Here is a 139,064-nt window from a genome sequence, read left to right as displayed (position 1 = left end):
TGCATTCTTTAGAGTGAAAGTTACTGTATGAGAGACGCAGACAAACAGAGAGAGTGTTTGTGCACACCCACAAGCATTTTTATCAGAGGTGGGAATCTGTGATTAAGTTTGCAGGACAGCCCCTCACCTCCAATATCTCACAATGAGTGTTGTGTGCCACAAAAATTCAACACCCTGCGCACACCTTTTATGGCATGTTAGGCAGCTCTATAGCTTATAGGCTATAGGCCCTGTGACAGCGAGTTACTCAATCATGATGATTGAGCTGCATTGCACAGTCACTTTTTGACACATAATTTGCATGCAGAAAGTCTTGGCAGCCAAGTTTAAAATATTACCACAAAATAGGCATTTGCACAACAATATAACAAAAATAAATGTTTTTTCTTATGGGAATAGGTGAGTTAGGAAGGAAAACATATGGTCTTTTGTCATGGCCAAAAGCTTTTCTTTTATAATGAATCATTTGGACAGAAAAATAGGGTTATGCAACTTTGCCTCTGTGCTGCTATCATCTCTGTGGGCTCCATCCATGCTCCACCTCTTTGCCCATTTTTGGATTAGCCGACATCAATTACTGTTGATCTTACAATTTGTGATTGGCAAACTGTCAAGTTGTGATTCTAAGTAACTCTAGAGACATCTCCTGAGGTTGGATACCATCTACCATTTAGAGCTACACCCTCTGGGCAGGGCTGCTTCGTTCTGTCAGATCATTTCTTAGATACATAGTTGGAACCAGACTGGAACAGCTGACGGGTTGGTCCAGTTGTCAGGTGCCCCAGTTATGCAAGAATTTAATTCATCTTTCTACTACCACCTTCAAGGGATGCCCTGCAGGGACTGAACGACTTGTCAATCAGTTTCATGACAGATGATCCTTAAACCAGCTAGCTTCTTTGACAGGTCATAGAAACCAAACAGGAATGTTTAGAAAGATTGAGAGGGGTGCAGCAGTGAAGGTGTGAATAACCTCCTGCAAAGGTTTGACCTTTGTTTGTTCCCATTATGTATCTGCCATGGCCAAAATTATATGTTGCAAGTGCCTATTAAGTGCACAGGGCACACAGCACATGGCAGTGTCATCACCAACAAACTACTCCTATGTTGGAATACATGGCCCCAGGTTTTCTGTTTGTCAACTAATTTGTAGTAATTTGATTGTACACAAATTAAGTGTTGCCTGCAAGTAAGTTCAAGCAAACAGCTTAAGTTGCAATGCTGCATTCACACGTGACATTGTCCAATGCACCTTTACAACCTAGCGGTCTATTCAAGCTTTTTGAAATGCCCAGCTCTTCTCCCTCTGCCAGGGCTGCTGCTGATTCATTGTTCTGTAGGTATCTCCATAACCATCATTGCTTCTGCTTCTTACCTTTAATCAGCCCCACCATCATCCCTGCATCTACCTACCGTATATAGCCCTGACATTTACTATACTGCTTTGCTGTTTTCACATGTTAGTATACTTTCCTATGTGAGTTGACTGACTAAACTTAATTTAAGAATATGCACCACATGAACACAGTATTAACTATACTAATTAATATCTTAATCCTAAATTTGACACAGTGCCCCTCTGGTACACAGGGCCACATGATTAAGTAAGAGGGCAGGCCTTGATATGGTAGTACTTCAGTGTAGCAAATTGGCCTACTCTAACAAATTTGCAATTCATACCACTTGCTGTGAAAATGACACATGACATGATACTTGCATGCTTTCTGTGATACTGGATGGCTTTTTTTAATTATTGCCAGTGTTTTTTCACATGTATTGCCTGTTTTATTAGTCTTGTTACTGGGTGCATTTCTTGTGATTGGCCTTTAGCAGACATGTATAAATTACTAGAGACCCAGACTTGAGTAAAAGTACAAGTGCTCTATCAAAAAAGTGACTTGAGTAGAAGTTGAAGTGCTCTTTAAGCACACTTAAGTGGAAGTACTGAAGTATTCAACATTTGTTGTACTTAAGTATTGCAAGTAGTTTATTTACTACTCAAGTACTGAAAGTAAAAGTACTGTAAGTATTGTGTTATGTAGTTATCAAAGAAAGCAGTCAAAAGTTTGAATGTCATATTGTTTGTGTTGTTTCGGATGTTTGGCCTGGAGGACACGGTTCCTTTGGCTGTAGCAGCAGTACAAGGACAGGAATGTACAACACATGTCATGAGCCGCAGGTAGCTAGTTAGCTAGCGCTTACTGATAGCTCAAGCTGGTGTACCATTTGTGTATTATATTTGTAACTTGCTTTGTTTCTTCGGATTTGATGGTGAATTTTTGAGGGCTGTTGTTTTGCGGTCTTTCAGGGAGCGGAGTGGGCACTTCATTCTGTGTGAGTTGTCTTTCGCTCCGGCGGATGGAGGCATGGGCTCTGGGTGGGGCCGTGGGGTGGTCTCCTTCCTCGTCCTCATCGCCACGATCACTTGGGGGAGTTGGGCTTGGTATTTCTGGTTCTTCCATCTCGAGGCGAACTGGTGGGGCTCGGGTGTTCTCGGTGCGGGCAGGCAGCAATAGTGTTGACGAACTGACCGAAGAGCCGGTTAATTAACCCGACACGTGTCACTGAACCTGGAGAATCGAGTGCCAAACGTCAATGAACCGACTCACTGTTGTTTTTTTCTTTTACATCATTCGTGCAGTTGTGTGTAGCTGGTATTCTTCTGCTACTGTGTGTGTAGTAATCTAGCTCATTAGCGCCTCCACTGGAGTGGTGGTGTTAGAATCAATCAGGAAATGAGCTACCTAGACCGCGCACCAGGCTACTGAACGAGACCAAAAGTAACCGTGCAACCGGCCGCTTGAATCTAGCTAATGTAATCAAGCGGTGTCTTGGTTCTCGGCAAGTTTGAGTTATTAACCAAGCCTTGTCTGGTGCATCTTAGATGATTGTGTTCATGGCAATTCACACATTATCGATGGGGAAGTACATCACATACAAATACATGTCATGTTATCTTGGTAGTTATGTTAAGTTAAATGTTAGAGAAGTGAATGTTGCTACATGGTAGGTAGGCTCACGAGGAGACCGGAGCACCAGGCTACTGAACGAGACTGTAAGGACCGTAACCAAGGGTACTGCATGAGTCTATATTCAAACGGGTGTCTAGGTTCTCGGCAAGTTTGAGTTATCAACCGATCCCAGAAGCCTTTGTTTCTCGTGCATCTTAGATGATTGTGTACATAGAAATTCATAGGCTATATTATCGATGGATATCACATACAAATACACGTCATGTTATCTTAGTAGTTATGTTAAGTTAAATATTTGTTACATGGTAGGTAGACTGTCACCAGGAGACCGCGCACCAGGCTAGTGAACGAGACCGTAACTGTGCCTAATGCATGAGTCTATGTAATCAAACGGGTTCTAGGTCTAGGTTCTCGGCAAGTTTGAGTTATCAACCGATCCCAGAAGTCTTATGTCCCGTGCATTTTAGAACTGTGTTCATGGAAATTCTTAGGCTACATTACCAAGGGGAAAGTATTATCACATACAAATACACGTAATGTTATCTTGGTAGTTATGTTAAGTTAAATGTTGTCTAAATGAGTCTAGTGTCGGTCAATATGAGTGTGTAAATAGTATGTCGAGACCGAATGTAACCGCAACCGCTCGAGTCTAAGGTAATAAGCGGTGTCTTAGGTGTAAACGCGCGATCACCCCCCACCAAATGAAGGCAAGATTGATGAAAAGGATTAGTGAAGAAAGCTTGATGTACCGGTAAAAAGTTGTGGCGACCTGGATCAGAAATTGAAGAAATTTTGAATACCAGACCACATACTTCCTCTCATCCTGTGATGATATTATATAACCTGTTGAATTAAATGATGGCTTTGGATATACACTCACTGACCATTTTGTTAGGTACATCTGTACAATCTAATGCAATCCAATACAACAACTCTGCCATAAATTCTTCTTTTACGAAGCTTATACTTTCGGTTCTAACGTTGATATTGTCAGCAAGGTGATAATTATACGTTATGTTTATTACTGAGTCTGACTTCTTTAGAAAGTAAAAGCTGTTGTTGTGGTTTTGTTGCATACTTTGGTTTTAACACAAGGAAAAGGGCACACCTTCACCAGGCATCTAGGAAGTTTCTTTCTACAGAATTTGATCCTCTATCTGTCAGCGGTCTCCGCCCCAAGCCTGCAGAGGAATTCCGACCTGTTGCTCGAGCTAAGAGAACATCTTTTTTTCTTTTATCCATGGTTTAAAAACTTTGTCTTGTATCCTTTTAAACCAAGTCCTGACAAAGCCTGCATGAGACAAACGTGATGGTTTAATGTTTTGCCGCTGGTGTAGTTTTAGTGTAATGAGAAGATTAAATCTGACAGTTTACAAGCCTAAATCATAAACCCTGAAGAGTCATCAATCATTACTAGTTTATCTAAGAAGTTGTGTCGTTGTGTTTCTTTATTGGCCTTTAGTATAAGTGAATCAGAACAGCTTTCACATTCAATACATTAGGCAAATTAAGTTGAACCGCCTGGTTGCATGCTAAAGTTTGGGTCAGAGTTTGGGTCAGACATTTCAATGTGTCTCATTGAGACAAATGTTTTTCTTTGATGATTTCTCTAATATATAATATTAGTGCTGAGTGCTCTCCTGTTTGGTATTTAATCATACACACGTGCGTGTATTTGTGTGTTATTAGCTAGGTCCTGTATTACAGATACTGCACTGAAAATGTTCCCTAAAAGAGCTATTTTGAACAAATATTCTATTACTATTACTATTACTATTGTAAGTATTGGTATATAGTTTGCAGATTAACAAAAAGTGTTCTGATTATGACAAAAAACTGCAGTATTACAACATGCCTGCCTGCCTGCAGGCAGTTGGATGAAGATAAGAGAAACTTTCTTTTCTTTTCTCATTGAGGTGTGGACATGTTTACTCTTGATTCTAACGCAGCAGACAGAGGTGTATTGTATAGATAACATAACGTAGGTAAAACTGGAACCTGTAACTACACAACATGCTGTTAACTCCTGGTTATGCTGAGGAATGTGGGCTGCTTATCAATCAATCACAGTACTGAGGCAAGTGTCACTGCAGCCTCCACCCCATACCTCACACTTACATATCTGTATTTTGTTTCAGTGTTTTTTTCTCAGGACTTATTTTCGATTCTGTACTTGCCACTCCGACAAAGGTTTTATTCACAAGTGCAGATTTGTAAAGTTACCGTGCAACAGCAAACATTAATGTGGGCCTTTGTCAGGTTTAGCTCAACACAGGGGCCTGCATCATTGTTCATTGTGTCATCTGTACAGTCGTAGTCAAGTAGTACCCTGCCTCCTAGGGGCAGATTGGGCAACTGTTAGTGAATGAATAAATGTTTTGAATGAATTAATGCATGAATTAAGTTTAATCATTGAGAAAAGATTGTGGATTTAGATCAGCAGACCAAATTGCAGAACCACCAGCAGCTGCAGCAGCTGGTGGTTCACCAACAGATATGTCTGTTATAGAACAGTTTGTCCGTGTAGCACAGGCTGTCAAAACGGATTCCTCTGCAGGGTAAACAATCACACCAGCTCCCATAAGACAAGGTTCAGGCAATCACTAACATGATTAGATGAGACAAAGTAAGAAATTGTGCATTTTAGCACAGGGCATACACCTTTAACACACAATACATATTCAAACTAAGAGGTGTATCATAAATATGAGTTTTTTATTTGTACTGACCATCATCAACCCTTACATGATTTTGTGGACACTGATGCAACCATGCATTTCATAACAATTTGACCAACATAGTATTACTATGAAAGTATCTGCACTGTTCATCAGCTGTAGAGTAGCTCACAGTTTAAATAGGATTGTGCATATGTTACGCTGCAAAAAAGGAGTCTGAACTGCAATCTGAACAACAGCTACAATGTACTTTTTTACTTTCTAATACTGTAGGCTATCTGTAGAATTTTCAGGTACTTTACTTGATTATTTTAAGTTTGCACTTGTACTTTTCCTCCAGTACATTTATCTGATAGCTGTAGTTACTTTACAGCTACAATTTCTAACATTATATAATATGATATACCTTGAACTCACCAGCAGTATATGACAGGGCTTAGATGCAGCAGCTTCAATATTAGAATGATTATTTCTACTTTGATACATAGGTTGTTACCATTGCTGACTTAAAGCAAGAGTTTTGGTAAACAAGTTTATTCGCTCTCTGGCGGAGAGTTATATTAGGAGATAGCACTCTCTGAAAACAAGGGGAAACAGCTTGCCTGGCTCTGTCCGAAGGTAACAAAATCCACCTACCACCACCTTTAAAGCTCACTTCAAATGTTATATCTTGTTTGTATTATCTGTGTAAAGTGTGAAAGAACGTGTCACGTCACCTGAAATGGTCTCAATGGAATTGTAGTCTCTCTATTTTTTGAAAGAAACTACAGGGTTGAAAACTTCAGGGGCACACAGTAAATGATGAAAATGGCAACAACAACAAAAAACTAGAATTGCTGCCTTGCAGTTGTATGCCTCCGCCAACCAGTCAATCTGTCAAGACTCATGTAATGTAAATGTAGTGAAGACTTTGAAGCAATTTGATAATTTTTTTTGCTAAAATGTTACAAGTCGCACACTCAACGGAAAACAACAGATGTTTCCATGGAAGACTATAAAGAGACACGCCTGGACACACCTGGAATTTGTTGCCATGGTTTATGGCTCATGTAGTTACTGACGTCAATGTTTGTTTAGTTTTAACCTTTTGATTGCATGATTCAGATATTTTTGCAGATATTTGCTGTTAAGTAATCAATTGTGGCCCACTAGTGTTAATCTGATGCCTTTTGGTTATTACTGGCTTATCAATTCATATAATAGTACTATTACAATAAGGTCATATCTGAATCATGCAATCAAAACATATAAAAGAAAACAAAACTAGCAATGTTTTTGTTTATTGCATTTAGGTGAATTAAAAAGCTTTGTAACTCCTTTCCATTGTGCGACTCGCAGCGTTTCTCTATTTGCTTGTTTTTGTTTTCATCGTGATATTTTGCTTTTGGCCAAAGTAAATCTTTGTCCATCTTCCAGTTCTGATGCAAATACATTTTCTAATTCCTTAAGTAAAAGCAGAGTCACTGTAAACCAACACAGCTTTTTTATACATGCACAGTTTGTGTTCTGATCAGAATCTTTTAAGCACAATAAGACTAGAGGTGAAGTTCTGGAATGACTACAACTATGGCTGTGTGTGTATTTGTGTGAAAAGGCTGCTCTCTGTGATATCATGTGTATGCAGTTAACTAATCAAGCCTTCAAACATTAAAATGCTCCAGTCTGCCTTAGTGTATGTGAACAGCCAGAGTTCTGTTACAGTAAGAGCAATGAATGGTGGGTGGTATTGTGAGATTAGTGCAGTTTTCTGTCTTAATGTAATCTTAAGGTTGTATAGCCTTGGGTGTGGGCCCGATACCCACAAGTTCAAACCTGTTCCTCTAATCCTGCAAACGCCTCTAAAGTAAGCATTTACTGAAATACTGGACATAGGATTCATTTGTTTTGTATGTGCTTTGTGTGACCTTTAGACACATCCTTTTTTACAAGTGATGTAAAGGTGTTGGAATTATGACATTTGCTGACATTTTATGGGAATGCATGACCTTCAGATCATTTTGTTAAAAAGAAACCACTGCAATTAGCACATTACTGGACTGAGGCAGGCTGGGACTTCAGAGAACTGTATAGAATATAATGTAATGTGTGTGTGTGTGTGTGTGTGTGTGTGTGTGTGTGTGTGTGTGTGTTGACACACCAGAATAACATAGCAAGTCCCTTCAAGACGATTAGAAACACTTTCACCAACACTGTCTAATGGAACCTAATACTCCAACAAAACACAACAGAGCATTAGTAAAATACAGTTTAAAGATTTATTGTCGAGCAAACAGGACTCCAGGTATTGACAACAGTTGCAGATGTCGTGAAGACTTTTGTGACAGGTTTTCATTTTATTTAACTGTTTAAGTACAGCAGGTTTAGCATAAGGTCTATTTTCCCCACATTTCCCCTATCAGCAGTAGGATATTAAGTTGATGTGACATAAGTGCTTTGAGTTCCTCAAACAACAACATAGAGCAGCAGAGGAAAACATAATACAATACTACCACCTGCTGGCTAAACAAGTGTGATGCAGTGAACCATGGGCAGTGACAAAGCCTACAGTTGACAGTAAAGAATGTATTACAGTAAGAGTTTTCAGAAACCTGAAAAAAGACTCATCCATTAGCACCTCTTTATTAAGGATACCTGAACGAATAGACCTCTTACAGCGGAAACAGTATTTGGTGAAGGCACCTTGGTGACGGAATCATTCAAGAACTAGATAATAAAGCTGAGTCTGTGTCCTTTTTCTTAACTTCCGAGATCAAAATCTTTAATCATACATCTGACAAAACAGGAACAAACACATCACTCCTCAGCCACAACTTCTGCCACAGCCTGCTCCTGCTCCTCCTTCTCTTCAGCAGCTGGCTCCTCGGTTGCTGTCTGCTGCTGCTGCTCCTCCTGCTCCTCCTTCTCCTCCTCCTTCTTCTCCTCCGTCTTGATCACCACTGTTTCTGTCTTGGTGACTGTGGCGCTCTTCATTGTTGCTCCCTCGAGGACAGCGACAGAACCACTGCTGACCTTGTCTCTGCCGAAGGAGCAGCTGACGTAGGACGGGGTTTGGGAGCTCTCCAGGCCGTAGGCATTGTAGTTTACAGCTGCACATTCAGAAGTAAAAGGCAATCGTTAACATGGACATACAGTGGGGAAAAGGCTGGTAAAAGAGGAGATATTTGGATGTACACATGTCTATAATAATCTTAATATATTTTTGTATCTGCAAAGGCTTTGGGGGAGTTTTTACTCATATTCTTAGAGATCTCAGGAGCTGATGTGGGCTCAAAAAGCCAATTGAGATGTGGTATGTGATTTAATTCTATCCAAATTAACTTGCATTTAATTATCAGTATAACTGTGGTCTATGACAGCAATTTTCTTTCGTTTTCACACACCCATCCCATAGAAAACACAGTTTGATGAACATTTAGTGCAGTCACTGAGAGCAGTTTTGCAGGTGTAATGAAGTGATGTGTGGTTGAAAGGTGCGGCAATCTAATGAGGGAAAACCGTTGTCCAACATGTCACCTATAATAGCATCAATGAAGCCATGCCAAAGTTGGGTGTGTAATTGTCACACAAGCAATTTTATGAAAGCGTCTGACCAGAGAGAATATTGCAGTAGGTGTGATGTGTAAATGACAGGCAGTTTGTTACATTTGTTTTTCTCCTTTTAGAGACCAACATGCAATTGTGATGATTTTGTGAAGAGTTTGTAGTATCTAATTGACTTCAGTCTTTGTTATGATACACATGGTTCCATTTGGCTGAGGCATATGGTTAGAGGGCACATTCCAGAGGAAGTGACTTTGCTGGAGCAAATGGGGCCCACTGACTGATTGGCCCTAGGACCTACCCCCATCACCACGTCTCATGTTACACAGAACAGTATATATCCACATGTTGGAACAAAAAATCCTCAGAGTGTGCATTTTCAGACTTTGTGCCTCTCCGGACTTTCCATGGAGTCTGTTGTCTGTGTATTGATGCTGAAATCTTTGATGTAATAAACCTTTTATAATCAAGATCAGTTTCGGCGAATTCCTCTTCCATACAGCACCACAGCAACGAAACTAAAGATACCACAAGTTTTAAGAATGAAATGCCATTTGAAGCTTGCATTTGGTGTTTTCCAAATGGAAACACAGTTTTGGTATTTGTGTCACCTAGTCTCTAAACCTGCCTTCTGTTTATAACAATGCATCAAAACAATGAATAGAAGCAGCAGCTCCCCTTGACTGTAGTGCATCTGTGGGAATTGGTTGTTATGGCTGATAGTGTATTCATCATATCTTATGATAAATGTCATAAGATATGATATGCTATTTTATTGCCCAAGAATTATCCTGTCCAGTCTTATTGTACATAAAATAAATGTAATATTTCTTTATCTCCGCGTTCTTATATAGTGTCCTTGGGTTTATACTGTAACATGGCAAAAAAAATGTTTGTACCAAGGTAGAACATGAACTTACAAGTGTGCTTGGATATACTGGTCTTGATTCCAGTTGCTAACCTATAGAGAAAAGCAGAAAAAGACATGAGTAAGCTAAACACAATGAGATATACACAAAAATATTCCTGCAAAGATATTACTCATCACCTCTACATGGCGGTGCTGTCACAGCAACATCTTACCTGTACTCCTCTCCTTCCAGCAGCTTCCTGTAGGTAGCAATCTCAATGTCCAGAGCAAGCTTCACATTCATCAGTTCTTGGTACTGGCGGACTTGAAGGGTCATATCCTGTTTGGCTCTCTGGAGCGCCTCCTCCAGTTCTCTGATACGAAGTTTAGCGTCCTTCACTGCCAGCTCACCACGCTCCTCAACCTCTGTGATTTGACCTTCCAAATTGGTTCGCTAAGAGTTGGAAAGGAAAAGCAAAAGTGACGTGTAGTGCATAGTCAGTATAAGGCCAATAACTACTAACACAGTTTCCTGAATTACTGTGGAATATTAAGGGATAAAGAAGTTATCAAATTAAATACTGTACTTCTAACTTATTCAAAATGTAGCAGCCAGAGTCCTTACACGCACACGTAAATTTGAACACCTTACTCCAGTACTCAAATCACTTCATTGGTTCCAGGTACAATACGAAATCCTGCTAATAGTCTATGAAACACTTGACGGTTCAACTCCTCAGTACATCTCTGACTCGCTCACTGATCAAAACCCCCTATTTAACAACAAACTCAAAACCTTTTGTGTGTGTGTGTGTGTGTGTGTGTGTGTGTGTGTGTGTGTGTGTGTGTGTGTGTGTGTGTGTGTGTGTGTGTGTGTGTGTGTGTGTGGTTGCACTTGTATGTTTTTGTTTGTTTTTGTTGATTGTCTTGTTGTGTTGATGCTTTTATTGTATTCTTATTTCTATCCATGCTTTGTTTTAACGTGTATGCTGTTTTAAAGGGAAAGCACTTTGTGTTTACTTTTAATAAAAGGTGCTATATAAATAAAATTGACCTTGACATTGACTTTAAAGACTAAATCCTACTATAGCCAAATATGTCTAAATATATAAAACTGAAATCTGTCTCACCTGTGCTTTCACCATGTCAATTTCAGACTGGAGCCTCATTATCCTGCGGTTCATGTCAGCGATCTCATTCTTGGTTGACTTCAGGTCATCACCATATCTACCTGCTGACTGCTGCATCTCTTCGTACTGGTACAGACAGGGACAAGTCAGACTGACACATCAAAATGCAACAAGATAATCCAGGTTTTAGTTGTCAAACCAGGTGTTGCCAATGTTTGTATTTAGTCACATTTTTGGCATTTTTTTAATTGTAATTTGACATGAATATTGGTCTCACCTTTGTCTGGTACCATGACTCAGCCTCGGCTCTGCTCCGGTTGGCAATGTCTTCATATTGGGCACGCACTTCAGCGACAATGGCGTCCATGTCCAGATTACGGCTGTTGTCCATCTCCACCACAACAGAGGTGTCCTTGATCTGGCTCTGTAGCTCTTGGATTTCCTACGCAGGATAATACATGAACATAACAGAGGAAATGGAGATGGAAAAGACCATTTTTAAAATGGTCTTTCTTTTAAGATGACATATAGCTACATCAAATATTTATTTGTGTGCCACTAAAAAGTGAAATAAGGTTATTACTGTATCATAGATCTGCCTTAGGAACTCAATCTCATCAGAGAGCCCATCCAGTTTGGCTTCCAGCTCCACTTTGATTATGTAGGCTGCGTCAGTGTCCTGCGCAGGAAAAAACAACATTGAGAATATTCATTGTTAAAGTTCTTTTAAGCTCATTCTACTCAAAGGCCTATTATACTTTCAAGATCAGGGATATGTTGGAAAACCTATAAACAGACCTTCTTTATGAGGACAAAGCTGTTCTCACACTCATTGCGCTTGTTGATCTCATCCTCATACCTGGAAAAAAAAGTCATTTAAATCAGAATTAATTAATTTCACTTAATTCTTTACAAATTTGTATTTTAATATTTTCAATTTCTTCTGATCAACATGCAGGACATACTATACAGTATATTATGCACACAGTGAAACAAAGTTGAGTCAAAATGAATATATGCTAAAACCTGCAATAACAATAAGCGGGTGCAGCAGAAACAAGCTGTAAAGACAACACTGACATATCACCCATGTTGATATGGTGAGTGTGTTAGCAAATGCCTATTTACACATCCAGAGCTATGGAGCAACATTAGAATTCATTTGGAGCCGTGTTTCTGGCTATGTGGCAAACATAAGTTCAATATTCACTCTCCTTTTAGCTCCCTTATGGTCTATGCTAACTGCTGAGGGAAATTGCTGGCTCTTTACCTGCTATGATGACACTATTTTCAACCAGATGGTCGCTAACTCTATCTGTTTGGTGCTGGGCAGGTAGTGTACAGTGAGTTTTTATAACTGTGGTACAATCAAAGCAAAGAACTGAAATACGCTATAATTGCTCTGTAGTGCTGAGAGGTAAACCTTTCACATTGCATGTATTCATTGTTTCCATTGTTAATATAACAATTTTGATTAGGGCAGCTTTCAAATAAAATGAAATAATGTGAAATAGATGTGATTTCCTCTGTCGCAATCTGCATTCTAAATGAGAAGATTTCTGTCAGTGGAATTTAAACTGAATGAATGTACAGACAGCTGTTTGTTGAAAACATCTGTCTGCTGTGACTAAAATGTGAGCTGTGAGAGTGAACCAAAATTGTACAGCTGAGCTGAAAGACGTCAAAATGATCTGTGGAGCTGAGGGGAACAACTCTACAAATCAGGGAGCCTGGGGATAATAAAAACTCCTTTTATGTACAAGTAGTCATTTGATAAATATTTAATATAACAATATTGATTATAGCTGCATTAAGGAGTTTGGGTAAAACTGAAGGTTTAAATCCTCGACTCCACTCACTTGTTTTTGAAGTCCTCAACCAGGCCCGTCATGTGATGCAGGTCGGACTCAAGTTTGGCTTTTTCGTGACCCAAGTTGTTTAGCTGCTTACGCAAGTTGGCAATGTAGGCTTCGAACATGGCATCGATGTTGGAGCGAGACGTAGTCTGTTCCTGCACAAGTTTCCACTTGGTCTCAAGCATTTTGTTCTGCTGTTCAAGGAAGCGTACCTGCAGACAGAAAAGTAATTGAATAATCAACATTAATGAATACTTTTGTGAATCGTACATAAAGGACTGTGAGTGGATTGATAGTAAAATAATGGGAAGATAATAGTGCATTCCTTGTTTTCTCAAAATGCTTAACTCTATAATGTATGGAGAGGGTGGTCAGTGAGACATATGTGGTGTGGTCAGACAAAGAATGCATGTAAAAAGAAGGTGGGCGTGACTCAAACAACATGAATTGATTCACTTTGCTGATGGACAAAGAACCGCATGAAGAATGACTTGAACAAAAATGACTAATTGAGCTTCTCCCACCTCTAACTCACTCTAAATGTCACATCAATTACCCCTTACTCAATCCTCAAGTGCCACATTTCAACACAAAGAGGCACTGTTTCCCAATTCCCTCTTTACAACTCTTCTATTGAGTTCCCTGACCCTGGGTGGGGTCTTGGCAAACATGATGAGAGACACACAGCTCTGCTTCAGTGTGTGCCATATCACAATGGTATGCAAGCTTTGTTTTACGATCTGAAGAATTAGTCTCAGCGTGATTGATTTACAGCTTAACTTCTGTCCTACATTACTCCAGGGTGCCTCCTTAAACCAGAATGTTGCAATTTCCATCCATCTTATCTATCTATCTATCTATCTATCTATCTATCTATCTATCTATCTATCTATATATATATATATATATACTGCATCTATCTATATATATATATCTATCTATCTATCTATCTAATGTATATGACTATATCTATCTATCTATCTATCTGTCTATATCTTGACTATTATGCAGCCTCATAAAGTGAGTATTGATCAGATTACTGATAGTGTTTGGTTGATATTTTTTACTATAGTGATCTACTCCACTCAGTATTTACAGTAACAAGCTTGTCTTACATGCAAAGCTTTCCTCGACCACACCCACTCTTTTTTTCTCCTGAAAGTGTTTGTAAAGGCTGTTATTATTCAGGAAATTATATCAAAAGAACACACCACATAAGATTTTGCAAAACAGGAATGCAAGAGGACACCTGGAACTTTATCTACTTTCATAACCACTAAATCTCTTTTTGCAGGATATTGCTCACATTGGGATGCACCCCTTCAAGCAAAATTGTTCTGCTCTTCATCCCATCGCTGTACTGTATGCTTTGTATCCAGGTTGATCCTCTTATCTGAGCTCTATGATCTCACCTGAGAGTGAAAAAATGTGAGGAAGCTTTGCCATTACTGAAAACAACTTGCAGCCTCCGCAGTATCATTGTGCACGGCTTTAAGCAGACTGCATTTTGTTATACTGTTTTCACAGGGATTGTCTCAAGGATGAAATCATTGTGAAATCAGACCACTTTCACCTTGAGCTAGTTTGGCTTACAATACACTAATTTCCTCTGAGGTTCCTGAGTTATTATTCGACTCTGTGTGACATTTAAAAGCTTTATCCCAACACTCATAGGAACTGATACAACATCAAAACAAAAACAATGTAACATTTTATGTCATGAAATACTAAATGTCCTTCTAGGACAGTGGTGTTTATCTTCACAGTAATATCTCATCTATCATCTACCTTGTCAATGAAGGAAGCAAAGCGGTTGTTGAGGGTCTTGATCTGATCCTTCTCCTGGGTGCGGACCACCTGGATGTTGGGGTCAATCTCCAGGTTCAGTGGGGCCAGTAGGCTCTTGTTCACGGTCACCGCTGTGATGGGGGCCATCCCTTCATTGGCCATGCCACCTCCCATACCTCCACCGAAGCCCAGATAGCCACACTCTACTCCACCTCCTCTTTGTCCAGACCCCCCAACAATATAGCCACCGGCCACTTTAAACCCCCCAGCGCCCACAGCGGCCCCACTGCTGCCCACTCCCCCATAGGAGCTGCGCACAGCGTAGCTCTGCCTGCCACTACCCACACCACGGTCGCCGTAGCCCGAGAAGGAGCGGCTGCTGTAGCCCTGGGATGGGCCCCTGGAGGAGGACACAGTGGAGAAGGTGGTGGTCTTCAAAGCTCTGACAGACATGGTCACAGAGGGAGTCTGTAGCACTGAGGTGATGTGTGAGGAGAGACTGCTGAGGGAAGGAGAGTCAGGCAGATAGACCCTCCCTGGACCCCGTTGCTATTTATCAGAGCAAGGGAGGGATCCTGCTGAGGTGCGATTGGCTGGTGCTCTCAGCAGGGGAGTGTAGGATGATGGGGGGGGGGGGGGTTGAAATCAGGGAAGCAAGAGCACAAGGATTACATAATAGTCACTTTGCCAGTTTCTATAAAACTACTGCACAAACACTGGAAGACTCTTACCACCCTTTTTATTAATAAAATGGCATTCTCCACACTTAAAACATTACATTGCCTTACATCATAGTAACAAACACTCCCAGTCTTTTTTGCATCCATAAAATTATACTGCACTGCAAACAGTCTACATCTTGTATCATCTGTACACAAACATGCGCACAGACACACACACACACACACACACACACACACACACACACCTTGGGTATAATGAACAGGCACATCATTTTATGACCTCCTCTTCCACTTTACAACAGTTCTCATAGACGTGATATATTGCAAAGTAAATTGTGGTTCCCCAGTGTGATGTGCTTTATGTGTTTGTGGGCTGTGACTGTATGTATCATAATTGTGAAAGAACTATATACCGACTGAATATGTTCAGCTATCTATAATCTTGATTTTTGACTGATTTTTTATTTTGTTGCAACAAATCCTTGCATGAAACACTTATGTAACAAATATGATTGATATAGCAAAAAGTGTAAGTAGACTTTTCTTGGTGGTACCATCTAAAACTTCAATGTAAAAGCCTGTGTTTGTAGTCTGCACGTTTGTGCAGGATGTTTCCATTATCAGCTGTGATCAATGGACAAAAATTGCAAAGCAATGCAAGCGCACATACACACACACACACACACACACACACACACACACACACACACACACACACACATTCCTTCGATATCACCCGGATAAAGAGCAAACTGAAGAGAGCAAACAGAGTTTGTCTTTTTATTTTACCCTGAACCCTACCTTGTCTTGATCAGCTTTCCCCACCCATACAAACACAACATAAAAATACTATGGATGGATGGATGTGTGGGTGGGGGTTGGGTGGATAGATTCTATGGTAACAAATAGATCAAAACACATTTTTGATAAGGCCTTATCATTTCACGACAGTTTTATTTAAAACATGAGCTCCAAGCATAATCTGAAACTGTGGAAATCATGATTCATTTGTCACTGAACAGATTTATGACTCATGATCTTTTCTGAGCAGTTTGATGACTGTTGCCTAATTTTTCCCAGAATAAACCCCTTGCTCCCTCAACAAACATTTTTACCACACCCCTCCTCTTTTGTTTTCAAGGTTTTATTTGGTTATTCAAAAAAACACCTATTTACTAACCGTTAATATAGCAAAGTAGGCACATGTTGTGGAAAGTACATCTTAACAACCTGAAGGGGACATTCAGGCTTTGGACCAATCAAAAATGCATGTTTTGCTTGGCTCGTCTCAAACAGTGACGTTACTCTTCACAAAGGAGCTGCTGTGCTAAACTTGGAGGCAACCATATAAGTACAAGTCAACCAGTTTTTGTTGTTTCATTAACTCAGTCTCTCTGACAAATACACCAACCAATTAACAGAGCTTTATTTATATCACGCTTGATTACTTACAGTAAACATGATTAAACATGATTCAATTAAATACAATCTTTCCTACAAATGAAATAATTCCTCATTCTTTCTGCATGAGGAAAGTAAGAAGGTAATACAAACAGCTAACCCTCTGACCTTAAGTCTCTTAAGAGGCCAGTGATGTTTTGGTTTGTATAAAGCTGCAATATGACACATCAAGTCAGGAATGTGCTGAGAGAAACACGTACATGCTACAAGACAGAGAGGAGGGGGGGAAGAGAAAAGATGAGCAAGTGGGGGGTATGAGAAGACAATTAGCAAAGATAAGAAACATACCTATTTCACAACGAATGACAGGTTGACTGAGATGTTTAGTGAGAATGGGCTGGGATCCATGATAGGCTGAATTCTAAAGCAAAGGTGATGACATCACTGTATGCACATCTTTACATTATAATGTAGTTATAATGAACTTGATGGATGCAGAAAATGAATTAAAAAGGGAAGACAAATACTATGAAACCCTGTCTGTAAGCTGTGGTCTTAAAGTTGGACTTTGCAGTATTTAGAAGGATCCTGCCAAGCCTTCCAAACTATCAGTAAAATCAGTTATAAAACTCACTTCCTGCTTCGCCTTGTGATGCCTGTTCACACAGAGAGCCTCCAGCACAGTCATGAAGAAAATCTACACCAAGGCATGGTGCACTGAGTTAAACAATGGGAGCACACATGTAGACTTATTGTAACAAGCCAGATAGAAAGGTACAGAACATGCAGTTTTGTGGTCTTCCCCCACTCTTCTCTCACTACAGAAGGTTTGTTCGCTTTGAGTCCCATGCCCCCTAGTGTCTGAAGGATGTAAGTGTATGTTTTCAGCCCAGGAGTGGCCCATGTGGTCACATGTTATTACTGTTTCTCATTATCTGCTGCATGAAACTTGGTGTTGCTGATTTGTTAACCACACGAGAGGTATGGCTCTAGTGATGGCAATGTTAGTCAGTTCGTCCATCACTTTGGTCCAGATAAAAATATCTCAGCAACTACTGGATGGATTACCAGGAAATTAGTTAGTTTATGGATGAAACCTTCTGACGCTGGTAAGCCCCCGATGTTTCCTCTAGAGCAGTGGTTCTCAAAGTGGGGTCCAGGGACCCCCAGGGGTCCTTGAGGTTGAGGGGGTTTCATGGGTTCCCTAACAAAACATTTATATTCACTATAATTCCATCCAGAAATAACTCAATGACATTATGTATGATTATTTTGGTCATGGGTTTCATACACTTTCGGTAATAAAACTGAAATCAGGTTGGGGACCTTGGGACAAAATCAAATGGGGGTCCATGTTCTAATGGAGTTTGAGTTAAGTTTGAGAACCATGAGGATGACATTTGTGTTTTAGAGTGAAATATCTTGACTAACTATTGGATGGATTTCGTGACATTTGCTACTGAATTTTGAGGTACCTAGAGAATAAATCATACAGCTGCTAATTCTCCTGTCATCTATGGAGGCACAAAGTTGAAGTATTCCTCTGTCTGGAAAGGTTATGAGGTAATGTTGGGCACTGACCTGAATGACACCTGGGTACCATTGTTTCAACTTACATAGCATGAGTTCATAAGCTGGAAATTCCACAACTAACTGCTCTAGCACCACCATGAGGATGACATTTGTGTTTCAGTGAAATATCTTGACAACTATTGGATGGATTTCGTGAGATTTGCTACTGATATTTGAGGTACCTAGAGAATAGATTCAGATAAATTGGGTGATCTTTTAACTTTTTTATTTAAATGTCAGTTTTCCCAAAACTTTGCATTATAACCAATTACTTGCAAAACAACCATTCCCTTCAGCCTCAGCTGTACTTTGTATTTAGTCCTAATTAGCAAATGTTAGCAGGCTAACAGGCTATACTAAGATGGTTAAAATGGTAACTGTAATTGGCATCAGCATTGTGGCTGCCCGATACTTACCAGAAGCAAATTTGTGTTTCCTAAGATGGCAAAGGCATGACCCTCCCTACCCGCCCCCGATTCTCGAGTACTTGTTGCCTTCATTTGTTGGGTTGGTGAGGTTTAGGCATGAGGAGTGGGATAGGTTAGGGTTAGGGTAAGAATACCAGGGTAAGCCAATCAGAGGCAGAGTAAGGCAGGTCATGGGCTTTCAGGCCCTCTCAGAGCCTCTATTTGATAAGGCTGGTTTTATTACACAATGGTAAGAGTTAGAAGTTAGATTAGATAGGAGAGTCCTATTTAAATCCAGTAAAGGTAATAATGCAACATTTTGGATGCAAACTGCCTCTAAAAAAAGACAGGATGTGAACAAATTGTGTTTCTTGTATGGATTGGGTAGTGATGCGTTATTATGAATCCCACTGCATTTAATTGCAAGACCCGCCCTGCACAGCAGCCAGATTTGTTGAGGTTAGGCATTGTCCTCAAGAGGTTAAGGTCAGGATAGCCCATTGGTCAGGGGATAGGACCTGAACAAATCAGGTACCGGTACCTAGCGCAGGCATGATCGCCTGGTAGTGACAAGCATGTTAGCGTTGTCATTGTGAGCATGTTAGCATGTCGATGTTTGCATTTAGGTCAAAGCACTGCTGTGCCTGGATTGTATCGTTATTGTTGTTTCCATGTTCTGTGCTCCTGTTCATTACTGAATGTGCTTTTTACATAACAAAGGTGTCAAAAGATACAATATATCATGAGTTGTTCAGTTTTTCACACATTTGACTTATTCACATAACTTAACTATTCTTAAAAGAAAAATCTGATATTGATTTACTACATACAGATTTTTAAAAGACAGTCTATTATGTAGCCTAGTGGAGTTACTCTTTTAAAAAAAACAGTTTTATTTCCTTAAATGAAACTACTCATTTGTGCCTACATGAGAAACAAGAGTAGTGGAGACTATCCGCTGTAGCAGTTCTAACTCACTGCTCCTTTTAAGTCTTCCTGTGAAATGTTTTTGCGCTAGAAATGGACATGACATCCCACAGAGAAAATGTTCTCTTAATCGACACATTTCACTAACCTCTGATGTGTGACCCTTACACCTTGTTGTCGATCCTCACCATAAAACTGGAATATAAATATACATTAAAAAGATAAACAAATTGTATCTTTTGATGCCTTTTGAACATCACGAGTGAGTCAATAAGGGAGTGATCAAGAGAGAAAGGGAGGAAAGTGAGTGTGTAAGAGTGAATCACACTCACATGCATGTCCGCATTCCTTCTGGCATCTATCAGGGTGCAAACAATCATCTGCATATATATGCATATGCATCTATGCAAATACATATTTTTGACTTTGTATATATAAGCATGTGCGAGCTCTCATTCTCCACTGCAGCTGGGTCAAAAGGAAATCAAAGAGAAAGAGGCAGGGAAGTGAAGTTCATTCAAGGCCACGCTTAACAGAGCGGTAATAATCTGAGAGTTGTCCAAGATTTGTGAAGCACAACCTCTGCAGTAGTTTCCAGATTCCTGCTGTGTGTTACTATGACTCACATACTCTGGGCCCTGCTTCTCCTCTTTTCCTCTGCTTTATTAATGTCTTATCCGGGAAAGTAAAATAAAAATAAAATCTGGCAAATCAAACCATGGTGTAAGCAGGATATGTGCCACAAACATGCAATATGTTATATAAAACTACTGGTCAAGGTACATCCCTGTTTCTATTTGTCAATTTTTTTTTTTTTTTTTGTGTCCTGGCGGGCAAGCAAAATGTCATGTGGTATGAGTCATGCTGATTTAATTCATCGTTCCTCTTTATATCATCCTGTCCTCGTCACAGGCCTAGACTCATCAGTGTTTCTTAGTCTTTTTGTTGCTTTTTGCTACTCTCTATATGCTGTTTTTCCCTTCTTATTGAGTTCTGCTAAAATAAATTACTATTTAAAAAAAAAAGAACAGCAAGGGGCAGTTGTGAAGTGTGAGAAACACTGACATGTGATTAACCATTAAGGTGAGGTAAGATCAAGAGAGAAAAGAACTAGGTTGAATGAAGCTCAGGAGAGTGTTTGGGCCTTTTCCAGTTTCCTGTGAAGAAATAATTAAAGTTACCATCCTAAAGTGCCTTAATATGATAAGGACATTACTAAGAAGTTGCATGTTTTTAGGATATGTGGGTGTAGTTAAGGAAAAAGTGTGACTGTGCTCATGTCAAATGTGTGTGAGTATGCTTGAGTAGATAATCAATGGTGCTCTGTGCAATATGTGTGTAAGCTTGATTAGATCATTACCCTTACTGTTAACACATGATGAACTGGTATTGACAGGTTACATCAGTATGGGACAGTGGAAAGTACAAAATACCTAGAGACAGGATGAGATACATAGGTTGATGTAGAAAAAAAAACATAATGTTGAGATGAGTAAATATAAAATGAATCCTGATTATGATGACCAGGGTTTTGTGATTCTATGTTTTTTTTTCCTGTGGTTCACAAAGTATCAATGAAAAAAGAGCACTTTTCATACTGCGATATCAAAGGCTTCAAAAGATAATTGTACAAAATCCTCAACAGAACTGATTGGAGCAGATAATCGACTATAGTAGGATTGGTGAATGAGGGCAGCTTTTCTTCCCTTCTGATTGTATTATGAACAATGTGCTATTGGCTTTCTTTCATTCTTTAGGCATCTCATCTCTTCTCAGCCTTCTGGGTGTATTTGAAGCTCGGGTGTCCTTAGGTTCCCTTTTACAGCAGTGTTAATACTGTTCACCCTATTGTCTGTGTTGAAATGATTGCAACTCAGTAAATCAGTTTTAGTTAGAGCTTTATCATAATTATGTAGCTGTGTACGTACTGATTGGAGCATTGAAAAAAGAGGCGTCTGATAAAACAATTGTGTTCTTTCTAACCAGCAAAAACTTTTTATTAACTAAATTCTTTTTTCTGCCCAGATTGTGGACAACGCTGGTTTTGTGCTCTAGATTTACAATGTCTGTTTTGCTGCTGATGACTTCAAAGTACGGTACTGTAAGGTGTTTTAAAATTAATCTGAATTGAATTAGTTATTTACATTGTTTTATGTATTACGCTTATACATCCCTCCTCCCCCTCTGTTTTAGTTGCAACTAAAAGAATCAGTGCTGCAGCTGCTACACAGTATCTCCTTTTCAGTTTAGTCTAGATAGGTAGGTAGTCAAAACTTTATTTTGGGGCATGGCTGACCACAAACTTAGAAACTATGTAGCAAATGGTAGACATGCCTTTTATGGGCAAACCAAAGGAATTTGGTTGCACGCTTACAGAGTTAACCTCATTTTGAAAAGAATATTCTACCTTTTTAGTTACACTTTTAGTTTTAATTCTATTCCAGCTTTCTCCATTGGTGCATGTACTATACTTTACCCGGGTCAACATGTCTGTTACTGCTTTCTTTCATTTGTTGTGAACTCACTTGCTCTGGTTGTTCAAATGTGAATGTTTTTAAGTGTTTTCACAACGGACAAATGCTTCACACGTTTCCTTGGAGACAGAAAATATATTGTCTGTTAAAAAAAGGGAACATGTGGGTGAATGAGAGCATGAGAGAGCAGGGAGGGGGAGCAGGAAATGAAGACTGGGGCGATGTTAAAGTGGGCAGGGTCTGAGAGACCAGCTGTGATTGAGGGAGAGAAGCAGGAGTATAAGTTCCCAACTTCCCGCTGCCAGCGTCACTTTTTTTAAGCCGGCCAGCAGCGAGTCTCCACATCTCATTTTTCACTTCATTTTCTGTCGTGCCTTAACTTCTCCAAAATGAGCTTCAGAAAACTCACCACACAGCAGATACCTTCTTCCCACTTCTCCTTGACCCGCTCCACACCCCAGCGGGCTGCCAGCATGTATGCCAGTTCTGGTGGACACAGCACCCGCATTTCCTCTGCCTCCGCATCTTCTCTCCGGTCTGGTGCCCCAATGACCTCTTCTTCCTCTGCCTTCAAGCTGAGCAGTGGAATGGGTGGTGGTATGGGTTCAGGTTTTGGTAATGCCGGTGTGTCCATGTCGACTGGTGGTGGTGCCGGTGCTGGGATCATGGGCAATGAGAGGGGAGCCATGCAGAACCTAAACGACCGCCTGGCTAACTACCTGGAGACGGTGAGAAACCTGGAACAGTCCAACAAGGAGCTGGAGATGAAGATCATGGAGGCTCTGGAGAAGGGAGGGCCCGACGTGAGAGACTACAGCAAGTATCAACCCATCGTAGATGACCTACGCAAACAGGTAAGCGTGACAATGAATAATGGTGTAAATGTACAGGGGGAAGTTGAGTATGAAATACTGTTGGAAACTAGGAAGCTGCAGTTGTTGGTCGATGTGTTTGATACAGCAAGGTGATACAGACAACGAGGGAGGTGAGGGATATAGATGCTTTAGAAATGCTTGATGGGGCCTCTAATTTGAGAATAAGTGCATGTGATGGCACTCATCATCACAGACAGTGTTTCAAATGTAGACCCACTTGTGTCAGTAAGTTGTATCAGTGAATTTATTCTTTATTTCATGCCTACCGTTGCAAACAAAGATTGAGAATGCTTATGCTGAGCCGGGCAACATTTCCTTTGTAGGTTATCAAATGTCTCGATAGAGAATGAAGGGTGTGGTTGCTAAACTCTAACCCTCCCCCATAAAACTCATTTGTGCCATAAAATGTCCAGAACTTCCTGTGATGAATCATCAACACGCGGGCATCATCATGTGAGATAGACTGAAAAGCTCTCAAACTAACCTTTAGCAGACATAGGCATTTTTAAATGGTCCTGCTTGCAAATGGGGATTCTACAAGCATTCCCTGGTGTAGGAGGGCCTCAATGTAAAACAGATGTGTGGTAATGACACACACACAAAGGATCTTGGACTGCCAGCGTGAGTGTGTGTGCGCACAGATTTGTGTGAGTGCACTGGTTGGATAACAATCAGCTCCAGTCTGCAGGGTCAAATGTCGCATTCTTTTACAGACTCCAGATCTTCAGTGTCACATAATGACACATTGATGGTGGCACTTTGTCTTTCTCGAAACACATAAAAAAGGTGTAGTATTAAAAGTATTTATAAAGTATTTCTCCTTTAACTCTGAGGCAGTTTACCACGGACACAACAGAGTATTAACTCACAAACACACTCATGCACAGAGAAGAATTTTGCAATCTCTGCACACATAAACACATACAGTGATATATACAAAGAAAATGACAGACAGATACAGTGCAGCTGGGTGGGAATTGGAAAGAAGAAAAACCTCTCTGTATGGTTTATTCAGAGAGGAAATCCAATTTTCCAACAATGCTAAAACAAACCAGATTCTGTGTTGGCACGGGAACAACCTCTTTTCCTGTCCTTGAGTTGTGGTTCCTCTTTTCACTGACTGTTACCATGGATACAATCATGTTGTTTTTTATCGTCCCATAAGGAAAATAGTTATTTCAAATCATATGTTTAATTCTGCAGCTGTGTGAAACATTGCTATCTCATAGCACATAATGACTGGAGCTTTGAAAGAAGAAGCTTCTGGAAAACAATTGTGTTCTTTTTAACCAGCAAAAACACTGGTAAAACTTATTTTTGTCCTAAATTCTTTTTCTTCTTCAGATCTTTGATAAGATTACGGAAAACGCTCGTTTTGTGCTCCAGATCGACAATGCCCGTCTTGCTGCTGATGACTTCAAAGTAAAGTATGTTGTTTTCTCAGAGTTATTTATATATTAAGCTCATACATCTTGTTCAAAGGCAGACATGCTTCAGCGTCAAAAATTATAGAATTTGCAAATTAAAGCCTGTGCAGAGTTCGTACAGTCGATGTGGTCTAATATCTAGAACATGGGGTCTTCAATGTTTTTCCAGCCAAGGACCCCTTAACTGAGAGAGAGACGGATCAGGGACCTCCTACTACATGTTGTATATAATTAGGTTGCATAATAAGCTAGGCCTACAATAACGTGTGGGCAGCCTAAAGCCTTTATACATACCTTTTTAGTGCATAGAATACTAAGCTATTAAAATATTTGTTGCCATGATTTTATGAATCATGTTTTAATGATAAACATACATGTGGCACAGTGAATCCTCAGGATTAACTGTATCTGTGCATAGCTACCTTAGTGAGTACCTTTAGGCCAGTAAGCCTATCGTAATTTTTTTCACAAATAGGCTGATTTATATTTGCTAATAATATGTTGGATTCATGTTAAGACATTTCATTTTTTTTTAACCCCTGTTGAAGATCTCTGATCTAGAACATCTGACAGAATAGGATTTCAGAAACTGCAGGATAGTGTCTGAAACACTTTATGAAACTTCAGTCTTGCCATTTTGTAACTATATACAGTACAACACAATGTGAATAACAGCTGATCTAACAGCTGATGTCTGTAATAGAGATTGTGTCTGTGCACTTCTTCAGGTTCGACAATGAGATGGCAATCCGCCAGTCTGTGGAGGCCGACATCGCTGGGCTGAGGAAACTCATAGATGACACCAACATGACCAGAATGAACATCGAGAACGAGATTGAAGCTGTGAGGGAGGAGCTCGCCTTCCTAAAGAAGAACCATGACAATGTGAGTTTACAGTACATCCAGATTATGCATCACATTTCACTATTACAGGCTCAGAAGTCACACAAGTCTTGAAAGTTTTTGTTAATTTCTCTCTTTCTGTCGGTCCGATAGGAAGTAATGGAGCTGAGGAATCAGATTTCTCAGTCAGGCGTGCAAGTGGACGTTGATGCTCCCAAAGGCCATGACTTGGCCCAGATCATGGAGGACGTGAGGGGCAATTATGAGAAGATTGTCATGAAGAACGTAGAAGAACTTAAACAATGGCATGAAAATAAGGTGATGTAATGTTGCAAAGGGAAATCATTTATAAACACAATTACTGCAACTATCTTGTTGGTGGGCTAACATTCTTCCCCCCCACCTGTCAGATTGCGGATGTGCAGGTGGAGGTATCACAGAACACAGAAGCTCTCCAAGGAGCCCAAATGGAGAGGGGTGACTTATCCAGACAGATACAGACCCTGGAAATTGAACTTGCATCCCAACAGAGCTTAGTGAGCATGCATTGCATATTTAATCCACAAGCATAATTTAAACAAATCCCATGTTTGGCACAGTTTTGATTCCTCCTTTTCAATCTTTTATCAGAAAGCTTCCTTAGAGGACACATTACGCAACACAGAACAACGAAACAACATGGAAATGGAGAAGTACAACAGCATTATTATCCGTCTGGAAGAGGAGCTGACCAACTTGCGTGCAAACATCCAGCATCAGACCCAAGAGTATGAGGCGCTGCTCAACATGAAGATGAAACTGGAGGCCGAGATTGGCACTTACAAGAATCTGCTGGATGGTGAAGCGTTCAAGTAAGAGTTAGGTGGAGGAGAAAAAAGAGATCCAGGCAAGGTGTTGATGGTGGTGGAGGTGAATACCAAAATCACTTGTTATCATGTTTTGCATGGTCAAGTACAAGTACATCAAGTGAGGTAGTTCCATTCAGTTCACATAGTTCAATGTGAATATTTTTAAAGTCAAAATGTTTTGTTTGTGTTTTGTACAGGCTTCAGGATGCACTGGATGAGCTGGCAAGCTAATTTGGAACAAAGAATCTGGGACCATCCCAACAACCCACAACTATCCATTATGGAAAAAGAAAAATACATGCTGGTCCAATCAACTAAAGCCAATTTTGAACCAAGACCACATTCTGTGTAAACCGTAAAGGATTTCAACAATTCTGAATAAAGGCATTCGACCACAGTAAAGCAGGCAGAGCTATTTAAAAAGCAACCATTGCCTGAACTGACAGCAAAATAAAAATAAATAAAACCACTTGTTGACCCACAGTCATGGCATTGTGAATTTGTTATTGTTACATGATGTAGAATGTGCATGTTATGTTTTAGTGATACGTTATTGTCATATTAATTGCACTACAATAGCCCTTGTTGATTGAAAAACAAAGGCTTAAGGAATTACATGATTTTAATTGACATATTATATAATCTCTGTTGACAAAATAACCACATCCCAAAAAAACGAATAGCTGACAAATTGCATGATTTTATTGCTGGCTGTAATTATAAATACTATAGTATTAACTATAGTAACTATTTATACTCGCGCGTGGTGGTCGCGACACTAGTTGCAGTCTTCTCCTGAACAGAGGTGTTGCAACTGAGGAAAGGCTACCGACTTTGCTATTTCTACGGACTAGAAGAAGAAGAAAAAGGTAAACAATGGCAGAACTGGCAGCAGCATTGACGTCAATGTCAACAGTGGCTAAGATGATATTGGAGTCAATGGATGAGGAAGAACAGCTGCTTTTGAGCCTGCTTTCAAAGAAATGAAGAAAAAGAAGGTGGAATGTTCGTCCTTTGAATAACGCCAGACATAAATATGGTGAGTTCAATATCCTCGTGAAACAAATGAGGATGATAGACGAAGAGAAGCACTTTGAATACTTCAGAATGTCTGCACAACAATTCGATGACCTACTTTGTCGGATCAAGCCTTTCATTCACCATAAAAGAACTCATCTTAACCCAGTAAGTTTACAAGAGAGAACTTATTATAAGTTATTGCCATTTGCAAAATAAACAAATTCTTAGTGAAACAATGTCCCTCTCCTTGCAGTCACTGCAGTCCCTTATTCTAAATATATACTTAAAACTAGTAGCATACAAAACATGAACATTGTGGCAGAGTTTCCCTTGCTGTTTGTGATTAACCTGGTGAATACTAAAAACTCTCTGTGTGAACTGATTATTTTGTGGAGTATTTATTAAATCTATTAAACAATTGCATAAGGGAAATAAAATAAATTGGTAAGTAGTCAGAGTTGACGTTTTGTTAAAATTTCAAATAAATAATTATTTATTAACTATATTAGGCCTAACTATTAGCACTGTGTCTGCTGTGGAGGCCTTCAGGTTTCTGGGATCCACCATCTCCCAGGACCTGTGTGGATGCCTAACATATAGACACCATCAGTAAAAAGGCCAAGCAGAGGATGTACTTCCTGTGCCAGCTCTGGCCAGGACTGCAAAAAGAATTAACGATCATTCTCTAGAGTTAGGAAACAGGCTGGGAATATCACTGCAGACCCGTTTTACCACCTGGACACAAGCTGTTCCAACTTCTCCCCTTAGTAGGTGCTACAGAGCACTGTATGCCACTGTCTTCCCTCAGGCTTTCACCATGATGAACACCTAAATCAGTCTGTCAATAACAACCCTGTAACAACAACAAAACATCCCCTTGCTCCCATTATAAACTTTTTTTTTTTTTTTCACAGTTTAAAATGCACTGTAGGGCTATATAGACATGTATATGCACAAACTGTACATCATTTCTTTGCACTATTTGTATGGTTTATGTACTTACAGAAACCCTTGACTTGTATACAGGCGTTTTATTTTATTTTGGTTGTTTGTCATTTTATTTGTGCTTTTTTATATATGCACTGTATATAGGCTATATGCCTTTTTGTGTTGCCTACAAAATAGTCCTGTCTATTCTTTACCTTTATTTGTTCAGCTTTGTGGTTCTTGTGCTATTATGTCTATTTCTGTGTAAGTAGCCTACACTGAGATAATGAAAAAAAACTGAGTCACATTCCTTGTACGTGTAGGATGCAATAGCCTACCTGACCAATAAAGCGGATTCAGATTCTTATAAATATAAATATTTAAAGCTGCATAATGATTTTGTGTCTAATGATTTAGAGACAGAGACTGCTATAAAAGAGAAATCAATGAACAGCCCTGTTAGTTACACTAACGTTAGTTCAGTGACAAATATGACAGAAAAGGAAGAAGAAATGTCAAGCTGAGCAGATGTTAGTGACATTCATCCATGGTGGGTGAACAAACCAAGGGAGGAGACAGCAGGCCCGTGAACGGCGATGCGCGCTCCCGATAATAAACCTCTGACGCGTTCATCCGGGAACTACTACGAAGAACTCGTTCTCCAACATGGCGGCGTCAGGTGAGGTTTATGAGGGTGAACGATCTGGGTCGGATGGGGGGAATTTCAGCGGGTTATACGTCGATACAATTGAACATATTAAGTTTTTAGATTGTTAATGCCTCGTCTTATTGATTGGCGTAGTTGTCCTGCGTGTATAAATCTGTTCCTCGGTTGTTTTGGCCCGTTAAAGGCGTAACTGCTGAAGGAAGGCGAATGAACGAAGCAACGACTTGCACAATCTGAACACTTAACCTACAGATTACATGCGGTATTTTTCCATGAACAATGTTATTGCCATGTTTGTGTTGTCCGCTTCTGAGTTTGCAAAGTACTACATGTATTGGACATTTTGTGACATGTTATGAAATGCTGCTAACTGCGTGCAGCGCTGGCACATTGTATCTCCGTGGCGGAGCTCGCCGTGGCGCTTAGAGCAGATCGGCATCGGGCGCAAGCGCGTGTCGTGGAGGAGGGGTTGGGCCGAGAAGTCCGGGCTGCCCGAGGAATCTCCCCACGTGTGCAGCCTGGCTCCCTGGTATCGGTGTTTGATTTAACGGGGCAGCTGGGCCTGTTAGGTCGCATCCTGAATACTTCCCTGGCAGCTTCACAACTTTGAGCCGTCCCATCCGGCCGGTCAAAGTCTTGCTCCTATGATGGCGCACTTGGATCCTGGCGCTGCGACGTGCACTAGGCCCTAAAACCTAGCCAGCTAAGCAGGGGTACTTTCCCCGTCAGCACTCCTTTGCTGACTAAGCCTGCATAGACCTAAAGACAAAAGCGATCTGTGTAGATAGCAAACAAAAAACCTACGTTTGTAATGTAGCCAGGCAGTTAACTGTTGGCGCCCGTAGTTTTAGCAAGAGTCAGTAACGTTACTGACAAGTTAACGTTACGCAGCTCCTAGCTTGCTAATGTCACATTAGTGCGGAGCGCTAAGAAAGCTACTAAGCAGTCCGTATACTATTCTTCGGTTTTACAGGTTACAAGCAGTCAAGACCAGCTAGGCCTGTTAGTTGTAAACAATGACTGAGCATTATGTACTGGGAAAGAGCTCTTAACCGTCTGTGTTGCTCTGTATGTGTGCAGGTTTTGTAACGATGTATGTAAAGAATGTCCTGACAGCTGGGATTTTACAATGAAGCTCACAGCCAGCTTTGTTGCTCCCCTTTTTCTGCTTCAGACCAAAACAAACCAGACCTGCTCTATGAGTTGAGCTGTGTGAAGCCCCAATGGGCAACTGGCAACTGTTCAACTAACCAATTCAACTAGACACTTTGAGGAAAGGTTCTGCAATGGATACGTGACTCATCGAGCATTCAGGCCCTAATGTGTATTCCTCAAACATGCAGTCGAGTGGTTTGAACCTGTCGCAATGATTGCATTGTATACTTGGTGCTGATCAAAAGGATGCAAGCCTTTTTGGTTAGGTTGGACAGGCAGACCACTCCCTGTTTGTTTACGTTCCAAAAGGGAAATAAGTCAGTGGTATTGTTATCACTCACAAATTGCAGTCTACTTATCTGGCTTAGCTGGACAACATTTCACACTACAAATAGTGTTTGTCTACACAGAAATGCAGCTGTCCACATGAGTAGAGAGAGACACACAAACTCAGACTGTTGTTGTTGTTTGAAGAATTAATCTCAGTTGTGTGGCATTTCACTGCTTCAACAGCTATATTTTGTAATACTATACTAAGTTGTTCAAAATAACAGTTGAAATCTAATACAAGGCAATACTGTTTTGACACTAATCAGAAATTTACACACCATCTTTCACTTCTGCCGCTACTCCCAAACTCAGTGTTTTCTTCAGCCATCTGTACATTTCCAAACAAATAGGTAAAATGTATCAAATGGTCAATTTTAGAACTTTTAGAAAATGATAAAGGCTTTAAAAACGTCCTTGACACACATCAATATAGACAATGAACCCATGGCCTACTATGTTCCTTTCATGGCTGACTATGTACTCTGTGTCCATCTCCTCTCCAGCTAAGAAGAAGAATAAGAAGGGGAAGACCCTTACTCTGACTGACTTCCTGGCAGAGGACAAGGGAGGGAGCAATGCGCCCCCCAGCTACCCAGCCAAGTCCACTAGCTGGGCCGATGAGACTGATGAGCTGGAGGGAGATGGTGAGTGCACACTGAAATACAAAAAAAAGTCTTTACCTAGCATACCTTGTGTCTGTCTTGCATTTTGCCATCTAACAATATTAGGATCAATTTCATCACTCTATTGCTTATGTTGTCTCATAGTTGAATGGAAATGGAAAATGCATTGAAGCATGCAGTCACTGAACATAAAATGAGCAACTGTGTTCTTTTAAGTGTAAATGTCTTGTGGCAGACTGTTACTGGTCTTTTCTTCCCAGGCCTTATAGAGCAGTAAAAAAAAACGCAGAGGAAATCAGTGAACCATGTAGATCATTTTTTCTGTTAAAATATCACAACATGGAGTTTCTGCTGACATGAGTGCTACTCATTCTTTTCCTAATGTCTCCTAAGCCCTTACATTATTAAAATAGCTGTCTGTAATAGAGGTCGACTGATATGGGTTTTTCTCTGGCTGATGCCGATCTTTAGAAATCAGGGTCAGCCGATGGCCGATAAATGCTGCCGATTTATTTTGGCCGATATGTGCTTGTTTTTAAACCTCTATTTGAAAGATAAAATGTAACACTAATAATCACTTAAGATACACAAAATTTCTCAACAAAAACATTTATTGAACACTTCACCAATCTGCACTTGTATACTTAAATTAAAAATGTATAATGTAAAAACATTCTATAAATAATGTATATAAAAAATGTATTGAATAAACGAAACGGGTAAGAAGAAAATAAACTTAGTCAAATAAACATGCATTTGGCCTTCCCTGGTGTTGGCTGGGTGAAGCGCTGCCATAAGGGGGTGGTTTTCTTTTCAGCTTTCAGACTGTAATGACTAAAAAAGGGGGAAAATACAAGGTTAAGTTAGTATGTTTGTATAGTATCTTCATCTTCAAGTCATTTTATAGATGGGTATAGATATAAAACGTTTTTTTTTTTTTTTTATAATTCAGCTAATCAATGCATTGTAAGTAATACAAGGCTAAAAACGTTTCTATCATCTTCCCAAAAACTGTCCTGAAACGTGTATTTTTGGTTTGTTTGTTGACGGACAAAGCCAAATGGACATAACCTAATGATCACAAAAAGGGGGGAAAAAACGTATTACACAGCCTGCATGCAAGGACGTCACCGGCTACTAGCGACGTTGTAGATGCTATGTAGGACCCATAGACCGTAGACACATGTAATGAGGAAAGTTAATTGTGAAAGTCATGTGCACAAACGACTAGTTGCATTTATATTATAAGGAGCATTGCCAGCATCAACTATAGTAAAGTGCAAACACGTTTTTGACTCATGTGGGTGTGGGTGGGTGTGTGTGTGTGTGTGGGATGGGGGTGGGTGGCACACAGCCTGAGAGGGAGTGATTCTCTCAGACACCAAACTAGAAGTGTGTATACGAATAAGTAAAAAAAATAAAATCGAATTGTTGACAGTTATAAAGTTTGTCGCGTTATACACACTGCTATTTTGAGAATGCATTATCAAAAGCATTAGTTGGAGCCTCTGGTCTTTCCGAAACTGTGTGCTTAGCAACGACACTAGCAAAGCCAGTCCTTCATTAGCCTGATTCGGTGCGGTGGTCCCTCTTTTATTTACAACTTATTTCTCTGCATTGACAACCCTCTGAAATACAAGACACACAAACCGAACAAAAAAAAAAGTCTCAGATCCACTGTCTGTGATTGCAAAATTCTAGCTTAATTATTGTGACATGATAGCAACCCTTCTATCGTGATAATGCAACTTCAACTACGCTATCAATATCCAAAGTAGCCGAACGTTATGTCACCTATTCATGTTTTTTTCTGAAGTTGGCAGTAACATGTCATAGTTAACTAATTAAATATATAGTACTTATAAGAATTTAATCCTTACCGTTTTCTCCAAGGAATTTAGCTCCTCCCAAAGGCACTGGATGAGATCTGCTCACTCTGCTGGTAATTGACTCTAGGGGCAGCGTGCGTTGAACACGTGTTCCACAACAACACTAGGGTGACCACAGATGCGCCTGCCTATTAATCGGCTTGATATACTCGGATATTGGGCGATACCGATTATGTAAAAAAAAAAAAAAAAGACAAATCGGCCAGCTGATTAATCAGTCGACCTCTAGTCTGTAACCATGATACATACATTGTTAAATTAATAAAGTAATTAAATACCTTTAGATGACAACATAACTCTAAAAAAACTGCTGCAGGTTTTTGTTTTTTTTTGTTTTTTTTTACAAGTTGCAAGTTTTACATTTTTGCAATGTAAAACTTTAATCTTTATAGTTTTCTTTCAGATTTAGTAACGACATTGGACATGTTAACTTACCACTGCCCTGTTTTGAAAGAAAGCCCTAACTCTCGTACAGATTTGGGGTGGCCGTTTTGAATTCTAAATGGTGGTTGGATAGAGTGGATTGAGGTAGGCTTTTGCCAATTGCTGATGGGTTGGTATATCGGCCATTGAAGGGATGATCGATAGTTTTTCCCACGCTCGTATTAAAAAGATTTAAACTAATTTACTATCAGAACTAAGATGTTATAAAAGAATAATCTCTAGAATGTCCTACTGTGCATTTAGAGATGTATCTAGTGGAGCGGAAAGTCCCCCCGCTGAGCCCCGTTAATTAGCACGAGTGATCAGTGAATTTAAATCCTTAATTACAAACCAGTTTGCCTATATGAAAATAGAAACTATCGCACAACCCTAGCTTAAGGCCTTGGATGTTACATTAATCACACAAAAAACATATTATGAACCGAACAATAGGGTTGGCTGAGTAAATTCACAGATTTTTCTATTGGCTATGAACTATCGGCTCATTGAATGGAGTTTGTCATGAGCCCTTGCCCATATCCTATTGTGGCTTGTATTAGGGCTCGGCGGTATACCGACTTTTTTAGGTATATTGATGTATTTTCAAATGATATATGGGCTGAGACATTACTGTTTATCGATATAGTTTGATGTTGCGTTACATAACCCATTTCTTCCATAAAGCCATGCCTGTGTTTGCATCTGTCCTCTCACTCTCCGGGCAACTCTGCCCCCACTCGCTCACAGGCTCTTCTGTAACATGGAGGGAGACACAGCTCCACATTTGCCTACATTTTTCAATATTTGCGCAGCTGTATATTTTGTCAAGCAGGAAAGAAACCCCTGTATTTGTAACAGTGTTTTTTGCTGGAAATATTCTGTTGTGGCGACTGCCCTGGACACTGAAAAACAGTAGTTACTGGACATAACTTTGACTTCAGTGCTATGCAGGGTTTCCGCTGGGTCTTAAAGTCTCTAAAGAAAATGTCAAAAATTTCAAAATCTAAATTTTAGGCCTTACAAAGTCTTAAATTTGCTGAAATATTGTGTTTTAGGTCTTAGGTTAAATAATTTCAAACGGGTTTTAATTTTCTTATGTCAGTGTAACGCTACCTCTAATGCTCATTGAAATCTTCCTGCAGCGCTTTAGAATTTTTTTTTTTTTTTAATTCTGTGGTGTTGTAGTTCTTTCTGTCGCTAGTCCAATATAATTCACTGTATTACGACTACAATTGAGACCAACTGCAACTTAAATTTTAGCCAATCTAGACACCAGTCCTATAATGCCAATGAGGAATTCAGGGAATTGTTTCACTCTGACATTGGACTTTGTTTTTGATGTCGTGATACAGGCCTTAAATATCATTGATAATGGTCTTTAAAAAGGTCTTAGAGTCTTTTTGAGAAATTTGACTTGGTGAAACGTGTAGAAACCCTGTCTAGAGTGAGTGACACGGTGCCCGGATGCAGGCGAGAGATGTGAACCATGACCAGATTATCGGTTTAGTTCATATAACCTGACGCACCAGGTGGTTTGTTAACACAGAACCATCTGAGAAGCCGTCATTGGAAACTGGCAGGCACTTTAAAAAAAATAAATAAATGCCTGGCAGGTGATTGGATGAACCATCTGTCTATCACGTCTGCCATTCTTGTTTTGAACGAACAGTCGCGGCCGTCGTACACACCTAAACCACGCCTGTAGCTGCCTAACACAAACGCGTTACTTCAAGCCCGACAAGATGGCTTTTGGTGTGATCTCATGATGATGATATCTACCTCACAGAACAATAACAGCATTATACACTTGTCTCAGAACACTCAAGTGTCTGCTGAACTAAAAGGGCGTGTGACAATAAAGGTTTCAATTTTACGGTAACTATTTGCCACAAAATGCCTCAATTTGAATGGAAGATTTGTTCTAGTGTCTCTTGAATGTAATGGGACTAATGCATATATATTTTTTCCAGTAAAGGGCCAAGTATCCAAGAGAAAATAATCAATTGTTGTTCAGTAACTGAAGGGAAGTTTTAGGTATTTGTTTGAAATTTTCTCTTTTTTCATCCCTCCAGTCTCGACCTCATGGCACACGGAGGAGGATTCATTCCGGGCACCACCCATTGACCGGTCCATCCTGCCCACAGCACCTCGCTCAGCTCGTGAACCCAATGTCGACCGGTCCCGACTGCCCCGCAGCCCGCCTTACACGGCTTTCCTGGGCAACCTTCCCTATGATGTCACTGAGGACTCGATCAAAGACTTCTTCCGCGGCTTGGCAGTACGTGTAGCAAGCACACACATATGCAGTGTCGGGCATATAACACATAGCACTCTGTGGTTACAGCTACTGCATGGAAACACAAACTGTGAAACTCAAGTTAAAGTCTCAGTTGCATACATACATTTTCTTTTAAATTTAAGTCCTCTGACGCCTGCCTCTGGCTTGTCAAGTCAAAGAGTGGGACTTAAAATGGTCACGACCTTGCAGGTCAACAAATATTAGCGAAATAACCTTGCTGATTTGTCACTAAAGTCCTGACCTGTGCATTTTTTATTTCGGGTTAGAGCAGAAATGAATGACTAACATTCTCATCTGGCATTTCCTCCATTTTAAAGTCGACCCTTTTCTTCCATTTTTTTTCACTTGCATTCTGCGCTTTGTTTCTTCTCATCTTGAACGGGTGAACTGTACAGTGCTGGGCCCAGATCAGTGCATTCTCTGTTGGATATGTAATTCTGTCACCGTCTTCATCACCAGATCAGTGCAGTGCGTCTGCCTCGAGAGCCCAGTAACCCAGAGAGGCTAAAGGGCTTTGGCTATGCTGAATTTGATGATGTGGACTCCCTCCTGAGGGCCCTGAGTCTCAACGAGGAGGTGAGCGGATGCAACAAGAACTTGGTTTTATATTTCTGCATTTTTATTTTAACCATTGGATCTGAACTAACATGAGCGTACGACTTTCCCGATAGTTGTATTGCACAATAACATCTTGGGTTACCATTCATTTATTGGCCTCACTGCACAAAAGGACAAAGATCTATCGTTGTACTATGAATGACCGTTTATTTCCATCATCAAAATGAATTAGGAAGAATGACTATTTGTCCCCTCTATTTGTTCATGTCAACAGAACCTGGGAAACCGAAGGATCCGTGTGGATATTGCAGACCAGTCTAATGATAAAGGTACATTGCTAACTTTTCTTTGCTGTGACTTCTTCTGGCCAGTATTTATAGTGATAAAGTAAATGGGAATATGTCCCTCAACCTTTTATATTCTATAAATAAACGTAATATCTCCTTTTTCTTCACACCTCAGAAAGAGACAATGGTTCTATGGGAGGCCGAGACAGAGGTGGACGGATGTCAGACATGGGTCCCGACAAGACAGACAGTGACTGGAGGGCTCGGCCCAGTTCAGATGCTGACGATGGACCTCCCAAGAGAGAGGAGGCTTTTGGAGAGAGTGAGTCAGAATTGGCTTTGTTGGTTCTTTGACATCTATACTTATTTCACACTTGATCCCAGTATTTGTGTTGGCAGCTTTTGACAGAAGCGACCTGTGTCTTAGTATCACTGGTGTCAATCCCATCCTAACTAGCATAAAAAACTGATACTACTTTCATGTCCTAGGAGAATATTAGTTTAAACAATTTGTTAAACCAAGCTAACTATTCGAAATTGTTCAAATTCACTCCCTTTGCTAAATGTTTTCCCTAATTTTGCTTCAGGGTTATGATAACAGCTTTTCATATGTTTATCCAAAATGTTGACTACAAAAAATAATGCATTTCTTCCATGCAAACTCTATTTGATGTACAACCAGAACTTAGTCAGACCAACAGTTCATTAGCAGAGGAACTCCGTAAGTGAAAACAAATTATTCTGTTACAATTCTTGCAGGATCACGGGACCGCTATGAGCCGGATCGTTTCAGAGATGGGCCACGGCGGGACAATGACCGCTATGATGGAGGAAGAGACCGCTTCCGGGATCGCTATGATGACAGGGATCGTAGAGACTTCGATAGAGGAGGTGTGTCATTGTTCTTGTTCTTCAGATCCACCTGGCTGTGTCAGCAGCTCTTTGGCTTCCTGATCATAACATCTTAATCAAGTCATTGGCTTACATGACTACCTGCTGCAACCTTTTAAATACAATTCTATACACTTGTTTATAAACTTCCATTTTCATCTCTTAACCTTTTTCTCTCCTGCCATCCTTCTAGGTTTTGACTCTCGTGGTGGTGGAGGAAGTCGTCGTGCCTTTGGCAGTGGCTTCCGTCGTGACTATGATGACAGTCGAGGTAGCAGTGATCGTTATGGGGAACGGGATCGTTATGGCGACCGCGAGGACCGGTACGAGAGACGTACGGATGAGAGGCGTGAGGAGAGAGGTGAGAGTGAGTATGAATATACAAATACTACTTTTCATCAGCATTATTTAATAAAGGGGACGTATGAAAATTAACTTTTTCAGTGCTTGTGCACATCCATTTGGGTATCTGGGGTGCTTAGCATACCACAAACTGTTAAATGATAAGACAACCCAGTCATTTTTTGTGGGCTGCCTAGATCAGAAAACATGGGATTCAGCCATTTAGGTTTGGCTCCCCATGTCACATACAGGCTCATTAGAATATACCTCCCACATCTGAGTATCTCTACCCACAGCTTGAGTACTACCTTTGCAAAGGTGTGCCATATTTTTCTGTCAAGCCAATCGGAGCAGACTGGGCTTTTTGGGTGGGGGTCTTATGGTGCTGACACACCAACCCGATAATCAGCCGTTGGACAGTCTGGCGAGGTCAGTGACTCGAGTCTGTTCGGTGTGTTCCGTGCCGCCATCCGTCGGAGGAGCTGTTGGCCTTCATTTTGGACGACCCGACATGCTCAGTCGGAGACAGGGCAGTCGGGACTCACCTGGAAATGGCGAGCGGATGAGCCTCTCAAAATCTGACAAATCTTTTAAACTGACCTTTGATGATCTGAAATGAAGACAGATTGAGCAACTGCACGGCCTATTTCTCACTTAAAATGTTTTCAGAAACAGGTTTCGATGAACTATTTTAGTACAATATGAGATCGTATTCTGAACAAGCCGCCATGACAGTCTGGCTGTGAATTTCCGGAGAAAAAAGACCCACGTGACGCATTCGTCCTATCAACTGCCGGTTTTAATTTTCTGAGAAACAATACAGAGAAGCGCCGCCTGCTGCTATGGAGACGTATTAAGTTTCGCGCACCCGCAGAGCGTACGATGAAGTCGGCGTCGCCTCAGTGTGTTTTGAGGCATTTTTTTTTAGACCTCGGGGACCCGACTGGTCAGTCCGATTGCCTTTTCTGCCGACGGTCGGCCGTCTGGTTGGTGCGTAACAGCTCTTAAAGAGACAGGTGCTAAAACGGAGCGTTTCAGACAGTGGGTGAATACAGGTATATTCAGATAGACAGTATGAGAAAAAGACTGATTTGTTCTAGTAGAAACCCAAAATATGTAAATACAGGGCTCCAGACTAAATTTTTTTTTTACTAGGAGCACTGTAGCCCCTAGCCTAGCTCCGCCCTCATACGTACTTCGGCTCAATTTTCATTTTCCTTCAGTACACCATCTGGGTTTGCGGTATATTCTTGGGTTTTCTCCGACCAAATCTTTGTCGGTCCAATCAGCGAACAGAAGGAGTGGCTGAAAACGATGACGTTGAGGTTGTGCGCTAGTTTGAGTTGTAGTTCCGTAATGGTGGCAAAGAAAGATGCGAGCGAAGCCATTCGGTCCGTTGTGGCAGCGCTGCCGAATATCCAGAAGTTAAAACCCGAGCAAGAACAATCTTTGCTGAGTTTTGTTGGTGGCCATGATGTTGTGGCCCTCCTCACCACAGGGTTCGGGAAAAGTTTGATTTTCCAGCTCGCTCCGTTAGTGGTGAAGGAGTTGTCTAAGGCGAACGCTAGCGATGCTAAGCCGATAGTTGTTGTCGTCTCCCCTCTTGTTAGCCTGGTCCTACCAAACAGTACGTAGGAGGGCGGAGCCAGGCTACCAGAGGGGCTCTGGGCAGATCCAATAGTATTAAACTTCAACAGAGTACACGCCGTCAAGGAAGTTAACACTTGTCAATGGAGAGGGGCCAGACTCTCTGTACAAATGAAATGTACGAGAGTCTGGTAGGACCAGGCTACTGTAACCCCTAACTAAAAAATTGTAGGGGCACAGGCAGAAAATGTAGGGGTGCACAGTCACCCATTTTAACTGTATTACAGATAAATGCTTTGGTAATAAATAAACTACAATCTGCTGTCTTATTTTAGTTCAGTCACATTTTAATTGAATGATGCTTATGATGCTTAACAAATGCACATTCAGAAATGTAATCAAAGTACTATTTCTGTCGATGTACTGTATTACTGCCTCTGCCTCATACAGGCTCTCCCTTCCTCCCTTCTGTCTTTTTTTTGTAAATAACACATACATATTTAAGGTGATCAAACTTCCATGGAAAGGGGAGTATCTAACTATCTAACACCCAGTGTGGGAAATATTGAGTGATGAGGGAGCCAGAGACAGATGAGCTCACGAGACTCACACAAGCACTATTTGTTTTCACGAGGTAAATATATTTAGCAGCATGTGTATATATATATATATATTTTTTTTTTTTATCGAAGCGGTCTCCGCTCTCTGCTGTCACATCCTCTGCTGTACCTTTCTCGCCAAGCGAGGGAACGGTACCGCAGCGTGTAGCAAATGTCGGAGTTGACATTAGCATTTATGTAAAAATGCAAATACATCAGTGAATGCACGGGCACTTAAGTGATATCCCGCAGTTTGGGTATTTAAATAATATCCCGTCCTTTTTGTCTGCGACCGAGACAACGCTGAGTAAAATTGCGATCGTTTTTGTGACGAGACAGAATTCAACACTGCCAAGGTCTTTGAACACACCTCAGCCAACCGGAAGTGCACGCAAGCCAGTTTGAGACCGTAAACAAAGTGGGATAAAGAGAGGAGGAGGCTAAGTCCTTATCTTATATAAAAAATACTCGCACTATCTCAAAAAATTGCTCGCAAACGATGATTTGGTCGCAGTCTGGAGCCTTGAAATATTTAAAAAGTATGAACCTGAAAATGAGCATGATTTGTCTGCTTTAACTCATCCTATCAAGTAGTTTGATAGGATAATCTATTTGAGTGTTTGCTCGACTTATTCTTAACAGAAAATGTGGTGTACCACTAATAAATGTTTTTTTTTTTTTTTTTTTAAGTTAGCAATTACAGTAAGAGGCTTTCACATGCCTTCAGAATCTATTGTAAGTTTATTTGATTAGGACAATGCACATTAATCAACATTTCTGTAAGTGCGCCAACTGTAGTCCTAATTACCTAGCATGCATGTCTTTATGGTGGGAAGAAACCGGAACACCCTGAGGGAACCCACGCGAATACGGGGAGAACATGCAAACTCCACAGAGAAAGGCCCGGAACAACCTGGATTCGAACCAAGAACCTTCTTGCTGTGAGGCAGAAGTGCTAACCACTGAGCCACTGTGCTGACGATTAGAAAATCTGCAGTTTAGCGTTTTTATTTTTTGTCAAAGAGTAGAGCTTGACTGTGCTAACACCATGATATTCACCTCCACACTACTCCATATTAATATAGTTTTTTTTCCTATTCTCACAGCAGGTCCTCAGCAGAGACCTAAGTTGAACCTTAAGCCCCGTAGCGTGCCCAAGGAGGAGGAAGGCGGTGGCGGTGGTGGTGGTGGCGGCGGCGGTGGTACTTCCCCAGCTGCAGCTCCGAGCTCCGGCAGCAGGGCCTCGTCCATCTTTGGTGCAGCTAAGCCGGTTGATACAGCAGCCAAGGAGAGGGAGGTGGAGGAGAGGCTGAAGAAAGAGGAAGAGAGGCTGCAGAGGCAGCTGGAGGAGGACAAAGGCCGGGGACCCGACAGAAAGATGCGAGACAGGTCAGGAGTTGACATGGATGGTCACATAACTCAATGTTTTTTTTTATGAAGTGTTTTCAAATACTTCCTTTTTTTTGGAGGAGTCTGTGTTTATGCTTAAATATATTTCAGGAACATTGATTTGTGACAAAGCAGCATACTCTGCAGTTACATTGCACTTAAGTTAAGGAGACAGACAAAGCAGTTATTTACACTTAAGAAAAATCTAACATCATATGAAGACACGTGATTATGTGTACAATGAAAAACATATTTTGTGTGTAGTTTATATTTAAATACTGACCTATCCTGGCCATTGGCCAATACAGTGACGTGACATACGAGAGTATCTCGTATCATTACATCATTATTTTTTGGCTAAAATCAACTCTGTCATAATACGTAAGTTGGTATCATGGATCATGTTAGCTGGCGAAGTCATTTTGCAAGCCAACTAACATATCCACTCGGATAGTATTTTGCTAGCGGTAACGTTAGCAAGCAAGCAAAGGTTAGCCAGCTAGCTCTAACGTAGTAAAACTGTCCTGAGTGGAAATTATATTATAGGCAACAGAGAAAGTAGGGCTGTTCCGAATACTTTTTTTTTTTTTTTTTTTTTTTGCTTCTGTACTAATCAATAGCGAACATGGTTTCATTAAATAGACTGCTGTCTTATAACCATACAGTAAGCTTTTTCTATTGTTTTCAGGGACCCAAGCTGGCGCAATGAAGAACCTCATACTGAGCGATCTCGCACAGGAAGCGAGTCTTCACAGCAAGGAAGTACTTCTGGAAGAGGTGAGATACCTCTGCATTCCGTTTCGATAGAGCTTGCCTTCAGGGATCTGGTTTCGCCCTATAAACTCTGTAGTCTTGATTTTTGGTACATTTTAGACTTTGTATTGTGTCTCAAAAAATGCTGCCTTCCACTTGAAGTTAGTTATTATAGTTTCAGTGTACTTCAAACAAAACAACCAAGCCAAACTAAAAATGATCAAGTGGTAAAAGTGTTATAAAATAAGGACTTCAGTGATGTAAAACCGTAAGAAACAACGTGCTGCTCTTTTCATCCACCAGGCTCCCGGTGTCGAGATAGCGAGCGCTCTGGGGAGAATGAGGTTTTCAGTGGGAGAGAAGGTGAGCCCTCCTCCCCCGGGGCCTCCCCGCAGCCCCCCCCTATTAGCTCCTCCAAGGAGCCGTTGAAGGTGATGCCTGCACCTCCTCCAAAGGAGAACGTCTGGGCCAAGAGAAGTGCAGCCAGCACAGGCTCTAGTGAGGGTGATGGACGACCTCCAGTCTCTCCTGTTTCCCCAAGTGGTTCAGCTCCTCCCAAGCTCCGGTGAGAACTCAAGTGAGACTTATGGGGGCTTCTAAAAGAACTAGATATTCGTAAATGCGGGTATATTTCATGAACCTAAAAATATAAGGTTATTGTCTACCAGGGTGCTGCCGAAACCGCGCCTTTTGCCAGACAAGCTCCAGAGAGCCGGCAATAACAGCAGGCGAGTGGGTGCCACATTTGTGTAGAGCACCGCGACAAAAATGACACATCGCAGACGCAAGATTCACTCTTAGTGGTTTCTGTGACATTAGAATGTTGAAAAATATGAAAACGGCCAAAATACACAAAGCAACCTATAGAGCCGTAGCCAGAAAAGTCAAGCCACGCTACTGGCGAAGCGGGCAGCCCTGTTGAAATGGAAATGCAAATCCCTGCCATGTTGGGCTGACGCACCGAGTCAAGCCAAAACAGCACGTGTATGGAAAAACCCCTATACTGCATGTTAGGAAGACTTTCAGGAACGCGCTGCTCAGAAACGGCCATTTTAAAACTTTTAAAACCTTTCACACCCCAAATTAGCTATTAAAAGGCTTGTAGAAAAGTAAAAACATTTTTATACCTTTTCCTGACTGTTCCTACTTTCTCTTTAGCTCCCCAAGTTCTGCAGATGAAAGAGGATCTGAAAAAGGTAAGGCCATTCTGACGAGTGGGGGATTTTACCCAAAACCAACCTCAGCATGTAGACTGGATACAATTGAACAAACCATGTCAACTATAAAAGGAGTCAACAAAAACAAGGGAAACTGAAGGGAGACATTTGTGTAAACAAAAAGCACTTGCACACATCTGCAATAATGTGTTGAATTTGAAATAGACTCAAGTCGGCAGCCACTCTCAATCTATATATAATATATAATTAGCATACAGATACTCTACAGGGCTCTACACACCACTTTGTTAGTTTATCACTCGACTCAGCAAGACATTTTTAGCTGAGATGGACAGCATAACGCTGCAGTGTTTTTACTGTATAAATTAGCCTCGGCTAGCTATCTTTTGTTCCTCAGCTCATAGCTTAAACCCAATGATATTCAGCCTCCATACATGTTTTTAACATTGTTGAAACAACGCAACTTCATCAAGACTGGCTCATGCACACGACGAGGTGCAAGAGCAGCTGTTATCCTCACATTTCACACTACTTTGTACCTGTATCATAGTGGACATATTTGGCAAAGTGAGTTGTCTCTGACCGGAGCCGGTCATGAACTCATCTTTCTGCTGAGTTTATTCATAACAAGGGGAGCACTGAAATATGTCTCACATTATTAGTCTGCATTGGTATACAAATAATCAAAGTAACATATATGGTGCAGAATAATATGCACATGCACCACAATTCTGACTTGGAAAAATTATATCGCGCTTAAACTTAGGGTTGGGTACCGTAACGCGGTTCAACTATGGAACCGGTTCCTACGCAACTGGTAGGAATCGGAACGGATTAGAACGCAGATTTCGGTTCCACTTAATGTGTCAACTGAAATATTTTCCCCTCTGTCGCTCCGAAACGGACATAGAAATATCACACTTATTATATATTTAAGTACTTTAAAACATTAAAATATTGTTAAATTTAAACAATTTTCTATTTAAAAAAAAAAAAAAAAAACTCTATAAAAGAGCCTTTCTGTGATACCCACGATACCCAACCCTACTCAAACTCAAGCTATCTGGCCAATTGTGAAAACATTGAATACCTATTTAATTGTTTGCAGTGCTGTATCAGAGTAAGACCTTTTCAGATTTCTACTTTTTTTTTTTTTTTTTTTTTTTGTTTACTGTTTTGTAAACCTTTTGGCAAAACTTTTAAGCCAATATCAAATTTAAATGAAATGAGTTACACTGTACGAGCTCAGCTTGCATTCAAGCAGTTGTACACCTCTCATTTGGCCCTATATCAGTGACGAACACTATATTTCACCCAGTGGCTTTTTATGCTGCAGTGTGTTGAGTGTAGTCTACTGTATAAAGTCCAACAACCTCCCTTCACTCAACTGTCTGGCATCTCCTTTAAGATGAGAACAAGGCTGACGGTGTGCGTCGGGACCGGGGGCCCCCACGGGCACGAGGGGTTCCAGCAGGGCCTGGAGCAGGGCGGGGCAGAGGAGAGGGGCCCAACAGAGACCGAAGGAAGGAGGCAGACAGGTCAGCCATCCAAAGCTAGCCACTCCAAAGTTCTTAATCAGACAAGGAGGACATTTACTAGGCATCTGTAAAGAATGGCCTATGCTCAGTTACACAACTGGTGATGCATTCATTGTTCCTAGTGTTGTGGACACTAGGAACACAAGAACATCATGATTTACGGTGGGCACATTAAATGCTTTACCTTTTCTACTTCAAATAGTTATAATCCCCATGCTGAAGCATGGGAAATTATCAATTTAAGCGCTAAAACATCAAGAGTACAACATAAATTTGGCCTGAAATTTGGGACATTTCTGAATTTTATTTGTCCTTCTGAACATGAGAACTGAGCACGTTGTGAACTGAGTGCTGTAGATGTAAGTTTTCAGACGATACAAATGAGCAAAATGTGTGCTCCTTTTAGTTTGTCTTTTTAGCTGTGTGTTTGAGGATTCACAGCGAGGGTCAACTTTTCAGCACCGAGGTTTACCAATAAATTTTAACCTCCAGTGTTCGCTCTGATTGTAGAAAGGATAACAGAAGAGACCGAGACTCCAGACCACCCCCAGAGCCAAAGAAATTTGAAGAAACCCCAATCCCCGTAAGTCCTTCACTGCCAAGGATTAGTCAGACATTGACGTCACCTAAATTATTCTTCATAAAGGGTTTCCCTAAAGCCTGAAGTTTTTACCAGTGCTCCCCAGCACCTTTTTTTTTTTTTGTAGGTTTTTTTACAGCAATAACCCGCCCTTCATCAGTCATGCAATTATTGTCCCTAATGATGTTTCATCCTCCTTGTGAACGTTAAAATCTCTCTACGCTCTAATTTGTTTAGCATCCACGGCTAACTGTACTGATCCGGGTTCTGTTTTGTTTTGCCTTCAGAAGTTCAGCTCAGCCAGTAAGTATGCCGCTTTGCTAATGGACGGAGACGAAGGAGACGACGCAGAGGACGTAGAATAGAGAGAAAATAAGACAAGGCCCGAAAGTGCAAGAAGAGGACAAAAACAACAGCAGAATAAAAAATAATCTCACATAGCTTATGAAAAAAAACTCCTCACATGGAAGAGGCTCCTGGGAGGACATCACTTCCTCCTTTCTTTCCTCCTACAAAACTGTCCTTTACTTTCAAAACACACACCCATCCTCCCTCCCCTTCAGGACTATTCATCTTAAGGATAGTCACATACTGGACTTGTTTTTAAATGGGAAACGATGAGTAGCTGACACATGGAAAAGTGATGGATAACATTGAATTAATTGTAATAAATAAATGGAAAAAGTGGGGAAAAAATGAATTTGTATATTTGTGGATGATAAGGATGGTGAGGTTGGGTATGACAGAAGATGTTGTTTAGTGGAACCAGTGTTTAACTGACTTATTAATTTACATTGACATCATTTCCAAATGAAATGCACAACTATTCATTATAAGCCATTTTTATTTATTAGTAAATAATTTGGTATTGTGGAATAATTTGAAATCAAAATTTATTCATGAGAATTTGTCAAAAATCCTGTCTTCCAATACTAAGAGTCATGAATGTTGAGACTGGTTACAAAGATTTGTCGTGTGCACTATTCAACAAAGCGCTGATTTTAAATTTTTGTTCTTCACTGGTTCGTAGCATTTCAAGAGAGGACCGTAATAGAATATAGTATTGAAGGAGTGACTTGTATGTTGAAAGGAAAACAGACGCTACGCGATTCTCACTCCTAGAGAATCAATCAAGTGCCATTACTATTATCCCCAATCATTGTACCAATGTCTCTCTATTTCTACACCTTCTGATGAAATAATCAACTCAATTAAAGGCTTATAATGGTTGTTTCCAGCCGTCTTAAAGAGTCTCCACAGCTGTCTAAGTCATTCACTCTTCCTGAAGTGAGTAATACAAATATTTGGGGAAACTGAAGTTGCCCATAGCAGGATGTGAGGATTTCCGTGGGATTACATGAACCTGTCTTCCAATTTGCAATAAATTGGAGTCATAATGTGCATTAAAATAGTATGTGGTTTAGTGTTTATGTATGCATTACTGTAGGGATTCGGGCCAAGACTTTATTAAAAAAAAAAGACATTTAAAGCAGATTTTGTGCTCGTCTCTAATAGTAAAGTGTCTATTAACATAACTACCCCCTACGCACTTTTGTGATGACGTATCATTCTAAATGAGCCATGAAACCGAGTCAGTTGCAGGATGGTGAGTTGCATCTTCAAACGCATTATTTTATATGCAACAACAAAGCATTTTCCTCTGCTTACTGTTCTCCTGGTGTGGTCTGTGAGACAGAACATTTCCACGGTGTTTCTTCAGTTTCAACCCCCTGCTGAGGGCTGGACTCGTGGTGGCAGCTGGTTAGGATCCTGCTGAGCTTCACATCCCACACAGACAGAGGGCACCCACTGCAGTAAGATAGGACTCCTCCAGACACCTCAGCAGCAGGCCACTCTTTAATGGACCTCAGCATACTAGACGCGGACAGTGGAACTGGTTCTGGAACAAGCATGTGTCAATGTAGCATCAAAAATACCTGATAATGTAGATTTAAATGTTTAATATATCATGAGAAATAATTAGACTTATGAAGGAGTTTGTGTATGTCAAAGCTCGGTGAATGAACATCAGAGTTGCCTTCTTTTGTCACTGTTGGAAACAAATCAGCCCTGTGTTTGTTTACAGAGTTCAATCATTTTAAAGTAAATTGGTTATATTAAAGTAGCTACTCGGGGAGCATAGTTCAAGTGTGTGGGTGTGATACAGAGAGATGCTGAATCACTGAGGACAATTGTCTGAAAGCTACAAAAGACTTGCTTATTTTTTTCTACGTCTTTGTAAATGGTGGCACTATTAAGGGAAATCTGTCAAATGTAAACCTGAATTTTGGTGCCATTCTAAGAGGAAAGAAACATCAGGGTAAAGTAAAATATGGATATTGTCACTGCTAGTTTGTATATTCAGTGTAGTTCTGCATGAAAGTGTTCCTCTTCATCATGAGGTTGCAAAGTGTGTGTGTGTCCAGTGGTGGAATAACTAAGTATATTAGCCTACTCAAGTACTGTTGCACACTTTAAGTATGTAAGACCAGTCATGGTTGCAACAGCACCACTTTTACTAAGAAAGGGTCAAGAGATCAATTTAATGTGGCCACCTCCTTCTGACCTTGCATGTGAAATATCATAGCTGTGTGCAGATTTTTAGGTATGAAAGTAATTTTTTTGGACCAAGTCTGTATTTTGATTAGTACAGATTTTGTTGTTAGTTAGAATTAAGTAAATTACAAATATGTAACCTGTATTAGATTAGAAAATGTGAGGTATTTTATCAATGCTAATTTCAAACCACCTTGCAGCCACAGCTTGCTAAATAACGACAGACGGATTGGGATGGTTGTAACACCTTTTTAAAAAGTGTTGCAACTAACTCCTAATGACACAAATGCCTATACATATGTAGCGGTATGCACATATACAAAGTAGTAAGTGCATTTGTTCCACACAAAAAAAATATTCTGAAGTTTTAAACGGATCAGCAACAGCTCATTTATGTATTAGTCACTAAAGTCTACCATCTAGTGCTCTATCTTACACATTAACGCATGCTATTTTTACATTGTAGTATTGCTACTTTTACTTAAAGATCAAAATACTTATCCTCTACTGTGTGTGTCAGTAAAAAGAGGGCCGCATCCTGAAGTTTAAACCTGTGTGTATGTGCACCCTATAGCCACCCACCCACCACCATTAGCCCCCACCCGTGTTGCTATGTGAATCAGCAGCTGGTCCACACAGGAGGGTCTTTCCTTCCACTTCAAGCCACAACATGACTCGGGTTTGCGTCATTCAGGACCCTAGATGATGTATCTGTGTGTTTTCTTCTTGGGCGGAGCTGCTTGGGAATGCAAAGTGAATCTCAGTGTAAACTGATAATAAAGTTGTATCTTATTGTATATCAAGTGAAGTTTGCTCAGTACTCATTTTAAATATAAAATTTGTCATGGTCAACTACACTGAGTCTGCTGATGTCAACACTGGAACTGAAATACAGAGGCATCTGTGAAGTTGCTGAAAATGTTACTAATGCACTTCTTCATGCATGTTGATGGTTTTGTCGCCTAATTTAGCTTGTAGCCACAGATTTGTCTCACTTTAAACCAAGGACCGCTTTGTATGGTCTAACTGGAGGCCATAAACATGGTTTTAGAAAGAGCTTATTGTTGCAGATTTTCCCCTCACAACCCTAAAACCTCCAGCTTGAAGCAGTATTTTGTCTGGAGAACCCAGTTTGGAGAAATTGTGTGTGTGTGTGTGTGTGTGTGTGTGTGTGTGTGTTACAGAGAGAGCGCTGTAGGAATTCAACGACGGGAGAAGCAGATCTAAGATTTAAGCACAGAGCCTAACATTGTTTTCATTTCAGTGGAGAGCAACTGAGGGAATAAAAGAGAGGACATTAATATTGGTGTCATGCATCCTATCAAACAGGGTCCTGGACTTCATTATTCATTACATCTAGCATTTTCACATCTAAGAGAGATATGCAGACATCCTGTTTACTGAAAACCCACACAAGCAGAATAAAGCCTTTACTTCCACACAGCAAGCTGACAGGAGGAAGAAGTGGGATCAAGCCTACATTATGTTCTCATGTGCAAAGTTACAGAGTCTAGAGGGATGACGTGTGTGAAAGAAGCTCTATCTAATCACTCCCCCATGAGGAAGAGGAGAGTGAGAGGGGCTGAAGTGAAGCCAAAGGGAAGGGGAAGGGCCTGACATCAACAAGCCAAAACAGCTGCCCCCTTCTCCCCCATGGAGAGACAGCAAGAGGAGCCTGATGGAGAGAGAGAGAGAGAGAGAGAGAGAGAGAGTGAGAGAGGGGAAGACTGGAGGGTCTGTAAGTGTGGAGCAGAAGAGAGTGGCGTACGAGACATTTGAGGGTTTGTAGAGGCGAAAAGAAGAGACGAAGGTATTGGCAAGTGGAAAGGGGGAAGGGAAGAGAGAGGTGGTGAGTGTATGCTTTCAGGGTGAGGATAGCCACGGACAGGGAAGAGTGTAAGAGCAGAGGTGGGGGAAAGAGTGGAGGGTCTGTGCTTGGTGACACTTGTTGGAGGGGTGAAAGAGGAGTTGTAAGAGGAGAGCGGGAAAGGAGGGGGGGGGGGGGGTCATCTAGGGTGGATTTCAAGGCAGGATAAGCTGTCAGAGAGAAGGGCAGAGGTGTGAGGAGTCACTGGGGAAGAAGAAACATGTTGGAGAGGAAGACGTTAGCTGTCGCAGAAACATAAGGAGGCCCTTCAAAACATGAAGCGCTGAAAGGAGGAGAAGAGGACCTTCTGGAGCAAAGCACTTGTTTGGAAGTCGGGATAAGATTTGAGGGAATTAAAGACACAAGGCAAAATAGGTGTCTGCTGGAAGTATGGGTTGCATTAACAGCACCAGCGCCGGCAGGATGAAGACACATGGACGTGATACTGACACAGGAGGAATCCCCATAAAGGCAGACCCTGAGGTGCATTCTGGAATCCTTCAGCTTGCTGAGGTGAGTACTGTATATAACTGCTCTTTAGGAAACTGTAAACATTGTGGTTGTACATGGCAGAAATGTCTCTCTTATGATCATACTGTATGTTAAGTCTATTAGTTGCTAAAGGCAAAGAGCATTTTGAGGAACAGAGCAAAAGATCATGATGTCCTGGATGTTTAGATGTACATTGTTGTTGTAGTTGTTTCAAATAGCCATGGATAACCATAGATAGTGTTTGTCGCTTGACTCAGCAGAAGAAGCTGAACTTTAATTGTTATACCTTACATTCACCACATACTATTTATAGGCATCAACCAAAGGAATCCAAAGAATTACCTCTGTTTCCAAATTAGATCCAAAGCACTTCTCTCTCTCTCTTACGAAATATTTCTCCTCTGTATTCTTGCCAGGATCAAATAGAACAGAAGCATCTTGTGCTGCACATGCTTGCATACCAGAGGATGAACGTGTGTTTTGCAGGTCCCATTTTAGACCTGCATCAGAAGCATGAATAGAGAGGAGATTTGTCAAAAGTTTGATTTTGACAGACTTATAAATATGGCATTCCTACTGCACTCAAAGGGATCAGTTGCAATAAATGAGAAAAATAGATTCAGATAGTATTGGACGATCCACTTGATCTCTGTTAATCATGTCTCTTGGGGGCGAGGTCAAGGTTCAAGAGGAAGTGGTTTAAGTTACTGTCCGGTTCTGACCCGCCGTCTGCCTGGCTGCTGGCTCTATTTAGGAACATGTATGGATTTAGGAGCAAGCCCCGTAAAGCCTCTGGAGGACTTTTATAGAGACTTATAATAAAAAAGTGTCTGTGGGTTTAGTACCAAGGCTACGCACAAGAATGTGTGCATTCTCGCATGTCAGAGTAAAACGACAAACAAAAAGAAAAGTAATTTTAAGTAATGTCACTGTATTTTCACACAATGCTGCGAGGTACTGCACAGTACATTTCTGGATCTTACTGGAACTAAAACATTACTCAGATCACATGTGGCTTCAAATCCCCTAAAGCCCTGATTGTGTGTGTCTTTCTGAATTTATTTGCGTGTGTGTCTAACCATGCCAAATTATGATAACATAGTCCCAACTGAATGGGTGGACTCTGCAGTGGAGAGGAATGAAATATGTCATACATAACCAGTCCAGGAGTTCTTTATGTTGTTTGTAGTATCTGCTTTTTTTCTTTGTCTCTCTCTCTCGCACATGCAAACACACACACACACACACACACACACACACACACTCTTTCCCGCACCTATTTTCAGCATTTTCATGGCTGTTTAGAGGTGACAGCCCCTGTTCATGCAGGTTATAAATACCCTGCCAGAACTAGAGCATACCCCTGGCTCGCCACCTGCTCCCGTCCCTTCCTGAGTGGATCATGTGTGTGTGTGTGTGTGTGTGTGTGTGTGTGTGTGTGTGTGTGTGTGTGTGTAAGCTAGAGGTTGTGGCTCCTGCTCACCAGCATGTCATCACTAGTTAGGTGTCACTGAAAAAAACACTCACACAGACCAAAGCATTTAGTGCAGAAGGGGTGTGTCACTGTACTCTGTATTCATTTACAGTGTGTGTGTGTGTGTATGTGTGTGTGTGTGTGTGTGTGTGTGTGTGTGTGTGTGTGTGTGTGTGTGTGTGTGTGTGTGTGTGTGTGTGTGTGTGTGTGTGTGTGTGGGGAGGGGGGTGTCATGTTGTGAGGACATAAATCATTTTACAGTCACATTTTAGTTTAGTTTATTAGGATCCCCCTTGGCTAACAGGGGCATTGTGGGGGCTTGCCTTCCTTTTGGGGACAAAATGCAAGTCCCATAATGTAAATCATTACATTTTAGGCTGAAGACTTGGTTTAAGGTAAGGTCCTAAGTTGTTCGGTCCTAAGTTGTTATTCCAAAACAAATCAGGAATAATAAAATGCTACTACTGCTGCTGTCCTCACAGTAATAAAAAGCTCATGCAGCCACAGTCATAAAGAATTCCATTATGCTTCTGTTGCTGCCTCTCCTCTGTTACAATGGAAGTGCTTCGGGCTCTCCGCAGTGGTCAGAGATGCTTGTAGAATGACATAGGCTTTGGCTGCAAAAATCCAAATGGGGTGGGGTTCTTTAATGCTGCAATGCAATACTGCAACACTGCTGATAGTCACTGGAGCCTCCAGAGACTGAATGTCCACTCATCTGAAGTTCCCTTTTACTGGTATCAAAAGTACATACATGTCACAAACACCAAGGCTAATAGTATTTGTTGTAACTATTTTTATTATTGTATATTTTTATATCTTAAGTTCTTATTTACCTCTCTCTTTTATTGTAAAGCACTTTTTATTTTCACAATTATTATTATTATTATTATTAATAATAATAATAATAATAATAATAATAATAATAATAATAAAATGCTCAACATTATAAAACATTAAACAAATACTCTCATTGTCATTGGATTGTATTATGTGGCACATGCTCCTAAAGTGGTAGCAGAGGAAACAGAATCCTGTACCTATGCACCTGAAAACCTTTAATATTTAACTTAAGTTAAAATGTGTATAGAATGAGCATGCATTTAACAGGAAAGAATTTACTAAAAAACCTAAATGTCATTAGTTGCATCAGGAGGTTAACTACGTAATTTGAAGTATATAATTCAAGCAGCCTGTCCCCTAAACTTCCAAAATAAGGGCTATGGAATAAAGGGATTTGAACATATGGGTTTGTAGATTAAGATATGATTCACTTAATTTTAGGGACATTTGCAACATAGGCTAGATACCACTAGCTCTGCGTCATTAAAAATAAAGTTATACTACTGTTTGTCCACCAGGCGGTGCTATTGACTCGTCCTGCGTTTTTAGTTTGAACTTCAAACTGTCACTGGCATCAAACGATGAATGGCGGTGAGGTTTCAACATGGAACTGATGAAATAATGTTCATCCAAAATGAAATCATCTCAGATGTTTGTCTCTTGAAAGAGTTCATAGACCTTTAAGAAGGATAAGACACTGTACTCCAAGTCATTAACCTGCAATATACCAATGCACTCGTTATGTTTTTAGCGAATTTAATGCAACTGTACAACTTGGCTCAGATGTGCAGCCACAAAACCCAAATTTTATAAACATGTACAAAACATTTGTAATTGAGTTGGCCCCAAGCAAATGGCGAAAGAAAAATCAATTCAGTGTCCAGTCACATTGAGCTATTGATGTTATTTTGGTATTTTTAACTTCTGTAATATCACGTTACTTATATAATACTTACAATAAGATTCTTAATATTGAGATGGTTTAATGTTGATATTTTATATCTTGATATTGATATATCCAGATGATATTATATATAGCCTAGCCTTTGAGAAATATTATAGCATTATTAAACTTCTCTCTTGTAGCAGAGAATTCAGTAGATTTAGATGTTTGTGTATTCAGGATATTGTGGAATATCCTACTGTGGAAAAATAGTGACTCTGATAAAAGTTGTAACTTATCTTTACTAAGTCTGGACCAACTAACTCCTCAATGTTGTCCTCTAGTTTTTTATCCTGCTGGTGCTCTCATGTCAGGTTTAGTTGGTTTAGTTACACATACAGCAACTCAGTGGGCCATCACATAAGTCCAATCGATTCAAGCTCCACAATCCACAAGTTATGTAATAACATTTAAAATGTAAATGGCTGGAGGGGATGATGATCCTCCTTTGCCCTCACATGCCCTCTTTTTGTCAGGTTCCCAGGCCTATCGTCTCTCTTCCTAAATCCCATACACAAACACACACACTAGCACCCACACAGAGATCTAGATTCAACACATTCAGTGGATGCCATGGTTTAGAGCAGCTTCCATTCATCATAACAGCAGAGTCCATAGTATGTCAATAGTCCAGTGTTACTCTGCTTGTGTGATTATAAGATCAATACATGCAGCATAATGGTAATGTGTCCCATCAATGCCTGCGAGCAACTGATCAGTATGGGTCAGTGATCAAAATAAACAATGTTTTTCCACCAGAGAGGGTTTTTCTGGTTAGATAAGACGAGAGGGGCACCTGGAGAGCACAGACCTCCAGCAAGGCCAAATATCCTATCTCAATGGTAACAAAAGTGAACAATAATTTGTTATTATTCATTTGTTGTATATTTCTAACTGATGCCTTTCAATTGCTTTTCAAACACATCCTAAAACAATTTTAAACACCCTGTGTGACCCCGTTATTCTCTATGCTTTATGCTTACCATCTCCAGGCTGTTAGTAGCTTCATATTTAGCACACAGACATTAGAGTTGTAAAAATCCTCTCATCTAACTTGCAACAAGAAAACTAATACGTGTATATCCCAAAATGTCAAACTATTCCTTTCAAGCTCTGACTTGTTGCCTGTATAGTTAATGGAGTTGTGATTAGCCTTAGTATCACCTGCAAGCATCAAGTGGATTAACAACTGAAAAATTTAGTAAGAGATTGAATGTTAAAGGGGCGCTATGCAGTTTTGGCAATTTCTTTGCTGTTTTCTCGCTTTTTGCTCGCAGGTTTCTCTATAGAGCTCCCCCTACAGCTTCAGAATAGATATTTGGCAACTCTTCCCCCCCCCTCCCATCTTCTCCCTCTGGTCATGTGCATTTGTTTCCAAAAAAGCTGGCGAATGCACAGAGCCATGTCCACTGAGGTAGACAGCTAGTAAGCTAGCTAGTAAGCCCGTAACAGACAGCGATCATAATAAAAACCTTTACAGACAATAGCAAACATCCTGAGGTCACATTAACAAGAAATACAAAGATTAAACAGAGTTTATCCCAAAGATACTTACAAGTGCAACAGCAAGAACGCCAGGTCAGCATCGGATTTGCAGGCTTTTGTTTGTCTCAGTTCTCGCCATTCTGAAAACGCAGGTCCGATGTTTACTTGTGTCTGAGTCCTCGCTCGGTCAGTCTGCCGTTTCCTCTTTCTCTGTTCCTCCAACAATGCTTTCCTAGCTTTCTGCTTCTTTTTTGCCGGCTCAGCCATGACGATAGTGTGAAAAACTCCATTGCTACCTTGTTCTTATAGCTAACCGGTTCCTCTATGCGTGCAGTGCCATAAAGCATCGCAAGACCTGATATCACGTGACCGCCGGCCCATAGTTGTTTTTTTCCGCTCACAGGCGCTAGGGGGAAGCGAGACGACCACCATTCAACCCGAAAAAGTCATATATCCATTCCAATGACTCCGAAGCTGTTCAGTTAAGGTAAATTAAGCTAAAAAAAAAACTGCATAGTTCCCCTTTAATGAAAAAAAAAACAAACATTCACAGTATTTATTGAAGCAAGTCACAAATTCTGTGGATTTTGTTTTGTTGAGGGTTGGGAAGTCGTAGCAAATCAGCAGCCTTTATGTTCACATTATGTAACCAGACAAAGCTCAGGGTAGGGCTACATAAAACATGAATTATACATTTCTAGTCATAAAGGATTTAGACTGTGCACTCTCCTCTTAAGAGACATGGCTGTTTTATTATACATTGTGGTTAATAGAATGTGTTTCCTTCCCCTCATAATTTAAGATGGTGGGAGGAGAAGTGAGACTCTGGTGTTGCATAGTCAATAAAAAATGTTTGTGAGAGTGTTAGCCCCTTCACCTCTCAGAGTTAAATTCAATGCCCCTCCTGTTTGGAAAAACCCAGGCATCGGAAAAAGTAAAAAAAAAATGCCTGAGCTTTTTTTCAAGGCCAGAGAAATGCATTGAGTCATTTAACAGGAAGAGAAACACCAGTGTGTGCAGGTACACTGTTTGTGACCGTCCACCTCTCACATTGCCTCACACACATGCATGCACACACACACACACACACACACACACACACACACACACACACAAAAACCATCTCCCTCCTGATGTTTCCAGGCACCTCCTTCTCTACTAAAGGAAAGATTTAATGGTTTAATGTGCTTCACATGCTGTCAGAAAGCATTGCTTTGGGAGAGCATTACCACAGTTTTATATAAACACTTTCCTATTGTAGTATTGGAAAATGTATTGGTTTATAAAAAGAAAGATTCATGCATTATGAATCAGGACACTACATTTATTTGCTTTTAGGACACTGTGTGTGTGTGTGTGTGTGTGTGTGTGTGTGTGTGTGTGTGTGTGTGTGTGTGTGTGTGTGTGTGTGTGTGTGTGTGTGTGTGTGTGTTATACAGTCTATGGTAGGCCTATGTCTTCTGTTCTTTATCAATTTAATTTAAATGTTATTGAGTAGCATTCAGTTAAAATAGGATATTCGTACTCTTATAGTATATAAAGTATTTTTATAGTATATTACTGTAAACCTTTCTGCCAATAATACTAATATTATTATCAGAGATATGAGTTCAAATTTTGAGAAAGACAGCAAACAGTGGGTCTGTCTACGTTTGTCTCTTTCTTTGCTTTGCCCACAGAAGCTCATGTCTCGTGTTTACACAGCTGGCTAGTCCAGTGTGGTACCACCTTGCTGTGTTGAAAGGAGGGTAAGCCTGTCATCACAAAGGAAAATAAATGTCACAGTATTTGTCTAATAGTTTTGGTTACAAACCTGGTTTAGGTTTGCTTGAATGCTCAGTTTCTCTGTAGGTATGTGGCAAAAGATTTGTCTTCAAGGTAAATTGTTTATCTGTATTATTGCCATATAGTCAAGGCATATTTTAACCCAGCATTTATTTAAACCATGTTTTACATTTATTGTAATTTCTTGAGGAGAGGCAAAAGGCCTTTTGATTGGCTAATATGGGAAGGTGGATGAAAAATATAACAGCGCAGAACAGTGCAATTTAAACAAAATTTTTTGTTTTCTACTTACGCATAGGCTAACTTTAGCATAGCAACACGTTAGCATTCACAATGACAATGCTAACATGCTGATGTTTATCAAGTATAATGCTTACTATGTTCAACGTCTTAGTTTAGAGTGTTAGCATGCTAACATTTAGCATTTCAAAATTAGCATTAAACACAAAATACAGTTAAGGCTAAGGATTGCAATTGTTTGGTCATAAACTAAAGTATTGGACAAATTAAAATGTTGACCTGATGTTTACAGGAAAAGTAAGGGGGTCCCCAACATTTTTACAATTGATCCTCTGGGGAACATGAATGTCTGTACCAAATTTAATGGTAACGTCAAACCATGTAAAAGTTGTTATGATGATATTTCAGTCTGGACAGGCACACCTGGGGACCTGAAGAAAGCTAACAGCATCACAAAGGACACCACTAAAACAATGAACATCATGTCCATCTAGTCAATTACATTTAGCTTGCATGTGATCACACAGCACATTAGATGAGCGTGGCATATCAGAAAGCTGCTTGTTTTTCATCATCTTAGCTGCCCCACAGACTGAGACAGAATGAGGACAAGTTAAAAGACAAGACAACATGGTGCCTTAAACACAGCATGATATGACAGGAGTTTTTAGAGGAGGACGCTAAATGTACAGCAGGTAGGGCATCAGTGCTCATGCTGGTGTGTCACGGAAACAGCGCATATCTGTACTGACAGCAGCCAGACAGGGGACAGTGACAGTTTAATGCTGAGACGCATGCCTTGAGACGCATGGGGAAACTACTAAAGCTGAACATGTCACAACCACATACGCATTCATACGGTTTCAGTAGCATTTATTGTTTTCACCTCTTGACTAATTCAATTTTTTGTGTGTGCCTGCAGCTCGCCAAAGCAGGGAGCCACGCCTTCACAGAGAAGAGCTTCAAGAGGAAACGGGTGTGTGATGTGTGCAAGCAGAACATCGACAACCCTGGGGCTTTCTGCAAGGGTGAGTCCACGTCTCAGTCAGGTCAGGCAGAGACACAACTGACCAGCATGGATACACACCTAGACCTGACATAGATGAGCTCGCCCTGAGCGCCCTCTCTCTGTCTCACTGTCAATAAAACATGTACTCTCCTTTCTGTGTGCAGAGTGCAAGGTTGCAGTTCACAAGACATGTGAAGCCAAGGTAAGCCGAATGTTTCCTCACTGAATCCACCACTCTACCTTCCTCCTGTCCTGAGCAAATTGTGCTCCTGAGTCAGAGGTTCAGATGTTAATATGTTGTGATTCTTAAGTGGAGTAAGCCGTGTGCACTGACCTAGATGTCTGGTTAAAGAAGCCCCCCCCCGAACTGCAACCAGCCAGGTTGCTATGAGCAATTCAGTCATGTGTTAATGTGGCATAACAGGAGATCCTGAGAGTACTCGAACACCCGGGAAGTCAGTTGCTGTCTAATATAGCTTGACATGAAGCATTTGTGCTTATTAAAGAACAATAATTTACAAAACATTCTGATATTAGCATTGTCTGTGAGAAGTGCTCTTAGGCTGATCCGAAGGGGGCAGTCGTGAGCTGCAGGGCTGTAGGTAGTCAAGTCCACCTTTGTCGAGTCCAAGACAAGTCCAAGACCAGGACTAGTCAAAACCGAGTTAAAACCAAGTCCAAAGAGGTTCAAGTCCAAGTCAAGCACAAGTCCAAAAAAGTTTGAGTCCAAGTCAAGACCGAGTCCAAATGAGAGACAGTCAATACCGAGACAGAAAAGAAAAGAATCTTCTTTAAGACCACTTACTTACCTGTTTATAATTTATGTGATGTGAGAGACAGTAAATCTTCTATTATAAGATGATAATTTGCTTTATTAATTGTAATTATCAAAAAGCAAGTGCAGAGTAACACACTATAGGATCAGATTAGGCCATATTATTTACTTAAAATATAAGATGGAAATGTTTCCATTCTTGAACTTATTACTTGTCCTGAAGAATTCATACTACAAAGTGCTCACTGACATTGTGTCTGTGGCCAAAATGAAAATGATTGATACCTGATGATTAAGGTAGCCTACTGTATATGATGCAGCCAGGTGTATACCAGGCGACCAATCTCGGTGCCCGTTCTAGATGGATTTTGAATTAAACTAATACCTGTTTTCTGAACGAGCGCGCTTCAACTATGGTTTTGTTTTGAAGGAGGAAGTTACTTTAGAACAAAATCATGTAGTACTGGACTCAGTCGAGACCAACTACAATATTTGGCGAGTCCAATGGCCCGAGTCTGAGACAAGTCTGAGTCCAAATACCAACGAGTCCAAGACAAGTCAGAGACAACAGAAAAGCGTCTTGAGTCCTACTCAAGTACTACAGCCCTGGTGAGCTGTTCGGTGGGGGTCAGAGGGGGAGAAAGCACAAGAGGCAGCACAGTTTAGGGAGATGGCAGCTTGCAGAGGGAAACTGTCTGTGTGCCTATCTGTCAGGCTGTAATTAGTCTCGCTCCAAAGCGAGCTGAAGGAGAGTCTGGCTACTCCACATAGCATTCGGGGATGGGAGGAAAAGTGCTCTGGTTTATTGGCATTTCTTTAAACCAATCACAATCGTTTTGGGATGTGCTAAGCACCGGAGAAAAGGCGCGGTGCTGCTGCAAAATAGGCTCGGAAGGAACTTGTTTTGGTGGAACGTGTACGTTTAAAAGTTGTTTTAGTCATGCAACAGAAAACTCCAGATAGTCGAGTGCGGATCTGGACGCATTTTTCTGTCCGAGCCCGGCCCGCGTCCGACAGAGCAGGAACCGAGCCCGGCCCAAGCCCGAAAGGCATTAAGATATTTGTGTCCGAGCCCAACCCGAGCCTGACACAGTTAAAATCTCATTTTTTTCTCATACTAATGATACATGTATGTTTGTAGGAAGGCATTCGGAAATGTCAACAGATGAGCGCATCAGCGCACACGGGGCAACAAGCGCACGTTAACACAGGCGCGCACCTACATAATAAGCTTTTTTTAAATTTAAAATGTTCAATGCCTTATGGCGCTGATGTGACCGAGCCCAACCCGAACCAAACATCATTTCTAAATATCTGTCAGAACCCGGCCCAGTCCGTCGTGTACCGCCGGGTCCCGACGGACTAGGTTTGGGTATCTATCCTCTAACAGATAGTCTAGCTAGCTGATTTACCTTGCAGAGATCTGAGAAAAGGTTAACCACAGTCCTCATAAATTGACTGGAATATAAAATGCCAACACAAAGGAAGCCCAAGGCAACAGATATCTGGCCTAAATGAGTGAAATCTGGCGGATTTTCCAGCGGCAACTGAGCAATCCCAGAAGTGGAACGTCAAGGATATAGACTAGGCTGTAATAGATTAGCTGTGCTGTTTACTGTATTAAAGAAAATCAAGTGGAGGACTGAACTGCTTTCAATCACTGTTTTGAGTTATAGAAGCATTTTAGTTCATTGAATTTCTATTAGGGACTGTTTGTTATTTAATTAAGGGGCCACCGGAGGAGTTTTGTGGCCTCTAACCTAAAAAGTAGGGCTGGGCATATCGATCTAAATATTGATAGTATCGATACCAAGATGAGTATTGGTATCGGATCGATACTGTCGTGATGAGATCGATACTTTTGTTGCAGTTTCTCTCCCGAGTTCATGCGAGCACAGCGTCTCTCAAAGTCTGTGCGCAGTGTGCAAACAGCACACCTGTCTCTCTGTCTCTGTCTCTCTCTGTCTCTCTCTGTCTCTCTCTGCCCCCTCCCTGCTCTGGCGGAGAGTCAGAACAGTTATATTCATATTTATACATTGTGGCTTTTGTTTACTTATTTTGCACAACTGACTTTATTTTTCACAGATATCTGTGTGTAATGGAAGGTATTTTTGGTTGTGTTGTTGACTTTGTTATATTTATATTTTGTTATATTATTTTTATACCGTTACATTGTTTTATATTGTTCTAGTTAGTAAATGAAAACATTTAGATTTGCCTAAAATCTTTGTCCTGTGTTTTATCATAATCATAATCAACTAACTGAAGGGAAAATCACAATTATTCAATGATCGTGACGTTACAAGTAAAAAGTATAAAATCGGCGATACTAGCCCTGTATTTACTTGGTATCGGGTCAATACCAAAACTCCCAGTATCGCCCACCCCTACTAAAAAGACGTGACCTTCCCTTCGTCACTAACAATTTTCCTATAATCCTCCAAAATGATTTGAGGAAGAGGAATGACCCTCCCCTAGCATATAAGTTTGCACTTAGCAAAGAAGTATAGACACCATTTGATTTTTACAGCCACGACATACGTGAGTTAACCTCTGCATTCTCATCTTACACATCACACTCCTCTGTTATGGTGTGGTGGCCATTTCAGTAGATTTACTCACTAACATTGATGTGGAAACACAATAAGCATGGAAACTAAATGCACACTTCATGCATTACTGCATTACTTCAGATACTAAGTTACTCCTTTAGTAAACTAATATTCACATGAAATAAAACAATAAAACATTGAGAGCATTCCGCAAAGGACACTGGGATATAGGCTAACCAATTCAACACTGGTTGCTATGGACTTGTCACTAGGCTTCGTCATTGTATATTTTAACACATAGGTAAAGCTGCCGAAGCTGAACATTATATTCCAAAACATATATGTTTATTTTTAAAGCAGATTTTAAGTTACATTGTAACAATTTAACAATTCGCCCTTATGATCCAATCGCGGCACGGCTGTTTTGGAACGCAATAGACAGACGCTTAAATTCAACTAAAATGTAACAGTGAGCAATCAGTGTTGGACCTACATTCTGTTGAGATGCCTCTCCAAACTCACCATAAAACGTTAAGACACGTTGAGAAAAAAAGATCCCTATTTTGCCGTAATCCAATGACACGAAAAAAAAAAGTAATCCACAGTGATCAGTAGATTAACAAAAAGATAAATGACACGGTGTATCCAGCAAGGCCGATACGAGCGTCACGTTCACCAGCCAGCTCCAAACAGGTGAACGAGGCCTCTCCACTTCGCCGTTTAAACAAAGTGGAATAAACGTATAAAAGTCCAAATCTACACAAAACCCGCAATCAATTAGTAAGCTGACATCACATGTATACATGGCATTTAGGAAACCTTTATTGCAAGGTTGGCACGGCAAGATGTCCAGACTAGTGCAACAGTAACTTTCGTTTTTTGCGTCCTGCTGCTCCCATCGTCAGCCAGGTAATAATTTTTTTACTAAAGCAGTATATGAAATCAGATGTATTACCTATCACCATTTAGTTGTTTTGTGTTATTTAAGATATTTATTTAACATCTGGTCATGCCAGATGTAATTATTCCACTCATTTTTTAAACAATGCAATTACCTGTTTGAGCCACCAGGGGGGCAGTGCTCCTCCTGCCCCCCCCCAGCAAACTCCGTGTATGGGGTCAGACCATCTGCTAGGGGGCCGAGACTGAGAGCTACATGGATAAATATGCACCAAACAAGCCACTTTGAAATTTTGCTCTTTTCATGAATAAAAAAGTTGGGTGACCCCCCCCCCACCCAGACTAAAAAATGTTGGATGACCCTCCCCTCAGCATAAAATAAAAAGACATGACCCTCCCCTATTTTCCTCCGGTGGTCCATTCCATAAATACCGAACGGTCCCTTACTAGTATGTATGCAAGGCTTCAACTAGCAAGAAGTGTCCATTGTTACTGGTGATGACCTGAATCAGGAATTTTCTTCCAGAAACAAGACAAAGAAAAGGAAGTGGTATGCGTTTGATCAACTTGTTTCAAAGATTTTAGTGACGTTACTGAAATGATCTAAGCCCCTGCACAAATTATTTTCACTTGTTTTAGGTTTTGTTACTCAAGGCATCCCCTCTTTCCCCTGCTCTTTTTGTTTATCTCACTTCTCTGTATTAGCAGCAATACTGTCAGGGCATAATGGCTTGACACTTCATATATAACATATGAGGTTTGTGAAATAAATCATATTTTTCATATTGCAGCCATCACAGTGTATACAAAATAATGTAAGCTTTAGCTTATTGCCTAAAATGGTAAAGTATATGATAGAAAAAATGACCTGAAAACAATTTGCCGCTACAATGGAGCTCAATTGCGGAACTTTTTCATGCCTTATATCAGAGGTAAATGTTAGGTGTTGTTGTCAGTCCCTTTAGAATCGAAGAAAAATAGCTTCCTGTCACCATTAAACAATCACACAAGGTAAAATTCATCATAGAGGAGGTAGGGACACATTTTTAATAGATCTGTCATGCAAAAGACTGTTTTTTGAGAGAGCTGCCTAACAAAAGCCTTTGTTAGCACTGTAAGCACTCTTTCGGCGACAGATGTCAAACCATTGGCAGTAGCTCTACTCTGCTCCCCTGTGACCCCGCTCACAGCAGCTCAGTGTCACACACCACTGTGAGCTCATCACCTTGCTTTAACTGTGCTGTTGTGCCTCACTGCCCAACAACACAAACAGAGAAAAAAAAACAGCACAATGGCACTTGGACCCATGCTTTATTTTTCAGCTCTTCCGCTCAGTTATGTGATTAATGACATGGAGCGGACTTTGCCTTCCTGCCCCCTCCTGCTCCAAACACTGCAATGGTGTACAACTGGGCACTACCAGCTGTTGTGCCTTAGCAGCATGTATTAAAAGAGGATTATTATTTTTGTCATACTCGTCCCCCTGGTCACCACGGCGATAGCCAAAAACAACTCTTGGTGGCTGCAGGAGAGGCAGGCGCCGAGAGTGGACATCGTCACACGGGACGATGATCAATCTGGATAGGAGAAGTCTAAGCGGGTAAATATAGAAAATAACAAAAGTGCCGTAGATGCCTGCCAGTGAGTGATCATTGGTGTTGTGGGGGGACACAAATAAGTGAGAGGCAGCTGGGGAGGCAGACTGTGTGTATGTAATCAGTCCCATTTGGGGATATTCATAAATAAAGGGGAACATTGGGTCAAGGCTGCAAATTGCTGTCTGCTTCATGTCACGCAATGCACTCACTGTATGTTTCTATGTGCTGCTCATATGTCAACATATTGCTTTTTTTTACTTCTTTCATCTCTTGCGTCTTACTGTCATCATCTTTTTTACCTTTCATCTACGTTACCTTTCTTTCCTGATGTTTTATAGATACAGTTAAAGCTTCTCCCACCTTCTGCTTGGAATTTTGTTGTCTTCTTTTCAAGTCTTAAATGCTTTTATCAGTGTGTTATGCCAGCTTAGTACCATCTCCATAACAGTCACCACTAGTTTTGTTTTGTTTGTTTGTTTTTGCATCCAGAGGGTTGTGCAGTCCATCTAATTCTGCCACTTGTCAGCTCTCTGTCAGCCTCAGGCCACTGGAGAGGTCACTGGACAGAAGTACTGTGCAGGGCTGCCCAGTGTCTGCATGTGGTGTATTGATGTGTGTGTAAGTGCACTTGAAGGGGAAAGCACTCGCACAGTCGACGTGCTTTACTGTCTCTGTGCGTATGACACAGGCAGAGCGAGAGGGAAAAGCTATGTTGGATGTGCTGCTGACACAGTGTTAGTGTGTGTGTGTGTGTGTGTGTGTGTGTGTGTGTGTGTGTGTGTGTGTGTGTGTGTGTGTGTGTGTGTGTGTTGTCGTGAGAGAGGGAGGGAGGCAAAGGGAGTTGGTGAGAGAGAGAGTGAGCAGAGAGCTTGTATGAGAGAGAGAGGGAGCTAGTATTTCCCACTCTACAGACAGGATTGCACAGAGGCAGAGGGAAAGACTGAAGCTGCTTGTTGAGAGGTAAAACATGCTCTGTATTTACTGAGTAAAGCTTTGGGTTTAGTTTATTCATATGTATTCAGCACATCAGTTTTGACTTTTTATGTACTTTGTGTATTTTTATTTTCTATAAAGTTGCAATCTAACAACCTTGAAGCCTCTTCACAGCGTTTGCTCTGATAATGCGGCATGTGATTGTGCATATTATTCCATTAAAGCTGTAGCCTGAGAGCTCTTGCTTTGCCCAGAAAGAGGATTTAATTTACTGTGATTAAGGCAAGTGCAGAAAATGAAGCAGAGACTCCTGCTGTGACCTACAAAAAATACACAGATATTAATTTTTAATACTAGAGAGTGAAAGATTTACTTTTTAATGAGATAGTTGTCCATATATGTGCATGTCAGGAAATTATGGAAACTGTACCTAAACACTTTTCTATATGCTACTATACATGCCTTTAAATGTAAAATGTTGTAAAACTGTTAAAGCTGTGCCAGACTGTTTAGGGATAGATTAGATGTGTTTGTGGGCATGCATCTGTTTGCTTGTGTGGGCATTTGCAAGAATTGTCTATATACACCAGCGTGCATCTATTTGTATGCACAACTTTTTCTACTTTTAATTTTATCAACATTTATACTATCTACTTTGTGTATGCTGCTGCTTTTTCTGATGTCTGATTCTGATTCTGATAAAAATGCAATTTCCCACCGTTTCTATCTACTGTATCTATCTACTTCAACACTGTGTATACATGTCTATGTAGTGTATTGTGTATAGACACTTATCTACACCCAAAGGGCACCTGACAGAGACAAATGGCTGTATCCCAGACACAGTCAGCTGTCCAAACATCATCTGATGAATCCTAATGTTGTGTAGTGACATACAGATGGTTGCAGTGTCTGCTCATACACACCAGCTGTTCTGATAATGTGTAATGCTGATTTATGAATTGATATAGCAACTATGATGCTTTATGGAATATGTGCTTGTGTAAGAAGCAAGTGTTGTAGAGTTTTAGTCTAGTCCTAATTAGTGCTAGTGGAGCTGGAACAGTTTCTAAAATAACTCAAACTGGCATTTCTTCTTAATTATCGGCTGCAATTTATGTCGATACTGATGTATCTGATCTGCAGTATGTTCATATCGGCTCATGTATCGGTCTAGCTTTCATCCAGATGTTGTGAATTGTTGTGGCGTCTCTCCTATCAGGTGTCTTGAGCAACATGGCAACAAGTGTCATGTTTTTCAACCTCTTCTGTTGTGTTCATGTATCACCACGGGAGAACGGGTTGACATGCTGTCTTGTGATAGCTCTACGTGCCATGGCACATCAGTGGGAAGGTAGAAACAGCTTTAAGTCAATAGAGATGGAGAACTCAGGTGGTGGAAGCACTCTGCACTGTGGACAAATAATTATCATGGTTAATTTAATTTTACTGCTTTACTCGTCAATAATTATTATTACAGGGACAGTGCACACACACACACACACACACACACACACACACACACACACACACACAAAACACAAACACACACCTGGATGCATGTTTATATTTACCCATTGCATACATTTCCTGAGAGCCCAAGCCAAGTGATAGGTGCACAGCAAGACCTGTTCAAAATTCCAGGAATTATACAATTCCTATTTTTTGGGATGGCTTTTTAAACAATCTGAGCTTCTTTGAGCCTTTATAATATATTTCTTTTGATAGCCATGTGTTGGATGGATATAGACAGTAGGTAGTGATAAATGTGTGTTTTTTTCAATTACTGGATGTTAAATGTTGTTTGTGGCAAAGCAGCAAGGACCAAATACATGTATGCTGCCATGATGCAATCAGATAGAGTTGTAGTACAGATCCATTGGCAGATCTGATGAAAATGTCACTGCTGCTGCCAGAAAGGCAAGTGGATTTGCGAGACGACTGATGGACAAATAGACAAAGTGAGCCTTTAAGTGTTCTGAGGGACGTATGGTCTAAAATAAGGAGCTCTATCAAAATAGCTCTGTGAAATCTCTCTGATGTGTGTCAGTGGTCAGCATGTTCAGCTGTTGACCGCTCTCTCCCATCCTGCGCTCGCTCTCGCTTTCTGTTTGCCTCTCCTCTTTCTTCCTTCCCGTCTTCCTGATGCCTTTTTTTTCCCCTCTAAGCTCCATCTATATCTCCACTCCCTGGACAGTTTTTTTTATTTTTTTATTGCCTGAGCCCTCATTCGTGCTTCCTCTTGTTCCCTCCTTCTCCGGGGCCAGTTACATAGTGACATGCCCCTGCTATGTGTGATGCTTATCGAGGTGTCCTTGGTCATCTGATGTTGTTTATTCAGGGGGAGCACATACTTGTATTTCACGGCAGGGATGATTGTATCCTGTCCCTTGTCTCCAGGCACTAAAAGTAGCGAGAGAGAGAGACAGAGTTTTATGTAGCAAGAGAGGGGTAAGCAAAGGGTGACACAGACTGCAGGGGTTAGGAAATGCAGAAATGAGGGATCAAAGATGAGAGAAAACAAGAAAGGCAGTGTGATAATGAGAAGAAAGAGAGAGGATGCCATACTTTCATGTGAAGCATCCTAAATCACAGCCACTCCTAAATTTGCCCTTTGGTACCCTCGGTGAAATGTTAACAAAATAAAAACCCTCAGAGTTTTATTTAGCTTTCAGTGGACTTCAGTGTTTTTTTGTGAGATGATGGAACTTGGAATAAGCCATGGTTATTTTGCTTTTCCACTTTCAAACGGGATGGCTTACTCACTTCTCCCTCTCCAGAGTGTGACGTCAGCTGTGAGTCGACTGTCAGAATTAAACTCGCTCCTCCTGGACGGCATACCAACGCCCGTGTCTCAAACACTCACAATTATCCCGCTTCTCCGTAACTGACTCAGCTGCTCCGGCAGATCTCTGTTAGATTTTCTCTCCCTGGAAAAGGAGTGATGATTTAAGATGTGGCAGTGACAACTTTTAAAATTTGGGCCACAGTCACTCTGTTGTGGAGCTGCCAGGAAACTCTTATTCAAGATCCACTGATACTCTGTGAACACACTTACAGATCTACTTACACTCTGAATACTCAATGTAGAATAATTCTGATAAACCAATCGATCAAATTTGTAGCTAATTAGCTGTAAATGTCAGATAGTAATGAAAAATGCCCATCACAATTTACCAGAGCCCAACTAACAATAGTTATTGTGTGAAATATATGTATGTGCTTTTGTTTTCAGAGTTAGACGAGAAAATCAATACCACGGTTGTCGGTTCAATATTTAGCTGGAGCCAGCAGCTAGTTAGCTTAGCTTAAGGTGAAGACTGGAAACAGGGTGAAACTGCTAGCCTGGCTCTGTCTGAAGGTAACAAAAGCCGCCTACCAACACCTTTAAAAGCTATAACATGTTAATAAGTGAGTTTTACAGGTTCTGGAAGGAGGATTATTTAAACTTCAACAAAATAACACCAGTTGCTTCCTCGTTTCCAGTCTTTGTGCAAAGCTAGACAGCTGGCTGCTGGCAATAGCTTCATATCCATCCCACCCCTGGCGAATAATCAAAAGATAACGCAGCACAATCTCACATTTGAGAAGCTGAAAATAGATAATGTTTGCCATTTGTGCTTTAATAAATGAATACAAAGTGTTATTTAAAGAACAAGGTAATCTGAACCATTTAACAGACTAGTTATCCAGTCCACTACAGTCAGTCAGTCCCTGAGGATGGGATTGAGTTCTGTCATTAGCACCTAATAAATGCTAGCTGGTGAACAGGACAAACTGAACCAGATGGCTATGCTCCCAGTGGCTCCAGCATACAGCCCACATGCATTAATGAAGACCCTGAGGCTGGCAGAGCCACCAAAAAACATGTGTATACATTTTGCATGTGTGTGTATGTCTTTGTGCATGGGCATGTGCGAGTGAACCTAGGTTGACCAGCACTGACATCCTGTTGCAAATTGCTTCCTGTTGACTCTGGTGTCTTCCTCCTCTGCCTTCATGCTGTATATCGGTTCAACCCTGGTCTTCTTTTTGTGTGTGTGTGTGTGTGTGTGTGTGTGTGTGTGTGTGTGTGTGTGTGTGTTTACACATAGGTACACATGTGCATGTTGTGTCTGTCTCCTACTGTTCTTTCCTGAAGCCGACCACTTTATCCACTTTAAGAGAGGAGTTCTCCCCTATGGCTTAATCTCTGTGTTCTTTAATTTCCTACTGTAGGTTTAATAACATGTTTGTGATCTGTTGTTGTACATTAACACACTGGAAAGTACAGATTATGCTTGTGCTGGGGTGGAATGTGAAAAGAACTAAATGCCTAAAGACCAATAGATTTGAACAAATATTAACTAAAAAACAAATACAGAGTATTAGTATATCGGCTGTCAGTCTGTGTGAGACCTGCATGACGATAATTACGTAATGATATTATCTTGTCAGTTCGGCAGTTGCATATTTTGTTGAATGTTCTCTGCCATCAAGTAACCAATTACAGCATGCCCTTTCCCCTTCAGTCCTCCTTTTACTCATTCCTCCCTGGATCACATGTCTGTTTATGCTTCCCTTTCCCCATCACACTCTCCTAAACTCTCTGTCAGACTTTCTCTGTGCCCTTCCATAATGGCGTTTGCTATCTCCACACAGATCCCTTGTGTGTGTGCCATGAAATAAGAAAGCTATCATTTGTGTTGCCATGCCATGTAATAGAAAACCCCATCTTCATGACAAATCTTTTTGAACTATTTAAAAAAAAAAAATCCAGGGTGCCTTTGCTCTATTCTGGAAATGCTAAAACACTAAAGCCAATTAGCAAAAAAATCTAATAGGTTATTAGTGTTATTTTTGAACCTTCCACACAGACATTGGTCTCGGTTTAATAAAAATACAGTACAGTACTGGGTTGGCCCAGACTCCTCCTGACTTGCCAAATCAAATCAGGTGCCATTTTTTATTATAAGCTGCATGAGGATACTGATGCATAAGCCCCTTACAATGGTAAAATGAATGTATCAATCGTTGCCTCAGTTTATATTATTTCGACAATGTAATGCTGTTGTTGTCGACATGATGACATGATGTGCCTACAAGAACAAAGACAAAAACAAATATAACCTCGACTGTCAGGGAAATCAAATACCCTCATAAATAAATGTATCTGGAGCTTAGATCAAAACTTGCTTGACAATCAATTGTGAGTATTAGGTACCTTTGTTTTGGCAAAGTTAGAGCAGGGATGGTTTACAAATTAGTCCTTAAACCCAAAATCTACCTGGAAGTTGTAACATCAATCGGAAAGAAATTGTAATTAAAAATGTAGCATTAAAAATGTCCGACAGTATTGATCGAAACAAGGCTTTTTCTGTCAACATAAAAGTTGTAGTGAGTGCGTTTCTGCACGGTCGCTGTTGTTTTTCTGATGTTGTAGATCATTGTAATAGCAGGCATTTGACTTGTTAACCTGTTGCCTGACACCTGTCAGCACTCAGCCACAGAGGGCATCTCAGCTGTCAATCAATCTCAAGGAATAGTTCAAAGGTCAAAGGTTAAAAAGGTGTCACCTGTCAAGGTTTACAGTTGGAGCCCGTCGTTGTGCTGCAATAAAGATTCCATTTATCAGCTCATTTCCGTCATTTTCCATTCGTTAGGTCATGTTATTAATGCATTTCTTGTTGTTTTTAATCATTTGATGTGATTTGCATTGTAACTGACTTCATCTCATGAGAGAAAAGTAAAGGCCTGTGTGTCCATATAGCCGTTTTCTCTGGCAGAAAAAACGCGGGCACGGCGCTGGGGGAGCATTTCATCCCAGCGCTTCAAAACGCTGCCCGTGGTTTTTGTTTCTGTGACGACATTAACGTTAGCTAGGTAGCTTGTCTCGCTTTGCCAGACCTTCCTCCACAGCGCTGCGAAGTCCACACAGCATTCCGGGATGGGAGAAAAACGTGCTCTGGTTTATTGGCATTTCTTTAAACCAATCACAATCGCCATGGGCGGCGCTAAGCACCGGGCAGAGCCACGGTGCCGCTGCAAAATAGCCTTGGGAAGGAACTTGTTTTGGTGGAACGTGTACGTTCAAAAGTTGTTTTAGTTGTGCAATTGAAAACTCAGATTGGACAGATAGTCTAGCTAGCTGTCTGGATTTACCCTGCAGAGCTCTGAGGAGCAGTTACCATAGTCCTCAAAAATCGACCATAGTTTAAAATTCCAACACAAAGAAAGCGGAATGTAACGGACATCCGGCCGAAAAGAGTGAAATCTGGCGGAATTTCCGGCAGCAACGGAGCAATACTGGAAGTCGGACGTCGTGGATATAGACTACTAGGTAGCCAACTTAATGCTACATTAATAACAGGGGGTTGACTACACAGCTAACAACAAGCTTACAATGTGTATGGAGGTAAAAGCACGACACTCACCAGTAACATTCGGTGTCAGGCCGATCTGCTTCCACAAAAGGGCTTTTCTGTCTTTGTCGACACCAGCTCTTTTCTGAAAAGTTTATAGATTTTCAACTAGAAGCGATTGGAGTGGCTGCAAAAAAGATGGAGCGCTCTGAAAAAAGACGCTATATGGACACAGACCCTAACACATGCACTGACATACCAGTTTCTACTAGCTTGTCACTTCAGGGTCAACTGTTATCCTCATAATAAACTATAAATGACCTCAGCTTCCTCTCTCCCTCTTTCTCTGTGTTTGTGGTTTTGGCAATTTACTTTTGGCTCACCAGCAGATTACAAGGACTGCACGCCACATGTAGAGACTTCCTCCAGTAAATGTTATCCCTCTCACGCCTCTCCTTCTTCTTTACCAGGCAAAAACAACACCACAATCAATCATATTTATTGAGTATCTCTCATTAAATTGAGCATGTCTTTTTTACAACTGCCTGGTCAGCACAATAAACACCAATCCGGTATACAGTGTACGAATGAAGAATTCAAAGAAGTCAATACAATGTCCTCAAGTTCTTTACATTACATGCGTGCAGGAGCTTGTTTGTCTTTATCTGTATGTCTCCGTTTGTTAGTGTGCACCAGTCTCTCTCTCTCTGTGTGTGTGTGTGTGTGTGTGTGTCTCAGTGTGTGTCAGACATCATGCATCACTAACCCATCATGTGGAACAGCCAGATCTGTGCTGACAGCCTCTTCTTTAAACGAGCTGCAGCAGATGACAGAAAGAAAGTGACAATGAATCTTACCATTCTTCCTCCTTATCCCTCTATCCTTTCATTCCTTCATCTGCACTGCTGGAGCAGGACCAAGAGTGTTAAATCAAACACATGACTTGGCATGTGTTAGTTTATTCCCAGTGCGTGCGTGCGTGCGTGTGTGTGTGCGTGTGTGTGTGTGTGTGTGTGTGTGTGTGTGTGTGTGTGTGTGTGTGTGTGTGTGTGCGTGCGTGCATGTGTGCCTGCGTGCGTGTGTATGTGCATATGGCTATGTGACTGCTGCAAAAACCAACAATATGATGTGCTCATTTCCTTTCAGGTCACTCCCACCTGTACCTCAACATCAGACCTGGTAAGTGAATGTTTACATGTAGTTTTATATTAAGAAATGCAATGAATCATTGCAGTAGCGTTACTCTTTTCTGATTCTTTCTTAGCACGGCTCCACTAAATCTACACCACAGAAGAAGAGAGGCTCTATACTGAGGTACCAAGAAGCCTGAATCACACATCAAACAAAAGAAAATGATATTTGATATGTGAAATGGATACACAGAAATAAAATGCACAGTAAAAAAAACATTAAAGAGCTTAATCTTAATCACCTAATGGCTGTTTTGGCTGCGTTAAAGCAATGGACTCTCACAATGTACAGGAGTAAAAGTGTGGAACAAGTGATGGAGCATGTGATGGAGCGTCACTACGACTTTGACCTCACCTACATCACGGAGAGGATCATCTCTGTCTTCTTCCCGCCGGACCTGGAGGAGCAGCGGTACCGCAGAAACCTACAGGAAGTGGCCTCCATGCTGAAATCCAAGCACCAAGACAAGTTCTTGGTTAGTCATAAAACTGAAAACATTATGAAACCACTTCTTGTCTGAACAAGTCATTCTCCTACACTTTCATAAGGCAACTAATGTTGTAATTGGCCTCCTAAAAGGACTGAATACTGAGGGCATGGCTGCTATTAAAACTTAAACTTAAACAGGTTTAATTTGCATATTTGTGTAACTATCTAGAAAAGTCCTTATTTGGCATTGATAGGGACTGTTAACTGCCTTTCCTTTCCTCTACTGTTTCCTTTCATTGTATCTTTGCTATATTTCTTGCTCAGTTTGTGGTTGATATGTAAAAATAGATTCGTAATATCTTCTTATGTGTCTCTGCCTTTTCTAGTTACTGAATTTATCAGAGAAGAGACATGACATCACCAGACTTAACCCAAAGGTACTAGTATTTACATCTTAAAAGATGACAGATCCCACTTTGTATTTTCAAGGTTAATGAACAGGTTTGACTCATTTGAAAACCAGAATTTGAAACATCTTTCCTCCTCTGCGGTTCAGGTGCAGGACTATGGCTGGCCTGATGTTCACGCCCCACCTTTGGACAGGATTTGTGCTGTTTGTAAAGCCATGGAGACCTGGCTGACCTCTGACCCCCACAATGTGGTGGTCCTCCACTGCAAGGTCAGTGTAACCTGAATCCACATCTGCTTTTGCTTTGCTGTGAAAAATGCTAGCAAGCTATTTAATGGTCACTTTGATCTGTGTTCTGACAGGGAAACAAAGGAAAGACGGGGGTCATTGTGGCAGCCTATATGCACTACAGCAAGATATCAGCTGGGTAATCTGCATCATTATTAATCTCACAAGGCACTCGTTATTAACAGCATGTGCAGATGATCAATTATCTGTTTGGAATTAACATCTGTCATCAAAGCTGCATTTAAATCCAGAAAAATTGGATACCTAGCTCTTAAATTGCCAAAGTGCATAACCAGAGCGATACATTTCTTATATGCTGAAATCAAATCAACTGTACGACTACTTAAAAAAAACTTTATTCACAGTTACATTTTGTTGTCTTCAAGGCCAAAACCTGTTTGATCACCTTCAGTGATAGTTAGGTCATTGTCATTACTGTAGAGCTGCAACTAACAAATACAAATACTAATAAAGCCTTTATTAACACACCTCTGGTTGTGTCCACAGAGCGGACCAGGCTCTCACCACTCTAGCTATGAGAAAGTTCTGTGAAGACAAAGTCTCCTCTTCCCTACAGCCCTCTCAGAACAGGTGGGACACACTCATATATCTTTGTATTTTTTCCTCTGCAACATACTATATCACTTCTTGTGCTGCTGCTGTCATCGCCTCAGTCGCTCCCTGCTCTCATATTTCCTCACCTCCCTTCTTCAGGTACATCTACTACTTTGGTGGGTTGCTGTCAGGTACCATCAAAATGAACAGCAGTCCTCTGTTCCTCCACCAGATCCTCATTCCATCACTACCAAACTTCCAGGCGGGAGGAGGTAAGTTTCACACAAACTAAGGTTGTATAATAGCTTGCAGTGCAGTTACGGTAATTATTATCATTGAATAGTTAAAAAAAAGTGTTTTACAATGTGAAAAGGGAAAAACAATGAAGTCATTGTCTGCAAACTCTCCCCTTTTTACAGTTTTTCTTCTCCACTTGTTTTCTGTATCTGTAGGTTTCTATCCATTCCTAAAAATCTACCAATCTCTACAGCTTGTCTACACTTCAGGCCTCTAGTAAGTACATGGCCAGTTGTCAAGTTACTGCGTTGTCAGCTCACCACCTGCAGACAGACTCCTTCCCATCCCCTGTCCAACTGACAGATGTTGTCTATACAGGCTGCTGTCTATGTTTAGGTGTAGGCTGTTCTGTGCTTATGTTGAAGTTCATGTTGTTTACCACTGTTTTACCCAACTGAGACATGTTTTGACTGGTTTAATGTGTGTTTTGAGCTGGTGTGGCAGTTTTTTTATTCTGTGTGTGTGTGTGTGTGTGTGTGTGTGTGTGTGTGTGTGTGTGTGTGTGTGTGTCCAGTGATCCCCAGAGCTCAAGGGCAAGGAAGCTGTGTGTGACTATGGAGCCAGCGCTATTATTAAAGGGGGATATTATGGTGAGCCATGGCTTATCGTGTCACTATTTGATTTAAATCCTATCCATATCCACTCATACAGTACATCACTGCAATAACTGCAATAATTCAAATGTTTACTAAACTACTGTAAAAAAACAAAACTTGACTTTGATGAACTTTTGTACCTGATTATTTTTTTAACCACTTAAGCTACAAATCCTCCGTAGACTATGAACATGCATGCTTAATTATTTTCTTACGCTGTCTTGCATGTCTCTTTGAGAGGGTATAAACATTCAGAGCGACGAGTACTGTTCTTGTCTCGTAGAGTAATCAGTTGCCACAGCAGCAACAGGCACCAAAGACATATGATCTGCATAAAAATAACACTATAACAAAGCAAATTCAAATTTGATTTACTATTTTGTCACACTTGTCTTCAGTCCATGTGAAATGACCCTTTATATTAGTACATCACTCTCTTACCTGCATCCTCCTCTGCAGGTTAAGTGCTACCACCGGCGGTGTCGAGCAGCAGAGAGGGAGGTGGTGTTCAGAGTCCAGTTCCACACCTGCACTGTCCACGGAGCCCAGCTATGGTTTGGCAAGACTGAACTGGACTTGGCCTGCACAGGTATAAAAAACAGAGGCTCAACAGTTTCTAAGGAAATACATGGAATAGAAAGTAGGGGCAATGTTCAGGTTTTGGACAGTCATGAAAGCATTGCAGAAGAGAGTTGAGTGATGGGTATTTATGCAACATGTGCATAAGGAAAACTATCACTGCTGGAAGGATGTTATATATAGCATATATATAGCATATATACTGTGTGTATATATATATATATACACACACACAGTACCGGTCAAAAGTTTGGGGTCACTTAGAAATTTCCATTCCACTCCATTACAGACAGAATACCAGCTGAGATCAGTTGCATTGATTTTTTAATCAGGGCAGCAGTTTTCAGATTACATTATGTGTTTACATAATTGCAAAAGGGTTCTCGGCTGTGGCTGATCTTTAATGCAATATCTAAAGTTCCCATTATCAGCAACCATTCATCCAATGTTCCAAAGGCACATTCTGTTTACTAATCTGATATCATTTTAAAAGCCTAACTGAGAAAACATTGGGGAACCCTTTTGCAATTATGTAAGCACATAATGTAATCTGAAAACTGCTGCCCTGGTTAAAAAAACAATGCAACTGATCTCAGCTGGTATTCTGTCTATAATGGAGTGGAATGGAAATTTCGAAGTGACCCCAAACTTTTGACCGGTATATATATACATACACTAAATTTGAATATTTTGTAAACATATGAATAAACAAAGGGAACCTCTCTTTTGTACAGTATATTTATATTGCTTCCTTGACCATTTACATGGTAGTATAATTTAAGATCCACTCATTTTCTGTCCATTGTGGTGTTTGTGTGTATTTTGAGACAAATATCAAATTACAGTGTCCGTTGAGATGAAACAGAAATGCATGTACATGGCTCAGTAAGCAGCAGTCTCATGACAGTTGCTCTTAGTGCTACATGCTGCCGCATGCATGAATGTAAAAAGAGAACTCATTTCAGATAGATCATTATATTATATATAATATAATGATATTTGAAGTGTTATTCTGTTTCCATGATGAGGAGTGAAAGCAAGTATATCTTTATTTATTAACTTTGGTGTTTCCACTTCACAGATCACACATCTTGTGAATGTTTTTATAAGTCTCTGTAGTTACGGCCTGGATATTTTAGTCACTGCCTTTATGCTCGTCTTCCTGTAGATGACAGGTTCCCTCCAGATGCTACAGTCGAATTTATCTTCTCCAATGGGCCAGAAAAAATGAAAGGTGAATATTATCATGTCTGTCTGTTACTGCATTTCTGTTGTTTTACATTTTCATATGCTTCATATCAAAAATGTCTGCTTTCCAAGGTAGAGAATACCGCAAGAATGATGCCTCCATTAAAGTGGACTACAACACCTCAGACCCTGTGGTCAGATGGGATTCTTATGAGAACTTTAACCTGCACCACCAAGACAGCATTGAAAGTAAGAAACATGCACACACAGGTGTAAAGAGTAAGTTTTAAGAGGTAAGAGTAAGAGGTCAAACATCTCATCAAACTCTCTTCTTGTTTCTACCAGATATCTGTCATACGAGGGGCCCTCTAGACGGCAGCCTCTACGCCCAGGTGAGGAAGCGCCGTGGGCCGGGCTCGACTGCCTCAGCAGTGTCACCCAACGGATGTCTCACTAGCAGCCCAACGGTCAAGCCTCAAACTCCCAGCCAGCCCCAGTCTCTCACCTACACATCAGACTCTAGCCGCTCCTCAGTCCCCTCCGATCACCTGGAAGACGCCTCTCCGTCCATAAACCGCCCAGAAAAAGAAAACACTGACTGTCCAGTGAGGAGAGGAGACGGGGAAGATGGAGCAAAGGAGAAAAGAAGAGGGAAAGAGAAGGATAGAGAGACAGCAATTTTAGATGACGGAGATCCGCAAAGTCCTGGGGGTTTAAGGCGAGAGCACTCGTGTTGCGGTCGAGCAGGCGCAAAGTGTGGTGATGGCGGATGGGAGAGGGAACGAGAGCCCTGCCTCTCTGACAGCCATTGTCTTGGCCGTTGCAACAGCATTAAAAAGAATCCAAAAAGCCAAACTCTGCCGGCCTTACCATACAAATCTGTGTCCCCGCCTCCTCATTCAACTCATATGGAACTCTGCCATCGACATAGCGCCCATCCTTTACCTGAGTTACCATGGGAACGTCCACCCCCAGCCCCGCTCTTGCCCTGTCTCCTTAGGCCTTGCTACCCTTATTCCACCGCTGAACACAACCACCCACACAGCCACACCCTCCCAGCCTTAAACAGACTCTGCACTGGGGAAGAGTGTCACCTCCTCCATTATTCCAGCCACAATCCAGCCTCTCATCTCTCCCATCAATCACTGCCCTCGAGCCCTTACAGGGAAATGTTCTTCAGCTCTCCAACACCGTCCTCTGGTTGCCACTGTCGGGACTGCTCCAGCAGGCGAGAGCACCAATCAGCCTCAGTTAGAGCATTCCATCCATTGCACCCCGACCAATCAGAAAATCCACAGTGGTCCCAAAGAGCAGGGGTACAACGAACAAGAGAGGCGCCTCCACTATGGGAAAGTGAAAATCCATGGGAGGTGGCGAGAGAGGCAGAGTTCTGGCAGTGCAAATCAGCCATGCCGGCATTTCGCGTTTGCCACCCTTTGGATCAGAGTCCAAACCTGGAGCCTAGATATGCCATTGGACCTCATCAGGGCTACCCCAGCCCCCAGTCTCTGATGGATGTGCAGGATGGAGCCAGCAGTGGTTACCACACACCTCCACAGCCCCGTCACTCCTGTCCCTGCTCTCCTTATCAATCATCCCCAGCCGAGAGCCATGAGAGCCGGGGTTACGCCTCAGGGTACCACTCTGGATCAGCCTCGCCTCTGCCTGCTAGTAGCCCTGCTCCTGGGAGAGGCAGGCTGCCCGAGACTCCCTCTGGACCTCGAGACCAGCAGCACGCTGAGCATCACAAAGGTGACTGGATAGGTGGATGGATACAGTAGGGATTGTTGTTGATTTTTATAACATTGAAATAACATGTTTGTTACTTCTTTTCTTTCTCATTTCCTTGTAATACCTTTATCTCATCTTGTTTTATCTCACTTCTCGATATGGAAGAGGCCAAGGCTGGTTTGGAGGATGACAAATCCCATGTTTCAGAGGGTAAATCGGACTCTAATGGACAGTCAAGTACCCCTGGGCTGGACTCTGATCCTGACTACACAATCATTGGAAGCAGCAGCCCCACACACACAGAAGACAGGTGGGTGAAACTTTTATTTTTTGACAACTCTACTAAAGCTGAAAATAAAATTACATTTATTCTAGGGCTGCACAATAGATCGTTGTTTTTATTGTCATCGCGATATCAACTGGCGCAATATACACATCGGGAAAGGCTGCGACTTATTGAAAAAGGCAGATTTTGTTGTGTTAGTTGAAAGAGAATATCAGTAGAAAAGTGCATTTTAAATGTAACTGTCATTCTTTTTTAGTGCTGCCTTTTACTGTATATTCAATTCAATGTTCAATTTGTTAAATAAAAGAATGTTGGAAACGATTTCCTTACATTTGTTTTAAATTCAACAAGCAATTTGTTGTATTTTAGCAGAATACTGAAAGCAGCAGAAATGCAGAAATTTGTACACTTTAATATCTGTTTATTTATTGCAAGTAATATCTTTATCACAATATTCAACAGCGTTATTGCATACCGCATTTTCCTCATATCGTGCAGCCTAATTTATACATATTTATAGATAATTATCTATTTTTTTTTCCATACTTTGCCTTTTCCTTAGTGTAACTGCTGTTAGTCCTTCTCAAAGCCAAGAAACCTCCACACATCTGGAGTCCAGCTCAAATAGCAGCAAAGCCATCACACCAGTACCAAGAGAAGCACAAACCCAAAGTTCCAACATATCCATACACTCCACACAACCATCGAGTGAGCAGAGTTTGAGCTCTGATGGTAGCAAGATCACAGGAAGTGCAGAGGGATCTAACCAATTACAGACTTCAAGCTATGCCACTGTCATCATCACCCCAGTCCAAGTGCAACTGAATGGCTCTGCCCTTCCTAGCGATACCACATCTGACAGCAGCAGAGGTGTATCCATGAACCCTTCTGTCAGTCTTAGTTCTAGCCCTTCCACCACTTCCCCAAATTCTCCTATTGGCTCCCCAGACCTTCAGTCTTCTCCTCAGCGCTCTACATCAGCTACAGATATAGCGGGACAAAGACTGAGTCCGGAAAGAGACAGCTCAGCTGACACCAAACCACCATCACCTGTGCCCGAAGGGTATCATACACCAACCTTCCCCTTAGCGTCTTATTACTACCCATTACTAAACGTCCCTCACATACCATACACTGGGTACACTGCAGTCACCATCCCCGCCATCCAGCCACCGCTTCCCGAGAAGAAACGGCTTTCGTCCACACCAGGATCCTTAAACGGACACAACTCTCTACTCAGGGCCTCCTCAGCTCCTTCCCCCATGCACCATGTTACCTTCTCCACTTCTGTGGGAGAACAGAGATGGGGAGCTTCACAACACAGCTGTAGGGATGAGGCAGACATCAGGGTCAATGCTAAGTTTGTCCAGGACAGCTCCAAGTTCTGGTACAAACCAGGCATCTCCAGAGACCAAGGTGAGCGTTAAAACGAAAGGATGATGATATATTGTCATTGCTGCGTCTCTTATTTTACACTACAACACCCATACTCTAATGTGTCTTTTCTATCGTAGCCATAGCTGTTTTGAAGGACAAGCAACCAGGAACTTTCCTCATCAGAGACAGTAACTCATTCCAGGGGGCCTACGGCCTGGCCCTCAAGGTGGCCACCCCTCCTGCTAATGCCAACGTCACTGGCAGCAAAGGTATCCATGATCCAGGGTCCTGGTATTGTGCATGTTGGCTCACTGTCACACTGCCAAGCCTCACACTTGACTCTTGAATACAACAGAGCCATCATTAATGTTAATAGCAACACCTATGCTGTTCCTACTCGGGCAAGTCAAAACGTCTGCTGTGAAAAAGGCTTATGGTAGGTGTTTTTCTTGGCACCAGTCAAGTCACATCAATTCCCATTCAACAAACTGTATAGAAAGCCTAGAATGCCTAGATCAGAAAACATGGGTTTCAAACTAACCATTCAGATTTGGCTCCCCTTCCTTTGTCACATGCAGGCTCATTAGAATATACCGCCCCTTAATCTGAGTATCTCCACCCACGGTTTGAGAACTACCTTTGGGTTTGCGAGGAAGATACTTGCCAGCAAATAAGACCACAGAAAACATCCAATCCAAGTAGTTTAAGTGTTTATTAAGTAGTTTCTGATCCAACCAATGTGTGATGTCCTTTATCTTAAGTTGCATGTATTCTGTCATAATGAAAAAGTAAAACAATTATGTAATGTGTAAGCACAGTTTTAGCACTAACAAATATATGGCACAGGTATCAAAATAAATAAGTGTTTTTTAACCAGTCCTAATTATTATTATGCATTCCTGTGTATGTATCTTTTTTTTTTTTTGCTGCAAGCACAAGTGTTGATGATAGACCATATTTTTTTATGCAATATTGATAGGATTTCTGTTCATGAAATGAAAAACACAAATTAGGTACTGTCGTGACCAACCAACGCTGTTACATTATGGTTTTGATAGTCTATTGCAATCAGAATCTTACATTTTTTGTATGTTTGTTCATACGTCCTTATAGAATATGCTCTCAGCAAGACAGCCTTACTTTTCATCCTCACTCCCTCCCTTCTTACCCTCCTCTCCTCTCCCCCAGGGGACCCTCTGGAACAGCTGGTTAGACACTTCCTCGTCGAGACAGGGCCACGGGGAGTGAAGATCAAGGGCTGTCAGAACGAGTCCTACTTCGGTCAGTTACGTGGGAGACACAACTGCCGCAATACGTTTCACAAATTTTGTTACATACGAGACACTGAAACTGATCGTTTTAACCTGTGAACCTAAAAAACAAAATTGTTTTTATTTACCTCCTTTCCAGCCCCCAGTTATCTTCCTTTTAATGCCTTCTATACTGTCATTATCATAATGTGTGTTACGTATTTTCTCTTTCTGTCTTTCTCTCAGGAAGTTTATCTGCCCTGGTATACCAGCATTCAATCACTCCCATCTCTCTGCCATGTGCCCTTCGCATCCCAGAAAAAGGTCAAATCAGTGCCATTACACTTAGACGCCATGAATTTTATTCCAAAAAAATATATAAAAAAATCAAATAATACCCATTTATTATGAGACAACAATGAAACACTCAACTAATAACAGGTTATTACAACAGCTACAGACCGGACCCTCAGTAAGTAAGAGTGTTGTTATGTAACTGATGAAGACTATGGTGTTTCAGATCTGGTTGGGGAGCTTCAGGAGATGCAGAGTGCAACAAACACCAGCACAGCAGCTGACCTCCTCAAACAAGGAGCAGGTAGTACATGGGCATGTTTTTGTTTTTGGTGATTCCGTTGTTACATGAACTTCCATACAGGACCTATCACATGCAGTGCAATAGTTGCGGTTCTTACTTTTGACCGGCAGAGAATGCTCAAGCCTCATATGTTCATAGTACCGAGCTGAAAGTACACATACTGTATGTTTATGTTAATCTATATTTTCTCATCTCTCTCATAAACAAGCTTGCAACGTGCTCTACCTGAACTCTGTGGAAACCGAGTCGTTGACGGGCCCTGAGGCAATCTCAAAGGCAACTAAGTGTACTTTGGCCCTGAGTCCACGTCCAGTGGCAACAGTGGTCCACTTCAAAGTGTCTGCTCAGGGCATCACTCTAACCGACAGCAAAAGAAGGTACATCTTACACACAACAATCTTACCTCTTGACAACATTATTAACATTTTCAATTCAGTGGATGTAACTGGTCATTTTATGTAAGTAAAAGTGGTCTGACACAGTATGTACAATGTTTGATAGAAAACTTTCCAGATAGGATACTTAAAGATGCAGTAGGTAAGACTTATAAAACTAACTTTTTGTCATATTTGCTGAAACTGACCTTATGTTCAAGTAGACATGACGCAGGTAATTAAAAAAAAATAAATCTGGCTCTTCTGGCACCACCTACAGCCTGTAGTGTGATTTGCAAAAATCCACAGCTCTATGTTCAGATGCACCAATCAAGGCTAGGGGGGGGAGGGGTCTAACTGCATGTCAATCACTGCTCATGCACACGCATTCATTCTCCCTTGTGGGGGGAGGGGCTTAGGAGACTGTTTTGGCCTTTAGCGGAAAGGGGGGAGGGACTGAGAAGTTGTCGATGTTCAAATTTTTTTGCTAAGTCCTGGATCTTCACAATCCTACCTACAGCACCTTTAAAACCAACGCCTAAGACAAATGACTCATCATATTGTGTGTTTGTACAAAGGTTATTTTTCAGGAGACACTACCCAATCAACAGTGTGACTTTCAGCAGTCTCAACCCCCAAGACCAGAGGTGGGTCACTGAGACATATTGATAAATATTTGTGCTTGTACGTGTTACCGCTGATTATCTTTAGTACAGGCAGTAACATCTGTGTGCCTGCTGCTGCTGTACAAATACTTCCTGTATTGACTTATATTTTATAAATATAAGATATTTATGATTTGTCTGCTTTTTTACTCTAAGAGGTGAATGTAGATTGCTAGTCACTGTCTTCATGTCTTTGTTATTCATGTTTCCCTACGTTTTGTCTCTGTGTCTCTATTTGTGTGCTCGTGCTTCAGGTGGACTAATTCTGATAGCACATCAAGCAAGTAAGTGCTTGCTTCACTGTGCGTCTTTCTTTGCGAGTGATATTACCGACTGGTACAATGTGCTACTTTGCATGGCAGTTAATCACAATACAATTTGTCACTTTGACTTCATGAGACAAAACTGGGTTTCTTTCAGTGTCAATTATTAATAGCTCTCCCATTTTCTTTTACTTCTTACGTCTCCTTTTTGCTGCAGGATGTTTGGCTTTGTTGCGAGAAGGACAGGCAGCGCTACAGAGAACGTGTGTCACCTGTTTGCAGAGATGGACCCCGAGCAGCCAGCTGTGGCCATTGTCAACTTTATCAACAAAGTCATGCTGGGACCACAACTACGTAGATGAGAGAGGGGATCTGGGGGAGATGTTAATATGATTTTTAATGAAGTGTGTGTGTGTGTGTGTGTGTGTGACTACATTTGTGCTTGCATTTGTACAGGTGGCATGACTGTGCTCAGCTGTGGCTGTTTTTATAACATAATCCAGTTCTGACAGATCACTGCTCTGTAGGGCAAAGTATTTTTTACATGTCAGTTTACAAAGCACAACCGTGAGAGGAAAAGTTTGATAAGCCAAAGACTGAAACCTTTGCCAAATGAGATTGAAATGAGAATTTTAGTCTTTTTTTTGTTTTTGTTTTTTGCTGTTGATAAAGTTATTTAATTTGTAATCCTGTTTCAAACAGTTCTCATGGTGTATAACAAAGTACCACATTGTTATTTGTATTCAAGTTAGAGCTAAAGGAAATATGGCTAAGAAGTCTTTAACAAGTAGTAAAATGTAAGAGACATCTTTAAGGTGTAAAGTGACCAGATGAAATTGTGGTCCTTAGAAATGTTAGAAAGAGTAAATGAAGTAATTAAATATGTAAGAGATCATGTATTTTGATTATCGGGAAGAAAGTGTCTACTACACTATAGACGTTTGTAACAATCAACATTTTGTCCTTGATGCAACTATAGCGTATTTTTGTCGAACTGATAACAACAGATGTAGTATAGTGTATTATGCTAAACCTGCCTCCAATTTAAAACACAGACAGATAGATGATTTAACAAAATGTTATATGGCTACTAACTATATAAGCAAGTAAAAGGGGGGTCAGCCTTAAAACAGAGTTAACAAATGTAATTTAAAAGATTGTGGACAGGACCTAAATATTTTCAACATTTCTACAGCTAAATAAGAAAAAGCCTTACTTTGTTAAGTTAAAATGTGATGGAACCAAAGTACATTCTCATATGACAATCTCTGCAATTTTAGTGATGACATTATAAAAAGAGCCAGTATAGAAAAGTCTCTCCATATCACAGATTAGTCTTGGCCCATCTATGTCCTTATTTCACTAACCAATATTCATGGCAACAGATATGCCAAAGACTTCATTATTGTGTAAAGATATTTTGAATGTTTGATTTTTTTTATCTATACGCTTTTGTTTTTTGGTATTTGTGTGTTTTCTATAAATTGATACAGTATTTAGTTGACTTCAGCACAATTATTATTTTTCATAATGGATTTTTATGTAAAAGAAGTAATATATTTTAGGCCCATAAGAAGAATGGTATATCTGTCATATTTGACAGGACATTTAAGTAATAAAGTCTAATAAAATGCAAGTGTATGCTTCATCATTCAAAGGCTTTATCTAAAATATATTTTAAGATGTTGTACTTATTTGCAGACCAAATAAGATATGTTGTTACCTTTTGTTGTTACTAGCTAAGAGCAAGAAAATGTAGGCCTACATCTCATTAGAGTCTTGTATCATTTTCCACATCTTCTCAGGGTTTGCTTACCTTACCTATCCCCTTGAAACAACACGATTCATGACAAGCATTCATTCATAACAATTTAACGGTGAGTAACAGGTAAAAAGGATGAGGTCCCACCGAGATTTGAACTCGGATCGCTGGATTCAAAGTCCAGAGTGCTAACCATTACACCATGGGACCATCTCCGCCAACGAAAGTCACAAGACCGTACTTGTAGTTTTGTAGTTTGTAGTTCCCACCTTTCTGATCTGTAATACGTATAATCGGTGAGTTTTAACTGTTAATCAGAAAGCCAACTACCCCGTGCTTCGGCAATACTAACGTAAGTTAGCTAACGAAAGCTAACCTAGCTAACGTTAACTCTGAAAATCTAACGAACATCGCTGTGTGGTGAGAGACTGCTGCAGCAACGGAGTGTGAAATCAGGCAGGTGCAGACATTCGGCAGCACGTTTGTCTAACCGATCCTAGCATTATGTGTTTTTAAATAAATTAGGCTACTTAAGGTTTGAGGGTCACGTTAATAACTTTCAATGTCTGCAAGCCATGCTGCTAGCTAGCTACTCCTTAACCGATTTAGGCTCCTCTAAATAAAAGCTCTGTTTTCTCCTTCTTCTTCTTCTTTTTCTTCAGATTTTTAATTGACGGTTGGCAACCATTTTAAGGTGCATTACCGCCACCTACCGGACTGGAATGCGGAACAGTAGATTAGCAGGAAAAATAAATAAAATATAACAAAAACTAAATAAAACAAAATACTAAATAAAACAAAAACAAACAAACCAACCAAACTAAATTAGGATGAACTAAACTAAGATCTCTCTAACAACCCTGTTTCTTTCAAATATTGAATAATGTGAACCATGATGTGAACATGCATTCCCCATGTTGCATTTCCAAGTAAATTGTCTACTGTAAAGCTTATCTTAGATTCTTTTGATGCTCATCTCAGTTTCTTCCTTTCCTTTTCATAACCCCTACACTCCAGCAGCACATGCTGCACAGACGCATGCTGATCACAATGTATACACCTACCAAAGCCCATTTCAAGGGGTTAGGGGTAGTCACTAATATATTATTTGCAATTACGTTGGGCTTGCATAATGACAATAAAGTTATTGCATCTTGAATACTATAATAGCATAACGTCTTGTTTATTTTTCCTGTGTTGTTGAGGAACAATTTAGGCTCCACTTTGGTGCGATAGCTTGGAAGCAGCTGCTCAACCGGTTGCATAGCAGCCAACGCAGCAGCACATTTTAATGGCAGGCACTCTGGGATTCATGGCTGACGTCCTCTGTGCCATTTTGACAAAATGCAACATTAAGATTTAGCACTGTATTGACCCATGTATGATAGTACATATTAATGGATGATCAGTGTCCATATGTTGTCCCACATCCTCCCAGAAGAGGGGACTAGAGGGACTTTAATAGACCATGGTAATCCTCTTGTGTAGCCAGATCTCCATATTGCAGCGCCCATCTAAACTCTGGAGGAGAGCTGGATCATGTAGCAACTAATACCTGTTTTCAATAAGGCCTGTTGTTTTTGTGCTTTATGAAGTTAAATAACTGTGGGAGTCTAGGAACAGCTTCCACCCCCTCGTAGCTACCTTCTGAGGAATTATTAAAAAGAAAAATAACCTTTGGTGCCTTAAGTCAATATTTTGAAAAAGAAAAAAGGAATTCTAATAATGCTCTGTATTTGCTGCAATACAAAACTTTGAAGAAAAGAAAGATATATCTGTTTGTTTCAGGGGAAAAAACACATGAACTCACACAATACTAATACTAAACTATATGTCACACATTTAAACAACTTCTGTAAGTGTGTGTATCATTCACCTTTATTATTGTAGTAAGTCTACTCACAAAAACTTGTTATTGGCTGTGGTTATTTTATTGATTGTATATTATTAAGCCTAGTATCAAGGGTGAACATTAAGTACATTTACTCAAGTACTTTACAGTTTTGAGGTACTTACTTTATTTCAATATTTCAATGTTTTGTGAATCTTAATAATTTAACATCACTACATTTCAGATGCTACTAAACTGCACTATTTTGAACTGTTGCCAATTAAAAATAAATAATCCAGGTGAATATTACATAATTTATGTGATACTGGCTACAGCATTACAATAACATAAAATAAAATTTCATTTAATTTAATTGTACCTTCAACTAAAGAACAGTACAGGACACTGTAAGTACAAATCTGTATTACAAACTACAGAGCAATCAAAAACAGAACATACAGAAAAAAAGAAAGCTATATTAGCGAGTGATATTTGGCCATACATTTAACGGTCTGATGGCATTGAGGACTATGCTGTCCTGAAACTGTTGGCTCTGGAAATAATACTCTGACGATGTTTTCCAGAAGGTAAAATACTTCATAGTTGGTGTCTTTGATTATTCTGTGGGCCTCCTTCAAGCGTCTCCTGTGGTAAATGTCCTGGAGGGTTGGTCGTTTATTGTCTGTGAGAAACTATGCTGTTTACATCACCTGCTGTACAGCTTTACGGTCCAGGGTGGTGCAGCTTGGACACCACACAGTGATGCAGCTGCTACAGATACTCTCAGTGTACTCTAGGTTTCAACAGCCAGCGGTATTGCTGTTCTAAAGGACTTGAAACTGCTGACTGTCTACACTTAGGGCTTGATGAGAATGCAGGAGTTTACTCCTTGTTTTTGCTACTTTCTAAAGTCCACAGTTATCTCCTTCACCTAATTGTTCTGTCACTACATTTGAGACTCACCTCTGCCTCATATGCCGACCTGTCATTGTCAGATACGATGTTTGTATGTGCACACAGGTAATTAGGAGATATCGCAAGAAATAAAATAATGGGTTTACATGCGCTTCGTTCATCTGACTCAAACCTAGTCGTGGCAAGTGCATTCCAAATATTATGTTGTTTAAGACACCTGTTATTCCTTATTTTGTTGTGTACATGATTCTGAATATTACACCTACTAATTAGTAGATGATGGTTCAGAAATCAGGCTATTGCTGAAAGCCAAAAATAATCAAATGTTCTTTCTTCTTTCATGAAAACTTAAGTAAGTGACTATGCTGATGGCTGTGGTGTCATTCTCAAAATGATGACAGTGGGGCTGTGCTGTGCCTCAGTTATATGTGATCAGGGAGTAGTGGCATGATTAGCTTAGCATGCAGTCTTGGGTGTCTACTGTGCTGAGAATGAGTGGAGGAAGCGCCAATCTTCATCTGCCTTTCAGCAAGTCCGAGATTCAGTTGCACACGATGGTGCTCACGCGTAGTCCCTGAGAATGAAGAGAATTGTACTGAAGACTGTGCTGTAATCAACAATATTCTCACATATATGCTCTCCATGTCTAAATGTGACAGAGCAGGGTGTGGTGACGGTGATGGCAGTTGATCTATTTGCTCTAGGCTAGCTTCAGACTGTGTAGATTGCCTAGGGGAAGTGAGTCTATGTGGGTTTTGACCAGCAGCCCGATGACAGACATAAGTGCAATAGGGTAGTAGTCCCTCAGGCAGGATATAGGTTTCATAGGCACAACATGCATGTTGCACTGAAACGTTACAAACTGGAGCAAAGGGCAAAGACTGAGTGTATCCACAGGACAGCTGCCAGCTGATCAGCACATGCTTTCTGCCAGAGAGGCTTTCAGGTGCTGTAAGGGGGTTGGTGCACCTGGGTGATCTGCCCACATTAGCTCTGCCCACAGTGTGTACTCTTTTAGACATACTGGGTCATCCTGTAATTATCAAAACATGTGTAGGATGTGTTCGGCTTATTTGGGAGGGAGGTATGTGACGCTTAACTAGGCCTCCCTCTGTGGCTCTGTGTCTGTTCTCAGTAAGTAATGGAGGATTGACAAAGTCAAGAAAGCTTTTTTCAGACACATGATGTTTGGTCACCTTTTCATGTATTTATTGAAGATAAAATAGGTTACTGTTATATTGCTCATCTTATCAGATGTGCATGTACCTGCAGCTGTAGCTACTGTAAATGTGTGTACGTGTGTGCATGTGTATGTCAGCTTTTCTCTACAGAATCGTAAAATCTGATTTGCTTCCTTGCAACATGATAGTTTTTTACCCTGACAATCAGTTTTTTTCATGTTATTTGTTTAATGTCTGTTACCCTGCTACTGTTTATGACCTTACTATTTAGTTTAACAATACATGAACAGTATTTTGAACACAACTTACACCTGTAGTCCTGTGTAATTTCACTCTTTGTCCACCACTTCAGAAAATTATGCTCTTTCTCTTTAATGTTTTAATTCATCTTATTGGGGCGTTAATGACAACGTTATAATGCACCATAATTGACCATATGGACCAATGTTCCACTTTACAAATAAAGCATCTTTCCAAATATGTATGTTCAACTGATGTTTACCTGTCCTGTACTTTGCACTATAGAACAGCCTAAAGTTAACTCTGTCTGTTAGGCATGTTCCAGTATGTGCTGTTACTATGCGAGTTATTTATGTCCCTGCTCCAGTGCCATGAATACATATTCACATAGTTTCAGTGCGTGTTACTGATTTATGATTTCCACTGATTTCCAAACAGCAAGCCAGCGTACTGTTAAGGGCCGGCGCATGTGATGACACAAAATGGCTGGACAAGGATACATGCCTGACATGGGTGCTGTGGAGCCAAATAAATCCCTGTTAGCGGATGGCTTGATCCAGAGCTAGTGCCACACTTGGAGACCGCCCAGGTTACAGAACAAGGATCAACTCTCCATGAGCATGAACCTAACACCCACACACTTTACCACCAGTTACTCTACATGAATCAACAGTCAACAAGTTTACACGTCTAAGGTGCTGGAGGGCTCAGGATATGCTAATTCTAAGGTTATTATTCTTGGGTTTTATGGTGTGGCCGTTGTTGTTGATTGGTCTGAACTATTTAGCCACACAGAGGGTAAAAATGTATAACTGTCTAATGTGGAGTGGATTGGAATATTTAGGGCATATTTGTCATGAAAGTTTTTTTCATTTTGGAGGCAAGGCAGTGCTGGCAGAGGATTTACAAAGTATAAAAGCAGTGTACAACACACTGTAGCTCTAGCAAAATGCTGACTGATATATCAGGGGATGTAGGGGATAAATGTCTGATACACATTTCATAAACACAACAGAGGGGACTTAGCTTATTCAGACATTTTCTAAATTGTGAGGGGGTAGGCACAATAATATAGTTTTAGCCTTCATTTTATGGGGTATTGCTATAATCTGTTTTTGACATTGCCTCATTTGTTGACATTGACTCATTGACGTATCTGTTGCAGTTAAATGCACTGTTTCCAGTAGCCTATTTAATATTTTATTCAAACTTAAAGACCAAAATAAAGATAAATGCATCACCTCCACCTCGCCCACCTCAGCAGGGTCCTGGGCCCCCCCACCAATGCCCTCCTTAAAGGTCCCCTCCACCTCCACCCCCCCTCCCACCTCAGTGACGACTCTCTCCATTCACAAGAGGGACGTCAACAGACTCTTTAGGAGACAGAATCCCAGGAAAGCTGCTGGACCGGATGCTGTCTCCCCATCCAGCTTGAAGCACTGCGCTGACCAGCTGTCTCCAGTGTTTACAGACATTTTTAACACCTCACTGGAGACATGTCACGTGCCAGCCTGCTTCAAGACCTCAACCATAATCCCTGTCCCCAAGAAGCCAAGGACCACAGGACTTAATGACTTCAGACCCGTCGTCCTGACCTCTGTGGTTACGAAGTCCTTTGAGCGCCTTGTGCTTTCACACCTCAAAGCCATCACCGACCCCCTCCTGGACCCCCTGCAGTTTGCCTACAGAGCCAATAGGTCTGTAGACGATGCAGTCAACCTGGCCCTCCACTACATCCTCCGGCACCTGGACTCCGCAGGAACCTACGCCAGGATCCTGTTTGTGGACTTCAGCTCTGCCTTCAACACCATCATCCCGGCTCTGCTTCAGGAGAAACTCTCCCAGCTTGGTGTGCCTGACTCCACCTGCAGGTGGATCACTGACTTCCTGTCTGACAGGAAGCAGCATGTGAAGCTGGGGAAACACGTCTCCGACTCACAGACCACCAGCACCGGATCCCCCCAGGGCTGCGTTCTTTCTCCTCTGCTCTTCTCCCTGTACACCAACAGCTGCACCTCCAGTCACCAGTCCGTCAAGCTTCTGAAGTTTGCGGACGACACCTCCCTCATCGGACTCATCTCTGATGGAGACGAGTCCGCCTACAGGTGGGAGGCTGACCACCTGGTGACCTGGTGCAAGCAAAACAACCTAGAGCTCAACGCTCTAAAGACAGTGGAGATGGTTGTGGACTTCAGAAAGAACCCAGCCTCACCTGCCCCCATCACCCTCTGTGGCTCCACAATTGACACTGTGGAGTCTTTCCGCTTCCTGGGAACTACCATCTCCCAAGACCTCAAGTGGGAGCTGAACATCAGCTCCCTCGTGAAGAAAGCACAACAGAGGATGTACTTCCTGCGGCAGCTGAAGAAATTCAACCTGCCAAAGACAATGATGGTGCACTTCTACACAGCCATCATTGAGTCCATCCTCACATCCTCCATCACCATCTGGTACGCTGCTGCCACTGCCAAGGACAAGGGCAGGCTGCAGCGTGTCATTCGGTCAGCTGAGAAGGTGATTGGCTGCAATCTGCCGCCGCTCCAAGACCTATACGCCACCAGGACTCTGAAGCGTGCTGGAAAGATTGTGGCTGACCCCTCCCACCCCGGACACAAGCTCTTTGAGCCACTCCCCTCTGGCAGGAGGATGAGGTCCATCAGGACCAAAACCTCACGCCACATAAACAGTTTTTTCCCCTCCGCCACTAGCCTTATTAACAAGGCCCGGAATGCATCCTGACTCTCTCCACACCCCACTGTAAATACTCTGTACCTACTGTACCTACTCTGTACCTACTCTGTACCTACTCTGCTGTAGCGTTCCTTTTTACTACTGTTTAACTTATTTTACTATTTATTTAATTTTATTTTATCGTTATTAATACATACTGTGTGTATATGTTTATACTTATATTGTTTATATTCTTTTTATCCTTCTTATATTTGTATGTGTGACATGCTCCAACAACACCATGACAAATTCCTCGTATGTGCAACGTACTTGGCAATAAAGCCCTTTCTGATTCTGATTCTGATTCTAAATTCAAAATAGCACAAACAGATTAGATAGAAAATGGGATAGAAATAGTACAATTTTACCATAGTAAAACTATTGATGTTATTATTTAAAAAAACGTGAAAATGAATGTGTGCTTGAAAGGCAGATTCTGTTGTAGGCCTATCTATGGCAATCTCTGTAATTTGTAAAGAGCTGTATTCTCTTTACAATCTGCACCCTATCTAGGCCTATCTCTTGTTTTCAGGCTGCAACAAAAGTAACGAACGATTAGGTGGAAGAGGATATATGAAACCGGATGGGGCCTCCTCTCTTTTTCCCCTCTCCCCTCTGTATCTGTCGCCTTTACTGTTTACATTATAGACACACCCCTGACCTTCACCCAGGCCCCCTCCGCCGGCCCCACACACACACACACACACACACACACACACACATACCAGAGCTCCTTGTGCATACAACCGTGAATGAACAAATGCCACTAAAAAACAAGAGATCTTATCTTGGTGAAGAGCAGCAGTGTTTGCCCAGTTTGATCGTGTAGAGGAGTTGTTTAATCGTCTATTTTTAGCATAGGCTCGGCCATCTCTCATGCATTGCAAATGTATGGCAAGATCGCCATGCAGCGGCATTGCTTTCCAGCCTACCACTGTACTGCAGAGTAGACACACCCCTCCAATACACACGCCTCACTGCACACATCTGAAAGAGAAATAATCAGTCCAAATAAAATGGAGCAAAATGCATTAAATTAAAGGTTTAGGACCAGACAGCTCATGTTATTATTTCAAATGCGTGATATTGATGGCGTATTTCAAATATAGGGCTCAAAACCTGTAGCAGCAAAACAAAGACACTCCGCTGCAAAAGACATACAGGACCTCAACTGGACTATTTCCACCTATTGAGACATCACATGTATCTAATGTTAATGCGGTAACCCCCCACACGGTGTTCATTGATTCAGATATTAGAGGCAAACGATGTTGCTTTAAACCTCACGCGGTCAAAGTTGTTTACCTCTTCCTTACCTCTGACGTAACGACACACCCCTGTTTGAGGGGGCGGCTCTCCGCCTTATGGACACCGTAGCCGACCAAACAAAGCCGGTCTGGGCCGAAATGTCACCAACCACAACACGGGAGACATGACGAGCCCACCAGTGATTGGGTACCGGAGGGGCTGGGGGGGAAATCCCTCTTTTCCGTAGAGGTCCTGTAGAGGGGGCGGTGCATAACAAAAAGTAAAGACCATCTATTTGGGTCCTGAAGAAGGAGGGGTATTTCACGTCGGACTACCGTATGTGTGATTGAGTTTTCTTCATGTTCGTGCGTACGTTTGCCCGTCAGTGAAATACAGTTGCGTCTCAGCCATTTTTTCGTTGGATGTTCGTTGGCCGTGGTCGCAGATCGGTAAATAAGCTGGCTGAACTTGGTGCCGCGTTTTAGGGTTAAAGCAACCAGCTAGCCACGTTGCTAACGTTAGCTACTACAAGCGCTGCTGTGTGAGCCAACGTCTGGAAGGGCGTACGAGTTTGACGTGTTCTCCCCAAGTCTCCTCACATTTTTGAGTTTAGTACAACGCGGTCCTCTCTCCTCAAAGCTAACCCACCCAGTCAACATGGAGGGGACACACTCTGCAAGAGCATGAACACGACGACAAACGGCGACTAAAGAGGATTAAAAGCAACTCGGTCTTGATGGGGAAAAGTTGAGCTGAGGTATGAAACTCGCATGCACAGGAGGAATGCTAGAGCCGATATTTGAGTTATTGTAATTTCTGTTGCTCAAGACCACATAAAAACAGATTTATCCCAGTTTAAGTATGTTGTTTTATCAATGTATTTGCCTAGCTACATAATTGCCTTACTGCTATATGTGATAATTGCAATTGAGTGTGTATGTTGCTGTTGAAAGTAATTCAGTGTTACATAAACAGAGCAGCTGCAGGTCAGCTACGACGTTATAGGCCCACTCAGTGACTTGCGACATGCCATTTTGCTTTTGTTTTGAACAGGATTAACAACTTGGGAAACAGTGAAGAACGGTTTCAAGTCTTACTATTGTATAAGGGCATGCAAAAACCTCAGGTGAGACATTCTTCTTTTGCTTTTAAGGCATTCCCCGTATAACGTTATCTTGATAGCTTGCTGTCTTTTAAAAAAAGATATATAATTTATGTTGCTTTGAAGTTACACATTTTTGCACAGATTTCATGGGGTTGTTGCAGTCTTTTGATTTCACAGCTATGATACACTCACTCATCATACACAAGAAATGTCTCTAAGAATAAGGTAGTATAATCCATGAACTAGTCAACATTGCCATTAATACGACTGTAATATTGAAGAATTAAATGAAATTGAAAATGTCAGGTTAATTTAATGTGACCTGTCCATTTGTGACACCTTCTTAAGCCAAAGGCCTGACTTAAAGGGCTGTGTAATGAAAAATGCACAACAGAAAAGGAATTTATCAATACAGTCCATTTAGATACAGGGTGTTTTTCTGTCCAAATGAGAACAGTATATCATACAGCTAAAGAGTGAAAATTCCCCCCATAAATTATTAATTTACTACTAGCTAGTTAGCCGCTTTTAATATCCATGAAATATCAACTCACATTTTTATTGTTAGCACATGATAAAAAAATAAAGGATAAGCTGCAGTGATCTGAACTAATCACTGCAGAATTATGCCCTCCTGTCAGGTAACATACATTTAGACCACATAAAGCAATGCTTTTTTTCTAAGAATTATTTATATATCTACACTTATTTATATTTTTACACCTTACCCACTCACTTCCTAGTTGTAGAGAACTGAGCCACTGGTTAATAATTATATAATTAATTACTACAAGCCTCTTGTCTTTCTTGCATCTGAAATGTAAACAGCCTCCAGCTCTTCTGCTGCTCACCACTTCAAAGTAAATCTGAGGTGGACCAAATACATCTAATAGCAAGGAGTACATTTATATATTCCTATTTTCCCAATGAGCTCCGTGCTATAATTCTCACACCTATCCATTTCTGTTTATGAACAGTTGGATGCTTGAAAAAAGTAGCAGATAGGATGTTGTTTTTATGTCAGCTGCTGCATCGCCTGTTTCGGAAAAATGATCAACAACTCAGTGCACTGCACTTGAGATCAACGGTCACACATGTTCTGAATTTATATCATGTGGAAATATACGAGATAACCATGTTATTTGGGCCAGAACGGGAAACTCTACCCAAATGAGGATAACATATGCTTCAGCTATTGAATACATTTTCAATTAATTTGTAAGTAGAACTAAGTGTTTATGTGATAAAAAGATACAAAACGGGTATGGTTGGTGTCTTTATTGACTTTAACTGTAGCAGGTTGTTCATGGAACTGTGTGCTGTGGTGATGGTACAGTCCATTAGGTCTCTTCTACAGTGAAATACCCTGCCCCCACCCCCCTTTCGTGACTACAGTAATTGGTTGCTTCCTCTCACATGTAACCCTATAGAAAGAGGCTGCTGTACTTAACTGTAAAGACCCTCCTGTATGTACCTCTGTACATGCGTGCTGTTTGCCGCATATGTTCAGTTACCTTTGAGACTAATGAAGTGTTAAGTTCCCCCTAATGTTTTTAGGTCCTCAATTACCTCCCTTGGTTAATGGTTTCTAGGCCAAACACATCACACTGGTAATATTTGTTGTATATGCAGCACAAGCCATGCAGAAAAATATCTTCCTGCAAAGCAAAATATAAGTCACTATATGATATCCAGTACAGTGGATGTATATCCAGATTTATTTTTAAAAATGAATCTCAGTGTATAACTGGATTATGGATGACATTTTAGTATACTTGTTTTCACCTTTTCAAAAGCTTTCTGTCGTTTCTTATAATATTTTTTTCAAAGTATTTCCTGAAAGAGAGACAGCATTTCATGGAGGCTATCTAACTGTGACTTGTGGGCTAACTGCATTTGTACCCACATCACCCACATGTCTGTTGCTGCCCGGTTCTGTCCAATTGGCTCTGTGTGCTTGAGAATGTGCATTCTCTGTCAAATTCGGCATAGACATAAACAGGACTTTCGGTGTGTGTTGGAGAGGCCCTCTCCCTGTTTCGTCTCTTTCCACTCTCCAGAGTCCAGCAAGGGGCCCAGCATAAGGGGGCAGGCTGCCGCCACTGCCTCTCTTGCCTTGCAGGCCAGCACTGGGGCCTGGGCAGGGGGGAAGTGGTGCAGAGACTATAGCGTTGGACACGGGACATGTGACCCCCCCATCTCTTCCACCCCAGTTTAGCCCATCCTGTGTGGGGCACAGGTCACCTTGTCATGTGCTATTACTGCTGCTGTAACATGCTCCCTGTGATCATAGGAAAAGAGCATGAGATAGACCCGTGGAGGCTGCGTGAGGGAGAATGAGAGAGAGAGAGAGAGAGGGAAGAGAAGGGAAGGTACAGGACTGGACTAGTCTGCTCAGCCAGTTGTTTAGCTGCATTACAGACTCAGTTTGTCTGCTTTGTTGTTGTTAGGTCCACATTGTCTCTTTTTGTCCATTGTTCTCTTTCTGTTCTCCCCATATTTTTTTTTCTCTTAGGCAATTTCTAAACACAAAGCATAGCCTATTTGAATTGCACTTCTGTCACAAATCCCAGATCATGTTTTCTTTTAATGGTGCCTTTTTTTCTTCACTCCCACCTTCCTCCTCCTTTAGATTTCCATTTTTCACCCACCCTTTTTTGCCATTATTGTGGGCCTAAATGTACTTCTATGTGTGAATCACAAGTCCATGTATTTCCATTGTAGCCTAGCTCTCTCTGCAGCCCAGGTCATTCCAGATCTGATTTGTTTTGTCTCTTCTGTACTCGTAGTAACCCAGTCCGAGGTATGCAGTAAAACACATCACCTTATGTTATCTCCCTTCTCCCTCCAACCCTCTCTACATTTCTCCATCATTTCTCTGTCTGTCTGTCTGTCTGTCTGTCTGTCTCTTTTTTGCCTTTAAGAGAAACTTTTGGCAGCATGGAACAATTTCAGAGCCATTTGTGGGATTGCGTCATGTGATGTAGATGGAGGATGCTTATTGGACTGTCAGACAGGGCCTCCTCCCACTCAGGCGTTCCACAGCAATCCCTCTCTTTCCTCCAGTGCTGTTATAAGTCTGGATGTGATTCCGACTCTGACTCTTTGTGTTGGGATGTGGTCTGTAAGCTCATTGCTGACATTCTTGGAACGTGATGCCAGAGGTTTTTTATTTCCCTCTTTCCCCTTTCTCTTCTGCACGTCTGTGTGTAGTTAAAATGATCCCTCTTTGAAATGCTGTCTGGATCCTTCTCTTTACCCACTTTGTTATATCTTGCCCTTTCCTCAATCACATTTCATTTCAACGCCCAGGCGCTAATAGTACCACTTAATTAGTTTTGTTAGATGGTGGGTGTTGGTGGACGGTGGGTTTTTATGATCACTTAATATTGACTTTGATGAAAGTTAATCTAACACCTGGGCTGCGGTCCAAATCTTTTTTTCAGCTTAGTTTTCACTTGTGTCTTTTCTGTAAGCAGCAGGGCACCTGACAAAGAAAACCAATGGCCTGTATTTCCTGTTTGGTAATCACATAGTCTGACAACGGAGGAGCTTGAAATGAAATGGCGAGTAGAACAGAAGGAGATAAGCTACCTTTTGAGTGGTATTGGACTTCTGCCATGGTCCACCTTGGCACCTCCCTGTATGAATATCTCAAAGCAACTAAAACTGCAGCAGTAATACACAGATTCACACATGAGCATATTCTAAGGAATGCACTCATTGTGCAATGTCATTGGCATGAAATGTTACTATTTCTTATATTAGCACTTAACAAGTTTCTACTCTCTGTCCCTCAGGTTCACACCGTCTGTAGTTGAGAATTAATTACCCGCTGATTGACATCTAATGTCAACTAATTAGAAGGTGCAAGTTAGACGTATCCATTTGGGACACTGGGATGCAGATGGTGCAAACAATTTACACTGATAAATGTGACACAGGTTGTGTCATTTCATGCAAAAATTGGTGGGGTATTCCTTCAACTCCACCTGAGTTAAAAGTTGGCCAGATGTTCAGTAATAAATATTTAATCACTGGACTATTTATGTAGTGTAGGTTAGGCGCAGGTTTTAAAAGATATTCTTTTATATGACAAGGGTGTTTTTTCAGACATGTTGATCTTAATTTAGTCCAGACCACCAAGACCACTAGACCATTAATCTTTAGAATTGATGGCCTATCAAATGTTTAATGCTTCTGCAGACAGTGTCGTGTCTTTAAATGCAACCTGGGACCCGTCAGTCCCTGGATTATGAGACACGCGTGTCATTTCAGCCATGATGTGAATAAATCAAAGGAGGAAAAGATGAGTCACTGCTTCACTGCATGCTAAGTAGCACTTGTTCTGCCTCCGCTATTTTGTTGGGTAAAAAGAAAGGGTAACGCCCTAGACTTTCCTCCAGCTACGCCACCAAAATTAGGGTAATGTCTTTATTTTGCAGCTTTCACCACCCAGTTAAAATGACACGCTAGAGTCAGGTCTGCGGTACTGCGCATAATTACAGCAGGCCTCATCTCTTGCTCATCGACCACTGCCGCTGTGTAACTCAGACTCCCAAACCCCAGGCTTCCAGTACACACCACTTTTCCTTCTTTTTACCCCTCGATTTAGCAGAGTTCATCAATTACTTCTTACATAAGGGTTATCTAGTTGTGGAGCAAACGGTGCTTATTTTACGCTACATGATCAATTCTTCTCTCAGCTTTTATCTGTTAAGAATTATGATATTGTCAATACTTTAACTAGAGCTGAAATGATTAAGCAGTTAATCGAGAGAAAAAAAGACGAAAAAAAATATCGAATTTTTCGAATTAGCAAAGTCAAATATGCCAAACATTACCTAGTATCAGCTTCTCACTTGTGGGGATTTGCTGTCTTTTTCAGTTTGGTATCATTGTAATTGAATATATTTGGGTATTGGACTGTTGGCCGGACAAAACAAGACATTTGGGCTCCAGGGAATAGTAATTTCCCCCGATTTTGTGTCATTGTAAGGTTCAGCTGAGGAAGTTATCATCAGATTAATCCAACATCCTTATAAACCCCCAAAACAGAATAACTGTCCTGGTTTTCATTGTTAATGCTCATTGGGTGAGCAGGGGGGTGTGGTGGCTGTCGATCCATTCTGTGTCTTGAACCTAAAAGTCTTTAAGGCTAAAATAGACTTGCATTAACATTACATGTATTAATACCAGTCATTATCATACAGTACATACAATTTAGTTGGCCAACCAACAGATTTTTCATTGTCACATGGACAAGTGTACAAACACACACACACAAACGCAATCAAAATCCGCTCCTTGATTTTAAAAAAGGGAGTAAAGCAATACCAACAGAGATAAATCATACTAAAAATGTGATTCTTACATGAATAGCAAACCTTTTTCCTCTGTAACTTCTTAAGATGAGAGGCTGTCAGAAATGAGACATTTATTTATATTTAGCCAGTAATTGAAGTGCTTATAACTGTGTATTTTTAGCCATCTTTTTAGATAACAAAATCATGCTGTTTGTGTTGATTGCTTCTTTCTGGGCCATGGCCGAGGGCCGCTCCTCATACTATCCCTTTTGTCACATCCACAACAGCCAGCAGGGTATGCCTTGTGACACAGAAAGCCACTGGGACAAAGAGGTCACCCCTCCCCTACTCGCTGTATCTATGTATATATCCATATCTGTTTTTACTCCATCTCTCCAGCGTCCCCTCCACCCCACCCCTCTCTAGCATGCTTCTCTCGTGCATCCCTCTCTCCTCCTACCCTACTGTAACAGCCTGGCACTTCCTTTCTCTGATTGCAAACCCATTCAGAGGGAAATAGGTGAGAGCTCATCTGAACTGTATGTGTAGTGAGGTGTAATGGACACATAAGAAGCAGAGTAAAAACATGCCATCCACTGATTTCAGAATACGATGTTGCCATGATAAATATACAAAGCAATTAAATCACTCATGTACAATGGTGCCACTGCTTTGAAGGAGAGAGAGAGAGAGAGAGAAAGAGAACACATTTAATAAACACCCCCAGACAACGTAAGAGATTCAAAGCATTTTACCTAAACTAATGTGCCGGGCCATAACGCTGAATTAGAAGTTGTTCAAGTGATTTGTCTCCTTCAGCTGGTGTAAGCTTATTCCTACTCATACTAGTCACGTGGCTGAGATGAGCTAACTTAATTAACCCTCAGTAGCTCTCCACACCTCCCATGAATACGTGCAACTATAATTGTCCATGTTTTATTTTTCTTATCCTTTTAACTATAGCCTTTTGACACAGATATATGTCACAATCAATAGCAACTCCTAATGTGTCAGTCCCTGTTTAAATTAATTAGATGAAGTGGACTCTCAATGACTCTCAAATGACTTTTGCCTTGTTTTCCTAGTTTCAGTACTTTTATTATTAATCAGGTTGATTTTTTTTTTTTTTTTCCAATGTTAAGTCCCAGCCAAAAGGTTTATGTCAAAACAACTGAAAATAAACAAGATCCTAAAGCAATTATACAATTCTATTTCATTTCCAACATTAAGGTTTTCTCGTGCTTTCTTCAAGTTGTGGAATGCTTTTGTTGTTACCATGTAGGTATTTTTAAAACAAGAATTGAATTGCTTATATTACATGCCACCTACAGACCCATCCTAATGAATGCTTACATGTAAGAAGTTGGTTAAAAAAGATTGGTTTGAAGGAGAAAATGTGGGAAAAGTAAATTTGATGACCCGGAATAGTAAAACATCCATTCAAACGTGTCAAACCCCTTCTGCAGCATAGTCTCACTGTCTCTCTGTATGCTCAGCGTGTTCTTAACATATTTCTGCCAAAAATATGCTGCTCCTTTTTGCAGGGAGCAACAAATCTGTTAACCACCTGAGAAGTTTTTAGATCCAACAGGTTGGAGTTCAACATTTGCTCCAAAAGTTGCTGGACTCCGGAAGTTGTTGAACTAATACAGTCAGTGTCAAGATATAAAAAAAATACAATTGAAAAACACATGGCAGTGATTCTCTAATTGGTAAAGTAGTCTAGTTACCAGAGACTGCAAAGATAAATCAATTAGTTGTCAACTAATAAATTAATCGCCACCTATTTTGATAATCGATTAATTGGTTTGAGTAATTTTTATGAAAAATATTCTCTTGTTCCAGCTTCTTAAATGTGACTATTTTCTGGTTTATTCACTTCTCTATGACAGTAAACTGAATGGGCCCTATTTTAACGATCTAAGCGCACGGCGTGAAGCGCATGGCGCAGGTGCGTTTAGGGCGTGTCCAAATCCACTTTTGCTAGTTTGGCGGCGGAAAAAAGGGTCTGTGCGCCGGGTGCATGGTTCAAAAGGGTTGTACTTAGTGTTCAACTGATCGCATAATCAAGAAAATAGTTGCAGCCCTACTTGTTACAGTCTACAAGCACACTAATTATACCTGGAGGTGAAAAATGCATACTTAATTGCCTGTAATGGATCAGGACTCAACCCTGTAAGCTTATCAGAAATCAGTGTTACTGTTTTATCCTTAGGCTTTATGCCAACATATGAGACATGAGTTATAGCTCACATTATTACTGAAGTGACCGATTTGATTGATGCTGCCAAAGGAGAGACAATATGTAAACCAGCTAAGAGTGAGACATTCAGTAGAAGCCTAAAGCTCAAAACCTGTTCCCTGGCTTTGCACGCCCGGTCACAGGAATGAGTACAGATCTGGTCTAATAACCTTGTGCATTATTTAGCGCTCTCTCAATACTACTGTGCATTTAGTGTAATGGCCTGTCAACGCTGAATGCAATCACATAGGACTGACATCACTGACCAGTTGATGATATGGTAAGGTAAATGGGTGTTTTCCCTGTTGGTTCACAGTGAGTGATGAGTGTGAATCCCTGGTGGGATTAGTTTGCCTACATGCAGTAGAACAGATTTTATGTTTTACAAAGGGCTGTGTCGTTTATACTGGTCAGTATTATGTAACATTACATTACATGATAGCAATAACAATATACCGTAGATGTACTCTGTACTGTATGTTGATTTGTGTCACCTCACCAAATGTCAGCAGGACTCCAGAAGGTCTTGTTTAAAAAATGAACACCAGACTTTTCCCCCTGAAGACCCTTACTATGATTTCTGTGTTTGGTCTTACATAGAATTTGTGTTTTCCCATGAAATAATTTTTTATTAAAAGGTATAATATGTAGGAGATAGCACTTACTGTTTGTAAACACAGCATCAAAGTGGGCCCCTCATCCCAAGAGCCAGAGACAAAAAGAGAGAGAGCACAGCGGTGGTCGAGCATGCTAGAGAATGAATGAAGAGAGGGAGCGCCGCTAGTGAGGACAAAGCCGTTGTGTTCTTTTTTTTTGTGATTTATTTATTTATTTTATTTTTTAACAACACAAAAAACATACAACTCGCAACATGAACACTTTTTTTTTTTTTTCAAACACCACCACCCTAGCCAAAGCAGTTATTTTCTGATCGTTTCATGGCGGTTACTTTAAACGCACCCAAACCTCCACGAGATAATGCCGCATTTTCGGATTATGAGTGAATGTATATCTTCATTCTTTCTGTGTGGGTCGGTAAAACAGACACACAGGCGAACGACGGCACAAAGCAGCACACTCTTGCAGCTGAGGAATACACAACCCAGATGTAGCCCAAATGCTCTCTGCTGACGCCCATAAATGTCCCGTCCTCACAAAAATAAGAAGAAAATTCAGGCAGAGGGCGGGGTCTCTGCAAATACAGACACCGCCACACACTTCTAGTGGGTCATAAGTGATGATTAAGAGGGATTACATTTGTATTAGTCTATACATTGTTGTTTAGGAAAATCCTGCATATTATGCCTTTTAAAGAACCATGACACTCGCACTTCATTTTCTTTTCTTTTTTTTTAAAGAATTTTTTTGGGACTTTTTCCCTTTTATTTTTGAAAGTGGATAGACATGAATGGGGGAGAGAGATGGGGGATGACACGCAGCAAAGGGCAGCAGGTCGGATTCGAACCCTGCGCCGCTGCAGGACTCAGCCAACATGGGGCGAACGCTCCTACTAGAGCTAGTGAGCTAGAGGTCGCCCCCGCACTTCATTTTCAGTGCTTTTATACAAACTCCAATTAGTGTCAGAGGCTTGGCCAGCAGGGTTACTTACATTTTGTAGGCTACATGGAGTGTGAGTGCTTGAAATGTAAAACCTGTGGCCATTCATATTACATCACCATAATGGCAAGTGTTATTGTATAGTAAATAGCCGAGAGGGCTTATCTTGATTACTGCAGCCGTCATAGCCTGGTATGTCGTTCTGAGGGACCTTTGACTCGTGTACTTTACCTCTGCACAGTTGATGTGTGAGACAGTTGGTGGGCGAAGGAAACAAGTTGTGCACTGAGACAATTGGGAAAAACAGGAGAGTTTAGGACACGCTTGCCTATTCTGTCACTGTAGACTAGTTGGTTACTGTAACAAAACATTATGCAGAGAGACAGTAAACTGAGGGCAAATAAAATGTTAACATTTGTCAGGCAGTGTAGATTTAACCCACTACATCTGTTTTTGTTCTGTACAATTTGTGAAATTTACCCCTTTCTTTACATCAGCTGGCCAGAGCTCACTGTTTCAGGATCGTCTGAAGTGATTTCCCATCAACCTATGAGTTTCTCTCATCTCATCTACTGTAGAGAGGCTTTAGTCACTGATGTCCATGATGCCTGCAGGAGTGAGGAATTGGAAAGATCCTCTTGTTTCCTTTCTTCTTTGGATTTAATAAGGACTGCATGTCTGATTAATATAATTGGCCGTGAGCAGAATTTAGTTTAAAGTCCTACTGTTAATATTCACACTTTTACTAAATATAAAAAAACAAATAAGAATACAGTTGTTACATTTACAGGAGTATGTAAGACTTTTTAAGCAAACCAATGGTTTTAATTAGACGTGTCAAAACATTTTAAATTATTTAGTTAGGCCCTTACCGTATTGGCTGTTGATTTGTGAGATTGTATCGTATTGTTTAGTTACCCCCACCCTCCGTTGGCCCTCCATCTCCTTCCTTCATTTGCTTCGCTTTCATTCTGTAGTCGAAGCAAGGAAGAGAATAAGAAATGAGCTTTGTGAAAAGGACAGTGATTGTTTGTTTATGAGGATTCTAGCCTTGCGGTGACATGCCTTTTTTTTTCTTCCTCTCATGAGGCCGTTATAGATACTTGGAGCACTATGTAATGAAATGTAACCCAGAGCCAGCATTTTGGAGTGGAACAAGAGTTTTTCCACTTAAATTGATATAGCTCCAGTTCCTCACCCCTGGACAAAAATGGTGGAGTTTGAGTTCACCTCCAAAGGGGGGACTGGGGACTTGAATTTGTCCTGAAGGAAGGAACAATGTTTGGTTGGCATGGAGACAGGTGAAAAGAGATGTGTCTCACCTGTTGTAGAGTTGTTTTTACAGCAACTTTGTAAGAAAAAAACATGACGGTTAAAACATTATCTCATTAAAAATATAATGATAGGTTATTTTAAATGACTTATTTTGTTCTCACATATTTTCCATGAAGTGCACCACTGACTGAACAGATTATAATTTAAGAAAATATTCTTAAATTTACTTCAGATGTTGGAGGTTAATGTTTTTCCTTTTTTCTTATTGAGTTCTTGAGCAAGTGAACAGTTTGTTTAACCAGGAGCTGATTTTGTTTGTCTTTTTCTCTTTCTCTCTTATTTTTCTCCATTCGCCCTCTCTTTGTTTAGTGATGGAGTCAACAGTTGTGAGTACGTCCACTCTGGCCCCTGATGAGTTTGATAGAAACGTGCCGCGGATCTGCGGCGTGTGTGGTGACAAAGCCACCGGCTTCCACTTCAATGCCATGACCTGTGAGGGTTGCAAAGGTTTTTTCAGGTACACAAAGCAAATGTGAGGTCACAGTTCTGTTGTAAAGCAGACACAAATTGACAATTTCAATGTACACACACACACACACACACACACTCTAGAGTAGGCATTGTGTTGCAGCACAATTGCTCATATCACCCTGATGAAAACAAAGAGATGCATATTGACTGACAAGTTATTGACACATGTACACAATGGCTTACAAACACAGGTCTGAGATCATATATAATGGCCACACAACTAAGGGTGTCACGATTTCGATTTTAATTCGAAATCGACCGAAATTAAGTCACAATCTCGAACTTCGAATAAAAAAATGGAATTGTCGATGCTGCCACGCCCCCATGTCACGTCTGGTTGGCTTGCCAAGCGGAAAAAAAAACACACGTGTTGAAGTGCTGCAACCGTTCTCTTCATCCCTAGCAAAACCCACGAACAAAGAAGAACAGTCAGGTTCCCTGCAGGACACCAAAAACCAAGGACACTATGTGTCAGTATATGTTCAACTGTTCGGAAATAGTTTGTTAAGATACTTAATTGTTCAGAGAAGACTATGGACGTGGCTGTTTTATTGTTTTTGTTTGTTTTGTTGTGAACTTGAATGTCATCTTCTGTGAAGAAGACTGCAGTTACAGAAGAGAAACTAGATGGCAGGTTATTTTGTTTAAGTTTCCAGTTGACTGAAGATATAAGTTATTGTTACATTATGTTGTTGATAAATGTTTTAAATTTGACAATGTAGTGTGGTACATTGCGAACAAAGGTCAGATATTATATTGCATAAAAATCTAGTCTAAAAATGGCATAACAACCTGTGCTTTAAAAAAATAATAATTTATTTATTTATTTATTTATAATAATTTTTTTTTGAGAATCGAACCGTGACCTTAGAATCTAAAATGTAATCGAATCGAGGATTTGGAGAATCGTGACACTCCTGCCCCCCCCCCACACACACACACACACACACACACACATACACACACACACACACACACACATATACACATACACACACACACACACACTATAATTACCACCCACAGTTGCATAAGAACACACACAAAACCACTGACAACATCAGAGTAATGCCCAGCAGCAGGTAGAGAATACAAATGAGCTCCTTCCTATTCCTAATGACTTGGCTGATGCCTGCCCATTGATACACACATGAGTTTCCAATTTAATTAAAGACAAAACTAGAGCAAGTCATGATTGCGTGTGCATGTGTGCATGTTTGTGTGTGTGATGTATCCGCCCATTTACGCCTGTTCCTCTCGGCAGTGTTGATGTTTAAAGGGAGAGGTGAAAAAGAAGGATGTTTAATAATCTCCTTCCTTGTCTCTCAGCTGGCCCTTGTTTGAACTCTTACCAAGCATGCTTATCTGTGCGTTTTTGCACACAGCTGTATATAAATGATCATATGTACTGTCCGTCACTGACTAAATCACTATGCTTTGCGTCACTGTTTGGCAAGACTCTTTTAACCCCGGTTTTCCTTGGCACTCATCCATATTTATGCTGTCTTGAAGTCCAAAAATATTCATCCAGTGCTATTATGGCTTTTATTTGTGCACAGCACTGTCAAAGGTGCCACAGTGCTAGATTTATGAAATGCAATTGATTTGCCCTCGTATCAACATTCAGATTCAAATTCTCAATAACTTCAGTGAGTTCATTGAATTTTACGTGTGTGTGTTTATACACTGATAAATGTGTGTGTATTTTAATAGACTGTGAAATGTATACAATTTATTTAGGCGCAGTATGAAGCGCAAGGCCGCCTTCACATGTCCCTTTAACGGCAGTTGCACCATCACCAAGGACAACAGGCGCCACTGCCAGGCATGCCGACTCAAACGCTGTGTGGACATTGGCATGATGAAAGAGTGTAAGTATTGACAGGTGACCCATGTGTCTTCAGGGCAATACTCTTTAACATTACACCTTGTGATTTACTGCATGTATTCAAATAGAGAGTAACCCTTTTGTTTTTTTGCATGGTACTTACAATAAATAAATTATTATATTTATTAGTTTAATGTTTTGGACGTTTTGTGGTTGCCCAACACTGTTGAAAGTAGATCAAAACTATTTGCTGGAGTCATCCAAGACAACCCTCCCACGTAGACAAATTAGACATTAATATTCAATACTGCATACAGTATAAATTACATTCAATCTTGTTAATTTTTTTTGAATGGATAGTAAAATTGACACAACTTCTGTTTGCAGTTTTGGGGGCCTACTGTCCCTCTTGTATATTATGTAATATTTACTGGGGTCAAGTATTTCTGGGTCTTTGCCCCCATTAGAGTGTTGACATGTTCTTTTTGAAATAGTGAGCCTCCCCACATTGTGTATAAAGTATACTCCGTCTGAAGTTTAAACACCTGCTGTAATGTTCAATCTAACGAGGCCTCTTCTTTCCACACAGTCTTGTTTATTTTCATGGTCTGTAGATAGCAGGTACAATTTTATTTATTTATTTATTTTTTTTTTAATCTTGTTTTCTCCCGATATATCCGGATATTGTCCCCAGGCCTCTCACTTCCAGCTGAATGTTCTTTCCCTGCATGGTTGTGGGAGACACTGCGATTTACTGTACGTGGAGAGGAGCCAGTGGCACTGCTGTTGCAAAAACAGCAGCATGTTGTTGTGACCCCGCTCCCTCTCTTTCTCTCTCGCTCTCTCGCTAGTTCGCTCTCTCTGTCTCTGTGAACTAATTCAGTGGTTAGAACAACAAGGAGCAAACGGAACAAAGACAATGCATTCACTTGTTCATTGCAGCAGGGGTCTCCATATGGACCCGTCCCCTCCCATTCGCTTCCTCCAGAGAATAACAACCCCCCCCCCCCTCCACCACCCAACACCACATTGGCATAGCTATCATCACAATGTAAAACACAAGTACATACTGAAAAGCTTTAAAAGTGGTGTACCTTCAAGCAATTTTGATGATATACAGTACCTGTGTTCAGTTATATCTTAATTAATTAATGTTTTCCAATGTTTAGTTTACCTTTTTTGTGCGTATATAGTTCCCTGTCATATATGGTTATATCATATGTAAATTCGTATATAAAAACACTTTCTCTCCCTTTTTGATACTTGCACCCTCAGTCATTCTGACAGATGAGGAAGTGCAGAGGAAGAAGGACCTGATTCAAAGGAGGAAGGATGAGGAAGCACAGCGTGAAGCGGAGAAGGAGGCGCGGCGGCCCCGGCTCAGTGACGAACAGAGTCAGGTCATCGCCACGCTGGTGGAGGCCCACCACAAAACATATGACGACTCCTACTCTGACTTCTGCCGCTTCAGGGTTTGTGACTTTATACAGTTATCTTCATCATCATGTCAACATTTTGCAGTCAGATTTATTTCAATTCACACATTTCGCGGGACTTAAAACAGAATAGAAATCTGTCTGATATTGGGCCCTATTTTAACAATCTAAGCGTACGGCGTGAAGCGCCTGGCACAGGTGCATTTAGGGCGTGTACGAATCCACTTTTGCTAGTTTAACGACGGAAAAAAGGGTCCGTGCGCCAGGCACATGGTTCAAAAGGGTTGTACTTAGTGTCTTAATTAATCATAGGTGTGTTTTGGGCGTAACATGCAATAAACCAATCAGAGTGTCATCTCCCATTCCCTTTAAAAGCCAGGCGCGTTTGTACCTTGGCGCATTGCTATTATGATGGAGGATTTGCTAAGCAGGAAGGAGAGATTTTCAGGAGAAGAAACTGCTCTGCTCGTGCGTGAAGTGAAAGCGCGCAAGCAGATTATATCATAATACTATTTCACATTGTAATATTTTTATTTTTTATCTTTTGCATGTTTGTGTGCTGCTGCACGTCCCTGTGTGTGTAACAAGCATAGTGTGTGCACGGGCCTAGTCACATTTCACTAATTCATCCATTCATCCATCCATCCATCTTCGTCTGCTTATCCGACTCAGCTTCTCGGCACTCAGCTTCAAACGACAATGTTAAAAACAACAGACAAAGCCAGAAATCTTGGTGTAGTCATGGACTCAGACCTGAATTTTAACAGCCACATTAAGACAATTACAAAGTCAGCCTATTACCACCTTAAAAATATATCAAGGGTTAAAGGACTGAAGAACCTGTCCATGCTTTTATCTTTAGTAGACTTGACTACCGTAACGGAGTCTTTACAGGTCTCCCTAAAAAATCAGACAGCTGCAGCTGATTCAGAACGCTGCTGCTCGAGTCCTCACTAAGACCAAGAAAGTGGATCACATCACTCCAATACTGAAGTCTCTACACTGGCTTCCAGTGCCTCAAAGAATTGATTTCAAAATACTTTTGCTGGTTTATAAATCACTAAACGGTTTAAGGCCAAAATACATTTCTGATCTGCTGCTACACTATGACCCACCCAGACCTCTCAGGTCGTCTGGGACAGGTCTGCTTGTTGTCCCCAGAGTCAGAACTAAACAGGGGGAAGCAGCGTACAGTTTCTTTTAAATCAAAGCTAAAGACCTATCTTTTTGATGTTGCCTTTCTTTAAATAACTGTTCATTTGTCATACTGAAGTTGCATTGATGACACTGTATGACATTCTATATCTGCTCTTTAATGTTTAATTTCTTATACTGCACTGTCAATTTTATTCTTGTCTTTTATCTAGTGGTATTTTTGAACAGATAACGGACATATTTCTGAGAAATTCTCCAACGCGGGTGTGACATAGATTAAAAACAGGAAAAAAACCTCCTCCGGCTATGAGACTATTCGAAAGCCTCGAAAATACAGATAACGGACATATTTCTGAAATATTACCTCTCAAAAAACACGGGTGTGACAATAGATTATCCATACAAGGACCACGTCTGTGAATTGGTCATATTTAGTCTGTGAACTAGGTCAATAAGAAAGACAACGTCTGTGAACTTGTCAGATATTTCTGTGAATTTATCAAGAGACAGACTGTGAACTGTCCCGGATTTAGCAAGGTTTACCGAGATTAAACTAAGCTTTGTAGCGACGGCTACATCGTAGTGAAAAGTAGAACTACTGCAATCTTGTAATGGGTAACGAAAATGTTTTTTTTTTTTTTTTATTTTTTAATCATTTTTACCTGCTCTTTAATGTTTTATGTAAAGCACTTTGAATTGCCCTGTTGCTGAAATGTGCTATACAAATAAAGCTGCCTTGCCTTGCCTTTCCTTATTCGGGGTCGGGTCGCGGGGGCAGCAGCTCCAGCAGGGGACCCCAAATTTCCCTTTCCCGAGCCACATTAACCAGCTCCGACTGGGGCATCCCAAGGCGTTCCCAGGCCAGGTTGGAGATATAATCCCTCCACCTAGTCCTGGGTCTTCCCCGAGGCCTCCTCCCAGCTGGACGTGCCTGGAACACCTCCCTAGGGAGGCGCCCAGGGGGCATCCTTACCAGATGCCCGAACCACCTCAATTGGCTCCTTTCGACGCAAAGGAGCAGTGGCTCTACTCCGAGCTCCTCACGGATGACTGAGCTTCTCACCCTATCTCTAAGGGAGACGCCAGCCACCCTTTTGAGGAAACCCATTTTGGCCGCTTGTACCCTGGATCTTGTTCTTTCGGTCATGACCCAGCCTTCATGACCATAGGTGAGGGTAGGAACGAAAACTGACTGGTAGATTGAGATCTTTGCCTTCTGGCTCAGCCCTCTTTTCGCCACAACGGTGCGATAAATTGAATGTAATGCTGCCCCCGCTCCGCCGATTCTCTGACCAATCTCCCACTTCATTGTCCCCTCACTTGTGAGCAAGACACCAAGGTACTTGAACTCCTTCACTTGGGGTAAGAACTCATTCCCTACCTGGAGTAGGCACTCCATCGGTTTCCTGCTGAGAACCATGGCCTCCGATTTAGAGGTGCTGATCCTCATCCCAGCCGATACACACTCGACTGCGAACCGATCCAGTGAGTGCTGAAGGTCAAAGGCCGATGATGCCATCAGGACCACATCATCTGCAAAGAGCAGCGATAGGATCCCCAGCCCACCGAACTGCAACCCCTCCCCACCTCGACTACACCTCGATATCCTGTCCATAAATATTACAAACAGGATTGGTGACAAAGCGCAGCCCTGGCGGAGGCCAACCCTCACCTGAAACGAGTCCGACTGTAGAGAACCCGGACGCAGCTCTCGCTTTGGTCGTACAGAGATTGGATGGCCCTGAGAAGGGACCCCCCTCACCCCATACTCCCGCAGCACCTCCCACAGTATCTCCCGGGGGACCCGGTCATACGCCTTCTCCAGATCCACAAAACACATGTAGACCAGATGGGCATACTCCCAGGCTCCCTCCAGGATCCTTGCGAGAGTGAAGATCTGGTCTGTTGTTCCACGACCAGGACGGAATCCGCATTTTACTAATGCACTGTTAAAATTGCAATGAAATGCTGCGTTATTGACTTTAGACCAGGTTTTTTGTTGGTCAATGGCGCGATCACCTTCCGCTGCCTCAAGATTGAAATACGCCAAGAATGCACCTGAACACACCTCCCTGTAAGACCAGCACACCCATGGGCGCACAGATGGGCACAGGTGCATTTGCTATTTAAACAACGTGGGCGCTGGACGGGAAATTAAAAAACTGCGTCAATCTTAAACTAGCAAAGACACTTGCGCATGGCACTAGATAGGGCCCATTATGATAGCGTTAAATTGACGGAACAGTTCTAGCTCTGTTAGACCAGTATTATGCTGCTTTAGAAGGATCTTTACATTTCCTGCATTAACCAGCATTTCAGTGTTGTTGATTTCTCACATCAGAATTTCCTTCTGCTTCAGCCTTGCTCTACCGCCTGTCAACAAAAGTCATGCTTTGTATTGTTTACACATAAATCTTAAACCCAGTGGTCCATTTCTCCTCCAAAACTCTGTGTTGAATCCCCCTTAAACACCTCTGTCCTTTCAGACATCTAACCTGTAATTCATCCTACACAAAATATAGTTACAGTATATACTCAAGTCCAGTAATTTTAACCATATTGTTTTCAGCAGATATTCAACAAAACTGCATATTCTGTATTTTTGAATGAGAGTCAGAATTATGAACACAAAATTGTTGGCCGTATGTTAATGGAGCTTGTGAAAGAAGACATTTTTATTTTTGGTGACTAGACTTATTTAAAAATCCTCCGGTGTCTTTTTCTGCTGTTTAGCCTCCTGTGCGCGAGGGCCCAGTGACGCGTAGCGCCAGTAGAGCAGCCTCTCTCCACTCTCTGTCTGATGCCTCCTCTGACTCCTTCAGTCACTCTCCAGGTAAGAGACACACACTATGGAGACTTCAGTCAAACCAAGTGAAAACACTGACAGTCTCGGGTTACAATGATACTAGTTTGTCCTGCACACTTGACCTTATGTAGGAATCATCTAGAAACACATTTTATATTGAAACAAGGTGGGATAAGATGTGTTGGCCTGTAACAATTATTAAATAATAAATTAAGTTTTTACATAATCAGGGTTATTTTGTATAACCGCAATTAAAGCATTAGTGAATTTATTTTAATGAGATTGGTCACACCATTGTTTGGATCCATCAAACGCGTTTGCAATACTGGCGAAGCATCACATAACAATAACGTTAGCTAGCCTATGATGCTATGGATTCCTACCAGAGGACGCCCCAACCGCAGTTGCAAGTCCAGTCGGTGTTCGAACGTTAAAAATCCACCGAAGCACCTTTACATGTGTTTAAGTAATGTAGATAGTCCGTCTGTGGTGTTTAATCTTCTATGGTGCTTTGTTTAATTAGTAACGTTACCATAAATGATGACGCTGTAGCGGAAATGGCCGTCATTCATTAAAGGTCCCAAGGCATGAAAATTTCACTTAATGAGGTTTTTTAACATTAATATGCGTTCCCCCAGCCTGCCTATGGTCCCCCAGTGGCTAGAAATGGCGATAGCTGTAAACCGAGCCCTGGGTATCCTGCTCTGCCTTTGAGAAAATGAAAGCTCAGATGGGCCGATCTGGAATCTTCCCTTTATGTCGTCATAAGGGGAAAGGTTACCTCCCCTTTCTCTGCTTTGCCCACAGCTGCCCAGAGAATTTGGCCCACCCATGAGGAAATCAAGTCAAGCCCACACCCCCACCCTCCACCTTGCCCCCCCTCTCTCCTCCTCAATAGCATTTAAAGCTACAGACACAGAAATAGCACATACTAAGGAAAGCTCATTATGGGACTGGCTCTAGTGGCTGTAATTCTGCACCAAGGCTGAATTTCAGGAAAGAGACTTCAGATACAGTATTAGGGGACCACTAAGGCCTATATAAAAGCATCCAAAAAGCAGCATGTCATAGGACCTTTAACTGTTGACTGTTAGCTATGCTAGCGGCAGCTGTCACTTGTTGTCATAGCAACTCCAAACATCCTGGGCTGTAGTAGAAGAAATTTAACATGCTCTGTTTTCTGTTTGATTAATGTTTTGTTTTTTTATTGATGGGAATAAATGTTCTGTTTTAATTTTTTTGTTCATTTAAGCAAAAATTACAATGTTTTATGATAATAGAGAGGCGTGGTTTACTTCGGAGGCTGTGAACCTGCGTATCTGGGTCACATAACAAAAGATGTATCCTGGGATTCATTTAAACTTTAATTTGTTTGAAAAGGAAATTAATGAATAAAGAATGGATTATTTCACAGAAATAGACAATTATATTGTTAATCGCAATTATTTCTGAGACAATTAATCCACCAGCAAAATTTGGAATTGTTACAGGCCTAGTGTTTTGTAAAAATATTATCAAAAGAGTTAATACTTGACGTAAAATGGCAATTTCTTCCAGTTCAGCTGTTTGCATGTTGGCGTATATAATCTCTTACGCCCCTTTGCTGAGAATCCAGTGGAAATTCTATAAATGACCTGTTCCCCCCCAGACACCTGACTCCTACTAGTAAACATCAGTTCATTAATGCATCCGCCACTAATGGAGCGAACACAGCGAGGAACACGGTGCCATGGCCCACCGCCAACACTCAGCGGAGACAAATGAGTCAAAACAACCCCAGCAAGCTCTGCATGCTTCACATGTTGTCGTAGCTGTCATCTCACTCCTGCTGACCTGACGCTTGTGTATTTTCAGATGATCCTTTCCATCAACAAGACCCTCTCTTTTCCATGATTTCTTTCGGTTCTCTCAGCACAGAGTGGTTCAGCAGACTGTGTGTCTATGCATGGAGGAATAGTGTGACATTGTCATGCTTTGTGTGTGACCACTTTTCTCTCCCTTCTCTCTCCTCTTTCCTCCTCTCTGCTTTGCTGTCTTCTTCTTGCTCACTGCAGAGTCGGTAGAGACAAAAATGAACTTCAACAACCTGCTGATGATGTACCATGAGCAGGGCAGCAGCCCTGACTCCAGCGAGGAGGAGGGCTCCAGCTTATCCATGCTGCCCCACCTGGCTGACCTGGTCTCCTATAGCATCCAGAAAGTCATTGGCTTTGCCAAGATGATCCCTGGGTTCAGGTATGTGTATGTGTGTGTGTCACTCACAGGTTGGTCGTAAGAGGGCTTCAACCAATTGGGATAGGTTAACAACTGGTGTTAAAAATACACAAGAACTGATGAGAAAAAAACATGCATCATCTAGAAAATTTGACTCCTAAGCTGGCAAAAAATATTGTCTTTCCAAATTCACAATAGCCAATATAAGATGGCAAGAAAACATGTTAGCAGAAATAATTACTTTAGAATAATGACATGTTGCTAATTTAGTCTTGGGCTGTACTGCTTTGCATATTTACTGTGACATAAAGATAGAGGAGAGGGTCTTTGGACTTTCTGTTGATCTGATTTTCTTTGTTGATTTTCTCTTTGCATATACTGTAGAATAGACCGCTCAAGTAAGCACATATTGTTGTCTGGCAAAGGTAATCTTTGCCTGAATACTTGACGTATGGTTGGGCTGCACAATAGATTGTTTTTATATCGTCATCGTAATATCAGCTTGCGCAATAAACACATTGCCAAAAACGCTCAGGGATTGTTTTAAGATAGTTGAGAGGCTATGTAGAAAACTGCACTTTAAAATGTAACTTTCATTCTCTTTTTTTATTGGTGCCTTTTGTATTCAGTTTAATATTCAATTTGTTAAATTAAAAACGTGGGAAATAATTTCCTGTCAGTTTTTTTAATTCAACAAGCAATTTGTTGTATTTTAGCAGTATACTGAAAGCAGCAGGAAGGCAGAACTACTTTATAATTTATTGATAGTAAATTAAATTGTTGTGGTGCTATTCAACAATAAAATTTTCAGACCTCATGTATTTTGTATTTACACGTCTCTTAGTGACTCTTTACCTAAATGTGCGTCGAAGACTTTGTACACCTACTTGTTTTTCTGCCTGATTAGTCGATATTGTGTCACAGTGATGGCTGTGGTCTAAAGGCCATAGATTACTGAGGCTGTATATTACAGATAGCTAACACATTGTGAAAAATATTTTTATGTTGGTGATCCTTCACTGAATGAGGTTATATATTTGCCACATCATGTTGGGGTGAAGTTCAGCCCTTTACGTGTGTTAGTAGGTGATTGTCTAACCTTTAGTGCAAGAGTATTTAATTCAAATTCAAAGAGGTCTAGTTAGAGAAAATCTACTCAAGCAAAGGTCCAGAACATCATATGTCTAACTTGCATTACGATTTGGTGCCATAAATATTAAAGTTGTATCAGCGTGTGATGTAGTCAATAACTGACTGTCCAATTAGAGAAAAGAAAGCAAACAATTCAATAATATTTCAACAATATTTATTGTCAGTTTTTACATTGAACTGCAGGGATTATAAATGGAGATGAGATGACGGAACGGGAGCGGTTACAGGTCTTATAATACATCCATGAATGGGAGTGGATGGCTAGCAGAAACAAAGCTTCTTGAGCAGGAATGGATAAATAAAAGGGTCTTCAGAATAGCAGGTTGAGTTTTAAAGCCCTTGCAGATGGTTCTCTCCATAAGACTAAAGTTATTTGCACGTACTGTCGATGTGAATTGAGTTACCAGCGAAGTAGTCGAGTCTCAAATACCACTTGAGCATTTAAAAACTTTTTTTAAAAATCTTACTTTTTAAAGTACATTTAGAACAGATAGAAATGTGTGATTAATCCCGAGTTAACTAGGACATCATGCAATTAATCGCGATTCAAAATTGTAATCTATTGACAGCCCTAATCTCAACACATCTTAACAATTGAACAGATGTAAAATCTACTTTTCTCTATATATCACACTCCTCCACTTGTTCAGTGAGGGAAGTAGACTGTGAGTTTCCTGGGCTGCTAAACCAGTTCAGTAAAGGCTAGAAAAACTGCGCTGGTTAGAAAAGAAACGCTCCGTCAAAAATGTGATGATCTCAATTGATCGGTTATAGTTCTGGGTCCGAACCGGATGGCATCTGGGTCCGGACCACAATCCACCTATAAGTGTCCTTGGCTTTAGAGGAAGAAAGTTTGAATGGCACAAGGTCGATTCTTAAGAAATGCAAAAGGAGAATGCAATATCACCTTGAAAATAGAACTAGAAAATAGAACCTGTGGAAGACACAAGCCAGCACATTGTAACTGTAAAGGCAAAATAACAATAGCTGCCCAAGGCTTTTTCATTGTTTCTGTCTCACCTTCCTCACATTGCAATTGCGGCCTTTCAGCGTTTTGGCTCTCAGCGTGTTGACAGGGACAAACACTCAGTGTCTCGGGGATCACCCCAAAGTCAATGCTAAAACGAGTCGGGGCCTGTTTTTCCTGAAAGTTGTTCACACTGGCAGTGAGTGATGGACGTGGTCGGATTACCTTTGGAATGTTTGTCCACTTATGATCTGCTCGCTAAGCCCTGAAAAACACCCCAGGCCTCCCCTGAAGATCTGCAGCTTTCAGCTCATGTCTCCTGCTAGTTCAGTAGTTTCACTTAATAAACATTTAAAGATCTTTCATAACATTACTACATTTACTGTGACAGTCACAGCGCTTAAAACGGCATCAGTATGATTTATGTTTATCAAATGAGTTATCCATACACAGGGACCCATCACAGCAGGAGGAAGCAAACAGAAAAATATATTGTGGATGGTTTTGTCTTCCTGCACAGCATACTTCTGATAAACTTTGAAGAATGTGACTGACGTTGGACCTGTAGTCAGTAAACCATTGATAAACAAAATCCTTTTACATGAATTATACAACTGATGAACTGACGTAAACGCACCGAAAGGGAATGTACTTGGTTTGAATCTTTACTTGGTTACCTGTTGCTGTATCACTTTGCTTTCAAATTAAACATGAATGTGGTTCACTAACTTAGTACGTGGTATCTTTCCCTGCAGGGAGCTGACTGCAGAGGACCAGATTGCCCTGCTTAAGTCCAGCGCCATTGAGGTGATCATGCTGCGCTCAAATCAGAGCTTCAACCTGGAAGACATGTCCTGGAGCTGTGGCGGGCCTGACTTTAAATACCAGATCAGTGATGTCACCAAAGGTCAGTGTCATCTCTGCCACGTGTACAGTCTGACTGCCGCGAAAATTAGCTAGTGTGTATGCACGTGCATGCTCGTCAACCCATTTTGCTCAGCTAGCAGATAGCTGAAGAAAAGACGCACATGTTACACATTAACACTTCTATTCAGAGCTCGAAGGAAGCAGTCCAGCAGTAAGATAGTGACAGGATCATTAGCGTGGGAGTACAGAAAAGGTTGCTGACGGTTTGCCTCTGTACATATCCCACAGGAAAATGATGCTAATACACATTTTTCTGCAAAACCAGTCTTACATATTCGCAGAGGCTCCTGGGGGCAAGGCTTTAATTTGCCTTTCACACAAGACCCCTCTCTCTGGGATTAACCAAAGAATGTCACTCCTGACCTGCTCACCAAACAAAACAACCACTGTCTGGGCCAGGAGAAGCAGCTCTGTTGTGCTCTTCTTAAAATCTCACTAAATAGTTGACATGAACATGACTAGAATGCAGATGTTTTTTTTCTTATGCAGTAATTAATAGTATACAAGTATACAAAAAAAAGTTTAACTCTCTTCTCCATAATACTTCAAATGAATTCTGCCTCTTGTTTCACAGTTGCAGTTCATTAGTAATTTTGTAATGTAACAGTCATAGTTACTGCTGTGTATCATAAAAAATGTCCAATACAATACCTTTTTTTCTATACCTATAAAGTGATACTTTTCAATACTTGGTAAACACATTTTTTCCAAAAAAAAACATTTTCACATCAAAAAAACGAATATTGAAAGGCAGCATGAGTAGGATTTTCTTAAAAACAATGTATAGACACAGAAAAATAAAATTTCATTTTGGTGTGTTGGCGACATTTCTGGGTATCAGGCTTTTGGGAACTGGTGTATAGCCGCCAGCCACAGTGCACAGGGTGTGAAGGCTGGACTCCAAAAAAAGGAATAAACATATCATAAGCACACATCCAATAGGAAGCTATGAAAATGGCGGACACATCGCTTGAAAATACGCAAATATAGTGAGGCGAAACGCCAAGCGGAAAAAGCTCATACCAAAGCGAGATAGAATCTGGGGTTGGGGTTTCAAATTTTTTTTTTTTTAATTACAAAAAATTAAATCCTCTAAAAAAACATATGGCTCTCAAATATTCCATGCTACAGACACAATTTAGTCAATGCTCAGAAAGCATTAAGGTTTAATTCACAGCCCCTGGCATGAAATAAGGAAATTAAGGTACAGTCGTGATAATCAATGAAAAAATGTGATCAGTATTTATATGGCTTCTTATTTATGTATCTACATAACCCCCCCAAGAAATGGCATATACACCAATCCAAATTTGCTGATTAAAAGAAATTCTTAACTGGTAGTTCTTAGTGAAAACAAACTTGAGAATGCACAGCATGCAAGACATGCAACATTCCCTGGAGGGCCTTTCTTCTATGATATAGCATGGAGCTGATTCTATGTGCTGCACGGACAGTAATGATGTGTTGCATTCTCTGTAGCGGGCCACACTCTGGAGCTGTTGGAGCCACTGGTGAAGTTCCAGGTGGGCTTGAAGAAGCTCAACTTGCAGGAGGAGGAACATGTGCTGCTGATGGCCATCTGCTTGCTTTCTCCAGGTACCGTAGGTCTGACTGCATGGAGAAAGGAACCTATAGAGGGTCATGATGAATTGTTTGAGTGATCTTGTTTGCCTCTTTTTTGAGAATACATTCATTATTACATCACTTTTATTTTAGCAAAAAACAAGAGAGAGAGATTTGCCGAAGATGCAGTGCATATATTATACATGTATAGTTGTGCAAGAAAGCATGTGTAACTACGTGTATATTTGCATTCCTGTGTGTGTATATAAGGCACCTCATTATTCATTAGATGTGCTCTCCCTGATCTACGATTAGCAAGCCACCTGATCCGAACAGTAGAAATACAAACACAAAGAACACGCAATTATATGTTTATTTACATTTGAACTTCTAAGATTGTTTTGTGGGATAAATACTATTCCACAATAAACAACAAACATTTTGATGCTCAGTTAATTTTGGTTGCTTTTTGGCTTGTGTAACAACCATAAATATCTTAAGAGTCTCCTCTCCCCCTCCCGCAGACCGCCCAGGTGTGCAGGATCACGCACGGATTGAAGCCCTCCAAGACCGTCTGTCAGAGACCCTGCAGGCCTACATCCAGCTTCGCCACCCAGGGGGACAGCTGCTTTATGCCAAGATGATCCAGAAGCTGGCCGACCTGCGCAGCCTCAACGAGGAGCACTCCAAACAGTACCGCTCGCTCTCCTTCCAGCCGGAGCACAGCATGCAGCTCACTCCGCTCGTGTTGGAGGTGTTTGGCAGCGAGGTCTCCTAGACCCTCTGAACCACCTCAGTGAGGAAAAATGGAGGGAGGGAGATGAGGATGTGCTGGATGGGACTAAATGGAGGTGTGTGTGTGTGTGTGTGTGTGTGTGTGTGTGTGTGTGTGTGATGGAGAGCAAGCAGATGTTAAGAGACTAAAGACACTTCATATAATACAAATCAACTATACATACAACTTCTGCTTATATACAGTGTTTTTTACTCTATTTAAATCAACAAGCAGCTGCTTTAAATGCCTGGACATTTTGTGTGTGTACGTGACGTGCACACACCAACACAGCAAACATACTCAGTTATTCATTTAGCCATTCAGTTAAGCTACCTCTTTGTTTTACTGGGGTTGTTTTACATCACCTATGTAAAACAGTAACCTTTACACAGAACAATTTAGATACAGTCTATATATATAGTCTACTATACTATACTGACATTTTAGTATTTTTTTTCAGTGCAAAAGCAGTGCCTGGACATTACTTTGACTTTTTGATGTTTCAAAACTTCATTCTTTTTTTCATCTGCTTCTCTCCAAGGCAGCGTCTATATGACTGTGTATACCATTCTAAACACATACCTTTCACCAAAGGTATGGTCATCTACTTTCTCAAAAAGCTTCCAGTACCTAAAAATAGCCTTGCTGCTTGATGGCTCGTTTCACGCATGCAGCCACTCGACATGCTAGCAAGTTGTCTGACTAGCCTCACAGCCTATGAAGGAAACTGTCATTATTTAGGTTTATACTGCAGAGTACAGAACAGTCTGTAATTTAGTGAGGTTTTGATAGGACTTTGGGGTGCCTGGTTTTGAGATGAGAATTAGCCACTAAATGTGTTAGCTACTTTTACACTGCTAACTGTCAATCAAACCAAGCCAGCATTATGGCTTGTTACTCTCTTAAAAATGTTTTTCATTATTCTTCTCTTCTGTTTGTTTCCATGTAAATAGTTAATTACTACCACATGTATCCTACGCACTGTTTTAACACATTTTACTCAAGCCTATGTATTGATATACAGTATCTATATTATCATAGATTTTAAAGGGCTCAAATGCCAAATCTAACTGGATAGTAAATCGAGGCCAAAGCAAGGGGCCTGTCTTGTTAATATATAGCTGCATACCATACTTGGAATTGGCATATATACTGATGTAATTGCAAGGGATGTTTGGTTTTTTTGTACGTCATTTCACCTTTAAAAACAATTCCATGAATTGTTCCTCCTTAGTAAACAGTGGCTCGGTGGGCAGAGAGCTTAGGAAGCTGCTTCAGACCTCCCCAGATATCAAACCCCTTTCATTTCTGACAGGGAAGTGGATTTTCTAGAATGTCGGAGGGCCTGCGCTGTGCTGATGGGGCGCACCTCTACACTCAGGCCCTCCTGTTTGATGATGTATGCTGCGCAGCCCTCTAGTGGCTGCATTGTGTAAATACCAGGTATATAAATATATAAAAGATGTCTGCCGCTGTACATAGGGCTACATAAATAATTCTCAAGGCTAATTCTTTTAGAAATATATATGCAAATACAATATTGACCCTTTTTTTTCTTTTTTGATTCATTATCACTACCGTCTGATACACTATGCTCATTTGTTTTGACTTTGATCAAGTTTTTTTTGTAGGAATGAGTTAGAAATGGCTTAAACAGGGATTGCTTGTGTATTTGACTCAGTCAAATAATTTTTTTAGTGGTGGGTTGATGTATTTGCCTAATTTCCAAGGTTCATTTTCAGAAAGAGGACAGGATCTCTAATATAAGCCATATAGATCACTAAGCTAGTTATACACCTGATACATCATGTATTGAAATTATGACTCCAGAGCCTTGGATATCCTCACAATATAATCTTTAAAATTCATATGCTATTTATCCATGGCTCTTGGAAGATAAGCTTGTATATGATAGGAGCTCATATGCCTTCTCTCTGCTGTCATCTTGGGCTTATGCTTCATCAGACAGCATCTAATGGCTTAAACCAAACTGCCAAGATAATTGAAAATGCTTAGGTTTAGAGGCCAGTAATGTATAGCTTGCTGCATGTGGGGTTATGGTAACATTTTATGAGATGCGTGTTTTATTACATCAAGATAATTCCCCAAAGAAGTGTTAAGTCAAATTCTTGCCAAGTTCAAATGATTTCACTAAAGCGTCTCTCATATACAGAGATGACACGAGTCTGAAACACATATTTTTTGGTCTTCTATTTGCTGTGTGACAGAAGACATTGATTAAAACGGTTCCTGTGATTGGCCTGTACATGCCTCCTATGTCAGACCGAGAGCAGACCAGGGCTACTCTGTGATCTTAGAGGGAGATGGTGGGAGAGAGAGCAGGGGTTTGTCGTTGAGCTGGACGAGTTCTCACAACTGCTTTGTGTGAGGTTGTGACAGTTGTTGCTTTAATTTGTTCAGCCCACATGGCTTAGAATGTTTAGTCCATTCTCCGTCAATGTGGTTTTATTCCAACTCTCCATCAGTCACTGTTGCACACGGAGATGATCTGCTGATAGTTAAATAGTTTTTAGATGTAATCATTGGTTTTCTTCTTGAAAATCATTGGGATTATGTAGTGTGTGTGTGTGTGTGTGTGTGTGTATATATATATATATATATATATATATATATATATATATATATATATATATATATATATATATATATATATATATTTTCCATGTGCCCCGCAAATCTCTCTACCGTGATTGGACTTTAAGGAGTTGAGGACTGAGTGTTTAGGCAGTACCACTCATATGTATAATATGTCAGTTTGATGAGGGGTATGATGTGCTTGGTTACTGAACACTGACTTTTGAAGTTTCTGAAAAGTCTCCATGTTGGTTTTCTCTGAATACATACTTCTGTATGTAGATATGGGGTTGATTTAGTTCTATATTGTTTTTGAGATAGAGATGCGGTGTTGATTTGTGTATGTTTAATACAGCGGGAGGTTCAGTGAACATGTAAGTGCCACGGGGAGAGTTCCCTCCACACAAGAACAGGGTAAAAGAGGAGTTGCTTTTGAGGCTTTGAAAACCAAACAGGAAGAGGCTTGTGGATGTATTATGTAGCCCCTAATTGAACTAATAGATTTCGGTCAGTACCGCATCGCGCCAGGGGAATTCTTACTGTAGGTTTTATCATAAGAAAGGAACCACCTTTTTCCCTTTTTTAATGACTAAATATGTGATTAATTGTTGTTTTTGGGACCTTTTCCCCATTTAATTCCCCACCCAACATACTGTACATAACATGCAAATACAGCTAAATCTGGTGCATCCCCAGTTTCCTGTTTGGTTTTACCATGGTAGGCTGCTCAAGTTTTTAACTCTGCATTGCAGTTGTTGAAAATACTGGAACTTGAAAACCATACGTCAATGGAAATCTACCACAAATTAGATGGATCCATCTTTGGTGAGATTTTCTTTAAGATTGGCAAACATAACACAGTAACAATGCCTGCAATATACAACTCATGGTACACTTTCACCAGCAAGCTTTACAGTTTATCATGTTAGTAGACATTTTTGAAGTTTTTGTATAACTGTTGCCATTACAAATCCTGTCTGTAAAAATATGTATATCATTCATAGAAAACAGTTGTCCATCTCCGATGCAAAGGCTTTCAAGTCTTTTGTTTTTTGTTCCTCCTATTAGGACAGGGATTGTAATGGAATCAACTTTAATTTAGTTATTACAAAAAGGAGTCCACAATGGATGTACACCATAATCTACCTAAAAAAACCTACCTCTTTTAGCTCAGATTTTGCTTTAGCATTAAGCATTTGCCTCTGTTTTTACTTTTTGTAATATTTGTATCCATGTTGGTATTTATTGCTGTCTAATGAGTCATACTTCAATGATTACCTCAGATATCTTACAGATGTAGTCCAGAGTCCAGCTAATGAAGTCATTCATAGTTTTTTCTTTCTTTGTACAGTTTTTTTCTTCAGACTTAACATTGCCTTCTTTATTTTCTTCTTCTTTTTACGCACAAAATACCAGGAGTGTTTTTAATATAGTGCCTGCACTCTGACCAACAGGGCTCACACTGGCTAGGGTGAGGCTGCAGTTAATCCAAAAAAGGCATCTCCTCTGCATCTTTGTCCTTTGGATGTCTTGGTGACACGTCAGCAACAGATGCAATTAATGTGGTTGCCATGTTGCTGATGTCTACCTTATCTTTATAGTTCTTAAGGGCAAACTGAAGAGGAGAACTTTGTGGAGTGAATGCAGTTGTAAAGAAGGAACAACCTGAAAGACTTTGTGGCAGTAGGAGAAGCGGGAGGTGTGTTTGCGCTCCATTTGGTACTGTTAGCATGGTCTCTGTAGTACGCCATCCTTACCATGTCCCTTTTATTTGCTGCATCATTTTCCCCATACCCTCTCTGAGTCTTCACCTCTCCTTCTGTCCTGAAGTCTGCTCCCGCACCTTCTTCATTCCCTGCCGGTGTTTGCTCTAATAAGGGGAATTAGGAAATCCTCAGTATCCATGCAATGCTGCTTTTATCTCAAGCATCACCAGGTTGTGTGTTTTTGACACCACATAATACAGGCATCGTCCAAAATGTCAGCCCTCCCAGCGGCGCGACAAGCCTCATTGGAAGATCGTGTCTTTTGAAACACACGCAACTTAGTGGTGCTCATTGGGGGAAAAAAAACTTTAAAATCGTAGTATCATATTAACAGAGCAACTACTCACTTTGGTTAATTAAAACCAAGTTTATTTTGTATTCATGTCAAACTGCTTCAGGTAAACACTGAATGAAATAAGAGAATTATTATTGATCAGTGAATACTGAGGAACAATGTTGCCATGGTCACATCTACCCTGAGCTGTGTGCCATAATATGTCCCTTTTAATGCAGGGGAGGGTGTTAATGAAGCTGGCTTCAGATGTTCCCCAGCTTAATTCAAATGAGAAGGTTGGCCTCTTACTTAGTACTTAGTCATGTGTATTGATCTAAGGAGTACATTTTATTTTTGGCATTGAATTCTCAACTTTGCAATGTGAACCCAAGTCATGCCACATTCAATTAAAATGCCTGAACCAACAAAAAGCACTTAATGTAATGTTTGTAACACATGTATACGGATGAATCTATTAGCCATAAACTGCCTGTGTAGGTCAGCATGATATGGCTCCAATTATTGAAAAAAAAAAAAAAAAAAGTTAAGTCACCATAAATTCTAATGTAATTGCAATTTATCTTTTGTCTTTTTTTTCAAAGATCTTCTTTTTTTCTATTTTAAATTGGTGTTTATGTAATGTTATTTTTGTCAGATGTTTTGCAAATCCAAAATAAACAGTTGTACATAGCAGTGGGCTTCTGTGTGATTTTCATTACCTGTACATGTTTAATATATAATATGTCAGTCTATCAGTTTAATGCACTTTATGGACATGGCTGTCCATAAAGCTTATTTTCTTTGAACAGCTAATTAGAAACTACTGTATATCGTTAGAAGAAATGAATGTGCAGTTTACACAAGAACATTTTCAAGTACATCAAACGGGACATTGCAGTTCATGGTCGATGCCAAACAGTTCTTAAAATATTTGTTCCATTCTGTTTTTGGGCATATGACTAATAAATCCTATTTGCCCCTCTTTTACTCACAAATACAACTCTCTCTTCTTCTTTAAAAGTTCTCTTTTTAAGGTTTTCCGCATTGGTCTTATTCAGTAAACTTTCATTATTTTCATGCTATCATTTGGCCGCCAGAGGGCACTGTCTCTCATTGCATGTGGCTGTGCGCCTCCATTGACCCAATGACCTCTCTGATTCCAAACTGACGACAGCCAGAAAGAAACGGTTAAGATCATTTAGGTCATACTGGACAAACTCACCACAAAGTTGTGGTTTGTCTGTAGGGAAACACAATCACGGTGGTAAACACGCAGCAGGCTTGTATGAAGATATAGCTGACATTGTGTACAATATGTCGGAAGAGATTTGAGCTCACCTCAGCTCACTTCTCTCTGGCTGGTCATGTACGGAGCAAGATTGCGCGAGTGGTGATGTGCAGGAGGAACAAATAAAAGGTTATCAGAGAAATCCAGTCATTGTGCGACAGTTAATTGTCAGCCCTGGTACGGAGCAGAGGCACTTCTTTTGCCTGCTGATAAGGTTGCGCTCGTGCGGTCTGCTGAGCCGTTGCGTCTCTGCACGAGGTTAGATGAAGGAAAAGAGAGGCTCTGGTTGCAGCAAAATCCCTTAGGTGAGGGCTTTCTGGCTACTTTATCTCAAAACAGGGCAACGAGAAACGGTACCCCATGTACTTTTCCACAAGGGATGTATTTCTGGCTGTACATTACCTTTCCATATAATAAGCATTACTGACAAATAGCAGTCTCATGCATCACTCAGGTGTGTAAAGGTGAACCAGCAACAGTACAATTTTAGGATGTCCACATGCTAATTTTTCTATGAATAAACAGGCTAAATTGCTTTCACATTCAAATTTTTCAGTCAAATGGCACTGATTTGCACTCTTTATGAGCCCAACCAATTTAGTACATTTAGTACAAGTATAACGGCTGACTCGTACAGTGAGTTTCATAACCAGTCCGTACTGGTCTGTACAACCAGTCTCACAGTTTTCTTTCTGCTGACAGAAATCAGTTCAGTCAGATAATGGTTTATTATGTGTCCTTTAAAACTGCACTGATCAATGTTTTTATATAAACAATTGATTAAGATAACTAATGTGAAATGGGAAAGGAGTTGTTCCTAGTGACAAACTCACAAAGAATTATCACGCAAGTCTGCAGTTCCCATCAGCTCTACCCGTTTTAGCGTTTTTCAGCTCACTGTTTTGTTTTTTTCCGGCTCGCAAATTTACTGTTTTAATCTCATCAGCTTTGTTTCCAGCCGCAGCAGGCAGCTGCTTTATGGTAAAAAAAAAAAAAAAAAGCTCTAATAAACTCACTCTACATTACCTACTCAGCACCAACAAAATGTTAACAAAGACAAAGTTAATGACTAGCTGGTGGACATAGTGGAGCGTTTAGCAGCTAAAAAGCCTGATATTTCCCACAGGAGTTGGTGGAGACTAAAACAGAGCTTAAAGGAGAGTGAATGTTGGACATTGGACATTGTGGTGGACACAAACTTAACTCCAAATGAATGCTCATATCAGACAACTGTTGGCTAACATGTTTGCCACAACAACTTTATAAGGTCAAAGGTTATATGTCAATGTTTGGTTCACAGCTTGTTTGGCCACTTTGAAGTGCAACTTCAAAGTACAATAAATACTTTGCTTGAGAATCTGAGATCCGATTCGGAAATTTGAACATGTCAAGGGTGCTAATTTTTTTCTCTGAAGTACCATCACATTCCACATAATAACATAAAAAATACAAATACATAAAAAAAAGGTGTGACTGAAAATAATGCACAAAGTCAAAATACAATTTGACCTCTGGCTGTTTCTGCTCCTTCTCTGTATACCACTCAGTGACCGGGGTCGCACCAGGACAGTTTCTTGGAATGGTACTACGTGACTTCGTTTTTGGGTGAGGTAGAGTCTAGTCAGTACCAGATAAAGACGTCCACACACACACACACACTGCCGAGTGGCCCCAGTGTAGTAGAAGCACAATAGGGTGGTCCTTCAATCCATTTATTCTGTCTATGGTGGGATAAATACTAATGGGTGGTGCCCTCATATTATAAGAGACTGACACTGCAGCTCTGAGTGGCACATGTGCATACTGATAGACCACGGCCCAGTGGTGGAAGAAGTATTTTAATCATTTACTTAAAAGTATTAATACCACAGTGTATAAATACTCTGTTCAAAAGTCCAGCAATCAAAATCTTACTCAATAAACGTACAACAGTATTACTATTATATTATTATGATAATTTATTAGCTGATTTATATTTTGTATTAACAATGTGAATCTTCAATGTAACGTTTAAAGATAAATGTAGTGGAGTACAAAATGTGCCTCCAAAATGTAGTGGAGTAGTATAAAGTATCATTAAATGAAAATACTCAAGTCAAGTACAGTACTTGAGTAAATGTACTTTGATACATTCCACCACTGCCATGGCCTCTGTATGAAATGCCACTATATGTTTTGCTAAGAATGCCCCTGGCATAATAAGGAGTGTTTTATTTTTGCACCCCAGCTTGGGGCATGACTGTTCAGTTGGCACATAGCCGCCTGCAGGGGGATGTCAGTTGTGACTTTCCAGTAATAACAAGGGCGTGTTGTTATCTGTGTGCATATCTCTCGTACGTCTGTGTGTGAGACAGAGAGGGAGTTTTATTTCAAACTAAACAACCAGTCACGATGAGAAGACAAAGCAAAAGAAGGATGCAGTCAGATCAGTAATGTGAAGCTCATGCTATGCATTGAATGTCTGTGTGTGCCTACAGGGTGAAAGAGAGAGGACTCTTTTTTCCACTTTTCTATTGATTCTGTGCCCACTTATCTAGATTGGATGTTGGATGCCCTTTATGCAAGTCATCCAAATATCATTAGGGTTAAACCCACCATGTGGTTTCGGTTTAGAATGTGAGGAACGCATGCATGGCCCGTGGATGTTTCTCTACTCTCAGGCCCTACATGGGGCAAAATAACATTCTCTGCTCTCACGGAGCTGAAGGTGGAGACGGAGGGAACATACAGAACATCAATAAACCTGCGTTTTTGGAGAGGTTCTGAGATGTAGCACTCAGGAGGTAGCATTGCATGCAAGGATTGACTCAGTGCAGGGGCCACAGTGTGAATAATCATATTGTTTATTATTACAAAGCTGGCCGATTAATGTGGAACAGGAGGAACATCACATTTTATACATTTCTAAAAGAAAAATGTTAATTACAGTTGTGGTGTTTTTTCATTCTCTTCCTGAGCTGGACATTTTTCCAAAGAGGAAAGGAAAACATCTTGGCTTTATATTTCTGTTGTTCTTGTACCCTCCTTACTTTCCAGGCAAAAATAAGTGTGTGTGTGTGTGTGTGTGTGTGTGTGTGTGTGTGTGTGTGTGTGTGTGTGTGTGTGTGTGTGTGTGTGTGTAAGGAAGTGTTCTTGGAAAATAATGGCTGCAAAGTCGCATTAACAGCCAAACATTTCCTCTGTGTTTTCCCATGCCCTGTATTTATACTCTCAGTGCAACACACACACACACACACACACACACACACACACACACACACACACACACACACACACAGTGTGCTACTTTGTTTATTCACTTTCTAGCCACTTCAGTCATGTGGTTGCTATAATAGCCCTGATTTCATTATACATGGAGTTTAGGTGGACAGTTGGTATAAGTGCTGATTTATTTCTTAAGTGTGGTTAATAAACACAGATTATAACTAAAATTTCAGTTTCCGTTCAATAAGATATTTATAAGTTACATATATATATTTGTGTATAAGTCTTAAATTACTGATGAACTGTGCCCAGAACAAAGCGAGGCATTTAAGGCCTGAGATGCTTCACTGGAACAGTGTTAGGCTGGCTGCACCAGATTTAAATGTGCGTAAATGTGTGAATCAGAAGTAGGACGTTGCCATAAAAAAATCCTGCATGCACAGCTGAACAGTTCTGGATAAATAATTATCGGAAAACGGATCTACTCCTATCAGAATAAAATCAACAACCTGATTACCATTTCTGAGTTTAGGTAAAATCCTACATGAGTGAAAAACAGCTTGTAGTGACACACCGAGAGGTTTCAGTGGATTTTTCTCACGACATGAGTGCAAGTATGGAAATGGTAGGGCAGAATTGCCTTATTTTTGACAATCTTCTCAGTATCTTCTGCTTTTTGTTGTTCACTGTCTATTCATGCAGCCCAAGGTTGAAAATAGTCCCTGTAGTAGCAAAATGAGTTTGGTCTAAAAACCAGAGTGAACCTCACACCTATTTGATGTTCAGAAAAGGAGTGAAAGTTTTCAGTGTTGAAATATGAAACTGAGAACAAGAGTCAGTGAGAATCTTTTGAGATTGCAGGAAAGTTCACCAGCTTCATGATTCACACGGTTTCCACCGCTGATTTCCACATGGTATTTAACACAGATCTCACCATACACGGTATAAAGCTGGTCAGCTGCCTGATAATAAATCCCTGTGTCCAAACAGTACAGACTTCATCCTAAACAGGAAATAATCACTCACACACATCACTCTGAACATAAAACATTTATCACATTGTTGGGGAGTTTTTCCTTATCCGAACCACGAGTCTCAGGATAGATGGTGTCATAAATTGCAGATATTGTAAGCCCTTAGAGACAAATTTGTGATTGTGGGCTATATAAATAAAATGTACTTGTCTTTACTTGATCACTGTTTATATGTTGTGTGCATTTTAGTTGCAAGGTGGCATTGCTCAAGGGATGGCATTGTTGGTCAGCCCACCACTTTGGTCCAGAGTGAAATATCGTTATTGGTCCCCAGAGGATGAATCCTACTGACTTTGGTGAACCACTGACTTTTTCTCGCACAAAATGTTGTACAGACATTCATGTTCCCTTCAGGCTGAATTGTAGTAGCTTTAATCTCCTGACCAATCATCTAGCGCCATCATCAGGTCAAAAGGTTTGTCCAATATTTTGGTTTACGACCAAATACCTGCAAAACGAATGACATTCTCATCAGCCTCAGTTGTAATTTGTGTTTAGTGCTAATTAGAAAATGTTAACACACTAACATGCTAAACTAAGATGGGGAACATCATTATACCTGCTAAACATCAGCGTGTAAGTCATTGTGAGCATGTTGGCATGGTGGAGAAAGGTAGTCTGACTAGCATGTGCTCATTGTGTGTGTGTTTGTGTGTGTGTGTGTGTGTGTGTGTGTGTGTGTGTGTGTGTGTGTGTGTGTGTGTGTGTGTGTGTGTGTGTGTGTGTGTGTGCGCAAGGGTGCAACTTTGGGTTGAGAAGTGGGGGGGACACAAAACAGGGGTTCTGGGGGTCCTCCACCAGAAAAATGTTTGATAAGAAAAATATGTCTTACTTTCTTTATTGTTTAAAATAGTGGCCAATCACAGAGACTTATAAGCTAAATAAAGTATCAAACAAATTTGAAAGTGGGGGGGGGACACAAACAGAATTTTGAAAAGTCGGGGGGACATCTCCCCCTGTCCCCAGTGGAAATTACATCTTTGGGTGTGTGTGTGTGTGTGTGTGTGTGTGTGTGTGTATGTGTGTGTGTGTGTGTGTTAAATGTCATTGTGTGGTGCTCGAGTCGAGTGTCTCTGTGGTTTCCTGAACATTTCACATCTCAGGCTTGACTCAGACACACATGAGAGAGAGAGAGAGCACGGAAAACATTGTCGTAAAATGAGCCACATGTCAGATGAACCGCTTTGTGGATAAACCAAAGCACAAGTTTCATATTAAAGTGTGCTACTAGGTGTGCGAGTGTGTCTGTTATGGGTTTTCCTGCAGTGGGATGGTGGCTGTGCAAACAAGGTCACTTCAAAAGTGATAATGTTGGCCTGTGTGTATGTGTGTTGTGATTGTTGTATGCACCTGTGGGAGATGTTAGCATTATTGGGAAGGTTACTTTGGAAATGTCTTAGGTTACCGATTACAAGTTACCCTATTTAAAATGTAATAGTAGTGTAACTATTTCAATTAATTTATCAACGTAATGTAACTTATTACATTTAGTTACTTTGATTGATTACTTTTTTAATTTTCTAATGAATGTTTTTAACTGTAAACCATTTTCAAATGTTTAAACCTGGCAGTGTTATTAACCTTACAGCACAACTCAACACTGACTACTGTCAAACTCCTTTTAAAATCCTTCATCACATGTGGCTGGGTTGGCTCAGTGGGTAGAGCAGGTGCACATAAACATAGAGGTTTATGCCTCGACGCAGAGGTCCAGGCTGCAAATTCAAACAGGAGAACCAATCAAAAGCATCAGAATAGCATCAAACTTTACTAAACGGCTGTGGCTGGACATGGCAAAAGAAGACGTGCACTTATATTATTCAACATATAGCCTAGGTTTTTGCAGAAAATATTCAAATGTAACCCCCAATGTAATCATGAACATTTTCATAGGTAACTGTCATTTAATTACACATTTATTCCACATTTATAAACAGTAACTGTAACAGATTACAGTTACCTTTATTTTGTAATTAAATTGCACAACACCATTACATGTCACTAGTTACTCCCAAACCCTGCATGTTAAAGTGTATGTATAATGTGATGTTGATGATCGTATACCAGTACATCACATTGTGTAATATGTGCTATGCTCACTGTAAGTCAAATATACTTTGTTTAGCGTATGTAAAGTGAGCAGCTCTCGAAGCTGCGTGTTCATGCCTCTGCAGCGAGGCATTTTCTCAGTAAAAACCACAGAGAGTGTTTCTGATCACAGCTGGAGGCAGGGGGACACCTGTCGACCTCCTCATCAGCCCTGTGGTCACCCTGGCCTACATGCAACAGAGAGACAGACAGAAAAACAAATCTAACACAGGGATGTCAACAGAGGGGGGAAGAAAATGTTGGCTGTAAAAAGTCAGTGTTTTAGACAAAATCTGATTGGGTCATTGGTCATCATGTGTCTTGTAATGTCTGTGAGTGTGTGTTTATTTAGATGAACATTTTATCTGCAAATTAGCCTTTCTTTGAAATTCCTAAACCTTCACCATCAAGTTGATATGGTGAACTTGTTCGTAAACAGCTGCCAATTTACACATCCAACAGATACAGAGCAACATGATCATCCTTTTGGAGCATCTAATGAATGTAAGTCCAATATTCACTCTCCTTTAGTCTCCACTAACTCCTGAGCAAAATATCAGGCTGCTAAATGCTCTACCATGTTCACCAGCTAGTCGCTAACTTTGACCATCTGCTGTTTGGTGCTTGGCAGATAGTGTACACTGTTTGTTTAGCAAACTATGCCGATAAGAACGGTAAGAGTGAACCAAAACAGTAAAGGCACGGGCCATAAAACCAAAGCAATTTGTTAAAAGGTGCTAAAATGCTCCGTAGTGGGGAACTTCAGAGTTAATTCTCTGTGGGTTCATCACTATGAGTGACACATTTCACATACAATTAGTCATTTGATCCATTGTTAATTACAAAAAATATTGATAAAGAAAAATGACTACTTAATCATTTTTGCACAAATGTACACAATTATAAAGTACACTGCTGCTGAAATACTCTCAGATAGTATCCTGCTATACTTAAAAGCATGCATGGTTAACACTAAACATATATGTAAAAACCTGATAAACCATTGTAGAAATGATGTTATTAATACTGTATATAATATTTTTATCTGTACTTCAAACTTCAAATATCTGTAGTTATGTTCTGTGTTTACACTACTTTCACCAAGACAAGCTGAAACACATCAGATACAGATATCTTTGTTAGTCCATTCTTAAATAAAGCATCCTATTAAAGTTTTTAATTTTAAAAGTCTAATATTTAATTTGACTTTTACATTAACAAATTACACAATTGCAGTGAGAATGTGTTCAACAACTCAAGTATTAAGGTAACAAGACAAGATACAGTACAGGTGGCCAATTGGTATTGTGGTGATGGAGAGGGGGAAGGCTGCATTTCCGCCAGCACACAGGTGCATTGTGACATGTAGCCCCTGCACAACTTTGATCTCACACACACACACACACACACACACACACCAACAAACTACTCTACAGATGCTGCGATAAGTGTCATCTAAAACCACGGCGACGGTGGTATTTTCAGTAGAGATACGAGTAGGAGGGGATTTCACAAGAAGTGAAGCCTCAGAGGTAAAGACTCTCCAAACAAAGTGTGACAGTGTGATCCAGCTGTGTGTTGATAGTGTGTTTCAAACATTCTGGAGCAACACAAAGAGAGGGAATCAAAATGAATGCTGAATAAGGTCTAAATCGGAGAAAAGTACTTCTGCACATCTGTGTTATGTGTTTGCATGTCTCTCTGTGCACGCATGATTGTGCATGTTTGTATCTACATTACATGTGTGGCACTGCGGTCCTCTGGCTGTATCTCATGATCATTGTGTGGTTTTGCCGTCTCTCCCCTCGCTGTGCGTATGCTGAACAAAAATGTAGCTCGTCTTCTGAAAAATGGGAGTGGCACAACAAACCACATGCAGATGCTTTCTAGCATAAAAATACAGACTGTGACAAAGACAGAAATGTAACGTACAGATGTATATCTTGGCCAGATCTCCCCTTAAATAGGTGGTTAACAGCTCATAAAAGTGTCGAGGTGTAAATTCATGTGGATAAGTATGTACTGTAGCAAATGAACACACCAACATCAACTCATTTTTCCATGGTCCAGCAACATACCGTATAAAGATGTAGAACAGAGCCAAAACCGAATGGCAAGTACCCTCTAAGCAAGGGTGACTTCATGTTATTTCCACTACCTCCCACACAAACACACATACACATAAAATGTTTTCAAATTATCTTTTTTTTTCATTTCCTGAAAAGCAACAGTTTCGGACATATAAGGTTTTTGCCCGACAGAGACGATAAAGGATCTGCTGTTTGTCGTCCTTGCATTGGTCTTGTTCATTCAGCCTCAACTTCCCAAGGCTGTTTCATTACAGAGAGCCCACTTAATCGGAGGCACATCCACCCAACAGTGGAGTGTTTCTGCAACAGCTGAGCAAAACATCTGCTGGGCCCTCAGTCCCAGCCAGCACGTTCTGGGGTTGATTTAGACCAACATTTGACATAAACCGATAAATTTGTTGATTCCACTTCCAGAAACGTCCACCCGTTGTACATACTGTAACTCTCAAGTAAGACCCCCCCCCGCCCCCCCTTTTAATCATCTTTTCTGTGGCTGTACCTCGCCCCTCTTCGGTGAATCAACTGCCCCCCACCCTCATGTTTTCTCCCTCTATACAGCTGTTCCTTTGCCTCATGTTGCACATTCTTTCATTCTTTAGGGCTCTGGTTGTCAGGGACCCATTACTCTCCTTCCTGCTGTGTGTGTGTGTGTGTGTGTGTGTGTGTGTGTGTGAGAGAGAGAAAGAGGCAATGTAACAATTTGAGAGGGATCTAGAGCCTGAAAGACAGAGTACAGCTGCATGGAGTAAAGCCCCCTCACACACACACACACACACACACACACACACACACAGACTCTCACACACACACACACACACACACACACACACACACACACTCCCCCAGCTGTTTGCCTCTCGCCAATTACTGCGGTCCCTGCTCGTCCTGTTCCCTCCGGTCCTCCCCCAGGTCCCGTAAGCACCTTCCTACTTCTGCTATTTTTAGCATGAGAGACGGGGGGCTCCTTCACGGCCTAATCACGGCATCCACCGTGCAACCGCTTCCCTTCATATTTTCAGTACTCAACCTCCCCCTCCTTTGTCTCCCACTCTTCAAACTTCAGTCTCCATCCTCCACAACCTTTGGCCACGGGCTCAGGTAATATACTTGGGAATGCTAAACAAAGGAAAAGTGCAACACAAAAACAGGCACCGACCTGACAAACAACAAAGCAATTAGTCAGTGTTTGGTCTGCTGGAACAACTGTGACCTTTCAGGAAACTCCCCCTTCCTGTGAGAGACGGGTCGCCTCGCCGCTCAGGCAATCAGCACAACAGCCAGCATTGTGTGAGAGCGTTTGACACAGTTTGTGGGTGTATTTCTCCAAGAGGTCATCACAACCAAAGGGTTGTCAACCTTTGTGGTCTAGACAGCAAAAGTTATTTTGTCGTTTTGATATTGAACCTCAATACTATCTTTAAACCAACCGAGTACTGAAAAGCAAAAAAGTCGAATGTCTTGCCAGATTCGTAATCTTGTTTAAATAAAGGAAAAGTCTGGTTGTATTCTGTATTTTTCTTATTGTCAACAAATCCCATGAAATACTAACTAAATACTAACAAGTATTTGTTTGTATGTAGCCAAGTCCTGATATAGCATCCTCTTATCAACCTCCATTGTTTATAAAAAAAAAAAAAAGAACAGTTTATTTTAAAGTGCTCATATTAGGCTTTTTCCCCTTTCCTTTATTGTGTTATATCTTTTTTGTGCATGTTATAGGTCCACCTCAAAGGGACTTACCATCTCCCACAGAAAACACTGTTCACAAACTGCTCCAAACAGCTCTATTGTAGTCCAGCCTTTACTTCCGTGACGAACGTGCGTCACTTTGTAACACACGTTATAATGCTTGCCTAGCTGCTAGTGTGGCACACCCTCATACTCTGCTTCTGACTGGCTTGTGGTGCTGACCTAGGTACTGCGCATGTGCGACTCCCAACAAAGATGGAACAGAAGTGCGATGCCTCACTCTGTAGCTAAAACAGAGAGCTCAACACACAGGGTGAAAAGAGCAGCTGCAGCAATGTGCAGTACAACAAAAATTTGGTGTTTTTTGAACATTAAACCATGTAAACCTATTCTGATATAACCTCTAAATTAGGGCTGTCAAAATAACGCGTTGATTTCGATTAATTAATCTGAGAAAAAATAACGTGTTAAAAAAAATAACGCAGATTAATCCATTCCATATTGACGTTTGACCCGGAGCCGTTCTAGCCACAATTGGACTGTAAAATGAAGGAGGGAGGCGAGAATGTGCTGCCTGGATCATTGATTGGAACATTTACTTGTAAAAATCTTCTTCCTGCCAACCCTGGCTACCGAAATCTGGAGCCACTGATATGTCTGCGCTTCTCTCTGGTGCTCTGAATACGATACAGGCAACACAAACACCGCTGCACGTGATGCTAGTTAACACTATACTCGACAGCAGCTAACGTTAGCCTACCGCTAGCTAGTAGCTGTCTTAAACACGATTAAAATGCTGACAGCTAACGCTGAACGGTGTAAAGTTTGACTGTGTTTTACTGTAGAGGACTGTGACTCAACAGCGGGATGTAACAATCTGCAGCTGCCGAGCTGCCGTCGGAAAAACAACACAGACGGTGCGTTCAATGAAACTGGTAAACTACAGCTTCGTGGTGCATTTGAAGTTATTGTAAATGTCCTTGGTGGTTGTTTTTGTCATTCAACAGCAATTTACTAGTGAAATAAGTTATTGTTATACATTATTATTAAATCATTTAATTTTGACCATATGGCCTTAGCAATAAACAAGCCAACTGTTGTTTAGTACCCTTTGTTTTCTTTTCTTTTTTTACTTTCTTAAAATGTATCGGTTCAGGCACCGTTAATTGTGTATGCGATTAATTTCGATTAATTAATCACAGAGTCTGTAATTAATAAGGTTAATTTTTTTAATCGATTGACAGCCCTACTCTAAATACAATTATGAACCTGAAAATGAGCATAATATGAGCACTTTAAGTAAATCCCACATACGCCGTCCTGCTACTGACAAGACCACCAATTGTGTATTACAGTAGTCCACAGTTGAAAATAGTTTCTGACAAATGCACTATTTACTCGTGTTTGAGTAAGGTTTGTTAAAACACTACAGTGGCTTAGTTTAAGGAAATAACTAAGCCTTTTTTATTTTAACAATCAAGGTTTTTTTACAAATGTCTTCAAATGTGCTTTTCACTGACAGCCACAGACGGACCTAAGGGCTTTTGGTAAATGAAAATAGGGTTGTGTAGAAAAGCATGTTTTTTATGTTTCTCTATTGTTTTGGTATTGGTCCCTGAAACTCAGGTATTGCATCATATATTTCAAATGATACAAATAACTAAGACAAACATGAGGGAAATAATTGTTGGAGGCAACTCTGATGCTAAAGCAACAAAAAGAAGTTTTGAAACACTGCACACAGAGCAGAACATATTCTTGCAAATGCCATGAGGGACAGTCATAAAGGAGACGCATTATGGGGAAAAAGATGGTCATTCACATGCTGATAAGACATTTCCAGTATTTTCCTCTTCTTGTGATCTGTCTCTACTGCTCTGGCAGATAAAGGCGCCCCCCTTTCCTACTGCTCCTCCTCACGCTAATCTTTCGGGACTTTTAACAGCCTGTGTGCACCTCACGTTTCCAGATGATGCAGATCCTATTGTATTCCTCAAGGACTCCTAACCTGCTTCTTATCAGCTTTGACGTCTTTTTTGTGTGTGTCTCCTTTCCTCTCTGTGCTCCAAAAGGAACAGGTTAGCTATTTGTATCAACTCAAGCCCAACCTTGTAAGTGGTTGGACACTGATTACACCGGATTGTGAGGAATTTGTGTTTACAGGGCTTGAAAAGTGGTTTCATCTCATGCAGATTGTTTCTTTTATGCCTATTAAAAGCCACATGCTCTCATAGTGGCTAAGTGGAAATTCTGGGAATTTGGATATCTGGAAATTAAATTGAAAATATTAAAACACAGACACTAGCATTTGTTTAAATTCATTACATACTTTGGTATTGTTCTCATGAGGCAGAACATGCATCCACTGCCATTTCTTTTACAAAAATAACCATCAATTTGTTGCTTTTAAGCTTTTGTATGTATGTTCCAAATTTGCACATCACAGAATCCCTCTCACTTGCCATGAGGACACAGGGTCATAATCTCCAAACATGAGTTTCCTTGGGTCAGTATGTTTTCCCAAAGGATGAAGTTACATTTGAACCAGAAAGCTAATCCATAGCTGCTCGCGCAGTGGTGGAGGGAGCCAGACCACACAGCAGTTGAGGTCAGGAAGGTTGTCGACCTTTTTAGCTGCATTTCTCTTCCACAGACAGAAAAACACAGAGCATGCACTCCCTGAAAAACAACTCAGGTTAATGTGTGTTAGCTTAGCTGCAGTTTGCTAACTGCTTCTGACTTGTTGTGTCTGTCTGTGGCATTGTTATGTCTGCTGAAAGGTTTGTGATGGGTCAGATTAAAGATGTGTTGATTCAATAAGAGCAGAAAAAAAATATATTATTGACACTGATCATTGCACATTTAGGGGACTCATAAATGCGGAGATCTTGACATCATAGAGGAACTGGAAAGACATTCATGTAGTTACATGTACTATTCATTTGATCAGATCTAGATCTTATGGCCATGTTTTAAACAAATATACAAAAGCAAATTAAGCAAATGTATTAAAGCCTTATTTTAATCATGGTTTTAGGTGCCTATAAGCATGCAGGAGTAAAAGCTTTCAAAGTCAAAGGATTTTAGTCACAGTGCAATCATTACTACCAAACAG

The 139,064-nt window shown here is 40.8% G+C and overlaps 5 protein-coding genes, 1 long non-coding RNA gene and 1 other non-coding gene across 18 annotated transcripts; 4 read left to right on the top strand and 3 right to left on the bottom strand.

Moving 5' to 3' along the window:
- Window positions 1-7,886: 7,886 nt before the first annotated feature.
- Window positions 7,887-15,354, bottom strand: LOC116067755 (keratin, type II cytoskeletal 8-like). Its single transcript, XM_031324325.2, has 9 exons — window positions 14,815-15,354; window positions 13,030-13,238; window positions 11,969-12,029; window positions 11,754-11,849; window positions 11,448-11,612; window positions 11,171-11,296; window positions 10,274-10,494; window positions 10,111-10,151; window positions 7,887-8,736 (listed from the first exon to the last, which is right to left on the bottom strand). The coding sequence occupies exons 1-9, from the start codon at window positions 15,265-15,267 to the stop codon at window positions 8,444-8,446; spliced, it is 1,665 nt and encodes a 554-aa protein (XP_031180185.1). The 5' UTR covers window positions 15,268-15,354; the 3' UTR covers window positions 7,887-8,443.
- Window positions 15,355-22,561: 7,207 nt separating this feature from the next.
- LOC116067747 (keratin, type I cytoskeletal 18-like) lies at window positions 22,562-26,754 on the top strand. 2 transcript variants are annotated; one of them, XR_004109309.2, is made up of 7 exons: window positions 22,562-23,132; window positions 24,498-24,580; window positions 25,309-25,465; window positions 25,577-25,741; window positions 25,834-25,959; window positions 26,054-26,332; window positions 26,469-26,754. XR_004109309.2 is itself a non-coding variant. In XM_031324308.2 (7 exons), exons 1-7 carry the CDS (start codon window positions 22,668-22,670, stop codon window positions 26,500-26,502), a joined length of 1,251 nt encoding a protein of 416 aa, XP_031180168.1. In that variant the 5' UTR covers window positions 22,562-22,667; the 3' UTR covers window positions 26,503-26,754. The 2 variants fall into 2 exon arrangements, 1 of the variants encoding a protein (XP_031180168.1); XM_031324308.2 differs by having other exon boundaries at window positions 26,054-26,274.
- A 2,015-nt stretch (window positions 26,755-28,769) lies between these two features.
- eif4ba (eukaryotic translation initiation factor 4Ba) lies at window positions 28,770-46,554 on the top strand. 7 transcript variants are annotated; one of them, XM_036002109.1, is made up of 15 exons: window positions 28,770-28,897; window positions 30,874-31,014; window positions 35,378-35,583; window positions 36,064-36,180; window positions 36,437-36,491; window positions 36,625-36,771; window positions 37,209-37,340; window positions 37,534-37,701; window positions 40,978-41,257; window positions 41,946-42,034; window positions 42,314-42,575; window positions 43,169-43,206; window positions 44,597-44,726; window positions 45,237-45,309; window positions 45,594-46,554. In XM_036002109.1, exons 1-15 carry the CDS (start codon window positions 28,885-28,887, stop codon window positions 45,669-45,671), a joined length of 1,929 nt encoding a protein of 642 aa, XP_035858002.1. In that variant the 5' UTR covers window positions 28,770-28,884; the 3' UTR covers window positions 45,672-46,554. The 7 variants fall into 7 exon arrangements, with proteins under 7 accessions (XP_035858002.1, XP_035858001.1, XP_035858000.1 ...); XM_036002108.1 differs by having other exon boundaries at window positions 40,975-41,257; XM_036002107.1 differs by having other exon boundaries at window positions 37,534-37,707.
- Window positions 46,555-49,393: 2,839 nt separating this feature from the next.
- LOC116067696 (tensin-2-like) lies at window positions 49,394-84,808 on the top strand. Of its 5 annotated transcripts, none has more exons than XM_036001787.1 (27): window positions 49,394-50,242; window positions 57,914-58,019; window positions 58,165-58,202; window positions 72,246-72,278; window positions 72,364-72,413; window positions 72,582-72,765; window positions 73,106-73,156; window positions 73,276-73,398; window positions 73,491-73,555; window positions 73,924-74,007; window positions 74,131-74,243; window positions 74,424-74,484; window positions 74,783-74,858; window positions 75,324-75,453; window positions 76,612-76,677; window positions 76,764-76,880; window positions 76,977-78,383; window positions 78,525-78,672; window positions 79,211-80,064; window positions 80,163-80,294; window positions 81,214-81,306; window positions 81,522-81,599; window positions 81,796-81,873; window positions 82,082-82,250; window positions 82,826-82,894; window positions 83,167-83,196; window positions 83,393-84,808. In XM_036001787.1, the coding sequence occupies exons 1-27, from the start codon at window positions 50,120-50,122 to the stop codon at window positions 83,535-83,537; spliced, it is 4,623 nt and encodes a 1,540-aa protein (XP_035857680.1). In that variant the 5' UTR covers window positions 49,394-50,119; the 3' UTR covers window positions 83,538-84,808. The 5 variants fall into 5 exon arrangements, with proteins under 5 accessions (XP_035857680.1, XP_035857681.1, XP_031180061.1 ...); XM_031324201.2 differs by having other exon boundaries at window positions 49,395-50,242; window positions 78,528-78,672; XM_036001788.1 differs by lacking the exon at window positions 83,167-83,196.
- LOC116067710 lies at window positions 82,261-103,038 on the bottom strand. The gene is made up of 3 exons (XR_004109297.2): window positions 102,891-103,038; window positions 92,101-92,103; window positions 82,261-82,271 (listed from the first exon to the last, which is right to left on the bottom strand). It is a non-coding gene; the product is annotated as an uncharacterized LOC116067710 (long non-coding RNA).
- On the bottom strand, window positions 85,076-85,147 carry trnaq-uug. The gene has a single exon. It is a non-coding gene; the product is annotated as a tRNA-Gln (tRNA).
- On the top strand, window positions 93,340-125,247 carry LOC116067703 (vitamin D3 receptor B). Its single transcript, XM_031324214.2, has 10 exons — window positions 93,340-93,839; window positions 94,136-94,208; window positions 104,937-105,084; window positions 106,839-106,969; window positions 108,202-108,398; window positions 112,251-112,350; window positions 114,378-114,558; window positions 117,412-117,563; window positions 119,063-119,179; window positions 119,671-125,247. Exons 3-10 carry the CDS (start codon window positions 104,939-104,941, stop codon window positions 119,922-119,924), a joined length of 1,278 nt encoding a protein of 425 aa, XP_031180074.1. The 5' UTR covers window positions 93,340-93,839; window positions 94,136-94,208; window positions 104,937-104,938; the 3' UTR covers window positions 119,925-125,247.
- The last annotated feature ends 13,817 nt before the right edge of the window (window positions 125,248-139,064 follow it).

Source organism: Sander lucioperca, chromosome 6 (assembly GCF_008315115.2).
Source record: "Sander lucioperca isolate FBNREF2018 chromosome 6, SLUC_FBN_1.2, whole genome shotgun sequence".
NCBI lineage: Eukaryota > Metazoa > Chordata > Actinopteri > Perciformes > Percidae > Sander > Sander lucioperca.
Note: the sequence above shows the minus strand (reverse complement) of the source record. Positions and strands in the feature narration are given on the sequence as shown.

What these genes read in the sequence shown, in the direction of transcription:
- LOC116067755 (XM_031324325.2), bottom strand. Translation starts at nt 15,267, where the DNA reads ATGTCTGTCAGAGCTTTGAAGACCACCACCTTCTCCACTGTGTCCTCC. An exon ending in CTGGAAGGAGAGGAGTACAG is followed by an intron (nt 10,152 to 10,273) that starts GTAAGATGTTGC and finishes TTTTCTCTATAG; the next exon opens with GTTAGCAACTGGAATCAAGA. An exon ending in CAGTATATCCAAGCACACTT is followed by an intron (nt 8,737 to 10,110) that starts GTAAGTTCATGT and finishes CTGAATGTGCAG; the next exon opens with CTGTAAACTACAATGCCTAC.
- LOC116067747 (XM_031324308.2), top strand. Translation starts at nt 22,668, where the DNA reads ATGAGCTTCAGAAAACTCACCACACAGCAGATACCTTCTTCCCACTTC. An exon ending in TAAAGAAGAACCATGACAAT is followed by an intron (nt 25,466 to 25,576) that starts GTGAGTTTACAG and finishes TCGGTCCGATAG; the next exon opens with GAAGTAATGGAGCTGAGGAA. An exon ending in TTGCATCCCAACAGAGCTTA is followed by an intron (nt 25,960 to 26,053) that starts GTGAGCATGCAT and finishes ATCTTTTATCAG; the next exon opens with AAAGCTTCCTTAGAGGACAC.
- eif4ba (XM_031324270.2), top strand. An exon ending in TAGAGACTTCGATAGAGGAG is followed by an intron (nt 37,341 to 37,533) that starts GTGTGTCATTGT and finishes CCATCCTTCTAG; the next exon opens with GTTTTGACTCTCGTGGTGGT. An exon ending in CGAAGGAAGGAGGCAGACAG is followed by an intron (nt 44,727 to 45,236) that starts GTCAGCCATCCA and finishes CTCTGATTGTAG; the next exon opens with AAAGGATAACAGAAGAGACC.
- LOC116067696 (XM_036001787.1), top strand. Translation starts at nt 50,120, where the DNA reads ATGGGTTGCATTAACAGCACCAGCGCCGGCAGGATGAAGACACATGGA. An exon ending in AAACTTCCAGGCGGGAGGAG is followed by an intron (nt 74,244 to 74,423) that starts GTAAGTTTCACA and finishes CTGTATCTGTAG; the next exon opens with GTTTCTATCCATTCCTAAAA. An exon ending in CCTCCTCAAACAAGGAGCAG is followed by an intron (nt 81,874 to 82,081) that starts GTAGTACATGGG and finishes CTCATAAACAAG; the next exon opens with CTTGCAACGTGCTCTACCTG.
- LOC116067703 (XM_031324214.2), top strand. Translation starts at nt 104,939, where the DNA reads ATGGAGTCAACAGTTGTGAGTACGTCCACTCTGGCCCCTGATGAGTTT. An exon ending in CTCCTTCAGTCACTCTCCAG is followed by an intron (nt 112,351 to 114,377) that starts GTAAGAGACACA and finishes TGCTCACTGCAG; the next exon opens with AGTCGGTAGAGACAAAAATG. An exon ending in CATCTGCTTGCTTTCTCCAG is followed by an intron (nt 119,180 to 119,670) that starts GTACCGTAGGTC and finishes CCCCTCCCGCAG; the next exon opens with ACCGCCCAGGTGTGCAGGAT.